The sequence below is a fragment of the Delphinapterus leucas genome, chromosome 10, assembly GCF_059928025.1.
Source record: "Delphinapterus leucas isolate spDelLeu-1000000601 "Yukka" chromosome 10, BTC_Dleu_Yukka2, whole genome shotgun sequence".
Lineage (NCBI taxonomy): Eukaryota > Metazoa > Chordata > Mammalia > Artiodactyla > Monodontidae > Delphinapterus > Delphinapterus leucas.
In genome coordinates this window covers 28,748,580-28,870,475 of record NC_143138.1, presented here as the reverse complement: position 1 = coordinate 28,870,475, position 121,896 = coordinate 28,748,580, and the positions used below count along the sequence as shown (strand labels likewise).

Sequence of the window (121,896 nt, the reverse complement as noted above, 5' to 3'; positions counted from 1 at the left end):
AAAATAAGTTCCATAATAACAAAAATTTAGAAGATGAGAAATTTCTACCAGAAAGAATGATACAGCAAATATCACAATTATACGGAAAAATGCTTCTTATATTCCTTCCTGAACTGATGAATTTAAACTACAAAATGTCTTCTTAATTCTCTCAGCCATTAGAGGACTAATGATCTTACGGAACCTGTGATTTAATTATGAGCATCTGTTTTGGAGACTAATAAATGAATCAATGTGAGTTTGGGAACAGCAGGTAAAATACCAATAAACTATTCATTTTGAGGGAAGAAGGAAATGTTCCTGGGCATCAGATGATATATTTAACTTATATTTATGTCAGGCTAGCTTTGGGTGTTTGTGGACATAATCCTAAAATTCCAGCTGAAAATGGCTTGGGGCAGAAGCTTTGAGTTACTTAGCCAAGAAGAAGTAGCATAGTGATTTCCCCCACTTAAATTTGTGGTTGCATGATAATCTTCCATGTTTTCAGCTGTAAGATAGGATACGAACACAGTCCCTGCTGTATCAAAGGAAACCAAGGCTTTTGTTAAAATTTAAGCTACTGATAAATATTTAAGGAAATGAAAGGCTGATGCAAATACTACCTGGCAAGGAATTCACAAGCAAGGAACTTTCTAGTTTATTAGTAAGTCTACCCTGAATTACTTACTAGACGATAAGATATATCCAATGGCTTCAACTTTATAATTGAAACACCTGAAGCTTTCAAGGGCCTCCTGAAATTGGTCCACACTTTGATCTGATTTCCTCCCTCCCTTCATGCCTCCCTTCTTCCCTTCCTTCCATGCTTCTTTGCCCAAATATTTACTGAATGCCTAATATGTGCCTGGCACTATTCTAGGGTACTGGGGTTATAGCAGTTTGTAGAACAGAAAAAAATCTCTGCCCTCGTAGAGCTTTTAACCTACTGGGGACAGATAAATAATAAACAAATGCTATGATAAGGAGGGAAGGAGGAGAGGAGGGTTACTGTATTTTTATAAGATGGTCATGGAAGGCCTTCCTAATGGCATGGTATTTACGTATAAATATCATGAAAAAAGGGAAGAAGACTTACAGCTAGAGAGCAGAAAAAGAGCATTCAGGGTGGTGAGAACTGCAAGCACAAGAGGACAAAGGGGAGAGTGGCAGGAGAGGAGGCCAGAGAGGAGGAGGATGGGGACAGATTCCCTCCATCGTGCATCTTCCATCAGAGGTAACGGCTGCGGAGGGTGGGATCCTTGGCTTAAGCAGGTCCACTGCATTCTTCAAGTGAAGTTGTATTTTCTTCACGCAGTGTTCCCCTTTAATGCCAACAGAACTTGATACCCACATTCTCTTAACCCTATAGAGTATGAACCATGCAAGTCATTGTCAACCATTTTCTGTGTTTTATCACTCAGGACTGCTTCCTCTGTTAGCCTCTTCAAATAGATCCCAAGCAGTTTAGGGTAGAAACCACATAATACATTTTCTCCTTTCCTTACAGTGTGTAACACTGAGCTCAAGGTAATTAAATGAAAGAAATACATAAAATTATCTGTTCATTAAGAGAAGACGAAGAAATCCACAAATCAAGAAAAAATTGTTTTCAAGAAATTTTAAGAATGTTGCCATGGAAACAAAAAAAATAGTAGGTTGGAACACAGTCTATCAATTTCTGATTTGTCTGATGAATTACATCATCGTCCATCCTAATCTAGGGATTATCTCTATGTGTTTGTAGACTCTTCCCTCCTGCCCTGCAGAAGGTGGGACCCCTATCTACGCAGGCTTCTTTCTCTCTTTCTAATAGTACTACTACCCATTCTCCTTAATGTCTGCCGGCACCTATGATTCTTTCCTCTGAATTTATATCTCCAATTTCCCAAGGTACTGTTACCAAGCAGGGTCAGGGCTGTCAGTGGAGCAGAGGATGACAAATATATCAAAGAGTTAAGCTACAGGGTAAAAATTCACTAGGCCACTAATTTATTTGAACCACTTGCTTGAGATGCACCTACTTTAAGCAGGGACACTAGGTTATGGATGAACAGTGGTGATAAAACACTTTCATAAAAATTAATTATTTCTCTTGTGGTAAGGTCTTTATGAGTTTTAGACTTAAAATAATTTCATGCATAGTTTTCATCAGTTCTCTATCGAAGATGGCAGAGTCCAACTAAGGAACAAACGCTGACGTATCCAGGCTCAGCTGAACGAAGAAGAAAAGCAGCTGCTGCCTAATGCCTCTCAAATCATCATTTTAGCGGAAAATACCAATCCCAGATCAGTCTCAGTCCAAAGCGCGAGATCTCACAATCCCCCCAGTGCTAAATTTCCAACTGGACAAGCATTTTGGAGCTTAACGTGAAGAAGGAGTAAGCCTGTTCCCTCCATCCACAGATGGACTCTTCTTTCCCAAATTAGTCACGATGTTTCCTTTCTGTGAGCCATCCTTCTGAATGTGTCTTAGTCATTTCCACACCGAACAAAGTGAGCAGAGGTGGCAACAGGGCAGGAATGATTCCTCATTAATATTCTTTGCTCATGCTCTTTCATAAAATGATTTTTCCTTTTTTCTGCTCTTGTCAGTCTCAATTCTGGCCCAACTGGTCTATTTATCAGTATTTTTTCCCTTGGATCAAATTATGAGTTTTGGAACTTGTTTATACTTGTACTCACTAACTTGTTTTAGTGTATTAACATCAAACAAAAGGATTTACGCCCTCAAAGTTTTTATCTCCTGCATTGTTAATAACATGAATCCATCGATTACCCATCCTGGCCTCCCTACCTTACCATTTTGTCTCAGACTCATCTAGCACTCAGTGATGCCCATTTCCAGAAAACAAACAAACAAAAAATTCATAGGGTAACTGCTATTTATTATGGCAAACAAATATTAACTAAAAATTTTGAACAATTTTTAGATTAGGATAATAGCAGGCAAATGATAACTCTGGTCTTGCCAATGTTTCATAACACAACCGTTAAAGCAAATAGTTACTCTCATCTTTTTATAAGACATTAAGATATTCCTGTGAATTATTCGAGCATTGTTTGTCCCTAGCATAGGACTTGGCCCATTACTTGGCACATTAAAAGTGCTTAATAAATGTTTGTTGGGTGGATTAGTGAAGGAATGATACGGCTGGTTCATTATGCCATTTTACTTTCCGAGTTCCTAGGTATGCTCATAGTTTTAGTTGTTGGAAAATTTCTTCTAATCAATAATTATTTTCTGTCCCTGTCAACCTTTAGCTGTGGCTTCCTATTACTGAAAAAAACTGAGTGCTCTAAGTATTTAGATATAATACATAAAGGAAAACTATTGGAGCATAAGAGATCTTTTAGAGAGATCTTGTACGTGACTCTAATAAAAGAATTTCAACAATTCTTTATTCTAGTTGTATGACCGAGGTGGCCCTTTGGGGGTCTGGTAGTGGTGGATTTTCCTAATGAATTACAGGTTTGTCAACCATTGCTTTTGCTAGGCTATGGCTTTAAAAAAAAAAAAAAAATCTCCAGTCTGGCATATATCACAGTTGAATAGCTACAATATTGACACCAAAGATCTGCTTGCAATCATTTTCAACATTTGTTATATTTATAAAATTTAGTTTAGCTGTTGCTTTCCCTCTTCAGAACTTTTGCATGTTTTGCAAAAGTTGCTTTTTTGCTTTCCTTACTGACTTTTTTTTTTTTTTTTACTATCCCTGTCCATGGGTATTTTTCTTCATGTCAAATCACATAACCTTTTACTTCACTATCAAGATGTGCAAAGCTCTAGGCTCTAGCATTTCAACTTACTGGAAAGGATAGTGAGTTTGACATGCCTGAAATTCTTCCCTTATATGGGGCCTTATTCCGGTGTAACTGGCTATAAAGGAGAAATACAGGAAATAAAACAAAATAACAACAAGAACATCCACGTGTCGGCTCTCACAGATTGAGGTTGTTAAATAACTCACTTTTCATTAGATCACAGGCAGACAAGTCAGAGGCAAGAAATTCTTTCATTTATGTTTTTCACTGAATAGATAATTGGCAAGTGTATACTAAGTGGAAGGACCTGTACGATCTACTGTTTGCCATGTCAGCTGCCATTATTAAAAGCAGTGGGAAAAAATAAGTGATCATAAACTATATCAGATAGGAACAAGTGCTATGATAAAAATTTAAATTGTGATATGAGAGAATATAATTAGAAAAGGGATCTTAAATATTTTTAGCACAAAAAACCAAATGGTAATTATGTGATGTTATGGGGGTGTTAGCTGATGCTAGGGTGGTAATCATTTTGCAACATGTAAGTGTGTCAAATCAACACATTGTACACCTTAAACTTACATAATGTTATATGTCAATTACATCTCAATAAAGCTGGAAAAAAGCAGTAGGCAATTTCAGCTTGATGCACATATAAATAACAATAATTAATACTTTTCCTAAACTTTAGTGCCTGCAAATATGTTCACCTGTCCAGCTTAATTTTGCTATGTTCTTATTTCACTCTTTTCTAGACATACTCATTCTTACCAAAGGAAAAACATGCTTTAATTATTCTAAGAAAAATTATTTTAGAAATAAAAAAAATTGAACAGGAAAAAAGCAAAATAAATTAATGATTAAAATATTAAATCTGGACAGGAGAATGGCTACTGAGCAAGTCAAATATTCCCATACAAAATTCTGGGCATCTTTGTTTAAAAAATGTGAAAAACTATATAAAGTGAATGTTATTAAATAGAGTTCTCTGGTTATTCATGCAAATGATGTCACTAATGAAATCTGCAATAACAAAAGCTTCTAAAGTGGATTACGGATTATTAATTCAGTATAATTTTGGCATCAGGTTAAACATGGTGAATGTTGGATATCAATGTATTATTCCCTGTAATGCCATGACATTAATCACCAGATACAGTGGACTCGGGTATTCAAAGATTTAAAGTTATTGGCTTAATGACTTGGAAATAGTGCTGACAGCTCATGAATAATTTTGTCCAGACTTGGAACTGTATCGCGTGCAGCCTGAGGGATGGGCTTTGTCAGTAAGCCTGGGTACTGCTCAGGAGCCACCAGCCTATTTATTATTGTCTCCATCTCTGTAGTTCTCACATGGTGAGAAAATTGTTAGTTCATGCGCGTTTGTAGTTAATGTTCATACAGTAATACAATGTAATGAAGTGAGGTGTTTTAGGCAGAATTTTTTTGAACTGATTATAAACTGCTTTAGATTTGAAGTTAATACAAGTGTTAGGGGTCTTAAAAGGCCATCTAACTATTTCAGTAACACTTCAGTGATTTACACGTTATAAAGATATTTGTAACTTAGGGATTTGTAAAAAATATGTTTCAGGAATACAAAGGTATTCTGTGTTTGCTTCAGAACCTTACCTTAAACAGTAGAAATAATTGATATACATAATCATGGTATTATTTTTAATGCATGTGTTCTTGTATTTTTAAAGGATAAATTTTATAATTTTTAGAAGAACCTGTAATTCAACAAAAGACTGAAGAAGTATAGATTATTATGTTTCATTGTGATGTCATGGGATGTTGTGCTTACGAAGTTTAATTCCTAGCCTAGAAGAATCTTTCCCTAAAGGATAGGGAGCCCAAAGATCCCACTGAAGTGAGATGAAGAGGTCATGTGTCATGATATTACATGGGGCATTTAATATTAGCAATAAGAAATGAAAGAGAGGACAGTGAATCAATGAACAGCCTAGTTTGCAGCATTTAGGATTGTGACCTGGTAAAGTTAACTGATACTAGTAACAAAAGAGTAAACACCTGTATCATCTATCAGTATTTTAACATGTTAACTGTTCCTTGTTATGACTAATGGAACTAGACTTTTGTGGTTTTTAAAATAAAAGGTCAACATACCCAGAAGTAATGTAAATAACTTTGCCTAGTGGCATTGTAGTAAATATAACTGAGATGACATTTTCGCAAGTAGCTAAGACTTTATGATTATTTTTCTTAAGAGTTTTACTTTTAGGCTTAAATCATAGATTTCCTAAACAGAGTAATACTGAGGAATTTAACTAAAATTATATCTCTGTGTGGGCAAAGTATGAAAATAATAAAATAAATAAGGAAATATTTGCAACATAATTTCCCTTGATTGAGTTAGGACATTAACTTAATTATTAGAGGTATGTATACATGTGCAAATCTATGGGGAATAATTTGTTACTTTATTTTAACTATAGTTAGAAAAAAATCTGGTTTATAAATTATTTTTTCACTTAGAAAGAATGGAGATAAATTTTGATAGTGGACCAAATTCAGGGAATTTTGGAGACTGTGAAGGACTCACGTGGAAATACTTGCTTCTTAAGCGAGATTAAAAAAATGTGCATTCGGGCAGTTTCCTATTTTGAAGATTCGTTGGGGTGAAAATATAACTTAGGAAATACATATATATATTTTTTTGATATTGAGATTTTTTGTTCAGAATTCTTTTTTAAGCTTTCCTCAATAAGTAGCTTTAGTTTCAGAGTCCAAGATACAGAATTACAGAGCAGAGAGCATTATATGGCTTTTTAGTTTACTTGCACTATTTTAGAAGTGATAAGTGAGACTGTTTTCATGAACAAGATGTGGTAAGAACCTATAGGGCACAGAATATTAAACAAAAGAATGTTCTTACAGGGAAAGACATCTGAAAATGGTGGTTTGCCATTAGGTTTGTATTGATAAGACACTAGCGTCTCAGAATTTTACACTTTTTATCATTCTCCTTTATTTTGCGATAGAAATTAACATTTGTTTAGCCAGGATTAAGAGCAAGTCGGTTTTGTTTTAGGAAAGAAAAGGAAATAAAATGCTCAACTGTTACTCTCATTCCTACAATTTGTCTATGCACGGGTGAAGAGTACCTCTTCCTAGTAGTTTTCTTTTCACTGATCCTAATGTTTCCAAAAGTGACCTGTGTTTCAGAACCCCAGTTTAACTAAAAATAATAGTAATGACATCTAGTGAAAAAGAAAACCTAAGTAAAATGCCAAATACTGGTAACTTAGTCTCCTTCTATTTGCTTAGGCTAAACAAGCAAACAAACAAACTGAGTTTTCCCTCCATTGATAAGAAGTGCACTTGGAATTTTTACTGAAGTTATTCACAGATTATTTGACTGTGCACTTCACTAGGTGGACCACTGCCTCATAGGCAATGTCAGGTTATTCTCTTTCTGAACCAAGTTTTGGGATGTCTGCAGAGAGACACCAAACAACTGTCCTGAGATATTTCAAGTATATGAATACTATTAATCAGAATGCACAAGTGGAACTGCACATAGGGGTATCCCTTTTACACTTAGCCTGGTCTAAAAAGAGCATCAAGGAGAGCTAGTAAATAATATTGCTTTGTGGCTACAACATATTGCCATTTAATCAAAGGTTGCCTGCCATTTTGTCTTTAAATACCCTTTTGAGGTAGCTTGGAGAGATCTCTGCCCTTTTCATGCTGTGACAGATTTCCTATTTAAGAGTAAGAAAATCTATTGTTGAAAAATATGCATAATTAACAGGAAAGTAGAATAAAATTGTTGCTTAAACGCTGCTAGAACTTTGGAATATTTGCATTGGTGAGTTTAAAGTCTAATTTATCAGTACCTAGCACTTTTATGTTTGAGAAGAAAAGATATCAGAATTTCCTGATTCTACCTCAAAAGAGGTGCTGCATACTACAGCAGGGCATGTAGGAATATGACAGTTTGGTTTTCTTCCAGGTCTCTTATTGTGTCTACCAATAACCAGTGAATTAACCAAATAGAATGATGGAAGGTATTTCAGTTTCCAGGGGGAAATTCTGTTGACCATCTTACATTAAATAACTTAAATGCTCCCCACAACATACTGCAGGTTGCCTCTACCAAAATCCAAGTTAATAAATTTATACAGGACTGGAAAATGACACATTTATAATAAACTCCCCTTGTCTCTTACCCATGGCAGCCTCTCTAGTTACTCCTAGGAAATTCTTCAATGAAATTGTCCAAAGCATTAAAGTTCTTATTTCTCCCCTGGTTTGACAGAGCCTTTTGTGTAATGCAGTTGCTCTAATAACTATGGATATAGAGGGTAGGGAAAACATGCTGTTCTTCTATCTAGCCATGCCATTAGCCATGTTGGAAACTGGAACACAGTTACTAAATGACTTCTAAAGACCCAAGTTCAGATAAGTACAAACACGTGACATGGAACAGGAATCACACAAAACCAGTAAATGTTCTTATTCCTCTGTTTCTAAAGTTTCCTCCTCATTTTTAAGACTTCATAAATAGCATGACCTGTGAGAATTTTCTTAGGGAAAACTTCAACTGGGAAAAATAGTAGGGACTGACTTTCTATGATTTATAAAAGTGCAAAATTAGCAATAATTTTTAATAAATACTTTGTTATATTAAAAAATATCTACCTTATAAAGCTTCTCATTTTAATGTATAAACCCATTTAATTTTGACAACACCTTTAGAGGTGCAGAAGAAATATGATGTTATTTGTAGACTAGTCATCTGTACTATTCTAGTGTATGATTTTTAACTCTATATACTTCGCTCTGTGAGTTGTTTTCCATATCATAAGAAAAGCAAGGAGCTTCTCTATCAGCAACAGAGAGGTCCTAATTAAGTACAGAGAAAACATCAACAAAATATTCATTATGTCTCAAAGATGCACGAAATCAGAGCAATGCCAACAGCCATCCAGGATAATGCTTATCTGGGTGCTTACTTGAAGCTTCTTTTCAAGGAGACTCCCTAGTATCCCATTTTAATCCACAAAATGATCTATGGTCCTGACTCATGCTTGGAAATTCAGGAGCACTTTGCCCACAAATGTCAGGTTATGAATCTGACAAATGAGAAGGCAATCAATCTTCAAATGGAGTGTATTGGCATGTGTTCGATTTGGCTAGCAGTTAAGAATCTATAGTTTTGAGGCACCGTGCAATTCTCTGCGCACGGTGTCTCAAACTATAAACTGTACATGGTGTGCTTGAAAGATTGGTGTAGATGCCTGCTCCACAGTGATGATGCTGAGTTTTATATTTAGATTGAAGATGGGGAAATTTCAAGGGCATACCAATTCCGCTATAGATCGATTTTGAGTCAGTGTCATAAAATTTGTCACAATTTCTTTTTTGTAATACAGAAAGAGTAAGAAGTGTTTTTGCTTTGTTTTGCTTTTTTGTTTTTAAAGAGAATAAAAGTGTTCCTAAATCTATTTTGGTATAAATGACAGTTTTTAGGTTCACATTTGAAAGGATTATCAATACCATTTGCAAACACCAACAAAATAGATTGAACAGAGATCCCTCTAGAAGAAAGAGATGGAGCAAATTACTGAGTTCTCCAATCCACGGGAGACAACATCTAAATTCTATTCTCAAGGCATTGTATTCTCTGTTTCAACTTGAGATTAGCAAACACGGGACACTAAAGTATGCTTAATTACTGACTAACATAGAATCTGCTACGTCCTTTACTTGGAATCCAGATTTACCCTCTAGGATTTTCCAGAGGACATTCTAGAAGAGGTTGCTGCCATCGACACCCAGGGAAGGCAACTTTTAAACTGTTCCCCTTGGTATGGAAATTTCTATGGACTCTAGGCCCTTGGAACTAAAACCTACAAGGCATTTATGAATAGGTGACGTGAGAATTTTAATAAAAGTTGCAATAACCATGAAAATAGTGTCTTTAAAAATCTATGTACTATTAGTAACAATTCATGCATAGTGCCAGGCATTCATAACTATTTGGCCAGAAAAATAGGTGACTGTAATTATAATATTTACAGTCAACTTATAAAAAATACATGTAATTCTGAATGGCAATAGTTAATCCCTAGCTCTAACCACAAGCCTAGGAGGATCAGCTTATTATGGGAAAATGCAGTGGGTAATTACAAAATGGAAAAAGCTCTCACCCTCTTGAACTCAACATTCAAGAATGGCTATTATGGCATCATAGGAGCTTCATTTGTCATAATTCTTCTTCTAATCTCACAAGGTAAAACCAACAGTTCTGTGGAAATAAATAGGAATAAAATGGGAAAGGAACACTCACATGATACAGCCACAGTGGAGAATAATTCTTTCATAGAGTATTCATGCACAACCTTCAAAGAGGTTCACTGGTCCCTGAAAGAATTCACGGGATGACATTTAAGTATACCTTTCATTTAAAACACTTGTGCATGGTCTAAGTCAGCATATGATCACCTTTAACTATAGGAGGGAAAGAACCTGTTAGCCAAATCTCCTTTCTATCATTTAGTGAGTACCTCTTTGAAGCTTTATTAACCGTCACGGAGAGTGGAGCTCTTATGGTACTAATTATGGTACTAATTCAAATTTAAATTCCAATGGGAGGAAACAAATCCACATCCCAGTTTAAATTCAGAAAGGGTGTGGTTTTCGCAAACTTTTAAACTCTCACTTGAAGGGAAAAACATGTTTCAGCCAAAGAAAATATTCTACATATCTGAGATAGTTCCCATAGGTTTCTTCTCTTCCTGGAGTTGACTGGTCATCTTCTAGCACTAGATAAGTTCCTAATTTGAGTGCCATCAATATTTCACAAAAGGAGTAAACAACAGGAGTAAACTTGAAAAACTAGAAGAGTTGCACATGAGCTACTGAAAGAAGCAGAGGTTTGGTGTCACATGCAAATCATGATCTTATACTTTAGGATGTATCTTGGCATTCGGCAAATGGGATTCTTGGAAATACCTGTTTCACAGTGAGTTTGGGAGGTCAGAGGATGCTCAGTTACATTCTTCCTAGGCTTAAATTACTTTCAAGGACTGAGTTAGGGCATTTTGTGTGGTATATTAACTCTTCCAGGACAAGAAATCCCATTTCAATAAATTATTGCTACAGTTCACTAAGGAGTACCATGGTGTCCTGGAAAAGAAAATATCCCTTCCAAAATTCCACCTCTCTAGTCTCTTGAACAATGAGAAATTCATATTTTTCTTAGTCACTTTGATCCTTGAAGATATAAGCTAAAAAAGAACTGTTTTCTCCATCCAAATAGAGACCACCTAGATGGAGACATGATATTAGAACTGCCTCAGGATTGGGGTAGTTATGCCACTATCCCCATATGCATTTGGCAACTGGAACACTTGAGTCTTTCTTTATAAACCAACCTGTCAATCTTCTTTGCAATCTTCTTTGGAATTGTCTAAGGTAATCAAGAAAAAAAAAATGACCCAAGTAGGCAAGCTTTTTAAAAGTTGGTAACTTAATGGAGTATGGCACATTTCGGAAAGAGATGGACTGATAGTTAACGGAATATCTCGGCAAACACATCTTCACAAATGATGAGTAAACTGTGAAAGAAGAGTCCCCCCGATGCCACCAAAAAACCCAATGCCTCAGAAATTTCCACTTCAGATATAAGGTCATGGTCTGCAGGTCTGCTGGTGCCAAATACCAGTTCATCCTAGCAGAGCAGTTCAGGAGGCAAAAGGCTAGGGTTATCTGTGACATGACTTTACAAATAACGTACAAACAATAATGCTATATTATGGCCATTATTTTCCATACTCGATCTATTGATATTTTGCCCATATGAACACAACTGAAAGGACATGGATCATTTCTAATAGAAACTCAATAACCTCAAGGTAGGACAAAACAAACTCCATTTAATAAAACAGAATTTGGTTAAAGGTTTTTCATTGTAGAGACAGTTCTCCTTTCCCTTAATATTCCAGTAAACTCTTTATTTGTAAAAGCATACCCGTTTTGTTGTTTCATTACTTCATTAATCTACCAACTTCATTTCCAAACACTGCAACGAGACTGGAATGGCTTGTATCTCTTTTCTGAACGTGAGTCCAAAAAGTCTTTTTTTTGTTTGTTTGTCTGAGATTTTAATATTTTAAATTCAATTAAACTATGCAACCAAAGTTGGTGGGAGACAGTTGCTCTCCTCCAGGTAAAAGAGCTGACTAGCAGATTTCATAATCATTGGACATTTGTTCAGTCCTACCTGAAAATTAAGTTATTTTACTGCCTGGCACGGGAAAAGGCATTTTCTAGTAATTTTCTGTGACAGGAAGCACACCATTGATCCAAGGACGCACCCAACAGACTGAGTCTATCTGCTGGGGAGCAGTTGTAAATTTTAACACAAGGAAAACATTTCCCTTAGTACTGTTTTTCAGAGAGAATTCAGCAGCAGTTACAGTTAATCCGTCACCTGTGGAGAGCGACGATCACCCTAGGAGGCCTGCCAACTGACAAGCACTTTTCAGGTAACAAGAACAATGATATTGCAAGAAGCTACAAAACAATATTGCAGGAGTTATAGCGACCACCACTATAGTGATTGTGGCCTGGGTTAATGTTCCAAATATTAATGCAAGGAACACACTAGACTTGATAGGTTTAGAGTATTTTCTTTACACTAAGAACCAGTTGATAACACATGACGAGTGGTGATGCCCCGTTTACTCTATTTCCTTCTATAACAAGTTTCCTAGTTATGCCCACTTTCTCCTATGTTAATTATCTATATTCCATGGCAGTATATTTTCAACATCTAAAATGAGAATACTGTAACTACGGAATACCTCAACTCTCTCTTTCTCTCTCACACACACACACACACACACACTCTTGTGCAACTTTACACACATTTGTATGAACAATGCATGTAAAGTGCTCATTTGCAGTGGGTGAGCTCCCTAAAAGCAGCTAAATCAGTCCTCCCAAATACAGAGAATCATTAAAAGCCAATGAAAAGCCACAGTAACTATTTAGCACTAACATGAGATTTTAAACCTTGCCCACGTGGTAATTAATTCAAATGCCTTTTGCGTTTTTTGCTAAGTCATCCAAAGCAAGAATCTCAAAGACTGACAACATGATATGTGAATCTAATGGGCTCACATCTCTGTTTATTTTGCTTATTGCACAGGTGAACAGTACTCTTGCTGCAACACTTGAATCGATTTTGAATGGTCATTAATGGGTCTATATTTGGCTAAGGCTGGTTTGACTTTCTAGAGAAAGGCCAGCCGGTCTGCAAATGGGCACCTCCCTCCACACAGATGTCAAGGTACACTAAAGACAAATCTAAGTATATGTATATATGGCACATACACATATATACGCACACTTAAAATGAATTGGGAAGTGCTTTGGCTTAGATGGGATTAAATATGTACTTCCCAAGTGCATAGGTTTCCTTTGACCAACCTGATCAAAAAACAAAGATGAAAACTGTCATAGCAATTTTGACATTTCCTATGTCTTTTCCACTATTTGGAGGCCCCCATCTTCTCCACTCCATCTCTCCTAAGCATTTTATTTTTAAAAGCAGTTGGCTCCTTTGGCCTTCTAACACTCCATTGATTCGTCCATTCCTTGGAAGAGCTCCAAGGTCACATCCAGAAACTTATCGTTAGTGGAGAACAAGGTTGCAAAGGACTTTTTCCCCTTCTTTGAGTCCTTCTTCCCCCCAAGAAGTGGACACCTTGATGTGTCATGAATAATTCACTCTTGATCTGACTTGCCTGGTTACCCCTGGCCAGCCCAAGCAGCTGAGGTCTGAGCTTTGCCTGCCCTGCATCGTTGTGCAATACTGGAAAAGAAAAATAATCCATTAGTCTACACCCTTCAGACTGTGGTGACGTGATCAGGGTTCTCTTGAATTTCTATGCATTCGATTTCCTCTCTCTCCTTCCGCTTGGCGCGTTTCTTTTTCTTGTGGTGCTTTTTGGAAGGGGGGAAAAAGGTTAGGAACACAGGTAAGATAACAAAACAGTGCAGAAGTGTGCAACCCCCCGTGAGCAGCAAGCATTTGAACAGTGTGAAGGTCAGGTTCGAAGGCACAAATAGGAGGGGGACCAACCCAATAAGAAAAGAAGTAACATTTTGCAAAATGGCTGTCCCATGCTCTTGCAGGGAGCTTTTTATACATTGTGTTCGGGTGTGCTCAGTTGCTAATACAAACGTGTAAAGCAGTGGTGCACAGTGGTCAATGGCGAAATTTAAAGTGTAGATAAGGCACAAGATAGAAATGCAATCCATGTCGATGTTCCATAATGTCATTAAGCCCAGAACGCCCAGCTCAATTGAGGTGACGCTAAGAATTAGCCAGAAGTTTCCCAGAGGGTGGATCACTAGGAAAAAAGTCAGGATTAACACCAGGAGAACACCAAAGCCTGCAATCAGAACAGGCACTGTGACAGATAAGCTGTAATGGTCCATGAACACAAAGGAGGGGTTGAACACGATAAAACGGATGCTCTTTGACAGGGACAGGGGCCTCAACTTTTCCAGCACTTCTACGACTTCCTTCTGCTTGTCTCTGCTAGTCCTGGCCACCAGATACAAGCGAGAAGCAATGATGTTGTTTTCATCTCCTGCCTTGGAGAAGATGATATCGTTTCGAAAATGCTGGAATTCTGGCTTTTTTAAAAATGAACTTTGTAGGACACTGATAAAGTCACTCTTGTTATTGGCACTGATGTTGCTCACTTTCAGGAACTGGTAATACTGCTCCACCCAGGACACTGCAGTGAATCCACTGCAGAGTCTCCGGAGGTCCTCCTGGACACTGCTGTTCCAGTACTCGAGGGGCTCGTAGACATAGAATCCTATCACGGGGCTGTAGTTGCTGAAATATTTCTGCTGAACCATGGCATAAGAGACGCTTGGGGAATCACTGGCTAGTAGATTGATGATGTTGGCTCCGTCACTGATCTGCAAGCACCCCATGAAGGAGAAGGAGGCATAGATGAGATAGAGGATGACAACAAATGGCTTCACGTAGATATTGGTAATCCATTCATTGTAATGTTCACGGAGGAAGTGCTGAATAAAGTGGTGCTGGTAGGGGTTCGTCTCATGATGGGATGTCTGTTGATGCCCATCACTCATCACTGTCTGGAACCACACAGGCTTGCGGTCCAGGTATTCTGCAGAAGGGATCTTACAGCAAAAGATGCTGTGGTAGCGGTTTTGCTCTAGTTGGCCAGCGAAGACCAGACAGGAGCCAAAGAAGGAGAAAATGTAGAAGTAGTTCAACAGGATGGAGACACACATGTTCTGACAGAAGACCTTCACAGCCTCTATGTTGGTGAACGGGCTGGCACCCATGCCAAAGGTAATAAAGTACAGGGAGCTAGTCATGGTATAGGTCACCATCACATCCGAATAGGCATCTGCTACCCTGTCTTTGAAGGGCAAATTCTCTTTGGTTCTCCGCCATCCAGACAGAAGCTCAAATACTCCTTTCGTTCCATGACCTAATTTAAAAAAAGAAGGAAGAGAAGAACTATTTTCATTTCCTCCTATAGTTCAAGTGAATTCCTTATAGGTTATCTATGCTCAACAGTACTGCATACTCTAATCTTCAAAGTACTATGATACTCCTATCAGGATCTCAAATTTCAGTTACATAGCAGGATATGTTTGGTTCATGTTTCTACTTCAGCAAAGTCCAAACTTATTGGTATTCTGGGCAAAATGAAGCATTTATTGTCTGTTCCATTAATTTGACAAATTGTAAATGTAATGTGACATTGTTTTGTGATTTTTTTTCCCCCTGCACACATATTCTCTCCCTAAATGGATACTAAGTTGTCAAGGGCAGGGGCTGTTAGTCACCCAACTTCAAATGCCCCTCAATACCAGTTCGGTGCTTTATCAACTGATGTATTGACTGATGGTCCCTAACCTTCATTTCAAACTGACTTACATGCTGATTTTGGAAATTATAAGATGATGATCTTAAACACTTAAAAATGGCGTTAAATTGATTTTACAATGTTAATAACCTGCTAGGTAGCCAAACAGCTTAGAAACCAATTCCTATAGATTTGATTAATTAACATTGGATATGAGTCAAAAAAATCTGCCAGGTCACATAAAACACAGGGCAAGACCTTCAGGGGGAAAGATTATAGCAGGCATTTCCTCACAGAGCTTTTATTCACACAGAGTGGGTGATGAGTAAATGTTTGACTGCTCCATTAAAGTGGATGGAGTGTGCTTTTTCTTTTTTTTTTTTTTTGCGGTACGCGGGCCTCTCACCGTTGTGGCCTCTCCCGTTGCGGAGCACAGGCTCCGGACCCGCAGGCTCAGCGGCCATGGCTCATGGGCCCAGCCGCTCCGCGGCATGTGGGATCTTCCCGGACCGGGGCACGAACCCGTGTCCCCTGCATCGGCAGGCGGACTCTCAACCACTGCGCCCCCAGGGAAGCCCTAAAATAATTCTTTAATGAGAGCACTTCTCTTCTGAAATGAAGACTCTTGGTATCTTTGTAGTCACAAGGGGGGAGAAAGGTTACCGGAGGCTATGGCTAAATTTGGCTTGTCTCTGCTTTTGGTCACTTTTTTGGAGCATTAGGTACATTATGTAGGCCAGGTTGTTACTTTATATAGTACAAAGGTCTTACGTGTGGGAAGATGAAGCTAAATCATATGAGGTCAAATACTCTAAGTATGGTAAAGACTGAAAACACAACTTTGGGGCTGGCATGTTTTATCCCATTCATAGGCTTAGATACTTTACAGGGTGTTCCTAATAATACTCATTCATTCGATTTTCACCATAATCTGGTCACCTCCCAGCAGTTCAAATCTATTACCTGCTCGAGAGTAGTCCTCTCACTCCCCATCAGCCTGCCTATGATCAGTCTTACTTTCCAAGTTTTGTTCATGCTATTTTCTCTGCCTTTCAATACCTTCCTCTTGTTGCTGCTTATATTGAAATTCGACCCATCAGTCTGTTAGCTCAGCTCTCTTCTTTGTCTTGAAGCCGTTTCTGACAATTCCAGACATATTGATTGTTTTCTGTTCCTTAAATTCCTATTGCACTAATTAGCTACTCATTTTGGCACACTAACATGTGCTGTTTTGCTCTGGAACAAAATGGTTTTCTCAGGACATGGTCTATCTCTTTGGTTAGACTGCAAATTCCTCAAGGTCAAGGAATGAATTTTATGTTACTTTTATACTCTGCAGAACATCTGACAAAGTGATAGATGCCCACTAACCTCTCAATGAATTAAATCAACTATAACTCTCAATTCCAGTTGGGTCTAGAAAATGTACCTTTTAATTACTAATTCAAAAGTTTATTATGCATCTTTATACCTATATTAATTGTGCCCAGAAGAGATATACACTTTTTTTTTTTTTTTTTTTGGTATGCGGTCCTCTCACTGTTGTGGTCTCTCCCGTTGTGGAGCACAGGCTCCAGACGCGCAGGCTCAGCGGCCATGGCTCACGGGCCCAGCCGCTCCGCGGCATGTGGGATCCTCCCGGACCGGGGCACGAACCCGCGTCCCCTGCATCGGCAGGCGGACTCTCAACCACTGCGCCACCAAGGAAGCCTGAGATATACACTTTTAATTCAACTCAACCCAATATATATTTATTAGAATTTGCTACCATGAGGATCTGTGCTAGTCAATATATAAAACATAAACAAGAAACACAATCTTTTCCAATATCTGTCAGTCCAGAGGTCATTTTTACTTGGGTAATTCTGAGCCTGAGATCATAGCTTCTAATACAAATGAATTTTAGGAACTGTTCTGTATGTTGTGAGATGTTTAGAAGCATTCCTGGCCTCTACCCACTATATGTCAGTAGCACATTCCTCAGTTGTGACAATCAAATATGTCTCCAAACACTGCCAAATGCTGTTTTGGGGACAAAACTGTCTCCAACTGAGAATTATTGGTTTAGTCAAAAGAAAAAGAGATATTATACACACACACACACACATTTTAATCGCCCTTTTCTGACTATAAAAATAGGACATATTTCCATCAAAAATTTTGGGAAAATGGAAAAAATAATGGTGAAAAAATTATTCCATAGTCCCATAACACAGATAACTGCTGTTAACAATTTGGTGCATTTATTCTAGCTATGTATGTATGTATGTATTAAGCTTTATCTATCTATCTAACCATCCATCCATCCACCCTTCCATCTTTCCAGACAAATAACTATGTAATTATTTCACAGAACTGGCCTCCTACAAAGAGAAATTAGGGTTTGGGGTTATCTTGTTGCTCTGTCCAGTTGGCCTGTCGACAACAGAGATCCCATTTTTTAACCTCTGCAGTGTTTTCCCTCTTGGTTTCTTACTATTCCCTTTAGTTTTCATTCTGATGCTAGAACCATTTTTTGAACATCTCTGCTCACTTGAAAGAATCCTTAAATCTCTACATAGCTTTTTAAAAGGATTGTATTCACTATTTTTCCACCCTTACTCCGAGAGTCCTATTTCAATTCAAACAATACACCTGAAAACAAGGCACTAGTATCTACTCAAAAGACAGGTGGTCCACCATCTCAGATGATGAAGCATGCAATATACACAAGTGTGACTTGCCCCACTGAACAAAGACCTGAACTGATTCCATTATATTACTCCCTGGTACCCTAGTCCTGGCAGTTCTTTGCTTCTGTCCGATTCCCACCAAAATCCTTAATCCTCACCGAAGGCCTCAGTTTGTCTTACGAACACCATTCATGCTCCTGAGTGGTGATAGACATATATGTAAGCAGCTAACAGACTTGAAAGGAAGGCTTGCATTCTTGTTAAATAGAGATGCATGCTGTGTACTGTGAAAATACAGTTGATTCTTTCTGAGGGGTCAGAAAATCTCCAAAAGGTGTTACTAGGTAGGGGATGATGCCAGTGGTGATCTAGACTGATGGAATAACATGAATAAGGGCACAAACCCTTATTAATTCAGGGAAAGTAGTTTTGCTTTTGATGTTTATAATTGAATTTTTTCTCTCTGCAGAGATAATCTATTGCCCAAATTATACACTTTATTTAATGTTTCAAAAGATGACTGCCAAACACTGATCATGATTTCCTCCCACTATATTAGTATATATTTGCAAATTATATTAGAATAATATGACAAGTATCTCACCTGGGACATTATGGGATAACTGACATTTGTCTTGATAAAGTTTCATGAAAGAAAAGAGAGAGAGAACTCTTAGGAATAAAAGTGATTTGGACAGAATTGGAACTGGGAGAAAAATTCAAGGAGGAAAATGAATAGAAATAAAAGATCTGCACGTATATGTGTGTGTATTGAATATTGCAAAAGTCTTCAGCGATGTCGCTGGGGGGACCTCTTTCTAAATGAAAGCAAATGGAAGAATTGTGCAATAACAAGGAAAACTTAGCTGTCAGCTTACTAACATACCCTATTTAACAATAATTTAATAAGTTCTGCTATTTGCAATTGAGAAATGAGAAAATGAAGAGTGTGTCGATTCTTTCCCTAGCCATGGCAGTGCAGGTCAGCCAGAGGAAGTATTTTAAATTAAAAAAAAAATTTGTTACCAAACAAAACTCATTTCAGTCCTAAGTGAGCTGAACAATATTCAGAATTAGTTATAATTTGATCTGAACCTCAAGCAGTCACTCTACAACAAGTAAAGATCACTTCTAAAGTGAGATGGATCTTCTTGAGAACTTATTCCAACCCACATTTTACAACATTTCTCTAAACTCCTGCACTTCCCATGTAAACTTCTACACTATGATTGACCTGACAGTGCTGTAGGAAATCTCTCTGGTTCACTGCTAGTCCAGACGTGACTTCTTTCAAAGCAATGATATTCTTCTGCAAATCTAATACAAATTTTACAGTTGCCACTTTAATACCAAACCTAACCTCTCCAAAATCAAGAATTCCAAAGAAAATAGTTTTAACAAGGATCAAATCCAATCAGAACTAATTGTAACTGACCCAGTTAGTTTCCTACTGGGTTTTCCTTTGATACAGTTATTGCTCTAATAAGCTCCTTCTGTGGGGCTTCTAATTCTTTCTAATCTGCTGAATTAGAATTCTCTTCTGAAGACGTACTGGTGGGTCTTCCTCTTCACTTGAACATGTTAAGCGCTCAGCAGGTCATGAGAGTTTGACATCTCCTGTTTCAGCGACATAAAAAATAGAGGTAAAAATAATACTCCACTCACATCTCACTCCAGAGAAAACTTTCTACTTTCCCTTAGCCGTTATTTCTGCTTTGGTTAATTAACTATGTGTTCAGCAGCTCTGTTTGTGGAAATCACCATTGAGCTCAACTAGAAAAGCATTTTGATTTTTTATTGGGCTCTTAGGCTATGTGATCCTGATGCCAACCTAATGGATGAAAAAACAAAATCCCAGTCAACTGAACCAGTAAAGCAGCTAACAAAAAAATCGGGATATTGAATCAGCATTCTGAGTTGTCAGTCACTGGTCTGGCATTATATGGGATCCTTATGCATAGTTCTTTCTCTTTAGTTGGCTGATTTCTATTTTAAAGATACCACTTAAACATGATCTCATCCCTAATGCTTTCCCCTTCCCCTCTTCACCTCTAACTCACCCACTTAGAAGCCTCCCCTCTGTGTGCCAACACATTTCTTAGTGCTTACTACTACACCCAACTGAAATTATCCATTCATGGGACTGTATTTCATGTAAGTCCTTACAGGTCCTTACCATCTAGGGCAGGTACTCATCTTTTCTATTTTTGTATTCCAATTATTTGGCACTTACTGGTGCTCAGTAAATGTTTGTGAAACTCAATTGGCCTTGATCTGCCAAAATCTGTCTAGTTTTCAAGATATTTTTAAAGTTCTTGTCATGATTGTTATTAACAGCCCTGTATTCAGTATAAGATTTAGTGAAATACAGTTTGCCCCTCAATTTACTGAGAAGGGAATTTGCCAAGTGCTTCTGTGGCAGAGGCGGTGGTAAATATCAATGATGTTCAGTTACAATATTAGCACATAATTCATTCGTTCAGCTGGTTCAGCATTGTAAATGTCTAGAGGGAATGGAATATGAAATTAAGAAACTTGCTCTAAGTTGCTAGTTGCAGGGTAGAAATGGGTCCATAAGGCACTCCTGTTACCTGACAGACGATGAACTTTTTAGACATTTTCTAATCCCCATGATGTCTAACTTAGCGGTGGTTATCAGTGTGTCTTTGTAGACTGACTACTTTTAATTAACTCTCATCTAGAATAAATAGGTGATTATCAAGCTCCATTCATAAAGGACGGCCAAGGCTGTTGCATCTTGGTACCTGTGTAGCCCACAAAGACATAGGTAGGAAGTTATTCAGCAGGAATGCTCCAAGTTGCTCTTTGATGGGGCATATTTGACGGTTTTACGTGTAAACCTGTGGTGTGCAGTGAGGGAGGGTCTAGCTTCATATTACCCTTAAGCATTTCTCCTGAAGTGCCCCCATCCCCGTACGGAATGAGGCAGGTAAAACATAGAGAAGAGAGGCAGCGAGGAAGGAAAATAAGGAATTCAGAACGAATCTGAACAGATACTCATCCCTTAGCTCTTAGCAGGAGGTTAGAGGATTTTATCATGTCTCTAATAAGAAAAAATGGAATCTAGTAACAGATTCTCATTGTATGATTTTCAGAGCTGTTATGTACTTGACACATATCTCAATGTATAGAAAAGGGCATGTAGTCTCATTCCAGAGTTTGCATTCCATCATTTTTGACAATTTATTTTGTAGTTCTATATAAAGTTAAAATTTTAAAAATCCAGTATGTGTGTTTATTCATATGCATATGTGTATATACATGCACATACATATATATACATATACACATGTATATATATTGAGAGAGATATGTGTGTGTGTATGTGTATATATATATATATATATATATATATGGAGAGAGAGAGAGAGAGAGAGGAGATGGGAGTGTTCTAAAGCTCACAGACTATTAGCCAAGATTTTAATACTCAAAGTGGGGAAAACTAGGTAAGTCCCACTATTTGATATTGTGATTAGCAGCACATTCCCCAGAGCCAGAGTTTAAATCCTGGGTTAAATCAGAGTTTAAACTGCTTGACTTTAAGTCCTGGGTCTCCTACTTCCAAGTTCTGTGACCTTGGGCAGGTTGTTTTTTAACCTCTCCATGTCTCAGTTTTCTCATCTGTAAGTGAGGTGACAAGAGAAGCCGCCTCATGGGATTGTTCTGAGTTTTAGATAAGTTAATACATGTGCTTGGCACACAGGAAGTACTCCACTGAGTGGAAAAGCTCAGTGCTGGCAACTCCAGGGTATTTACCATGGAGAACATTCCAAGTCATTTGACTTGGGATGCCAGCTTCTGAATGCAGCCTGGTTCCTGCTCTCTTCACCACCACAGCTGACTTGGCTTTTGGAGGGAACTCGGGGGCTCTCTTTTCAGATTTCCTTGCCGCAGGAGCTCAGTGTTGCCAAGAGCTGAAACTCCACTGCAGAGCCAGCGCACACACGGTGGCTTGCTTTCTTGTTCTCTCCCTCTTTGGTATTCCCATTCAGGGAGAGAAAAAGACTCCCAGGAAGCTTTTCATTTTCTTCTCAATGCTTTCCGTGTCTTCTAGTTTTATGAAAGGAATATACATTATGTTTGAGAAAGGAAAAAGCAGCCCTGATAGCTGGGTGCTGTCAAGTAGGTCTTGGTGTTGCCAGGAGCTGGTCTGGCCCTCACAGTTCGGCTTAGTATTGTTCCGTTGATGACACAGATGGTCTGGCAGAAAAGCATCAGACAAGATCACTTTGTGACCGGGATAGATTGAGACAAAATAATACCACTCCATAATCATGACTGAGCACAAACAAAATGCAAACATTGTCCAAAACATAAAATAGGCCAAACATCCTTTTATCAAGAATAGTAGGATTGGGCTTCCCTGGTGGCGCAGTGGTTAAGAATCCGCCTGCCAATGCAGGGAACACGGGTTCGAGCCCTGGTCCGGGAAGATCCCACATGCCGCGGGGCAACTAAGCCCGTGAGCCACAACTATTGAGCCTGTGCTCTAGAGCCCACGAGCCACAACTACTGAGACAGCGTGTCACAACCACTGAAGCCCGTGTGCCTAGAGCCTGTGCTCTGCAACAAGAGAAGCCACCGCAATGAGAAGCCCGTGCACCGCAACGAAGATCCATGACTAGGAAAAAGCCTGTGTGCAGCAACGAAGACCCAACGCAGCCAAAAATAAATAAAAAATTAAAAAAAAATAGTAGGATTGATTGCTGCTTCTTTACCAATCACAGTTTAATCTTGGTCTGGTTTCCTTACCTTCTAAGAATTGTTAAGGTAACTGATCATGGATTTACCCTCTCTTCCTGACAGGAACCAACCTTGCTGCCTTCAACCCTCTTCCAAATCACCTAATACTTGCAAAAATCATACACTAAGTCCATTCTAATATCTTCTTCCAAAAATGCTTCATAATCCTCAGAGGTGTGTGTTCTTCCTCATTGCAGTGAGTCAATAAACCCAGATTTGTTCAATTATTGTAGGAGTCCTGGTGGTCTTTGGAGGACATTGATATTTTATAATAAATATTTTTAGAAAATGAGAGAAATTAAACTTCCTTTATTGTTGACTTTATAAATTGACTTCTTTGAGTGTAGGAGTTAGAAGTGTGGGAGCTAGAACAGGAGCATTGGGTGAGAGTTAATTCCTGGAGGATTTGAATTTCCAAATCATGTCACTAGTGAAAGGGATGGCGTTCTGGTGGAAGTGATATTTTAGTTGTATTCTCACTAAAAAGAGAAAGCCAGATGGGCATATGGGAAGTGGCAAGCTGTTCTGAAAGGAGTATAACATGGCTGTTAAAATCGGAGAAGCGGGGAGGAGCCACGTGGATGAAAAAGTCATTGCTTCAAGCAGAGAAGAGCAATGAATGGGAGAACCGGGGCGGGGCTGAAAATCTTACAACTGTCAAGAGAAGTGGATTGGTAGCTCATAAACTAAACACAAGCATATGCTTAAAAGAAATCAAGACCTACAATAAGAGATCATATAAAAGAAGAAAATAATAAGTATAAGAACTTGGAGGGAGGAAAATTAAGATAATCTAAGTATTTATTGAGCTAAAGGCATTCAAAGATTGGTTAGAATAATCAGTTCATTCATTTGAAGGCCATTTCCTGAGCGCCTCCCATTAGGAAGATACGGTAAAATGTCATCGCTTTGAAGTTTAATAACTCCCATTTGTCCCATTTGAAAACCATATCATATCCATATGCCTGAATTTAATGGTTCATTAATTACAAGCTTTGGGGATCTCTTATCCTACAAAGAGTAGAAGTGATGATGACTTAGGATTTCTATAACACCAAGAGCTGGAGAATGCTTTTAAAATGCTTTTAAAATGTCTGAGCCAATCATTAAGAAACGCGTTTGAAATGGAAGGAATCTTGCGGAGCAAATTTAAATTATGCACAGTTTTGGTTTCTTATAAATATCATTCAAAAGAAAATCTTCAAAGTTGTAGCACAAATGCTTGATAAAAGCATAATGCTTTAAAGAGCAAGTTTTCCGGGAGCATCCTTGAATGTTTTGCTGCCTGTCTTAACCAGTGAAGATAAATTTAACAACCCATGAACGAGAATTCTCTCTGAGCAGAATGGCCTGAAATCAGTGGAAACTCAATTAACCAGGAAGCTCAAGAATTGGATCATCTGATTATTTGAAGTCGTTAAATTAATCAACCAGAACTTCCTTTCTGATTCCACTTTTATTGGTTGATTAGCTTTATTGGAGATCTTTCTAAAATGCATTAGACTTGTATTCCTCTTCTGCATCCAGTTCTTAAAAAAAGGGGAAAAAAGGACTTATTTGTAGCAATTAAAATGATGAACTCTGGAGTAACACATTTTGCTTCTAGTTCTGGCACATCATTTTGTGATGTGTGGTATGGGGAGAATTAGTTTAACTTTTTTTTGTGTGTGTGTATCTCACTTTCCTAGTCTGGAAAATAGGGATTAAAAAGGCACCCATTTTAATGGGCTATGTGAAGATTACATGATACAATAGTTGTAGTATGCTTAGAGCAGGCCTGGGACCCAGGAAGCACTCAATAAATGTTAGCTTTTATTATTTATTAAATAATATACTTCAGAGTCATCATTTTATCATACATCATTTTATCAATAATCAGGAGGCAATTTAGCATATTGGTTAAAGAGCTGAGTTCTGTGGGTTTAAGCTTCCATCTATTAGATGTGTGACCCTGGGCAAATGAAAGACTCCATGGCTAGGTTTGCCAATCTGTAAAATGGAGAAAACAGCAATTCCTGCTTCAAAGGATTGCTGTGTTAAAGGAGACACAGACACATGAATCCCTTTATATAAATACCTGGCACACAATCAGTGTTCCCACAAATGATAGCTAGTATTGAACAGTAGTATATAGTTGCAGAAATGTGGGAGTTTGGATTGAACGTATACCAGGCCTAGAGAAGAGTTTAAAAGTTTTCTTCTCTGATGATTATTTTGAAATTGCCTGTTCTGTCCTTAAGAAGTTCGTTGTGAAAAAATGTTGATTAATAAAAGACTTCGGTTAACTGGATCCAACTAATTGCAGCATTCCTTCCATGTGTGCTCTTATTCAGGCTAAGCTAATAGAATCGTTCTCATCTGGCAGGAAAGAAGCTTTTCAGCCACTGTTTTATTCCGCGGCTCACAGAGCAAACCAGACCCCCTTCTAGGGGCAGAGCACAGTAGGGCTTTGGCGCAGCCTGCTGAGTTCCAGCAGCCCCCGGCGGTGGGGGGGCGGGGGCTGGTGCAAGGACACCATTTCCTAGAGGGTCCTCTCTAAGTGAGAGAACTGCTGTCATTTGAATACATCCCTGATGACTACAGAGTCCCTTTTCAGATGAAAAGTGCCTCCTCTCACCATATTTCTCTGTCATCTGTCCCCTTCCAGCGGTCCACAGCTTAACAGCTTTAACACAGCATAAATTAATCAACGGGAGTTATCTCAGAAAAAGTTCGATGTTAATTCTCAAAGGCAGGGGATCAAGGACAGTGGCTGGGCAGATAGCAGGGTGGAAGAGGGGCCCTGAGTACTGGCTCTTGTGTTAATTCCCCGGGTTCAAACCCCAGCTACATCACTTCCTACCCCACACCTTCAGTAGCAACCTCTCCGTGTCAATTTCCTCATGCGCAGAGCAGGAAATGCAAGCCCCTACCTGATAGTGTGTCGCTGACGTTAATGAACGAGATAATCCACATAGAGTGTTTACCACAGTCCTTGGCACATATTAAAAACTCAATAAATAGCAGGCGACACTTTTTATTTACGGGTGAACATTCATTTGGAGTCTTAGCTACGTGCTCACAGTATAGTACGGCACACTGCTGTGTTTCATTCTTGAAGTCATCAATAGAAGTGACACTTAATCATGATAACACACCAGGCCACCAAACACAGCTTCAAGGGATGAAAGTTGTAGGAAACTCTTATTGCCCTCTTGGGATAAATCTTACTCCTTTCTGTCTTGAGAATTCTCATGGACTTTGTCCTGCCCATTTCCATTAGGCAAAGATTAATCAAGAAACAATCATAAGAAAGAGTCAAATGAAAACCCTCCCAGATAGCTACGACTCTGAAACAGCTAACTGGACCTTGGGAAGGATGATTTTTGGCCATGTGACCATCTGAAAGTTCTAACCCTTAGAGACATATGAAAACCTAGGGCTATTTCAGCAATTACAAAATAAAAAAACTAAAACAAACAAAAAACAAAACAGGTTCACATTATTCTTTCTTTTTTTTTTTTTGCGGTACGCGGGCCTCTCACTGTTGTGGCCTCTCCCGTTGCAGAGCACAGGCTCCGGACGCGCAGGCTCAGCGGCCATGGCTCACGGGTCCAGCCGCTCCGTGGCTCGTGGGATCTTCACGGACCGGGGCATGAACCCGCGTCCCCTGCATCGTCAGGCGGACTCTCAACCACTGCGCCACCAGGGAAGCCCTAGATGGAATCTTTTGAAGTGCAAAAGTTTTTAATTTTGAGTAAGTCCAATTTATCCATCTTTTGTTGCTTTTGCTTTTGGTGTCATATCTAAGAAGGCTTTGCTTAACCAAGGTCATGAAGAGTTACTCCTACATTTTCTTCTAAGAGATTTATAGTTTTAGGTCTTTCATTTAGGTCTATGATCCATTTTGAGTTGAATTTTACTTACAGTGTGAAGAAGTCCAACTTTATTCTTTTTCATGTGGATATATAATTGTCCCAGTATCATTGGTTGAAAATATTATTTTTTCCCCATTGGATTATCTAGGCATCTTTGTCAAAAAATCAATTGACCATAAATGCAAGAATGTATTTCTGGAGTCTCAATTCTATTCCAGGGACCTGTATGTCTATACTTGCGCCAGTTCCACTGTATCTTCATTGCTGTAGCTTTATGTTAAATCTTCTAATCTATGAACATGGAATGTCTTTCCATTTACTCAGGTCTTTTAAAGTTTTTTCAATAGTGTTGTGCAGTTTTCAGAGTACAATTTTGCATTGCTTTTGGTATATTTATTGCTCAGAATTTTATTCTTTATAATGCTATTATGAATGGAATTGTTTTCTTAAATTCATTTTTGGATTGTTTATTGTTAGTGTATAGAAGTACAATTGACTTTTGTATACCGATCCTGCAATATTGCTGGACTCCTTTATTAGTTCCAACCATTTTTTGGTAGATTCCTTAGGATTTTCTGTAATGAGATCATGTCGTCTCCAAATAGAGGTAATTCCTCCTTTCAATATGAATGCCTTTTATTTCATTTGCTTGCCTAATTGCCCTAGCTAGAACATCCAGTACAATGTTAAATAGAAGTGGTGAGGGCAGATATCCTTGTGATGTTCCTAATCTTAAAGGAAAAGTGTTCATCAAAAATATTATGTTAGGTTTGGGTTTTTCACAGATGCTTTCTATCAGGTTGACAAAGTTCCCATCTAGTACTAGTTGGTTGATTGTCTTTTATCATAAAAGGGTGCTGAGGTGTGTCAAATGCCTTTTCTATGTCTATGGAGATGATCATGTCTTTTCTGACCTTTATTCTATTGATACAGTGTTTTACAGTAACTGATTTTCAGATATTAAACTAACCTTGCATTTATGGGATAAATTCCACTGAGTCGTGGCGTATAATCCTCTTTATATGTTGCTGGATTTGATTTGCTCATGTTTTGTTAAGACTTTTTTGCATTTATACTCCTAGGAAATATTGGTCCATAGTTTTCTTTCCTTGTGACGTTTTTGGTTTTGGAATCAGGGTAATACTGGCCTCAGAGAATGATTTGGGAAGTGTTCTCTTCCCTTTATATTTCTTAAGTACAAAAATTGTTCCTACCACTCATATCTTGCCAGGTAACCTTCTTCATTTTGTTTATAAATTATAGCATATCGAAACTTCCTCATCCGTCAGCACTTAGGAAAGTACCTATGTGATTTGAACCAATTTAGCCTCATAATCAAACAGTATTTATAATGCTCCCACATGATGTAAACCAATTTAGTATTCCCGTGAGAGAAGTCAGGTGAGAGAGAGACAGAGAGAGGTGGTATGTGTGTTGCAGATATACAGCGGTTAAGTAGAGGGAGGGAAGGAATGTCTGGAGGATACTTACCCTCCAAGGAGCAGAGAGCTTGGTTCTTAGACCAGGATAAAATCTCAGTATTTCACAAATCACTCTGTTTATTATTATGGTTATTATCATTACCATTATTTGGTATCCTACCTTTAGACTCTAAGAAGCGAGCCTTCGTGTTGAATCTTCTAAATCTTGCTTCTTATTTTATCCTTCCTACCAGAGGTTTTTGTCCTCCCTCCTTCCTTTCTTTCTTTTAGAACAAAATCTGCTACCTGCCTGAGATAAACTCAGTGGAGGTAACCCATTGATGCCTTAAAAATAAAAATAAGCATGGGAATCCAATAAGAATCCAACGCAGGGGACACAGGTTCACACCCTGGTCTGGGAAGATGCCACATGCTGCGGAGCAACTAAGCCCGTGCGCCACAACTACTGAGCCTGCGCTCTAGAGCCTGCAAGCCACAACTACTGAGCCCGCGTGCCACAACTACTGAGCCTGTGCTCTGGAGCCTACGCACCACAACTACTGAAGCCTGGGAGCCTAGAGCCCGTGCTCCGGCCACAAGAGAAGCCACCATGATGAGAAGCCCTCTCACCGCAACGAAGAGTAGCCCCCTCTCGCCATAACTAGAGAAAACCCCCACACAGCAGCGAAGACCCAACACAGCCAAAAATACATAAATAGATAAATAAGTAAATAAAAAATAAAATAAGCAAGTCAATAACTAAGGTTAGAGTGTCATTTTCTTAACTGAACTCATATTTCCCACTCACTCCTGTGAAAACACTAGGGAATTAAAGATTTTACAAACAACAATAATAACAACAGCAACAACACAAACACCTTGTATGATTTTGGATAAATTAACATTGTCTGGCTCCTCTTACAACACTAGGCTTTACTGAAATGCTTCATTTTAAATGCTGTAAAATTATAACCCTTTAATCTAAATATCTGCTGTATATCAACGTTTCTATTTTTAAATAATCAAATTCAACAAGTATTTTTTCTTTTTTTTGCGGTACGCAGGCCTCTCGCTGTTGTGGCCTCTCCCGTTGCGGAGCACAGGCTCCGGACGCGCAGGCTCAGCGACCATGGCTCACGGGCCTAGCCGCTCCGCGGCATGTGGGATCTTCCCGGACCGGGGCACGAACCCGCGTCCCCTGCATCGGCAGGCGGACTCTCAACCGCTGCGCCACCAGGGAAGCCATCAACAGGTATTTTAGTAACTAGTTTGTTCTGGGTATTAGGGATTAGAGAAAGAAGGTTCGGATAACTTTTATTTTGAGAGGTTTACAGTCTTATTGAAAAAAGGCATATATTTAAGAAATAATTAAATAAGAATTCGAGATACTTTAATCCAGGGTAACAGGCACTTGTCTACCTACTACGTTCAAGGCACTGCATGTCACTCAGAGGTGAAACTACAAGAGCTCAGGAAAATGAACACATGGGAAAGCTGAAATGAAGAAGACGCTTCCAGGACACAGGAAGACGATGAGGGTATGCATTGGTAAGGAATGGAGGCATTAACAATGTTTTCAGCCTGAAGATTAATTAGCAATTGTTTTCCCTTCCATTTCAAACAAAGCAGCCAATTTAAAAACTGTCAGCTAGCTTTCTTTACTCTGATTTCCTTTTAATCACATATAAATAAATCCAAACTCTAATCTTTCTTTTTCTCTTTTGTTGGTGTAATTGTCAAATGTCTTATCTTGAGTCAATTTCATATGCTCATAAGTAACCCACTTACCTATCATGAAAAACTTGATGTTTTTCTTTGTTCTGAAGTACAAAGGAAACATAGGTTCACATAGTGCTTTCTGTTTAAAGCTAGGAAAACAACTTGTTCTCAGAGCTTTCTAAGAAGAGTTTTTCTGGCATTATTTTGACCCATGGGCTAAGGGTCTGGTCAGCAAGTTAACAAATACCCGGAGAATTTAAGTAAAACCTCTCAATAACCAATTTCTGCACATGCATTTAATTAAAAAACAAGGTATAACTTCTATTTGATTTTTGAAACTTTTTCCCCTCCCTCTAGTTTTAACCTGTCAGTGGAGAGAGTCAGTTCAGATGAAAAGAAGTTGCTAAGATGCAACTATTAAGCGTTCTTAAGTTGAGTACAAAGATGAGTCCAATGTGTACAAATTTTTTTCAACTGGAAACTTGACTTGTTTTCTTGAATATTAAAAGGAAAAGAAAAAATTACTTGTGGTGATGTCTTGGCTCAGGCACAGAAGTTCCTATAAGGAAAAGGACTTGCTTATTCACTTATTCTTTTATTCAGTATATATTTATTGAGTGTATACTATGTACTAAGCACTATTATAGGCATTAGGGATACAGCTGTGATGAAGACAGAGGTGGTCTCTGCTCTCGTGGGGCTTAATTCTAGTGAAGACAAACAATAAGTACTAAGACAAATAAGCACTAAATATAACGTGTTATATATGGTCAATCAGGAAAACAAGCAGAAAACGGGGAGTTATATGTGTCTGGGGTAGAGGTGGGAAATTCTAGAGAGAGTGAATAAGAAAGACCTTACCATAAAGATAACTTTTGGAAGGTGGCCTGAAAGAAGTGAAGAAACAGCTGTGATGTCTTCACGAGAAGAGTATTCTAGGCAGAGGAAACATTAAGTTCAAAGGCACTGAGTCAGGAATCTGCCCGATATGGGCAAGGAACAGCCCAAGGCCAGTGTGGGCTGGAGTGGACCGAGAGCAGGGAGGATGGATAGGAGGTGAGCTCAGAGAGGTCAAGACGAGGGACAGATGCAGCCGTGCAGATCACAGTGAAACTCTGGCTTTTATGTGGAGTAAGATGGGAGGCCACTGAACAAGATCACCTTGGTTGCTGGGATGAGAATAGAAGGCAAGGGTGCAGGTGAAAAAGGATCAGTACAGCTAGGATTTTGCACGAATCTAGGCAATACAGAAGTGTCATCTAAAGCTGTGACTCTGATTACCTAGGGCAGGGGTTGGCAAACTAGCCTGCTGCCCCAAAGCTGCTTCCTCCTGTTTTGGAAATAAATTGTATTGGAACACAGTTATGCTCATTCATTTACCTTTTGCCTACGGCTTCTCGCCCCCTACAACTGCAGAGCTGAGCCATTGTGACAGAGACTGCATGGCTAGCACAATTGAAAATATCTAGTATTTGGCCCTTTACAGAAAAAAATTTGCCCACCTCTGACTTAGAATCTACTGGGAGGAGGATTACAGCAGGGAAGATGCCTTCTGGATGTACAAAACAGCATGGGCACAAACCACCATTTTTCTTCATTACAATTCTGTATAGTGTATGCGCTTTGCAGAAGGTGGAGAGAATTATATCTGGGTGTTAGTAAATGGGACAAAATGAAAATAAGATTAGTCTTTCAATAATGGATAATGGGGAAATCATTCATTCACTCAAGAAATATTCTTTGCAAATGCCATTTATCATTTAATGAGCTACAAAGACATCAAATAAATAAACACGCGAGTAAGTATATAACTACAAAAGCACTAAGCGCCATGAAGAAAAGGACTGGGTTCAATGGAGAGAACAACAAGGGACACACTTTCTATCAGGGGAGGTCAAAAGAAATGCCATTTGAGGTGAGCCCTGAAGGATGAGTGGGAGGGAAAGAGAGTGGAAGCATTTCATGTGCAAGGAACAGGATGTACACAGGTGGTGAACTGGAGGGAGAATTAGAACTAAGAAGAAAAGACACACACATACACACCTTATGCACACACACATACGTGAATGGCTGAGTCATGAGGAAAGAGTCATGGAACGTGGTTGGAGATAACAGTGTGGCTTGGAAAATACTGGGCTTTTGTAGATCACGTGAAGGAGTTTTGATTTTATTGGAAGTCCAATGGGGAGCCACTGAAGGATGCAAGGCAAAAAAGGCATGATTAGGTTTGCTTTTTTTTTTGCGGTACGCGGGCCTCTCACTGTTGTGGTCTCTCCCGTGGCCATGGCTCACGGGCCCAGCCGCTCCGCGGCATGTGGGATCTTCCCGGACCGGGGCACGAACCCGCGTCCCCTGCATCGGCAGGTGGACTCTCAACCACTGCGCCACCAGGGAGGCCCTAGCTTTGCTTCTGATACAGAATTCTGGCTCCATGAGGATAATGGGGCGAAGGGGGTCAAGAATCAAAGTCCAGCAGCCAGTTAGGAGGTGGTGTGCGGTGACTGGCTCAGGAGACAGATGACAGAGGTTTATACTAAGTTGGTGTCTGTAGTTTAATTCACAATTTATTGTATTTTTACTATGAACAAAATGTTATTCTTGGTTCTGTGTTGGGGGGAGGTAACGATAAATGGAGGTAGTCTCTGCCTTGGACAAAACTATAGCTCTGAAGAGTGAGAAAAGTGCACAAATACTTGTTATATGTAGTCAACTCTGAAACGTTCTTAGGACAGCTTGAAAGAGTACTATTGGAGACCAAGGGAAGGAAAATTTCTACTGGTTCGTTGGTGAAAGAATCTTTCACCAAATACCACTGTATTTCCAATGCTGAGCACAGTCTCTCTATACCTCCCAAGTAAGACAGGCTTGGGAAATGTTGAGAGAATGGCCTGAATCACGTCTCCGGATTCTTGTCTTGTTCATTATTTCCAAACGCTAATTGCAGTAACTTGATGAGCCAACCTCAGCTCCTTTCTACGTTGCTCTGTTGCTACCAGTCAGCCTGTTTCTTGCCACCACACCTCCCTCACACCACGATCAGACAGTCTGCCAGGACAACTGTGCCCCTCCCTGTGCTAGCAGCTTGCCTGCCTTTATGCTGACATTGCCAGGTGTTTGTTGTGTCTGTCCTCACAGTGTGGAAGGGAGCCGAGAATGAGAAGCAAGTACGCCAAACAAAGTTGAAATAGTTTACAGAAGCCCAGGACCTGACGAGTGTATCCTGTCTTGTGGCCAAGAGTTACTCAATTCAGTTTGGATCTATATGAGGGTCCCGCCACTCCATGAGTGCTTTCACACACTAGGTGTTTAATAAACATTAATTAAATTTAAAAAAACACAAAGTAAAACGCAAGACATTTCAGTTAATCCACTTCAAAGCAGGCACTGCACGCAATAAAGAGTGTTCAGGGTGCTTTCCTGCTGCTAGTGAGAGAGGGTGCCCAGCCCCATTCTTTGTCTTGCCCTCCAAGCTGGAATCACTTCCACTTGTGGGATGAGTCTCACCCAGCACAAGCCGACTCAGCAAGAGAGTATAATACCAACCTTAATATAACCAAGAGCTGGAGCCTGAGTTAGCCTACGGGCATAGTCTATGGATCTTGGAGGGAAAAGATAGAGTACGGATTACAGCCAAGCATTTGGAGCCTGAATTCTCTCATTTTCCTTCTTTACACTGCCATATTCAGGCTGTGTGACACTGGGCAAATTTCTTAACTTCTCTGAATCCTAATTTCTTCATTTATAGAAGGAGAATAATGAAATCTTCCACACAGGATAAATCCTTTAAAATGTAAATCTTGACATGAGATCAGCATGAGATGATCAGCTCTGGTGAAATCCTGTGGTGATGTGGCTCATTTTGGAAATAAGGAGATTGGTAGTTTCCCCTAGCAGGCTCACCCTCAACATTTCACTAACTTTATAATAGTGTGTGACCTTGACATTTTTGGACCCCACTTACAGATTATGGTTAGTTTTACTATGTTATTATATTGAGTTATAATATTGCTCATGCAGAAACCTGATATTAACCATGTCAGTCTGAGAAAGAGACAGAAAATTTCAACTCTGATATGCTTCCCCCGTCTTTGTTTTCCAAAGGAGGACCGTCTTGAATAGCATACATCAATATAATGTTTGTATTTTGTTCTTTCCCCTTAAACACCCTTTGAAACAAACATGCCTTCAAGTCTTGGATGCAGTTACAGGTTTCTACTGGCCAAGTGGAATTGGTAGGAAGGGATTTTGGAAATGACTGCTTGGAACTGAGAAAACTTTTCTCAGTAGAAGACTGTTTACCTCCCCATGGAGCCAATAATAACATTTTTGTTATTATTCATTCAGGTTCATTCAGGTTCCCAGGAACACAGCCACAGGGAAGAATGTGTTTTGTTAATGATTATAACAATTAACGCTGTTACTGAAGTGAGACTTCTGGTTTTAGATAAGATGGAGAAGACTCATTTCTTGCTCCATCTCTTGCTAAGTCCAATTATAAAATCCCTGGACATAATACAACTAACAAACACAAGAAGACTTTGAAAGGTGGAATGAAGATGGTATACTGACCAGGGAGGGACCTGGGGCATTAACAACAGGGGTGATTTCCCTATGCTTTCTTTTTGCCTCCCATGCATCCTGGGCTTGGTGCTGGATTCTGGAGAAGCCCTTAATTTAGAAGTGCCAGAAGACACAGACAAAACCAAAATCCCCCATAATCAGCTCCCTCTAGACAAGACCAGAAATTGGGTGATCCAGCAGGATGGCAAAATTGTTGACAATATCCACCTAACTCCGGCCAAACATCATGAAGAAACCATGCCCTCTCCCCTCACTCCCCTGTGGTGCTGGCAGAGATGGAGTGGCAGCCTGGACTTCCCATTCTACCTAGAAGTAGCACATGCATGGCAAGGGAGCAGGCAGCTCTCCGATGCCCCTGCAGCCAGGGTGGTGTCAGCAAAGACTCTGGGGGAAACCTGGACTCCATGACTCCCACCCGCAGCTGTGCTCCTCTCTCTATCAGTTAGAGAGAGGGCAGGATTTTGGAGAAGAAGGAGCTGGAGAAAAGATTTCTTTAAACCCTTATGTGGGCAGATCCCTCATAACTCACACGTGAAACTGGTCAGAATTTAAGACAGAAATACATTGTAGGGACTTCCCTGGTGGTCCAGTGGTTAGGACTTCGCCTTCCAGTGCAGGGGGTGCAGCTTCGATCCCTGGTCGGGAAGCTAAGATCCCACATGCCTCTCGGCCAAAAAACCAAAACATAAAGCAATGTTGTAACAAATTCAATAAAGACTTTAAAAATGGTCCCCATAAAAAAAATCTTAAAAAACAAAAAAAGAAATACTGTAGAACACTGCCCGAGATTTCACGTTGGCCTTTAAGTAGTCCACACACAAAGCAGACTAGATTTTCACTACATAGGCTGTGAAAACTAAGTTCTTTGGAAACACATCCCACAAAAGTAGGACAAGACCTGCATGAGACCTAAAGAGAGACTCGGCTAAAAGAAGATTAGGGGGCTTCCCTGGTGGCGCAGTGGTTGAGAGTCCGCCTGCCGATGCAGGGGACGTGGGTTCGTGCCCCGGTCCGGGAAGATCCCACATGCCGCGGAGCGGCTGGGCCCGTGAACCATGGCCACTGAGCCTGTGCGTCAGGAGCCTGTGTTCCGCAACGGGAGAGGCCACAGCAGTGAGAGGCCCGCGTACCAAAAAAAAAAAAAAAAAAGATTAGGATCCGGAGTCATATACTGATACCCCAAATGTCCAGATACTGTATTGGTGTTACTGGACACTCTGATGGCCATCAACCAACTTTCAGCATCATCCCCACTCTTCAGCTCCTGCTCATTTGACATGACCTGTAAGTTGGGATTTTGTCTTCCTTTTCCTGCTTAGAGCTCGGAGCCCTGATTCTAACTGCCCCCCATCCCTCACCCTGGGACATTGCCTAACGTTTTCAGGAGAGATAACTGTTCTACGTGTTCCCAGCAATGGGTAGACTCTTGTGGACGGATCAACTGAATAGAATTATGATGCTGCCCCAGTTTTTTGGGGGTGCTCGTTGTACATACGACCCAAATTGTCCTAGGGCTGGGTCAGTTTCCCTGATGGCACTCTTTGTCAACCCAATCTGGGCTAGAATTACTCCTCCTCTCCAATAACCCAGGCTGTTGAAATCTAACCATGGTTTCTGCCAATATTGTCCTAACAAAATGTCCTGGTTTCTACCAGAAATGAAAATTTAGCCCACCAAATATTTTTTTTCATATCTAATTATGCCACAATTCTATAAATTCAGCCACTGAGGACCCATATATTTCCTACTAACTTCAATTCATGCAATATCCGTTTTAATAACTTTTTTCCTGACAGTGAACGTAAAACCGTGGGTGGCTAATGATCTTTTGAGGAGATTACAATATGTGAATAATGAAGTAATAGTAGTGATGTAAGCAGAAAAGACATAATGGTTCCCTTGTTCTAAAAACCTCTCTCGCTTAGGAATGCTACACGAAATGAATGTCAGACTACCTAGCAGGGAGCCTGGTATACAGTGGGTGCTAACATATATTTACTGAAATTAAAACCATAAATTATGTTAAATGGTTTGTTCACACTAATGGATATTTCAAATGCTACTTTAATCTTGATGGTCAAAAGAAATCTAGACGTGAACTCTTTTCTTGAGGTAGAAATTATCACTGTAGTTGAGGCTGTGACCTTGTGAGAAAGTAGATTAAATACCAGAGAGAATACATGTCTGACAACTGAGACCACAGATTTACAAAACGATCCCACTTTTGTAATCTCAGGGAAATACTTTACTGAAATATTTTGCTCACACCATCTGAAGCACATTAGTAATAAGCACTGAATGCCTACCTGCTGGGGAGATTTCATATACTCAAAATATTATTAATATTAAATAAAAACTTAAAGATTTAAAATTTTCTGGTGTTAAAATGAAGTATTTGGTTTGGAGGCCCAGATTTTAAAACTAAGGAAATAGTTACTGTAGACAAATATTTTGTTATCCTCAATTGTCCAATGATGATTTATTAGCTTATAGTTTAAACTCAATCATTATGCCATTTTCACTATGATTTCATCTCTAGGACTCTTTGAAGCAAGTCAGTAATATTATTCCCTCTGTTTACAGATGAACAAGCAAAAGCACTAACAATTAACTGACTGGGTCAAGAGGTTAACAGTGGAGATGCAGGTGAGGAACTGGACTCTAAATCTTACCCTGCTGGGATCTGGCGTCTGCTGCCTTGCAACACTGGGAGGCCTTACACACGTATCACATTAGAACGAAAAGTAGAAACTGTTTCTCAGAACATAAGGGGGGACTTATCTCTCCACATGGGAGACATGGCTGCTGCAGTGGGAGGGTCAGCATCCCCCGCAACTAGGGAAAGTCGCTCTACTTCTCTGTGGCTAAGTGGAACTGAAGTAGTCACTTAACTTTTTTGACTTCCCGTTTTCACATCTAGAATTCTGCACTAGATGTTTTGTAAGATCTCACCTGGTATTCAGTTCTCTGAAATAGCATCAGAAGACAACAGCTTCCTTCGTTTTGAGGGTCTCTTCCTTTGAATGGAGGGACCTGTTGAGACCTTGACTGTGCGGCTAGAAGAGGCATTGAAAGGTCAGGGTGACATCTGGTGCACTGCACAGGCAAGGAGGTACACATACACACTCATTCCGAATTTTGGCTAGGCACTTGGAATTTAGTTGGGAGGTAGAGGCATACGCTCTGTTTTGTTTAAAGGAGCTGTTTTGCCTTTTATGTTCATTAGGTTTTTATTTATTCAGCAACTACCTCTTTATCTTTCCATCAATGCATGCCCTTTGGTTTGAAACTAGGTCCTGGAAGCCAGAACAAAGAAAACTAAACAGCACCTGGTTTTCTGATCCCAAGTATTTGTGACATCTTTCTCTTTAAGATGGGCTGTTCCATGATTACCTCAGAAAACAGCAATAGCAAACACATAAAAACAGAGGCAGGGGGCTCATTCCTGGCATTGCTTGGATCAGAAACAACTGGAGTTGTCAGTGACAGGCTCATTCTGCCACACGTACAATGGCTGTGTTTAAAGACATCAGCATGAACGAGAACAATATATGTGTATGTGTAACTGATCACTTTGCTGTACACCTGAAACTAACACAACATTGTAAATCAACTATACTCCAATAGAAAATAAAAATTAAAAAAAAAAACTTTCAAAAAAAAAAAAAACCATCAGCAGAAGAGGAACAACCACAGCCACCATACCTCCCACACCATCAACCCACTGCTGGTGGGACTCAGGCATCACAATCCCATTTATCTTCATTCTCCATTGTTCTACTTTCCTTCTGCAATCCATTTCATGCTTCCATCTCTTCCCAGCTTTATTTTTTTCTAGTTTTTGACTTTTTTTTTTAGATTTCCTTGGCAAAGTTTGTCCTTCCTTTCTTTCTCCCTCATCTGTCCCTTTCTTCCTTGTCTTCTATTTCACGACCTTAGGACATTACATACTGTGGTTGTAATTCTGCATCAACTTGACTGGATTAAGGGATTCCCAGAGAGCTGGAAAAACATCATGTCTGCATGTGTCGGTGAGGTTGTCTCCAGAAGAGATAAGTATTTGAGGTGGTAGACTGAGTGAGGAAGATGCTCCTCATGAGGGCGGGCGGGCATCATCCAAGCCACTGAGGGCCAGGATAGAACAAAAAGGCAGAGGGAGGGCAAGTTCACTCTGTTGGTTTGCAATATGGCCCCTGTACATGGAAGGCAGGGAGAGACAGAAGAGCTAGAAGAGCTACTCCAGATTGAGAGGTGGCAGGTTTAATAAGAAAGGGAACTTCCATACGAGGCTTGTCCTGCGTGGCTGCAAGACAAGTAGATCTCCCCACCTACCCATCATAATCTTAAACATTTATAGAGAGGCCTTAACTGGGTTCAGTCACATACTCAGTCCAGATGGTCTCAATGACACCTTACCTTCTCGAGGCTGTGTCCTTAGAAAGGCTGCTAATATGGGGATGGTGGGCAGAACATACATTCTAAACACAGGGAGGGGCTCAGGAACCTCCAATTGCCCAGATTTAGCTCAAGGGTCAACCGGTGGTCACAGTCTCTTGATAACCATCTCCAAGAGCCTCTCTCTGTTTGAGCCAAGACATCTACCTTCTTCTGCCCCTGGACATGGGCATTCCTGGTTCTCAGGCCTTCAGACTCAGACTGGGATTTACACCATTGGCCCCTTAATTCTTGGGCCTTTGGACTTGGACTGAATTACACCAAGGGGGAAGAGGGTACAGAGAAGGGGGGCTTTCCTGGTTCTCCAGCTTGCAGAGAGTAGAACGTGGGACATAGCCTCCATAATCACATGAGCCAATTCCTATAGCAAATCTCATATATATACTTCTTATTGATTCTGTGTCTCTGGAGAATACTGACTACTGCACACGTCATAGCCCCTGGCTCTGATTTGACATGAGAAATGTCAAGTTCAGTATCTCAAGTTTATGTCTCCAATATTTTGGGAGGCACTCTGAAATAAGCTGCTATTGACATTTCAATAAATGCTTTTGTATTTAGCTGCTTTTAACTAATCAATATTCATGACATCTGACCAGAAGCGGTGAGCCCTGAATGGGGGATAATTAAGATCTCAGCACTCCTCCATTACTGTTTGTTTTTTTTTTTGGCATCTCACTCTCTTTATTTTATTTTATTTATATTTTTTAACATCTTTATTGGAGTATAATTGCTTTACAATGGTGTGTTAGTTTCTGCTTTATAACAAAGTGAATCAGCTATACATATACATATATTTACTGAATGTGTAAAGCACTTCGATTCTCTCTAGGACTTTCCTGGTTGCAGACATTGGCATATGTATATTGCTAATTAGCTAATATTTTGGTATTTTGCTTTTGCCATCTATTCACTTTACGATATCACAGGCCAGCAAATGAGATGCTATTTACCTCCTACCTCACCTGCCCAAGATGTTTGCTGCCATTGGAGTTACTCGAAGTACCCTCCCCAGGACAGTGAATTGATCAGTTCAAACCTGTGCCCTCTGTAGTGTGGACAACCATAGCACACAGGAAGGACATACTGCTTGAGAATATTTGTGTTCCTAAAAGCAGAGCTTTAGTTCTCATTTTTTGGAGTGTCTATTTTCTTTCCTAATTTTCCCTAAATAAGCAAAATCAGGTTTTTACTTGATAAAATCCTTCAGAAAAAGCTTTCCATTCTAAGTTAATTTTCTCTTCCTACGTGCTTCCATGTAAATAATAAAGAGAATGTGTTTGAAAAATATGTACTTTTAGCAGTGCTAGAAACTCTGGTTCTCTGAATCAAGATAGCCCTTGTGAGCTGCAAACTCATTGTGAGTCTAAACCTTTTCTACTTCCTGGTATGGCTTTATCCACAGCCCTCTCTCCCAACCCTTAGCATCCCTTCCCTAAATATCCCTTATTCTAAGAGATGTGTAGTCTTCTTTCCTGGTCAGAGATAATCATGTGCTTCAAGACGCTAAGAGGTTTTGAAGAAAAATAAGACCTTTATAGGTAGTTTGGATAGAAGGGCATGTTCTAACTATTTTGAGTTAAAAATAACCACCCCCTCATTATGCATGAGAATCTATTCACAGTGCAGTGTGCCAGGCACTGTTCTAGGTACCAGAGATAAAGGAGAGGACAAAGTTGACAAAATACACCTCCCTTATGAAGCTTACGTTCCCATGGGGAAGACAGACATTCGACAACAACAAGGACAAGAAGTTGAGTATATCGATCAAGTCAAGAAGTAATCAGAACTTGTGACTGTCACTTGCTCACTGCTCTTGGATCCATTCCCAATCTTTCCCCTGGAAATTACACTTCTGAGGGTCCCTTGCTCTCTGGCTTTCAGCTAGTTTTGGCCAAAGGGAGGCACTAATAGGAGACTGGAGGACAAGAGGGAGGGAGAACCCAGGGCATTTCTCCTCCTTTCTCTTGTTTCAGGCAGTGCACCGTACAAAATCTATGTTCCCTTTATATCGGCTGCCTCTCCTCTCTATATAAGCTACTTTGTGAATCCACCCCTCACCCTCCCTCCAAGGGCAGCCCTTGGGCTCTGGTGATACATGTACTCAAGTTCTAAGGGTCATGGGGCTTCCCTGGTGGTCCAGTGGTTAGGACGTGGCGCTTTCATTGCCGAGGGCCCAGGTTCAATCCCTGGTTGGGGAGCTAAGATCCCACAGGCCGTCCAGCGTGGCTAAAAAAACAAAAACAACAACAACAACAAAAAAAATTCTAAAGGTCAAAGCAGCTTCCTTTTCTTCCTAATCTTTGTGTTGCCTCGTCTGATAACTTTGTGCCTATTTGCTTACATTGCAGTCCTTCTTTTGGACCACTTAGTGTAGACTCTTTCCACGCCCCCCCCCCCAAATATTGGACCTTGCCTAACACAGTACTATAAAGTTTAACTGATAAGAGAACTGAGAGGGAAGGGGATGCTGATAAGATAGCCAGGAAAGGCCTCTCTGGGATGGTGGCTTTGGTTTAGGGACCTGGATGAGATGAGGATATGAGCCACGATAATGTCTTGGGGTAGAATATTCTGGGCTGAGGACACAGCAACTATACAGGACAGGGGTGGAAACATGCTTGGCATGTGGAATAACAGCAAAAAGCCCAGTGTTATTACAACATAATGTGTGGAAGAAAGAGATGTAGGAAAAGATGTCAGAGGTTAGCAGGGACCAGGTCATGTATGGCTGTGTAAGGCCTGATAGAGGTAATCAGAATAATTGGGGAGAGAAGAGTAACTTGAGCTGATGACGCTGGGAAGAGTGCAGGGGGAACAATTAGGAGGACCAATTAGGAGGCCATGGCAACAGCCTGTCCAGGTAGAATATAATACTTCAGAGGTAGAGATGGTGAGACATGGCAGATACAAGATATATCCTGAAGGTGGAGCCAAAAAAATCTGCTGCTGGATTGGATGTGGGTTGTGAAAGAAAGAAGTCAAGGATGACTCCAAGGTTTTGAGCCTCTCAACCACGTGCATAGTGATGATTCTGACTGAATTGGGAAAAACTTGATGAGGAATACTCTTGGAGGCAATCGCATGGATGGGCAGACAGTGAGAGTTTGATTTTGGACATGTTAAATTTGGGATGCTTAATAGACATCTAACAGTGCAGCCAGAATTCAGGGGAAAAGACTGGGCTAGAGAAGAATTCTAGGAATCATTAATATATAGATGGTCAGGGGACTAGATGAGATCTAGGGATTGAATATAATGTACAGCGTAGTGACTATAGTTAACAATACTGTGTTACATATTTGAAAGTTGCTAAGACAGTAGATCTTAAAAAGCTCTCACACAAGAAAAAAAATTAAACTATGTGAGTTGATGAATGTTAACCAAACTTAATGCTGTAATCATTTTTCAACATATATGTATATCAAATCATTATGTTGACACCTTAGACTAATACAATGTTGCATGTCAATTAAATCTCAATAAAGCTGGAAAAGAAAGTTGGGCAGTTAAGGAAGATCCAACAAAAGAGACTAAGAAGCCGCAGCCAGGAAGGCAGAAAAAAAATGGAAGGATGTGGCATCCCAAAAGCCAACTGAAACAAGCATTTCAAGTGGAGGCCGTGATCAGTGGTGTCCAATGCTGCTCTGAGGTTGATAAAGGAGAGGCTACAAAATTGACCATTAGATGAGAGTCAGCGCCTACTGCACTGTAGCTTGTGATGATGGGGCTGGGGTCTCACTCAAGGGAAATAAGGCAGCAGGTCTGGGGAGGCAAGGGAGAAAGCTAAGCTTCTGCTCTGGTGGAGAATAGACACTTCTCTTACCTACTGATACAAAAGAAAGCAAATCTGCCCCACCCTGAGTGGTGGGTAAGTTTCTGAAATTAGAAAGATACCATGCCTCATCCTAGAACGCTAGGCCAGCATCCTTCAGTTGGGCATGTTATGAGTTTGAGGAGGGACATTCTACACTGTGAAATCAGCCTGTGCATTGCAAGATATTTAGCATCCTTGACCCCCTCCTCCCTTCCCCCCCCCACTAAGCACAAAGCAGTTAAACTTACTCCCCTCTTTTCCTGCTTTTCATTGCCACCGACAATATTTCCATTTCCTTAGTATAACTGATCATATGAAGATTAAACCAGCGCGCACCAGGATGTAAATAACTGATCATCTTTTTTCAAGCCTTCCTTGAATGTTTTCTTTCTCAGACACTAAATCCAAATGAATAAAAAATTAGTGACATTGCTGTTGGTGTAAGTAAGTGAAGCAGTGCAACAATGGGAGGCAGGTAATTTGACGTAAAACAAACTGATCTTCATCTTGTCAAATAACAGAATCCAATTCAATTTTGCATTTACAAAAAATATCTATTATCCGCAGGGCTTTTTTCCAGGTACAGCATGAAGCACAAAGAGGAAGTTTTGATGACTTGACATTTCCTGGGTATCGTCAGTGGAGACACCCAGCAACTCCTGTTTCCCCCACCCCTTCCCCTGTGTGACCTTTACAAAGTTCTCCTTATTCTAGCTTTTCTATCTTTGGCCTTGCCTCCCTGTGCTATTGCTCCAGATGAGAAGAGAACCTCTCTTAAAAGCCAATCTTGGGACTTTCCTGGTGGCGCAGTGGTTAAGAATCCTCCTGCCAATGCAGGGGACACGGGTTTGAGCCCTGGTCCGGGAAGATCCCACATGCTGCGGAGCAACTAAGCCCGTGCGCCACAACTACTGAGCCTGCGCTCTAGAGCCTATGAGCCACAGCTACTGAGTCCACGTGCCACAACTACTGAGCCCACATGCCTAGAACCCTTGCTCCACAACAAGAGAAGCCACCGCAATGAAAAGCCTGTGCACTGCAAGGAAGAGTAGCCCCCGCTCGCCGCAACTAGAGAAAAGCCCATGTACAGCAACGAAGACCCAACACAGCCAAAAACAAATTAAAAAAAAAAAAAAGGCAATCTTAGATAAATCACCTCTAGCTCTGAATTACCAGCACTGCTAAAAACTAATTTGTCCTTAATTTTACAGTTTGGATGTGTTAAAAGCTCGGGTTTCTTGCATTCTCTCTGGGCCTGGGTCCAGTCCTAATTCTACCTCTTACCAGTTGGGTCATTTTGTGCTAAGTACTTAAGTTACAGTGCTTCATTTTTTTAAAAAAAATCTGTAAAATGGGAAGTCAACAGTAGTACCTACCTCATGGGATTTTTATGAGGATTAAATAAGATCTTACCTACAATGACTGTGAAAGAGTATACGGCACTTCATAAATGCTCCATAAATGTTAGCTATTTCTATTATTAAATGTGATTTTTCGTGTGTTCTGGTCTTTTAAAAATGTTAACAAATTAATCCTTTTAGAACAGTCCTTACAGAGAAAGGATTTGTTTAGATGCAGGCACTAGTTCACTAGACATCTGTAGATCTTTTGCCCAGGTTACACATTTCGTAAAAACCCTAAAGGCACATATAAGACTGTATCTTATACCCAGCACCTGAAAGCCACACTCCCTAAAGTTGTGAATGCTGCTAGCCTTGCCTGGCACGGTTCTGGAGCACAGTAAGTACTCAACTATGACTTATTAAATTAACAAACTGCAGGATATTTCTCAATAAATATCAAACTCCAAATTGACCAGTTATTCTAGAAGCAAAAGTTCTTGCATAAATCTCCCTCATTAATTTAATCTCTCTCATCACATTTAGGATGAATAAATAATTTCTTGTCTTAATTTTCACTGTCTACCACTTGTTCTTATAACCTCACGAGCTGTTTATACCCCATGTTGCATGGACAGAAGGCCTATATTTGCCTCCTTGCTCTCCGCCCCCATTCCTTTGTATTTTGCTGTGTGTTGTAGAGGGTTGGTTGCCTGCAAAATATTTCCCAGGCTCTCTTGCCAGTTGGATTCAGGTTATGTTCTACCATGAATAGGCACTGGTACAAGAGCAGATAGGAGGAAGGGGAGAAGTGGCTTTCTTCTTCCTTGTAGTTTCAGGTACACTTTTTGCCAGCAGTACAGGGGACAATATAACAGAGGCTACAGAAATGGCGGCTACAAGAGTGGTTCAGGCGTTTCTGCCCTAATCAAGGCGACAATTCTGGTAGATCCAGAACCAACCGTGACAGCACCTCCAATGCTTCAATAGCAATTGTAAGCTGTAGCTACAGCCCAGCCATAATAGCAGCTCTTACCTCTGGGTATCACGCCTTCCTACTTAACGCTCTTCCAGGCCCCTCCTTCTGCTTTTGATTGTCTGGTTCTTCCAGCATCTTTGTACCTAATCCCCTGCATTAAAATACCTGTTTAGGTATTTATATAGATTGTATTAGAGGTGATATGAATTGGAAATGTCTCAAGTGCAATTACGTGTTTCTATTTATTCAATAGAAATTGTTACACACATGTGATTTACAAAGAATTTCTGGTCATGGACTTTGGTTATATTTAAACCCTCACATTTTTTCAGTCAGTTGCTATAATTCGGGATACCTCTGTCCTGAAAATTTTCAAAGGAAAGGCAAATAGTTTTGCCCAGCAGTGAGCTAAACCTCAGACTCGGCAAGCTTTGCAAAACAATGGCTTCTGCAGTAAGCGATTATTAACTCAGCTCCTGTCTGTTTCAAGGAATTTCCTTTCTTCTACTTGGTGCTAGTCGACTTTATTAGCAGTGGATGATCCTGGTGGTATATGTTCCATGGACTTCATTTTATGGTGCTCCCCACTGGGACACTGTTTCTTACCACTTTCCCCACCAAGACAAATCTTACTCATTCCTCTAACGAGGACAAGTATTTCACACTGTTCAGCTCCTTTTCAATCTGGGTGACCTGTGATCCCAATTCTCATTTCCAAAAACGGAAGCAAGTGTTCTGCTCTTTTTTGTTACAACTTTGTTTTTGTTTTTTTTTCCAGTCTAGTGAAACATCAGAGAAAAAGAAGAGTTGAAATAAAGGGTTTTGGACTTTCATGGTGAACTGGTGCTTAATCAGATGAAATCATGACTCCTTGTGGGGAAAATGTAACTTCTGAAGGAGAAACCCCTTTAGAAAGCCCTTTTGCCATCAGTAGTGGGTCCAGAGCTCAAAAACAGAGTCCCGACTCTTTCTTTCCGCACCAGTTTCTGGTTTTAGGCTTCAGTTACTTCATATTATTGCAAAGAAAGAGTCTGTGAGCAGAGGTTCAAACTTCAGCATGCTTGAGGAGGCAGGGGTGTTAAAATGTAGATTCTGAAACCCCTTCCCCAGACACTTTTCTGTAGATTGAGATGGAGTTCAGAAACTTGCATCTTAAACAAATATTTGGCAATTCTGATGCTGGCCATGTCTGGATAAGATTTTAAACTACTCTGGATCTGGAGTGCTGGTCTCTGATTATGTTAGAATATCCCTTATTCACAAGTGTTAACATGATACTGATTTTTTTTTCTTTTATGTTTGCTTTTGTCCCGCGTTCTGGCTATGCAAACAGAAATATGGATAACAATGGAAAAATTTAATTTTAGTTAAATTTCATTTTCCAAACTCATTCAAATATCTGAATGTTTGGATTATGAACACAAAGTATCTGCATGGATGACAGATCTTTTTATTTTTCGTCACCTGTATGTTTCATGCTTGTTTCAGAGGCCATTTAAGTATTTTCTTAGTGTCATTGTGATGGTTAATTTTATGTGTGGGCCCTGGGGTGCCAAGATATTTGGTTAAACATTATTCTGAGTGTGTCTGTGTTTCTAGATGAGATTAACATTTGAGTCGGCTGAGTAAAGCAGATTGTCTTCCCCTATGTGGGTGGGCCTCATCCAATCCACTGGAAACCTGAATAGAACAAAAGGGAATATTCGCTCTCTCCGCCTGTTTTCAAACCGGAACATGGGTCTTCTGCATTCAGACAGGAACTTACACCACTGGCTTGCCTGATTTCCCGGCAATTGGACTTGAACTGGAACTGTTAGGGAATCACTGACCGAAACTGCCTGCTCTGGCCATACACCATAATGACCCACTTGCATGGGTTATCTCACAACAGGAGGTCCTGATAAGGAGCACAGAACAAACCACTGCCAGCCAGAAGAATTTGGGAGGGGCCGGAAACGAGGGAGGAGACGCCAGCCCACAAATATGGCCTGCCAACCTCCCAGAAACCTTCGCGCTGGAATCCATCTTGGCTGAGAGATTTATGTGCCGTCAGGAAGGACCCTGAATCAGACCAAATATGGGCACAGCAAGATGACTGGCCAGAGACAACCCAGAAACTAACCCCATTACCCTAAAACCTGAGACTTCGAGCCACCGGGCAGAGCAGTTCTCCTGGGTTCCCTGACCCCGCTGCTCTCTGCCTGCTGACCCCCTTCCAATAAAGTCTTTTGCTTTGTCAGCACGTGTGTCTCCTCTGACAATTCATTTCTGAGTGCTAGAAAGAGCCCACTCTCGGGCCCTGGAAGGGGTCTCCCTTCCTGCAACAGAACTATGCCACAAACTCTCCTGGGTTTCCAGCTTGCATACAGTGGGAATTTTCAGCCTCCATAATCACATGAAACAGTTCCTTATAGATATATTGGTTATGCTTTTCTGTGAACCCTGACTAATAAGAGTTATGCCAATCAACAAAGGAAAGAGAAAAAAGGAGTGAACACTGCACAAATCAGTCTAAAGACAGCATGAGAATGACACATTATCTATCATGAGGTTCTTTTTTTCTCTCCTCTTTCATCAGCTTTGTCAAAATTCCCCAAAGCTACTTCTTGAACCTTTATTAGAACTCATTTAAGGTTTGGGGCAATAAAATATGTCTGCCTACAGTAGTGATTAACCATCCATTTTGAAAGGTCTACAAGGTAATTTCATGGAAAAGAAACCTAATTAAATATCACAGACTTTTTACTACCTCTCCGCTTAAAAAAGTAAAGCCAGGAAGAGGGTTGCCTCAGGCTCCCCCAAATACTTGTCAATATGAATTGTAAAAGCTGAAGTTAAATATTTAAGTCCTTATTGATTCAGTAAAATGATATATTTAGTCTGCCAGTATTTCTTTACATTACTAGGTGTGTTGATATCTGTATTAGGTTCATATTGTAATATTTACCATTATTGAGACATAGTCGGAATTCAAGTACACGTCAAAATAGAAAAAAATTTCTTTATGGCGATCACCTCGAGGTGATGACAATGCCTGGCTATGGAGAAGAACCATCCATTGGCACTGAAAGTCCTAAGCAGCTTTCATAGGAACACAATAGTGACATCATTTTTGAACTGAAGTTGTGGAAAGTTTCCAGAAATTTCTGATTTGGTAGAATAGAGTCATGGAAGTTATAGGGGAGATTCTTTTTGCATAGAAGAAAATTGAAGTCAAAAGAAGAGTGAAAACTAAAAGGTACACGCTGAAAGTTGGGCTAGTGATAATGCCATTCTATTTGTGATGGATTTGACAATAAATTATAGTGCTTGGCATTTATATTTACTATGCTTATTAGAAACAAAGACTGGGATTTTTCCCGTTTCCTCAGAATTGCCCTGTACTGGGACAGAGGAGCACCAAGTATCCTGAGAACGTGCATAACTCACACAAAATCAGTAACAGTCTGAAAGAAACCATTGAGTGTCTAAGGATAAGAAAGAAAGTGAGGAATTTGGGGCAGGAGCTGGTGTGGCTGGCAGTGCTCTAAGAGAATCCTTTTCACAGACCAGCCGGAAGGCTTCCGAGCTGCAAACTCTGAAGTCCATTTTAGTGCTATCATCTAGTGCATGGCGAGAGGTTTCTTGGGAGAGTGTGATATGTGTGCATGCCTGGCAATTTTGAGTATGAACAGAGACTGTTGGTTGCTTCTTGTCTGCCAATTCCAGAAAGTGCTGGAAAGCTGCTGGAGTTGCCAACATCAGCAGAATGACAAGGGACTGAAGTGTAGTGTGGCTTGGGAGAAGAGGAGAGTGGCATCCTCCTCTGGGTCCTTGTGGCTCTCTGGATGGAGGAAGACCTTAGCAGTTCCTCCAGTTCCAGGAAGATTAATGGGGGAGGCTAGATATAGGCAACCAAAGCATAAACTGGCCAAGTGAGGTTATACCCCACCTAGGAACCTATATGCTGTAGGACTGAAGGGAGACCCTGTTGACCCTCCTTGAGGGCATCCCTAGCAAACCACCTCCATCATCCATGTGGAGACTACCACACCTGTGGATGCTGTCGCAGCACGTGGGGCCATTGTGAGCCAGAGCAAGAAGTCTTCCTCCCCACCGCCTACACGTAATCAGTTGTTCAAGATTTGCCCCTCCTAATTCCTCTTCTGTGTTCCCAATTATGGAAGAGCTAGACCTAGAAGAGGGGGAAGAATCAGGTATCTCTAAATCACAACTTCCCATCCACCCCCCATAACCACATACACACGTACCCTACAAGGGGTTAGATGGGGAGAAGTACACCACCCTCCCTCCCAGAACTAGTGGATGGTGGCTAATGGGACAGGAAGTTAAAGACTTACAGTGAAACAGGCTGAATTGGAACACCTAAAATTGACCTGAAATTATAGAGTCTGTCCAAAATGTGAAGGCTCATGTTGAAGGCAATAACTGGAGAAAAATAAAACCACTCTGTACTTTACATCCTTGTGGGTTGGCACTCCTCAACATATCATTTAAAGAAATCCTCTGATTATAAAAAAATCTGAATTTAGGGAATTCCCTGGTGGTCCAGTGGTTAGGACTCCATGCTTTCACAGCTGAGGGTCTGGGTTCAATCCCTGGTCGGGGGACTAAGATACGGCAAGCCCCACGCGGGGCCAAACCCCCTGCCCAAAAACAAAACAAAACAAAACAACAACACAAAACAAAAACAAAAAAATCTGAATTTAAATAAAATGCAGTTGCCTGTCTTATAAAGACTCGTTCTCTGAACTTAAACTACAATATAAAACAATGTACTGTGGGCAACTCTGCATGTAAAACATGATTATATCTTTCACAGTTCAATTTATACTAATATTTTCAATGCTACTACTTTTGGAAAAAACAAGTACTATGTTTTCAAAGAATCCGAAGAAAAGAATTAGTCATTCCTTCCAAAATTCCAATGCCACAAAGAAGTAAATTGTTCAAGGTCATGTTTTAAGCCTGGTCTAGGACTGAATGCATCACCAATCAGCCTACACAGTCCAACCAGCCTACACAGTCCAAATAACAAAAGCCAGACTGAGGGAAATGCATCAGTGAAACGGACAAATACTCTGACGTACACAGATGGTGCACATTATCATGTAGGGAGATGTGTAAGAACACAAACTCCATACACTGCGATGTGCTGTCCTTGAAAGGTTTTCTTCTTAGCCTTCCTTCTTTAAGGATGCCATAACCCTTTTAGATCATCAGCCAAAATTGAAGAAAACACTTGATTTTTCTACACATATTCTTTTATAAATTTTCTCAAACTTAAATAAATTGTGACGCTGGAGGAAAGAGTTTTAAAGGTTTGCAGGTGCCAAATGAATACACAGTATATATGTTTCGAATGTAGAGTTACTGGAAGTTTAAAAGATTTATCTTCAGGGATCTCACCTTGTTTTCTTGGAGATAGACATGCCTGAAAATTTATTTCTATCCTGATGGTGCCAAAGGCACTCACAGGAACAACAAAAAAAGTAAATCCAAGTAGCAAGATGGTAATACAGTTGCAACCATTAAACATGCACATGAAATAGAAAAATTAAAACCCGAGCAGAGCTTTTAACTTAAGTTGCTGAAGCAGTAAGGACTAGTGGGGATTGGGGATGGGTATGTGCGTGGAGCTATGGATATGAGCTATCAAGAGGAAACAGAAAAAACTCAGTGGAGAGAAGAGCTTCACAGTACATTTTTTTTCTAGCCTAGACTCAACCTAGAATTTACATTTTCCATGAAAAATCCAGGAAGTCCTCTTAAACCCCCTCCAAGAACAGCTGCAGAGGGTATTCACAGACTTTTGGAGCTGAGAAAGTTCATGTTTGTATCAGAAAGCCACTCTTTCAAATTTTCAACTTGTTTAGATTAGGGCATTTCTGAAAAGGAAAATAGCTAGCTAAAGGAATAGGAAGGTCATTGACTAAGTCAAAGTAAGTAAAGACGCAATGCCTTTGCATTCAACCTGAAATCAAGAGTCCTTTGCAATTAGTCCATTGGGCTTTGAAGCAGAAAGAATCCAGATCAGCCTGGGGAAATAACAATGTGTGGGATGTAGGAGTGAGTAAGAGACTAGAACCAGGGCAACCAAATGCCAGAGAAGTTGAATCAGAACTAGGACAGAGATTGTCCTATAGTAATTTTGCTAAGATATTACAGATACTTACATGAAAAGGGATGGGTAGTTAATGTTAAAATGTTTGTACAGTATTTCTACTTGACTAGCTATAAATATATTTAAGTTAACGGTCACAAATACTATAGAGGTAATTCCACACTGTAGGATCAGTTTTTTTTTTTTTTTTTTTTACACACCAGTTATTTACTTACATCTCTGAATCTTACATCTTCATCTACAAAACAAGGAAGAATAACATTTTTCCTAATAGATATTCTGAGGATAATTCAATTAGGGTTTAGTCATTTTTATTTATTTTTGTTTTCTTTGCGGTACGCGGGCCTCTCACTGTCGCGGCCTCTCCTGTTGCGGAGCACAGGCTCCGGACGCGCAGGCTCAGTGGCAATGGCTCACGGGCCCAGCCGCTCCGCGGCATGTGGGATCTTCCCGGACCGGGGCACGAACCCGTGTCCCCTGCAACGGCAGGCAGACTCTCAACCACTGCGCCACCAGGGAAGCCCGGTTTAGTTATTTTTAATGGTGTTTTCTCCCTTATAAAATTCTAAGTGGAAAAAAAATCATTTCAAGTATTATAGCAGAGACTTTTAGTTTTCTTCTAGTATATCTCCCCTCTATTATAACAGAACCTTATCTACCTGCAGTTTTTACCTTGGCACATGGCTATATATATTAAATCTGAATTTTTCATCCACTCTTACAACTAAGTATGACTACATGACTAAGTTCTGGGCAATGGAATATAAGAGGGGATGATGGTATGTTCAACTTCTGAGTCGGGATATGAAAGGTTAGCTCCACCTGCTGGCTGGGCTGTGGATGAGGTGTGAGACTTGATGGACCAGTCAGTCTAGGGCAAACCCCTAGTACTAGCAGGGAAACAAGGAAGAAGAGCTCTTGGACTTGACTCTGTGAAGCTGGTATATCAGGCTTAGTATGCTGAAATATGGCTCTTTATACTGGAATTATTTACTGCTGAGAGAAATAAGCTTTAATCGTGTTTAAGCTGAACCTCAACTTATAACCAACTGAAATAGTTATTTGTTCATTCATTCATTGATCAAATTGATATTTTATGCATATCCTCTATCAGTCACTGTTCTAATGATACCAGGTCCCTGCTCTTAGTAGAGTAAGGGGCTTCAGACAATAAAGAAATAAAATGATATATGAGGCGGTATCTCATACGTATAAATGCTGTAAACAAAATGGCACACAGTAATCTAATAGAGAGATATTAGATGCACAGGGGAGCTACTTTTAATGAGTTAATTATGGACAGCCTCTGTGAGGAGATGACAGTTAGGGTGAGATCAGAATGATAAGAAGGCATACATCAGAGATATTGTGGGTCCAGTTCAGGACCACCACAATAAAGTGAATATCACAATAAAGTGACACAAACTTTTTGCTTTCCCAGTGCAGTATAAAAGTTATGTTTATACTATACCGTAGTGTATTGTGTGCAATCGCATTATGTCTAAAGAAACAATTACATACCTTAATTAAAAAATACTCTATTCTTAAAAACTGCTAACCATCACCTGACAATGCAGGGTTGCCACAAACCTTCAATTTGGAAAAAAATACCCCGAAATATCTGCAAAGTGCAATAAAACAAGGTATGCCTGTAAACATCTAAATACATGGAAGAAGAGTGTTCCAGCAGAGGGGACCAGCATGTGCCATAGCCCCAAGTAAACAGTGAGCTTAGAATTGCTGAGGGATGCCAGAAAATAGCAAGCAAAAGGAAGTGTAGAAGCATCCAAGGTCAGAGAGACACACAGGTATCTGATCATATAGGATTTCGTAATAAGGGCGAGAAGTCTGCATTTTGATGGAATTGCAGCGGGCAGCTACTGCATGGCTTTAAGAAGGGCAGTGGTATACTCTGATTTTTAATCTATTTGAAAAAATGCTCTGTTGTAGAAACAGGAAATGGGTGTTACAAAACTAACGCCGTGTGTTCACCAAAACATGTTTTATTTTCCTCTTGGCCAGACAGGAAGACTACATTACCCAGTCTCCCTTGCAGGTGGGTGGGGCCACGTGACTGGCCTCTGTCCAATGGGATGTGGGTGGAATGGTGTAGGTCACTTTAAGGCCTCAACCTTGAAACTTCTCCTGTGAATCCCCATGAGCTCTTTCTTCCCCCATCTGCTCATTGGATGCTGCACTTTGAAGACTTAAGTGATGGCAGAGTCTACTTGAAGGAACCAGATCCCTGAATGACTGCATGGAGCAGAGTCTCCTTGCTAGAAATCATCCTTTATTATGCTAAGCCACTGAAGTTTGAGTATTGTTTGCTGAAGCAGTCAGTTGAACCTGATTGCACAGACAGCTAGTGTGATAGTCTAAACAAGAAATGATAGTGGCTTGGACCAAAGGTAGCACTGGAGGTAGTGTGCAGTGACTGGATTTGGGATAAAACTGCAAAGTGAAGCAAACAGGACTGACTGATGGATGAGATGGAGATAAGAAGGATATGAACAACATTTTAAAAAATGACTCTTGAGGAGTCTTACCTGAGCAGTTGTGTAGCTTGTGATTTCATTAACTGTGGGGGTTGGGTGGGGAGACTTGGGGAACGGCACGCGTATGTCGGGTGGGGCAGTCAAGCATTCTATTCTGCTTAGGATACATTCTTAGATACTTAGTTATACATCGAAATAGAAATGTTGGCTGCCTGAATCTGTATCCCAGAGAAGAGTGAAGGGCTAAAGATAAATTTTGGAATCATCATCCAGTGTGGACTAAATCAACATTTGTATTCACAATACTTGTCCACTGCATCGGTTGTTTCTCCTAAGCATGCCCACTCCTTACCAATGTCTTCTTATAAAGATACACACACCCCATCATATTAGAGAGGAACATTACAGAGATGTGAGCCTGGACAAGCAAGTAAACACAGTGTGAAGAATTTGACCATGGATAGACACATAGGCTTTTAGCTAAAATTCTCTTCCCAGGAAAATGATGGCAACCACCCAAGTGTCAAAGAAAAGAACAAGACAAGAGGACTGGGAATCTCTTAAGTACAGCTAAATAGATTCTGCTGATTGTTGTTGAAATTACAGGAAGCAGAAAGAAAAAAAGATGACCCCTGAAGTGTAATTCCATTTACCACACTGTCGGTTCAGGTCACTGAGACAAGATCTAAAATTGTCTGCTGCAAAAGTTAAACAAAGAGGCATAGTTTAAAAAAAACGGCTCGCATTTAAAGAAAAGATTATTACTGTCACCACTGTAAATTTGAGACAAGCTCTTTTGAAAAAAAATCATTTGTAGTCCCACTGCTCCAAGATAACTACTGTTAACTATTACACTTTTCCTTAACTATTCAGCAAATTTGTTTCTTTTTTGGGGGGTTAATTTGATAAGAGAAAGTGCCACGCCTCTGCTTTAATTTACATTCCTTTAAATATTAGCACATAGCACATTTACCCCCCTATTTGCTACCTGGTGATATTTATCCTTTGTCAATAAACTGGTGATATCCCCGGGCTTTGTTTTCAATATCAACTTTTGTCTCTGTGTTAGAGACTATTATTTTTCTACCCAAATATCGATTCCCCCCTGTTTTAGAAGCCCTAGCTTTTAGCTGTGCTCAAGGACACTTGAAATAAGACATTTCCCAGCCTCCATCGTAGGAAGGTGTGGCCATGTGACTAAATTCTAGCCTATGGAATATTAGTGAAAATATAGTATATCAGGTTCCAGGAACTTTCTTTAAGAGGCTGTGATATGGAACCCTTATGTACTTCTTACATCTTAATGCTTAAAATGTGGATATGATGGCTGAATCTCTATCATGGACCTTGAGAACAAGGGCAGCCTCTGTAGCTGGCTGCCTGGTGGCACATGGGTTCCAACTGACCAGACAGTCACTACACCAGCCTTGGATTGTCCACATCCAAACTTTTAAGTGAGAGAAGAACAGGTTTCTATTTTGTATAAGTTGCTATTTTACTGATTCCTGTTGCTCATAGCTAAGCCTAATCTTAACTAATATAGATATTGAATTCAACTTTGCATTTTCAAATGAATGTTAGTTTTGAGAGATTTCCTGAATGCCAGACAGTTGATGGAAGAAATTATGAAATACACTTTTTTTTGATTATTAAAGGTTTTTAATTTTTTTAATTTAAAATTTTTTTACATTGCAATACCAATTTTTAATTTTTCTCGTAGACAATGCCTCCCTAATGCAAAAAAAGGAATAAAAATTTGAAAAACACAAAACGTTACAATCATCCACAACCTCACCACCCAGAAATAACCCTCATTAACATCTTATTTTCTTCCTGTCTTTCTATGAAACATACATTGTTATCATTCAATACACACTCATTGCCTACTTTCTGCACTTGCTGATATATTGTGGACGTTTTTCCCTGCCATCCTTCTATACCATTATTTATAATGGCCGAATAGGAATCCAACAAATGGCTACGATATACACTTATTTTTAAAAATTTTCAGATTTTATCATCTTGATTTTATCCCTTGCCTCTGACTGTTCCTCTTTCATTTCTTTTCCTTTCTCCCCCTCCCCAGTCCTCTGTTTCTTCACCACCACTTTCCCACTCTGTATGTGTGTGTCCGTTTTCCTTCACCAGGGCCTCTGCTGGCTCAACTGGCCCCTTTGTAGGCGTTAGAGAGAGGCAGTCCTCAAGGTAGCTGCAATTCCATTGGTTCATGACTTGGCAAAAGGGCAGATTGTGAGAATCAGGAAAAGGTACCCCTTCCTCCAGGTGGATCCAACCCCACACAGAGCATGTGGTTTGGCAGGTAGAATCTGGGCTGGTTTTCAATCCCTGCTTACTCCCTTGGCTGAGTGCCCTTATGCAATAAACTATATGCCCACGTTTAGAGCCAGCCAGTCCTTCACCGCAGGCTCAGCTTGTCTGCAACAGGACTCTGATAAAAATAAGTACACATGGGTCTCCTAGTTCAGAAAACAGTCATTTGGACTAAGTAGCAAGTGTTACTCTTGTTATTGGTTTTCCAGCCTAATAGCTCTCTTTGCTTATCTTATTCCCGATGATAGTCAAGAGAACGGACTTGACGCCATGGGGAGGGGGAAGGGTAAGCTGGGACGACGTGAGAGAGTAGCATGGACATATATACACCATCAAATGTAAAATAGATAGCTAGTGGGAAGCAGCACATAGCACAGCGAGATCAGCTCGGTGCTTTGTGACCACCTAGAGGGGTGGGATAGGGAGGGTGGGACGGAGATGCAAGAGGGAGGGGATATGGGGATATATGTATACATATAGCTGATTCACTTTGTTATACAGCAGGAACTAACACAACATTGTAAAGCAATTATGCTCCAATAAAGATGCAAAAAAAAAAAAAAAAGAGTCCTACTGAGTTTCATTTATTGCCTTCATATATCTCCTTTGCTGATACTGTTTCTGGTAGCTTCTACCTGTGCTTGCCTATCTCGTTATTTATTTTGCTTTTCTTAGCTCTTAGTACATATTTGATTCTTTTAAAAATTTTTTTAAAATTATTTATTTATTTATTTCGGCTGTACTGCGTGGCCTGCGGGATCTTAGTTCCCTGAACAGGGATCAAACCCATGCCCCTTGCAGTGAAAGCGTGGAGTCTTAAACTCTGGACTGCCAGGAAAGTCCCCAATATTTGATTCTTATTGTCTCAATTTTCAGCTTCCTCTTGTGCTGATGTCTTAAGGACTGATGCTGGCCAAGGATGTAGAGGGGAACAGATGCAGAAATTAATTAACAGAAATTAATCAAATTTACTGAGTAGCCCATGAGCCATTAGTTAAATATTTTCAACACAGACATGATATTTTAAAATATTCTCCAAATTTAAAGTGTAAGGGGGAAAATCAAAATATTCCATAGAGAGATTCCTCTATGTGCTTTAGGAAATAGTCTTATTTTCTCTACAGGTTTTCTTCCTCCTAATTTCTGGGATTCAGTAATACATAATACACTGTATTTATTTATTTATTTTTAAAGAAATTCTAGTTGTCTTACTACCCTTCCCACCAATATAACCAAAGATCTCGTCCTTGCACAAGTTATAGCATTAAACACTTTTTATGTCTTGCTTTTCCAGAGTCCTCACATATAAATACAAACTTAACTTGCATGAAGCACAATGTAAACCAACCAAGACTGGCTCCATCTCTCTGTCATTTCCAACCAGATGCCCTTGGGGTTAAGAATGGAACTCCTGCTACTATTATTTTCCCCACTTGGTATAACCATACAGTGTTGTTCCTGTGCCCTTCATTTGATTCCTTTTCTAACCCCAATGCCAAGTGCACAGATGATGTCAAGTTTGAGATTTGTGTCATGTTAAACATGATGGTACCCATAAATCCATTGTAAATGGTATAGACTCGTTGTTAGGTTTTCCTTGTTTTAACTTTTATTTGTTGGATAGAAAAATGAGCTTGAACACCTAAGAAAGCTTGATTGCAAAGGTAAAGAGGTTCCTTGGAATCAGCTCAGGGGAACGATGGAACGATGTCACTTCAGTACTCTTGGCACGAGTTCCCTGTCCCAGCCAAGGGATCCTTTGAAATCCTCTGATTTCTGAATGACGCTTTGCAGTGCTGGGCTGAAGGTTATCACTAACAAAGAGTGAATGGAGAACAAAAAACTATGTCTAGATAGAGCTCCCCTTGGCATTTCCAGTTCTAACTGACACTGCCCTCAATATTCCTACCTGTGTAGGCTCTGTAGCTTCCCTGATGAATCCTTTATTCTCTGACTGATTTCTACATGAAGTACAATCTCGCCATCACTATCACTAGCCTGTTCTTCTGAGCCTTGTCCTCTCCTGAGCTGCTGCCTCATGTGCTCAGCCAGACGGTTGGTCTAGGCCACTCTTGGTCGGTACTGTCCTGGCCAGCTTGATGGGGTCCTGACTATGTGGAAAAGCCCAGAGAGAGGAAACCCACTTCAGAATGAGCATGAGAGGAAGTGAAGGAGAAAGAGGAGGATGCCTAATAGGCTGTTTCAGATTCTTACCAAAGTGAAGATTAAGATGGCTTTGAAACTCAGTGGTACAGAGGCACTCAAACTGAGGGAGGATGCTTGGAGGTGAAGCCAAGTGGATGGATCCAGGAGTGAATCTTAGCCTGCTACTTGCTTTTGAGTATGTTGGGCTGGTTTAACCCCACGAGTCTCAGTTACCCCATCTGTAAAGTGAAGGTCATGACATCTCCCTTATAGATTTGGGAGGATTATAGGAGATAAGGTATGTGACCCACTTAGCATAGTGCCTGGCCCATAACATGCATTCTGTAACTGGTATTTCGAAAGAACAGGTCAAAGAACCCTGTAAGGATTTTTTACTGAGGTTTGCTCAAAAACAGCTGAGAGCAGATTGTAATGTTCCTAAGTAAAGAACACAAATACAATCCTTTACCTCTAAGTTTTTCTTTCTTTCCTTTTACTTGCTTAATTCAAACCTCTGCTCAAATGTTGCCTCCTCAGAGAAAAGCCCTCTGACCACCCCATGGAAAATAGCACTTCCCTTCAGTTTCTTTTCCTTTATCTGGATTTTTCTGTACAGTATTTGTAACCAGACATCATATTATATATGTTTTTTATTACTGATGGTGATGGTTTCCTTCACCAGCGTCAAAGCTTCATGAGGAAAGAGACTTTGTTTGGTTTATTGCTGTAACCCTAGTACCCAGAAAAATATCTGGAACAAAAAAGGCATTAAATGAATATTTGTTGAGTTATGATGAATCACTTTTCCTACTTCCTGTTTATAAATATATTGTTTTTATGGTGAATATCTGCAGCTACATATAGACAGAAGTAGAGGTATGACTGGCAGGGTATTTTCCCAGTTTTCCTGCCCATGAAAATTATTCTCTAATATGTGGCACCAACTCGTGATCAAGTCAAACGGCCTGTTCCCCAAGGACCTGACAAGTCCCTTTTGGACTTTCTGTAACCCTAAAAGAAAGCCAGAAGCTTCACGACCCCTTCATATTTTGCCAGTCTCATCCCTCACAGCCCAGGACCTGTGTCAACCTCCACAGTGTGGGAAATTCACAAGAGTTTGTGACGTTCTCTGTTGGCTTGCTTTCAGTCACTCTTTCCTTCCCAAGAAATTTGCGCAGTTTTTTTCCTTCCTGTCAGATGCAGCACTGCTGTTTAGCCTGCTTTCAGTCTCAGGGATTACTCATCAGGGATTGTTCCCCAACTTGCTCCCAGTTGAACAGGCCTCTTTAATTTCATTGTTATTCATCTGAGCAAAGAACAGGTTCTGGGGATTGATTATTGGAGCTTCCCGCACTAATGAGCAATGTGCTGCTCAGAGGCTGCCTCTGCCTGGGGGCCGGCAGGAGGGTCTTCCGGGAGCGCTGCCTAGGACCCCTGCTCATCTTCCTCCTTCTGTCGAGGCCAGCGAACACCAAATACCATGCTGCTGCATTCAAGGGGTCTGGGGCTCAACTCACCCACGTTAGGAAAGGACATCTGAACGATGTCCTCATCTCAGTACTGCAACTATAATTGTGTAGAATCCTTGACAAGGTGTTGGCCAGAAAGTCACCTCCTGGAGGTGAGGATGAAAGGTGAGTGCTCTGGGTTGACAGTGGCCAATGGGCAGATGTCTCTCTTGATGCTGGGAAACTTCAATTTTTAAAATATAGTCTATCAGTTATATATGTTTATGTGTATATAATGTTTTCTTCAAAGAGCTTAATGGTGTACAATATATTACCCTAAAGGGATACAACTGGTTTTGAAAACAGCTACTTCTTTGATAAAAAAGTAAGATATAACTATTCTTTATTTCTTAAATAAAGATACTATCAGAGATACTATCAGAGATAGTGTCTCTGATTTTGTGTAACTTAAATCCCGTAGAAAGAGAGAGCTAGACTAGGTTATCTATAAGATACTGTATGCATCTCTGTTAAAGGTGTGTGAACCTTGGACAGACACTATCAGCTTGACCTGAGATCCTGTTAGAAATGCGGCGACTCAGGCCCCATCCAAGATCAATTGGGTCAGAATTTGAATTTTAACCTGCTCCCCGACAATTCACATGCACGTTACATGTTGTGAAGCACTGATCTTCAGCTCTAATATTTTGAGATTCTAAGATTATATTTCCTAGGTTAAATAATATAATTATCTAAACGCAAACAATAGCAGGCAGTGGAAAGGACATAGATCTGAATTTGGATGTCAGCTCCATCACTAATAATCTTCGGGAAAATAGTCTACCTTCAGTTTTCTAATTTGTAATGTGGAGAAAATAACACCTGCCTTCGGGTAGATGTGGGGATTAAAAGTGACACATGTAAAGCACGTGCAATGTCTGGCACCCAAGCCTGATAACAATTATTATTAATTAATTTAAATCTACATAGGGGATTCTTAAAACTTTTTTACTCATTTCTGTGGAAAGCCAATAGCATTGTCCATCCAATAAGTTTCCTCTAGATTGCCCATCAATGGGCCACCTGGGGTTGGAGGGCCCTTTACCGCCCAGAGGGGAGGCAACACCCAGTTTAACTTCTTATGGGGCCAGGGATCCCTAAGCTCTGCAGGGGTCGGAAGCCATCATTTCCCAGGACTATCCTAAAGAGCTGGCACCTAAGCTCAGCTACCTCGATCCTAAGCCCAACACGTTTAGGTACCCTCTATCCCCCACCTCACACTCCCCCCTATAAAAAAGGGAGAACTAAGGGGTTATTATCCAAAATATACAAACAACTCACACAGCTTAACATCAAAAAAAACCAAACAACCCAGTTAAAAAATGGGCAGAAGACCTGAATAGACATTTTTCCAAAGAAGACATACAGATGGCCAACAGGTACATGAAAAGATGCTCACATCATTAATCATCAGAGAAATGTAAATCAAAACCACAGTGAGGTATCGCCTCACACCTGTCAGAATGGCTGTCACTAAAAAGAACAGGGATAACAAATGTGGGTGAGGGCGTGGAGAAAAGGGAGCCCATATACATTGTTGGTGGAATGTAAATTGGTACAGCCCCTGTGGAAAACAGTATTGAGGTTCTTCAAAAAACTAAAAATAGAACTACCATATGATCCAGGAATTCCACTCCTGGATATATATCTGAAGAAAATGAAACACTAATTCGAAAAGATATATGCACCCCAATAGCAGCATTATTTACAGTAGCTAAGATATGGAAGCCATCTAAGTGTCCATCAGCAGATGAATGGATAAAGAAGAGAATACTAGAATATTACTCAGCCATAAAAAAAGAATGAAATCATGCCATTTGCAGCAACATGGATGGACTTGGAGGGTATTAAGCTTAGTGAAATAAGTCAGACAGAGAAAGACAAATACTGTATGATATCATGTTTATGTGGAATCTAAAAAATAAACTAGTAAATATAACAAAAAAGTAATATACTCACAGATATAGAGAACAAACTAGTGATTACCAGTTGGGAGAGGGACAGGGGGAGGGACAAGATAGAGTAGGTAAGAGGTACAAACTACTGTGTATGAAATAAATAAGCTACAAGGATATATTATACAGCACAGGGAATATAACCAATATTTTATAATAACTGTAAATGGAATATAACTTTTAAAAATTGTAAATCACTATGCCATATATCTGAAAATATTGCAAATCAACTATACCTCAATACAAAATAAAAAATAAAAAGGGAGAACTATGGGGGCAGGAGCAATTTGTGGGGATGAGTTATCTCCCTGTGGCCTTTCTGCAGGATACTGAGATAGCAGGGAACTCATTTACTGCTGGTCCTTTTGTCCATGAGTTCTGGCTTGCTCCAAGTAATGCTACTCACACTTACCTGAGCCCTTGGTTCAATACTATTTGGGTTAAGAATAAAGAGTGACAGATAAAACAGCCACCTTTGCAGGCTCAGCAGCCATGGCTCACAGGCCCAGCCACTCCGCAGCATGTGGGATCTTCCCGGACCGGGGCACGAACCCGTGTCCCTTGCATCGGCAGGCGGGCTCTCAACCACTGCGCCACCAGGGAAGCCCAAAACAGCCACCTTTTAATCTAAGTGGTATAAGATGTTATGATGTAGAAACCAGAACTGGACCACATATAAAAAAGTAGCAGGAGAAGAACAATCCACCAGGAGCTGAGGCTTGGGGTCTAACTCTGTGTATACAATTATTTGACTCATCTCTTCTAGTACATTTTATAAATCCAGGACTTGGATTTTGTATTTGTTAAAATGAGAATACTGGATCAAATTATTTTTCCACTTTAAAAGTCAATGATTTCTTTCTACCTTCCTCTTTTCTTTCTTTTCTTTCTTTCTTTCATTCTTTCTTTTTCCTTCTTTCTCTCTCTCTCTTTCTTTTTCTCTCTCTGTCTCTCTCTCTGTCTCTTTCTCTCTCTCCTTTCTTTCTTTCATCTCATATGAATTGAGATGAAAAATCCATGGATTTTTTTGAGAATTTATAGATTTCATCATCATCTTTTATATTATCACCATAAACGACTTAGATGAAGAGATTTTTATTTGTTATTATTATTTTTCCTCTCCTTCTCTGTGTCCTCAGAGGCCCTCCCCTCCTTACCAAGCACAAGGAGTTCAATCTTTCCCATAAGGTTAAGTTTTCAAAAAGCGTGTTAGAAACACTGGCTGCAGAGAGCTTCTGCTTCTGTCTCTGCCACATACCTCCCCTGCAGCAGGGGAAGGGCACCAAGCCTGGCTCGCACTACAGGGAGAGCAAAGATTAGCCACCTCAGCAGCATGTGTCCCGATACCTTTGCTGAAGCTCTCCCACCAGCAACTCAGGGTGCTCAGGCTGCCAGGTTGCAGACCTGAGCAGTGGGGAGCAACTTCTCTGACATCCTTCTCTGTGCTCGGGAGCACGTGCTTTGTACTGACGCACATCCATGCAGAGAGGATAGTGGTACCCCACCACCTGGGATGTCATGAGGACTAAATCCAGCCATTAAGTCAAGAACAAAGAGCTGGGCCCATAAGTAAGAGCTGTCTTTCCTCCCAGGGCAGGGAATTCACGCGGCTCCTTGAACTGCCCCCTCAGCCAGGGCCCCTTAACCTGAAGGCAGGTTGGAATCAAAATGAGGATCCTTTTCTAGACCCTCCCTGGAAACTCCCTTGTTGGTGGAAACAGGGTTTCTGTATCAAAGGCCATTCAAATTATTATACAAGTCTCAGAAAACTGATGTGCCCAGTTGGGACCAACAGTGTATGAGAACATTCACTGCCCCTTCATTCCACCAATGCCAGGTATTACCATCTTATGTTTTTGTTTTTTCCTAGTGGACACAGAAATTCAGAACCACAGAATGAGAGTAGAGGTGAGAGACCGGGGTCACCATGGACCCCAGCATAGCTGACCACCTCCCCTCAGGACCCTCCTTTTGCTGGGGGGAGGCACAGGTTGACTCAATGACTACAACCTGTCAATCTTGAGTTTCTAGACAGTTGCCAGAAAGGCTGCCCTGTCCCTCAGCCACGCCCCCCCCCATAATCCTGCCTTCCTCTGTACCCTCACTACAAACTCAAATCCCGAAGAGTTGGGGGGCCCCCTGGGTCTGGGATTTTATTGACATACATAAACAATCTACAAGTGTAAAAAAAAAAAACTAGTGGTCTGACCATAAGATTGCAAACTGTTTTATCACTTTTCCTAAGCATGGCTATTTTGAGGCCAGATTCCCTTTCAATCGGAAGTTTACTTTCCCGGGACCGCCTTCCTCAGCACCAGCTTGGGTCTAATCCGGGTCATTCTGGGGCCTTTCTGCACAGAGATGAGGTCTCACCAGGAACACAGTTTCAAGGGCTTAACTTGTCTCAGGCTTGGTTTGGGGGAGAAATATTTCAATCCCACGTGCAAATGCAAGTACGTAAACAATGCTGTTTGCTAAAGTGAAAAATGTGAGCATGGACATTCTTTAAAATATGGTTTCTATTTCAGTGTAAATTTTCTTGTAACAGTATGGTTAAAGAGGAAATAACTTGAACTGGAATTGATACTTTGGCAAATTCCATCTTGCTATCAGGTCTGTGCATCCAAAAAAAAAAAAAAAATCAATTGCCTCTTCTCTCTCTGCTTCTCCTCCTCCTCCTTATTTTTATTCTTAACTCTTATTCTTGCTTGGTAATACGCTGTATTATTTTTTTTTCAAAATAAGTGACAACGTAAAAGGTTTTTAATCTTTGTTTTGTTTTGTTGTTATTCTTCATATAAACAATTTGTGGGCCATGTGAGGTTACTGGGGATTTCCTCATTCAGTGGCTATTTTTCCAGGATATTGGTTTACCTAAGCACACACGCACTGGAAGAGTTCCAGGTGACTGAGTTTTAAAGAACTGCTCCTATGGCAGTAAAAAAAAAAAAAAAAAGCCAATCCAAATAATTTTGAAAAGAGCGTTACTTATCTAAGATGAAGGAAAGATTTTCTTTTTTTTAATAATTAATTAATTTTTGTCTGCGACGGGTCTTTGTTGCTGCTGCCTGCGGGCTTTCTCTAGTTGTAGAGAGCGGGGGTACTCTTCATCGCGGTGCACGGGCTTCTCATTGCAGTGGCTCCACTTTATTGTAGAGCACGGGCTCTAGGTGCACGGGCTTCAGTAGTTGTGGAACGCAGGCTCAGTAGTTGTGGCTCTCGGGCTCTAGAGCGCAGGCTCAGTAGTTGTGGCGCACAGGCTTAGTTGCTCCACTGCATGTGGGATCTTCCCGGACCAGGGATCAAACCCGGGTCCCCTGCATTGGCAGGTGGGTTCTTAACCACTGTGCCACCAGGGAAGCCCAAGATTTTCATTTCAAGGTTAGCAAGGAATAGTTTCTAAAACTGGCACTGACAATTATTTCCATAAATAGGAAAGTCAGTGAGAAAGAAAGAAATCTAAAGGAATTCTGAATTCAAGTGGCTCTTATTTAAGGCAGGGACCTATGACTGGGGATGAAATTCCAAAAAGGCATTTCTAAACTAATAGAGAAGAAAAGTCTAAAGTTACTTTTAGTATCTTCTTTAGTCTTCATTGATTTGGATTAAATCATAGCAGTGGATAACAGGTCTACCATTTAATCCATGTCTCTCCTTTTTGAATTCACCCCAAACAATGTTATCTCCCTGAGTATTCCCAATCCCAAAAAGCTGATCTCTTCTATCTCTGTTATAGCACTACGCTTTGTGTATAACTCTATACTATTGTATTACATAATGTTACACTATACCACATTATAGCATCTATATCCTAGTGCACAGAAATTCCTATTTACATTTCTGCCCACTCTACTTGATCCTGTTTTCCTTGAGGACAGGGACCAAATTTTAGTCATTTTCTTCCCCCAGGAGCTAAAACAGTTCTTGGTGCATTTGATACCCAATAAATGTGTTTTTAATGTTGAATGAGTGGATTAATGTACAATGTAGTAATATAAGGAACTTATCATAATGGTGCTTGAGAGGAAAAGTATTCTAAGTAATCATGGCCATTCCACTTTAGAATGGAAATTCCTAAAGGAAAACATGATTTGAGCTGAATCTAGCCATATCTGGGGTATAGAGAATGTTTTTGAATGGTAGCACTCTAAATGTACCTGCATTTAGCAAGATATTTTTTGACCCGCCTCCTAGAGTAATGAGAATAAAAACAAAAATAAACAAATGGGACCAAACTAAACTTAAAAGCTTTTGCACAGCAATGAAAACCATAAACAAGATGAGAAGAATCGGAGAAAATATTTGCAAACGAAGCTACCGACAAGGGATTAATCTCCAAAATATACAAACAGCTCATGCAGCTCAATATCAAAAAAACAAAAACTCAATCAAAAAATGGGTGGAAGACCTAAATAGACATTTCTCCAAAGAAGACATACAGATTGCCAACAAATACATGAAAAGATACTCAACATCACTAATTATTAGAGAAATGCAAATCAAAACTACAATGAGATATCACCTCACACCAGTCAGAATGGCCATTATCAAAAAATCCACAAACAACAAATCCTGGAGAGGGTGTAGAGAAAAGGGAACTCGCATGCATTGTTCGTGGGAATGCAAACTGATACAGCCACTATGGAGAGCAGTATTGAGGTTCCTTAAAAAACTAAAAATAGAGCTACCATATGACCCAGCAATCCCACTCCTGGGCATATACCCAGGGGAAACCATAATTCAAAAAATACATGCACCTCAATGTTCACTGCAGCACTATTTACAATAGCCAGGACATGGAAGCAACCTAAATGCCCACTGACAGAGGAATGGATAAAGAAGGTGTGGTACATAGATATAACGGAATATTACTCAGCCATAGAGAGGAACGAAATTGGGTCATTTGTAGAAACATGGATGGACCTAGAGGCTGTCATACAGAATGAAGTAAGTCAGAAAGAGGAAAACAAACATCGTATATTAACACATATATGTGGAATCTGAAAAAATTGGTATAGACCATCTTATTTACAAAGCAGAAATAGAGACACAGACGTAGAGAACAAAAGTATGGATACCAAGGGGGGTGGGGGGGGGTGGGATGAACTGGGAGACTGGGATTGACATGTATACACTATTGATACTATGTATAAAATATATAACTAATGAGAACCTACTGTGTAGCACAGGGAACTCTACTCAAAGCTCTGTGGTGACCTAAATGAGAAGGAAACCCAAAAAACGGGGGATACATGTATACGTACAGCTGATTCACTTTGCTGTAAAGTAGGAACTAACACAACATTGTAAAGCAACTATACTCCAATAAAAAATGTTTTAAAATGTAGCTGCATTTAGAATGAAGCTGTTAGTAAAATTATGAATTGGTATCTAACACTTAATTTTAATAACTGGACAATTTTTTTAATGTGAACTCCTATCAAATGCTATGTAAACAACTTGATATGCAACATCTTCTTTATAATCAGTACAAAATGAAAAAAAATGGCAAAGCAAGTAAAGTAATCCACGTAAAAAAGACAATTGACATATCAAAACTAAACACTTTCGAACTAAGAATTTTAACTCTGGAAGAAGACATAGAAGTAACAAAAAAATTCAAGTAGGTCACTGCATATCAAGAACTTACCTGCACCCAGGTGGCAAGTTATCATTTTTTAATCTTTACATTTATAATTAATAGACCCATAATAAGGAAGAGTATCTGATAAGCCCAAAGGGATACTTCTGTAGCAATTCATTGTAATCCTTGCTCCCTGAATCTTGCAAGCATTTTGAGTATCTGTCTATTTTGAAGAAAACATAAATAACTTTACCCCTTCCTTTCTTGCAGTAGGTAAAAAGGTTGTAAACTTGGACAAATCACTACTGCATTTTAGTTTACGACACTCCCGTGCCATATATGTCCACAGATGTGGAATTGTGAATTTCCAGAGAGGACTAAAAGGGGTATGAATCATTACCTGGGAAGTGGGGTCCTGAATCATTACCTGGGAAGTGGGGTCCTGCTCGCTCTGGTGCCATTTTGTAGATGATTTATGGACACAACTGGATGCCAGCGTAAGCCACGGTGACAGTCCAGTTCACTGCCTGGTATTTGCGGTCGAGTGTGGCCCCTTTCTGGTTCCTTTTGCTTTCTATTTCACACGAGTGGGAGCAGCCCACCCTCCTTACAGGTCAGTGAGTCAGAGGTCAGGCCAACCGGGCAATGCCTCCTGCTCTTTGTCCTATAGCTTTTCTACTGCCTCTTAGATTCACTTTTTCTAGGACAAAATGTAGTCTTAGGTAAGAAACTTGTTGTGACTAGTTCCATCAACTTCCATGCCCCGTGGCTGAAGCTGGGTCAGCGTCCTCATATCAGCTGTCAGAAAATAGCATGATTTTTCTAAAGTGCATGGAAAAGAAGGAAAAGGAAAAAGGAGTGAGTGGGAGGAGAAGCAGCACATTGGGGTCAGCACAGAGACACACTCTCTGAAAGGGCAACAAAGGCAGATGTTTTACAGACATGACAAGATTTTACACCTGAACATTCAACTACGATATTAAATAATCCCAAAGACACATTTCAAGAATATCCAAGTAATTTTGCTTTGCATAAAGATGTGTGGGATCTGATAGAAAGTCAGTAATAGGGACACTGATTTTTAAAGTAGAATTTCCCCAAATAGGGTTCTTTTTAGTCTCCACAACATCAAACCTTACAAAGTTTTAACTATCAGTGTCTACCAGATCATCATATTTCTATGTACTCCCAGGGGTCCATGGCACACATTAAAGAAAATATTTTTAGGAGATTTGCTTTGCAGAAAACCCAAAATGCAACATTCATAAGAGCTATGTATGTTCAGAAGGTATGCAGGGTGCTATCAAAATTTATATTTTAAGTGATAGTTCTGCACCAACTCAGAGTGAGCTAGCAACTTCACATTACATAGGCAAGATCTTGGAAATATTCCTGCTTTCATATTATAAATATCAGTATTATAAAGAAGTTAGTGTAGTCATGAAGAGTAATATTATACTCTGACTTTCCTTTTAGTTACATATGGGGGAATGTGGGGTATGGCTACTCTAATACCTTGTTTGCCATTAAAAACACCATATGGAATTTATATGAATATGAATTTCTATATTATTTTTTATCCCAGTGGTTTAAAAATGGTTAAACATTCAGAGACCTAGGGGAGCAATTACTTGGTTTACTCAGGTCATGCTCTGCTCTGGTTTGCATCTTTCAGAGAATTCAGGCAAAAGCGGTATAATTTGACCATTTTGTTTTTCCCTTTTAAGTGTAGTGACACCCGGCTTCCTCTTTCTCTTTAATGATGGGACATGTCACTGACAATAACTAACTAATACTTATTAACTCTGTGTCATTGATGGTGAGCTAAGCTCATAAAACTTCCTCAGGGAAAGGAACCTTGCCTTTTATTTACTTGGGGGCCCCCCAAAGTGCTAGACACAACTGCTTGATAAATATAAAAATAAGAGTATTCTTATAATACTCCTATTCAGCAAGAAAATACTCTTTTAGGAACACTCGTTCTTATCATAAACTTCCTTAAAATGGGTATGAAATATGGATATCAGTAGGGTGTATTTCTAATTATCGGAGAAGGGGAGTTCGGTTCCCAAAACACAAAAATCACTATGTCAGATACGCAAGATTAAAAGCATTCGTATCCACAGTGAGGAAAGCTGACAGAGGGCAACACAGATTAGGCTCAAAGGTGCAGTGGGGATTGGGGCTAAGCTCTTCTTTGGCCTAAAAGCAGGGCCCCTGGGTGGCGGTGTGCCCACAGGACTATGGATAAAGATGTGGTTCTGATAGAGGGGATGGCAAATGAACAGGACAGGATATTTTGTCCTTAGCAATTAATTATTGAAACAGAGTTATTCATCAGCTGGAGGAGGCTGGGCGGGATTCCTGGGAGAGCACCGTGTCCCTCTCTACGTGTGGGCAGATTCCAGACTGTGGCCTCGAAGCCACCTACCTCTGTTATCCACAAACTGTCAATCAGGTTTCCCTCGGTGGGAGGCCTCCAAGCGGGTCTCCTCTGATCTCAGAGACTTCTGAACTACAACTTCCCGAGACCTCTATTTCTTTGATGATACCTAGAAAAAATACCTTTAAGAAGGCGTATATGTGTTACAGAGGGAGAGTTCATAACGGAGTTTAACTTGAAGCTGAAATAACACTGTAGTGTGAACTGATCTTAGCCAAAATTTAATTGGGTCTGTCAATCTGTAAATGCCAGGTTACAGGTCCTTCTCAGTGTGGATTCCGGGAAGCCAGTTAGGCCTAGTAATGTCTGTCAAGGAGGAATGGTAAAGGGACCAGAAACAAGAGGCTGGGGAAAAAAAAAGAAAAAGAGAGAGAGAGCTTTGAATATCTGATGATTTTGCCCTACAGAGTCCTTGTTTTCCTTCTAGTGAGCAGGACAGACAGCTGATGTGCATTTAGGGGATTTTTGTCAGGCTACTGGAAATGGCAGCATCCTTATTTCACATGATTTGTGAAGAGTATTTCGCTTCATATTTGACCCTCATTTTCTAGAAGACAGCGTCTCCTCCAGAAGGTCCATGAATCAGCTCTTGAGGTCCTGAGTGTGAGGTCTGGCAGGGTCCTGCTCAGCAAGCCAACTCCCCACCAACGAAAGGCTGCACCCAGGTCTCCCTCGAGTCCGCATTCCTGTGCTCAGTCACTCAGCATCTTGTTGGTCTTACAACTACGCATGCAAATATCAGCTGGGTCCAAAGCAAGTTATAGATATGCACTCGGCACTTTTCTCTTTAATGAGCTTTTCCATATTTGGAAAAAGAAGTATTTCCAGATGGACAAACACGGGATTGAAGATGCACATAGAAAGCCAAGTGTTTCGAATAGCAGCTGAAAGGCTACAAATTAAATGCATGAATAAAGGAGCACACTCACAGTGGTAATTTCAGATGGAGGAAAACAGATAATTGTATAAGCATTACTGTTTGAAAAGCAATGAAATGCTTCTTTTACTTGCTATTAAAATGCTATTTGCTTTTTAAGCATATTCTCCAAGTAGGATGTGAAGAAACAGTAAGTTCTCATCTTCATTTAGGTTGTGTACTCTTTGAATTAAACATACAGATTCCCCTTTTGGACTGAAGCTGATAAAAGGCATCATTAGCATAATAATGACATAACAATGGCAGGGATCACGATAATGCTCATCTCAAGGGGCCAGGGAATTTTCCTAGGTAGTGGGTCATGAATCCTTCCAGTATCATGGTGATTTTACTGGTGGGGAAATTGAGGTTTGAAGGTAAAGTGATCCAGGGACTAAAGGGCTTCCCGGGGACACTGAAACACTGTAGAAGTCCACGCAGTGCCACAAAACCCGAGAGTGGCCTCAAGTTCCACGCAGCATGGGAACCGCTCCCATCCAACCCTCTGGATGGAAGCTCTACACAGAATCTCCCTCCTTCGAGAAACATTCTCTTGTTTGCCTACTCTTCCCCCCTTTCCTCCTGTCTTTCTATTGCAGAAGCTTCAGGGTATGGTGGTTAAGAACATCAACTCCAGAGCCAGGCTGACTGGGTAGGAAGGGCCATTTTGTCCCTTGCCAGCTGTGAGACTTCACACAACCCACTTAATCTCCATTTCCTCCTCTGTAAAGGGGAAACTCGCCGCAGCTCCTCCTGGGATTGCGTGGAGGACTCAGCGTTCAACTCTGCAAGGCTCTTAGGACACTGTGCAGCCCAGGCCGAGCCTTGTTTGCTAAGTGAATAAAATCTCTCCTCACTTTCTGCTTTCCCTTTACATTTTATTCTCTAACAAAGGCAAACGGTCTGTGCTTTTATAAACTTACCACACAGAGAATTTACTTGCGTGCCTTTGTTCCTGATGTTTTTCCTTTCTGGACGGCTTTTCCTTCTTGGACAAGACCTCTTCCTTCTGTGGCTCCCACAGCTGACTGACCCCACTGTGCCCTGCAGGTGTTCCTCTGAGAGCATTACATTCATTGCATGGCGATTCCCGAGAGGATGAAGCCAGGTCACAGCTGACACATGCTGGTTCCTGACTTCCATTATACCTCCGCCAGTTTCCTCCTCTCTTTCTGGCCAGTGCATCTAGGCTGTCTTTTGGGATGCCTCTTCTCCACCCGTACCCTCAGGGCTCTGTTCTGGATCCCTTTCTCTTCTCCCTAAATGTACATCCACCCCTAGATGCTATCTTTCTTTCCCTTGAGAGCAAATCCTTAAACTGACCATTTCCAAACTTATTTCCAGATCTTTGTTTGGAGTTTTTGACCCATATAATCAAATGGTTCCCAGTCTCTTTACTCACATGTTCCAAAGGCACCAAAAACTCAACGTGGCCACAACTGCATGCGGTACTTTCCCCTCATCAGCTCCCCCTAAAGATGCCACTTACCCTAGTATTTCTCTGAAGGGCCCCATGCTTAAAATTATTCCTCATTCCTCTTGTTTTCTCGTGTCCATCAATACTCTGATCACCTCAGCTAATCCCAGCAAGGTCTTAGGAAAGCCAGCTAATTATATTAGTCAACAGGATCACGTAATAGGGGCCCTTCTCACCCCTCCTAGGAGTGTTTTCATATTAGTCCAAGTGAATTCCCAATATTGGAATTCCAGGTGTTGGGAGAGGCATTTTGGAGACATTTCTCTTAAATTATATAATTCAGATGACTCCAGGAAGGCCCAGACTGGATGGCTTATTCCAGGAGTCCTTGGTTTATTATTATTCATAAGTTGGAGACCAGAATCTCATCCTTTTCTTTTGTCTCTCTGCTTCCAGAGCTCCTCCCTACCTCTATGGTCTTGGAAGGGACTCTGTTCTATTCCATTCCTTTCCAGACCAGATAGGGCTTGACTCTCAAATTTTCCCATCTCCCTTTAGCTTTTGCATGCAAGCCTGAAGTCTGAACACCTCTACTGAAGAAAGGCAGACCCAAGTGGCTGTGAACTCAGAGGTGAAAGTATAGTGAGCAGTTACCTACAGCTCGCTGACCCTAAAATGCTTGCTGCCCAAACACAAGTGTGGATAACATTTCACACTCACTGGACTAGTGCATCTCTCTGTCAAGAAGCACTATTCTGTCTTTACTGGATCTATTAGTAATAACAATACTTTGTTTTCGTGCTTGCTCTTAAAAATGCATTTGGAGTGATTTTAAGAGTCACAAATAATAAAACAAGGGAGATAAATGTAGGGAAATAGTGTTGAATAATAGGTAGGATCAGGGCACAAAATACTAAAAGGGCAAAGATGGGAGATAGAGCTGGAGTAAAAATTAGGTTTGGAGCTTTCCAGGGGCTGGAATAAAGGGACAAACACAGTAAGTTATGAGAATGGATTAATGTTGTTCACTTGATGAAAGCACACCTTTTCTGGTGTGTTTGTTTCTGACACCTGAGCGAGATTTATTTTCCTAAAGGGTACTTGGTATGAGGTAGTGAACTATATCCAGAGCAATATCTTTCAGTACGTCCAAAGATGAGTTTCATAAGGCTACTTCTTCAGACAGCCCTCAATACAATAGGTGGCTCAATGCCAAAGCAAAACTAGACAAAGACACAGTTCTGAGGGACCTGCATATTTTGGTACAACTACACAGCCAGCTGTGCATGGCACAGTGTAGAGGTTAAGAGCATGGGCTTTGGAGACAAACTGCCTGAGGTTGGACCCCAACCTTGCCACTTTCTGGCTGTGTAAATGAACAAATTACTTTATTCCTCTGGCTCAGTGTAGTCATCTATAAAGTAGGAGTAATAATATTATCCCCCCTAGGTTTATTCTTAGGATTAAATTAGTTTATATGTGTGAAGCGTTTAGCATCCTGGCACAAAGGTTAAGCTATTATTTATCAAAGGGAAAAAGTGCAGAACACCTGGAAGAAAGACTTCACACAATTTAAGCCACACACAATAAATACCATTTCTTGTTGCTCTTGATCACAGTTAGGAGGGGCGAGTTTGAAATTACACTTTTTGACAAGAACCTAGCCTGCAGAAATTCTGTATGGCTGATTAAAGGAGGAACCATATGCTCATAATCAACCAAGTGGAAGGCTGGGTTGACATCTGTAATGAAGATCAGGCGCCAGGTGAACACATGGTGAACGGAAGACCATACCTCTACTGCAGCGCTACCTGGGGCGGAATCAAATGTTTCTCAGGAAAGGGCTCTGGATCCACAGAGATACACACAAATCTTAAAGGGCCCTAATTCTGTGCAACAGAGAGAACTTGGCTGAAATAATTTAATTTTAGTTTGGAGAGTTTTCAAAAGAGTATGAATATTAGCCATCCTGACCATATATCCTATTAAGAAACTAGAAAACATTTTAAGTGCTTGCAAATTTTTAATGGATCCGCCAAGATGATACAGGCTCCAGACAACTGAGTTTTAGCTTTGCCCATAATACGTAAGTCAATGAAGTGTTGAAAATCATGGTTTTAGCATTCGAGTAGTTAACAAAAGTTCATTCTTTTAAAAACCCTCAGTATCAGTTATTTATTGAGGCCAATCCTCATTTAGGAGGGAAAAACACCTTCCTAAAAACACAATGATAATGGTAGCCCCTTTCTTCTCCATTTTAAACAACAGAAATTTATCTGATGCTTATATTACTTTCCTGAACAGTTAACCATCGATTACCATGCATTATAAAGAAAGGATCAAATACGGCAAATGATTAAGTTCTTATGTTTCATTTGATTATTATGCTAAACTAAGGACAACTTAAGGTCTTGTCCTTATAAATTCTTTGTAGAATAGCACGATCATCTGTTTACAACTTAAAAAGCTCCTGTATACTTAATGTATATGTACATCCGTGTCACCAAATTCCTCATAAAACTGTTACATTGAAAGCTACTACATATGAAAACTTTCTGGGTATTAAGCGAAGAAAAAGGAAAAATTAACATCCTTGGTTTCCAGCACATTTTACAGATCTAAATCTAGCAACTTAATCTAGTCACATAAAAATATGTGTGTATATACAATGGAATATTACTCAGCCATAAAAAGAAACAAATTGAGTTATTTGTAATGAGGTGGATGGACCTAGAGTCTGTCATACAGAGTGAAGTAAGTCAGAAAGAGAAAAACAAATACCATATGCCAACACATATATATGGAATCTAAAAAAAAAAAAAGGTTCTGAAGAACCCAGGGGCAGGACAGGAATAAAGACACAGACATAGAGAATGGACTTGAGGACACAGGGAGGGGGAAGGGTAAGCTGGGACAAAGTGAAAGAGTGGCATGGACATATATACACTACCAGATGTAAATAGATAGCTAGTGGGAAGCAGCCGCATAGCACAGGTCACAGGTGCTTTGTGACCACCTAGAGGGGTGGGATAGGGAGGGTGGGAGGGAGACGCAAGAGGGAGGGGATATGGGGATATATGTATATGTACAGCTGATTCACTTTGTTGTACAGCAGAAACTAACACAACATTGTAAAGCAATTATACTCCAACAAAGATGTTAAAATATATGTGTGTGTGTGTGTGTGTGTGTGACTTAGTTTGCTAAAGCACATATGAACAGTTAAACTTGACCAACAATTTTTAGTTCACTTTTCAACATTCTTTCTTCTTAAATATCTTCCTAAAACTTCTAAGGCCATGCTTTCTTGATAAAGAATTTGGGACTACATTAAAATGAAGTGACAACTTTTTACTCCATCACTACCCCCAAAACCCCAAATTTATATATTCACTCACTTTCTCCTTCACTCGCTTTGATTCTGTTATCTTCATCTTTTGGTGAGGGGTATTATTTGTATTTAACCATAAAATCTATGTCGGTTTTGAAAACAGAGATGTTAAATAAATTTTCATACTTCTAAATCTTATAAAACAATTGAAATGATTGGATATGCACAATATTATTTAACTAAGTCTTTAAATGTTTCATTCTTCTCAAATCTAAAATTAAATAAGGTTCACATAGCAAAGTAACCCTAGTTGAAAAAGATATCATCTAACTGCTTATTTGATATTATTTATAGTGACTAGTTCATTTCCAGTAAGTGTTTTTGAGTGATAGTGTCACAGATTTAGAAACCAGATCTTTTTAAGGAGCCTCTTGTCATAGAATTAAAGCCGTTGCTCTCATATACTGCACACAGTCTCACTGTGTAAGGCTGTTCTTAGGTCAAATACATAAACTAAACAGTGAAATCAACTGTGAAGTATATCATCCCTATGTTACCTCTTCATTTGTGGCTTTGCATTGTATTAAGAGGTTTGTTCTTATGGTAGTCCAAATTAGGGAAGAAATTCATATGTTTAATTCTTTTCAAAGGAGAATATGCTGTGGGGCACTTTGCATTGTTCAGATATCGGTATGAACTCAAGTGGAGTAATACAAGCCGGCACACCCTGTACTTTCTGCCACCTCTCATTTACATCACCACCAACACTGTCTTAATAGTCTCTTCTCCACATACCAAACCACATCAAGGGAGGCCTTAAACACTGTGAAAGCATTTATTTATTTATTCTTGTGTGTGAAAGCATTTAGAGATGAATTCACTGGGACCAATGCACTTGCATACCCTAGCCTGGCTATTATTTCTTTAAACAAGTTGACCCATATCTGACTTGTACTTAATCATGCCTTCAATTTCGTTCATCTATTTATTTATTCAACAGTTTTAGGTGCTGGGATATAGCCACAGAAAAAGAAAAGTTCTGACTCTTATCGATATTACATTCCAGTGGGGGAGACAGACAGTAAGTAAATACAAAGCATATATAATGTTAGGTAATGATAAATGCTATGGAGAAATATAAAGCTAATGAAGCAGATAAGGAGGGCAGAAAGTGCCAGTGGCAGTGTGGTTCAGAGGGAGAACTTGTCATTTTATTAAATGGGTGATAAAGTGACATTTAAGCAGAGAGGTGAGGGGACTGAGACATGTGAATATGCAGGGGAACGAAATTTCAGGGGGAGAAAATAGTAAGTGCAAAGGCCCTGAGGTAGGAGCATGCTTGTCATGTTGGAGAAACAACCAGGAGCTCTGGTGGGCAAGTATGGGGAGTAGTCATTGGAGAGAAGGTCAGTAATATAATGGATCATGCAGGTCATACTAAGTAGTTGAGGTCGTGAAGAACAGGCAAAGCCCCTGGACCATTTGAAGCAGAGCAGCAACTTGATCTGATTTACATTTAATAGCATCATTCAGGGTAAGCAGGGGAGGATACTTTATAGGGAACAAGAGAAGACAAGACAAGAGGCTATTGAAATGACCAGGTGAAAAAAAGATGATGGCTTGGACTAAGGTAGTAGTGGTAGTGGCGATGGAAATTATGAGATTCTAGGTATATATTTTGAAGGTGAATTCAAATGAGTTTGATACACATAAGATGACTATGTCCTGGTTTCCACTGGACACTGGTTATAATTATTAAGAGTGCCCTCTTTCACTCTCAAAAATATCCCAGTTTGGATTAAATTATATGGTCCCCTGTTTATAAAACACTTTATGTTTTCCAAGCATTTCCTCAAACATTATCTTAAAAACCCCTGATAAAAACGATACCACAATTCTCCCTTGATAGACATGGAATCTGAAGCTGAGGAAGTTTTAGTGACTTGTCCAAGGCCACAGATAGTAATGGCAAATCCAGAATTGGCCTGGCTAGCAGGCAATGCTCTTTCTCCTTTGGATTTTTTTTCAAGTTGCATCTACAAGGCACAAGCACAACATTCATCCTCCCAGTCAGTCACTCATTTATTCATCACACAACTATTGGTATGTACCAGACACTGTTCTAAGCAGTTAGGACACATCAATCAACCAAAGACCCTTCTACAGATTGTATTCTAGCCAGGGATACTAAACAACAAATACAAGAAATAAGTAAAGTGCTTAGTATGTTAGAATATGATGCGTGCAATGGAAAAACATAGTAGAGAATAGAGAGGATTTGTTCAAAGGGCCTCCAGTCTCAACCTGGAAGTGGTCACGGTAGGTCTAAGAAGGTGAGTGAATCAAGCGGAAAAGTGTTCCAGGCAGAGGGAACAGCTGGAGCTAGGGAAGGCTATAGACAAAGGCAAATCTAGTGTGATCGAAAAATAGCAAGAAAGCCCATATGACTGGGGCAGCGTGAGCTACAGGAGTTGTAGGAGGCCTCAGAGTAATAATGGGGCTGGGTCATGTAACACTTTGTAGCCACTGGGAGAATGTGGGATTCTTCTCTGAGTATAATCAGAACACACTACAGGGTATTGAGCCAAGGAAAAGCATGATATGACTGGTGTTTCAAAAGAATGACTCTGGCTGCTTTTTGAGAATGGACTGTAAGGGGGCAAGAGTAGAAGCAGGGATACCCATTAGGAATCTACTAAAGAAGCACAATGAAAAATGAAGATGGCCTGGACCAGCGTGGTAACAGTGGAGAGGGTGAGAGTCTGGACATATTTTGGAGATAGAAGAATTAACATTATTTCCTAATGGATTATGTGAGGGAAACAGAGTTGTCAAGGGACTTTCCACAGATGGAGAGTTTGTTTTTAGATAGGGAAGGCTATAGGTAGAGCAGGTCTGTGGGGGATGATCAGGAGTTTTGTTTTGTACATGCTGGGTTTGAGATGTCTGTTAGGCACCAAATGGCTATTGGGTACATGAGCATCAGGAAACACGCTTGGGTTCAGGATAGATGTCTGGGCTGGAGATATGCATATGGGAGCTGTCAGCACATGGTGTGTATTTAAATCGAGGACTGTATTAAATCACTGAAAAAAAAATGAAGTATATGGAAAAGATGACCAAGAACTGAGCCCAGGCACTCTGACTGTAAGAAGGTGGGAAGAAGAGAAGGAGCCTGTAAAGGAGATTGAAAAGGAGCCAGCAGCAGCACTGGAATAAAACCAAGAAAGAGAATCAATAAGCAAGTGAAGAAAACACTTCAGAAAGGAGCCACTGACCAATTGCAAAATACTGCTAATAGGTGGAGAAAGATGAGGACTGAGAATTAACCATTGGGTTTGGCAGCAAGGGGGTCATCGGAGACTGGATAAGGGTTGTTTGATGGAAAGATGGTGCTCGAGATTCTGTATGACTCAGAAGCTTTCAGGTAATCCATTGCTGCTGGCAGGGACCACACTATGAGTAGCAATAATCTAGTGAAGAAGCAGAGGGATTGGCTTTAGAACAAGTGGTGGGGAAGGGAGAGCATATGGTTGTAGATGCTATAAGGTAGATGATGAACCCAAGGAAGTTCCTTCTGAATGTTTCTATTTTCTCAATGAAACAAAATGAGGTCATGAGTTGAAAGTGAAGATGGGGTAAGGTACTGGGTCTTTGAGGAGAGAGGAGAAGGTATGACAGTCATCTAGGTGAGTGGGGGCAGTGTGGGCTGGGGATGATGGCCGGGCAGCATCAGGACCAACTTCAGGTGCGTGGACACGAATTTAAAGGGAGAATAGTCAGTGTGCTTGTGTGTTTTTCTTCAACCATGTTTTGCTACACAGGTACAGGTGCAGAGTAGGCAGAATTAGATTTAACCATGATTCTAGTTTTACTAGGTGAGGCCAGCCACATGAGAAAGGGCCAGGGAGCTGAGGATCTTCCTGAGAGAGTGATTATAATAATTAACCATGGAATTTAAGCTAGGTAAGGAAGGCAGGCCTCGGTGATGGTGTAGGATGGAGTGCCTGAGGCTGGATGGAGGAAACTCACTGGGGAAGAGGAATTCAGGGAACTCAGAGGCCATGGAGGTGGATCCCACCCAGCAGTGGCTGTAAAATTTCACCTGTATCAGGATACTGTGGAGGGGTTATTAGAACTCAAATGGATGGCTCCCACTCCCAGAAATTTTAATTAGTTTAGTCTGGGATGGGGCCTGAGAATTAGGTGGTGTTGATGTCACTGGTTGGAGAATTACATTTGGGAACCATGTCCTTCAGGTACCTCAAAATCAAGAGTTAAGAGAAGGATAACAAGGGAAAGAGTGACACTGAATCTGGAGCTAAAACAATTGCCAAAAGAAGAGGAGGGGGACTGACCCATTTGGGGTGAACAGTCTCAATGAGCTGTAGTGGAGAGCATAGTCTGATTCTACTGCAACGTGAACCTCTGTTTTATTCTTCTCATTCTGCTCTTTATCAGTGCCTCAAAGTGAGGCATCTGGAGTCAGCCTGGTCTTTCATCAGCTCTGTGACCTTGGACCAGTTGTTCACCTCTTTGTTTCTCTGTTTCCTCATCTGTAGCGTAAGGCTATAAATAAATGTACCTGCTGAGGATGTTGAGAAGATAAATGAGTTAATAAATGCTCAAGTACTCAGGCAGTATTGATACATGGTATTCAACAGACTCAACACAGTTCTACCTGTTATTTATTCATTTCCTCATGTTCTTTGTTTAAATGAGCTCTCCCGAAATCTTCTATCTTGCTCTGAAACTGATCTTTTGCCTATGATTCGATGTGGAATTCTATACTTTTAAAAATATCTGGAATTTTATAACAAATGGAACTTTAGGTGATTTAGACATTCATTCCTTAGAACTAGGAATGTTGTAAAGGACTCTGACATAACATGAAAGCCCTGTCATTACACAGACGTGAACCATAATTATAATCATAATTGTTTTATTTCTGCAAAGGTCTCTCATCCAGTGTAGAAATGGATTTGACCACAGCTCTTTCATGATCTTTTTGTCTTGGGTCTCATGAGTGACCACAAAGAAAATCATAAACGAAACTATAGAGAAATATATAGAAACATTTCAACTGCATCTTTAATGTCATTATATAATCTCACTGAACAATGTAACAAATTGTAACTAGTCTGTATATTGGGTTTAAATTATTAACATATCATGTTTCCTGCATTATGACTCATGCAATGTAATTAGAAGAAGTATTAGGTAGGTGCTTAGCAAAGAGATTGGGATCCATGTGGCCTGTATATTTTTCCCCTAGTGGATGACCTTCCAAACAAAATCAGAGAAAGAGAGAACAATTTAACAAATGATTTTTTTCCATCTGCAAAGGGAGTTCCCCAGAGTTATTCAGCTGAATATTTTTCAAACTTTATACCATATAAAGCATTAGCCTTTCTAGGTCACTGTATTGCATCTGAGCCTAAAATTAAAACCATAAATACTTAAAGCTTTAACTTCCACACTCCTTAAAAGCTGGTAAGAACAGGCATTTCCCTTTGCCACTTTGCTGTGCTTTATCGTCTGAGAAACAGCACTTTGAAAAATGTGGCTTAAAAGCAGCCACACAGAGAATAAGGGAAGAGAAAAACCAATTTACATGTTTCCATTTTTGTTTCCCTTCTATTTATTCACTCTTGCTTAGGATCAGGACTCACAGGATTCTCTACTGAATTTAAAGAGGGAGGAACAGGCCATCCCTGGCTCATAGTCAAATCAATATTAAAATATAGAAGGTGGTTGTAAGTCTAATATCCCCCATGGCACCTGTTCCATTACTGGTCCACAACAAATAACTAATAAATATTGATTCTCTGACTGCGAGGCTAACGTATAGACTTCATTATCTGGTCTGCTGAGTGAGCCATAATATCAATTGTTTTAGAACAAACTTTCCCTGACTTCCAGCTTGTCTGTCTATCGGCAACTAGCATCATTGTCTCCTTCTATGCTCTCCCTTGTAAGGCAGGAGCTATAGACACAGGAGCTACATTTTCCAGACTCTTTACTAGCAGGATTGCTGATTGAAAGTCCACAAATCAGACGCTTTCAAGATGTCTGGAAGGTAGAGGAAAAGCAGAAGATACACTTGTATTCTTCCAGTAGATGTAAAAGTCACGTGTGTGTTGGCAGAGGTGAGATTTGCAGTGTGGAGGCACCGCAGATGCTGCTGGTGTATCTGTGGGTTGGCTACTCGTGGCTTCCTGAAAGCTTGAAGAGCCCTTCCCTGTTCTTTGTCCTTTGGCCCTTTTGATGGTTTGGAAGCTCCTGAATCCCTTTCTATATTAAATCTCTTCTGGCTTGAAGTACCCATTTTCTTGACAGAACTCGTCTGGTATATCCATATGGGGGAAAAGGCATGAATCTGGAGACAGAGGTTCACCATAGGAATCCACGCTGCATAGTCTACTAGGGGGCATAGCCATAAAGCAGTAAAAGTGATACCACGTGGAAACATACTAAATGCTCTGGAGCTGAACTGAGTGGGAGATCATTAAAACACAACACGTTGTTTAACCTTGAGTAAGTTATTAGACCTCAGTTTTCTCATCTGTAATACGGAATTAATGACAGTAGAGACCTCCTAGGGTTATGTGGCTTAATGAATTAATATTTGTGAAATTCGTAGAATAAGGAATGGCACATGGTTAGTACTATATGATTTTTGCTTTAAAAAAGTTAATTAAAAAATACACACATGAATATTCCCTTAAAAGCATTCTGCTTGGTAAGTTAGCTAATTTCAAAGCTCAAAACATTCCTGAATGTGGACATTTTGGAAATTGTGTTGACATCTTGTCTAGCAGCCACACTAGAAAACTGCAGTTTCTGACCCGGTTCTATTCTGCTTCCCATTGTAGGAAGCTCCCAAGCCCCAGGATGTCTCTCTCCCTAACAGTCCAGCTCAGCTTTGGATGAAAAATTGTGTTATGCAACTTGGCCACTCACCTGGCTCATGTGTTTTAGTTCTGAATGATTTAGAACTGTTTATACAAAATGAAACACACTCTCAAAGGATAAAGCACTGCTACCCTCAAAAAGGTTCAAAACAGCATTGCAGAGAATTTGAAAAGATTCCAACTGGGCAGCTGCAAATGTACCCTGGACAATGACATAGCCACTGGCATAAGCTTACAGCCTCCCAGAATAACTTGAAAACGACAGAACTCTTTGGTTGATAAATTTCAAGGAAAATATGTTTCTGCCTTATAATAACCCGTGAGTAGGCAATGGTTGTCCTTCATAAATTTTCAGGGATTGCAGTGAGAGTAGAAAATAGCAAAACACAGCACAATTTACAAAACTCAAAACAATAACACAAAATGGATTCAAGGACAGAAAATGTAAGCTGCAGGGTCATGACGGTCTTTCTCTGTTGCTTCTGTCACAGTTGGTGAGGTTGCCAAGGTGGCCCTAACCGCTAAGCACAGACTTATACCTGCAAGTTCCAGTAGGGGAGAATGTGGTTTCAAAAAGCAGGCTTCCTTATTTCCTAGCAAACCACTGTTTACCCTTCTGTGCTTTTCCTTGCAAACACTGCTCAGTTTTGCAAAGTGAGACATGCGTTTTGCTACTTCACAGATGCCACCCAGGGTAGAAAGAGGAAAAAAATAATCTCTGTCTTGTTTTTTCTCTCAGGTGTAAAAAAATTACCTCTGGCTCCTTCCTGTCTCAGTAAATCAGTTGAGAAATTGAGCAAGAATATGTCAGATAACCTGAAAAATAGTTTTTCTGTTATTTATGTTAACATAAAATGAAAGCATTTTCTAGAAGTCCTCAAGTTTGTGACAGCAGTTTGCAACTTGGTTGTGGATTAACTTTTTTACGCAGAGTTTTACGACAGAAATGATTTGGTTAATTAGTCCTATTTTGATCTAGCTGAATGCAGATATCAGTAGTTTATTAAGATGAGTCTTTAGGGCATGCCTAATTTCCTAATACTATCCACTTGGGGCAAATCCTCAATTTCAGACTGAGGATTGCAAGGGTCTCATGTTTTTTGTAAATTTAAAATACTTAAATGCAAATCCAAGATTTACATATTTAAACATGTACAATGTTGTACGTGCTCAATGTAAAGTCTGTAAAGAAAGGAAAGGCCTGTAGGTATTTTTATTCTTTGATGATTGTGCACAAAATTTATTTTTGTGATTTTCTGGAGTTTTCCAAAGCATTCCCTCATTCATTCATTCATTCAACTAACATTTAATCAATGCCTACTATGGCTTGGCGCTGTGTGCTAGGCCCTGAGGATTTGCAGTTCTAATCTTGAGGAGCTCAAAATCTGGGGCAGTTAAATGTATTAATTATCCAGTAGTTATCAATTATAGTGCTTATATTTTAGTAAATTTCTCAAGCTTATATACCTGGAAAATGACACTTTATCAGGGGTAGGCTTATCAGTTTATCAGCCTTCAGGCTAAATCCAGGTTGCTGCTTGCTTTTGTAAATAAAATTTTATTGGAACACAGCCAAAGTCATTCATTTATGTATTGTCTGTGGTTACTTTCAGCTACAAAGACAGAGCTAAGTACAGTACTTGCTAAAGAGAGGAGTTGCAAGACCCAAAATATTTACAATCTGACCTTCAGAGAAGTTTGCCTCCCTCTGGTTTAGATTATTATAATTACAAATCGGGTATTGGAAAACAGTTCCATCTGGCTACAAAGCCCCTTCTATTTTATCTTGTCAAACTTTCAGAATCATAAAAATCATAAAGAGTTCTCTAGTAAGTTTTTTTTTCTTATTAGTAGTAAGTATTTTCTATACATTTCTTTTAAAAAAGTTTTTGATGTTGGACTAAAAATCTCCTCCCCCAGAAATGATCAATCTTCAGAAACAAATTCTACTTTTGCACGTAGTTTAGAAAGGGAATAGCAGAGCTGGGTAGCAACAAATAGAATGAGAGAGCAGGACTAGATTATCTCAAAAGAACCTTCCTATTCCAACATCCCATAGCTCTCTGTTTTTGTAACAATAACTGCAAGGGCTAAAATGAAAAGATAGGGCTGCAACTGGAGCAAACACACAGCACAGCGGTTTATGGAAATCAATTAAGGATGAGACCAACCTGACTATACCTGCACCATTAAAAATCCAAGTCTCCCAAATTTCATTTTGCAAAAATAAGGATGAATCCTAATCAATAACACATTATTCAAAGAACTTTCAAAAAGCAGCAATGAAAATAACATGACAGAATTCCCAATCCATCTCTGACATACATTAATTCTAGCAGGTGAATACAATGTGAAAAAAATGCCCTTGAAGAATAAAAGAATAAAAGACAAAAAAAATTAACAGCAGACTTGATGGCAATAATTATTTCTCCAAAATTACCTAGTCTTAATGACCCATTAAGACATATGGTAAAAGCTTTAATGTGGGCTTTTGACCTGAGAATGGGCTAGATACATCTGTATTATACTCTGAAGACTATAAAACATTGATGAAGGAAATAGAAGATGATACAAAGAAATGGAAATATACCCCATGTTCTTGGATTGGAAGCATTAATATTATTAAAATGGCTACACTACCCAAAGCAATCTACAGATTTAACTGCAATCCCTATCAGGACATTTTTCACAGAACTAGAACCAATAAACCTAAAATTTATATGGAGCTATAAAAGACCTGAATTGCCAAAGCAGTCCTGAGAAAAAAGAACAAAGCTGGAAGAATAATCTTCCCAGACTTCAAACCATACTACAAAGTTACAGTAATCAAAATAGGGTGGTACTGGCACGAAAACAGACAAGTAGATCAATGGAACAGAATAGCGAGCCTGGAAATAAACCCATGCACCTATGGTCAATTAATCTACAGCAAAGGAGGCAAAAATATAGAACGGAGAAAGGACAGTCTCTTCAACAAGTGGTGCTGGGAAAACTGGACAGCTACATGTAAAATAATGAGATTAGAAACTCCCTCACACCATATACAAAAATAAACTCAAAAAGGTTTAAAGGCCTAAATGTGAGATATGAGACCATAAAACTCCTTGAAGAGAACATAGGCGGAACACTTTTTGACATAAATTGTAGCAATAGTTTCTTAGATCAGTCTCCTAAGGCAAAAGAAGTAAAAGCAAAAATTAATAAATGGGACCTAATTAAATGTAAAAGCTTTTGCACAGCAGAGAAAACCATCAACAAAATGAAAAGACAACCTACAGAATGGGAGAAAATATTTGCAAATGATGAGACCAACAAGGGGTTAATATCCAAAATATACAAGCACTTCATATAATTCAATATCAAAAACAAAATACAGCAATTCAATGAAAAAAGGGCAGAAGACTTAACTAAACATTTTTCCAAAGAAGACATACAGATAGCTAACAGGCACATGTAAAGATGCTCAACATTGCTAATTATTAGAGAAATGCAAATCAAAACCACAACAAGGTATCACCTCACACCTGTCAGAATGACCATCATCAAAAAGTCTACAAATAACAAATGTTGGAGAGAACGTGGAGAAAAGGGAACCTGAGTACACTGTTGGGGGGAATGTAAACTGGTGTAGCCACTGGGAAACAGTATGGAGGTTCCTTAAGAAAACTAAAAATAGAACCACCATATGGCCTAGCAATCCCACTCCCAGGCATATATCTAGAAAAAATGAAAACACTAATTTGAAACAGACATGCACCCCAATGTTCACAGCATCACTATTTACAACATTCCAAGATATGGAAGCAACCTGAGTGCCATCAACAGATGACTGAATTAAGAAGATGTGATTTTATATATATATATAGATAGATAGATAGATAGATAGATATTCACATATATACGCAATGGAATTTTACTCAGCTATAAAGAAGAATGAAATACTGCCATCTGCAGTAATGTGGAAGAACCTAGAAAATATTATGCTCAGTGAAATGTCAGACAGAGAAAGATAATATGTGATATCACTTATATGTGGAATCTAAAAATATATATATAAAGGGACGTATATGCAAAACAGAAAGACTCACAGATATAGAAAACAAACTTATGGTGAGGAGAGGGAAGGGTGAAGGGACAAATTAGGGGTATGGGATTAACAGACACAAACTAATAGGCATAAAATAGATAAGCAACAAGGATAGACTGTATAGCATAGGGAATTATAGCCATTATCTTGTAATAACCTAGAATGGAATATAATCTGCAAAAATACTGAATCACAATGCTGTACACCTGAAACTAACACGATATTTTAAATCAACTATACTTCAATTAAAAAAGACCCTTCTGGAAGACTTTCATTTAATAACAAGTATAGTGCTAAGAGCAGAGAAGAGGAAGGAGGGGAAGCAAAGGATAGTAGCCCTCATGTTCTTCTCAGGCTGCTGTAAAGACCTGTATGCTTACTAATGAAACCTGGGAGCATGTCTCTTGTCCATTCATTCATTCAACAAACATGTATTGAAGACTTGCTCTTTGCCAAACGAGCTAGGTGCTGGAAATACAATGGAAAATAAGCCAAACTTGCTCCTCCCTTTGTGGTGCCTGTGCTTTAGTGGGTGAAGAGAGGCACTGAGCAATTATAACAAGATACAGTGTGCTGGGGGGGTAGGGAAATGTAGACTCCTACAAGGACGTGCCAGGAAAATCTGACTTGGTCTAAGTTATGGGGTCAGAGTCCTCCCTGATACGTCACCTCAGACATGAAGGAAGATAAGTGGGAATCCACAGCCTCGTTTTTGCTCCTTCTCTTCTCTTCCCTGTATAGTCCCTCTTTCCATCCTTTCTTGTTTCCATCTGCTCAAAGTCTGAAAAAGGAAACTGACCCAGGAGCCATTTGAAAATGTGGATGAGTGAGTCATGTATTCAGCAGAAATCATCAGGACAGGTAGATGCTAAGCGGGTGATAAAAACAAAATAACAAATATAAAGGTGACAGAATCTATACACTTCTGCGAGGCAACGATACAAAATGGCCAATAGAAAAGCAGACTGTCTTCCGTGGAAATGGAGCAACAATGTTTTATTATAACCATTAGGTACATGCCTTGCTGGATTATGGTAAACTGTTTTAAAATCTTTCAGTAAAATGAGTGTTCTAAGAATTCTCTTTTTAGGGTGAAGGTTTATACTTCCCAATTTGAGAAGTATAATTTTCTTTAAAAAGGTTTTTGGCATGAATACCATACTTGTCCATTTTGAAGAAAACAAAACAAAATCTAACACCTGTATACACCCCACCCAGCCTAAGAAATACAACATTACAAAGACCCTTCCCTAAAGTTTTCCCCTTCTCTCTCCTCTGTGAGGTAGGCTTTCTCTTAACTTTTATATTAAACATTTTGTACTTTAAAATGTAACCTTATATGGTAAGTATGCCTAAACAATATTTTGTTTAGTTTTGCCTATTTTTAAAATAAATGTAATCATTCTATACATATTTTTTCTAAGATTAGCTTTCCTTTCTTTCTTTGTCTTCTTTTTTTTTTGCATAACATACTTTTGAGATTAATCCAGGTTGAATCATGGAGCTGAAGTTCATTTACTTTCATTTATTTTACTGCCTGTATATGGATCAATTTGGAAAAACAGACATCTTCTATATGATATTGTGTTTTCCTACCCATGAAAATTACATGTTTCTTCAGTTAATTAGGTCCCCTTTACTATCTTTAAACATAAATCTTTATAGTTTTCTTCATAACAGTCTTAAACATCTTTTGTTAGGATATTCCTAACTTACATTTTAGTTGCTATTCTAAATATTACTACATTAGCTTCATTGTACACGTTTTCTTAAGTAGTATTCTGCTATTCAATTATTATATGCACTTTTAAATTTAGTTATGAATTTTCTTTGATACACAGTTTGAAGTATGCCTTTAATTTACAAACAGATCAGATTTTGGATATTTTTTCCTTATTGACTTCTAAATCAACAGCCTTGATGTCAGAGAATATAGTAAATATGATACTGATTCTTTGCAATTTGTTGAATCTTGCTAAACTGTCCAGATGATGGTCCATTAATTTCTATTAATGTTTCACTTGTACTTAAAAATATGTGCATCCTCCCATTCTTGGTGCATTATGGCTATTAGACTAAATTTGTTCTTTGTGTTGTTCAAATATTTTCTATTATTACCAATAATAGCTTTGGTAATAATTATTATTACCAATAATCTAGCTTTCTGCTAGATTTTTTAATAACTGAGAGAAGTATTTTCAAATCTTTCACTATAATAGTACATTTTTAATTTATTTCTACATTTCTGCTAAGTTTTGCTTTATATATTTTGAAGCTATGCTATTAGGAATATACAAAGTTAGAATTCTCATCCTCCTGACAGCTAGAGACTTTTTGTTAATGTATGGTGACCTCCATCTCTAGTAAAGAATTTTTTGCCTTTATGTCTTTTTCCCTTGATATTAATATAGTTTACCTGATTTTGTTTGGTTAACACTGGCCAAGGTGTACTTTCTGATTATTTCACATTCATCTTTTCTCTACATTAGGATGTATTTTTTAAAACAAGCAATCTGAAAAATTTAAACTGGACAGTTTAGTTAATTTGCCTTGATTATGATTCCTAATATATTTGGTTTATTTCTATCCTCTTATTCATATTAATTTTTATGTTTCCTTTTTATTCGTCTTTCTTGCCTTGCTTTGTATTGAGCTTTCCCTAAATAATTTACTTTTCCCTCTTAATTTTGAAATCGTGCACAATTTCTATTCTATTTCTTTATTTTTAATGAGTACTCTAGAGATGTTCAATTGTGTATTTAACTAAAAAAAAATCTGAGGTTTATTAATAACTTTACTTTTTCACCAAGCCATGCAAGAACATTTTATATCGATAACACTACTGCTCACATATATGGTAATTTTGCCCAGTCATTTAGTCATTTGATACCTTTACCCACCCTCCCTTTGTCCTCCCCCCAAAGAAAAAAAAGAACGATTTTCTTTAAAAGTGTTACTGCTATATAACATATTTGTTATTAGATATTGTTATTGGTATATATAATATTTACCAAAAAGTTTATATTTTCTTTTTTCACATTTCTCCTTGTAGCTCACACCTTCTGTTTGGGATCATTTTTTTTCTTCTTGAATTGCATTCATTAGCTGTTTGTTCCTTTAGTGTTAATTTTTAACTAAACTTAGTTTCTTTCTTGTCTGAAAATGTCATTATTTTACCCTTATTCGTAAGATATTCTTTGCTAGACACAGAATTCCATGTTGATAGTTATTTTTTCTCAGTGCATTAAAGATAATTATGTTCTACTTTTCATAGTTGTCAAAATGTCAGTTTAAATTTTGTTCCATTATGTCTTCCTTTTCTCTCCAGTTAACTTTTTTGCTTTTTAAAATCTTCTTCTTGTCCTTAGCATTTTGTAATTACAATATAATGTGGCTGGGTATGGATAGGTTTTTGTTTAGATTGCTTAAGTTCTTTTGGACTTTCTGACTCTGAGAAATAGAGTCTTTAATAAAATCTGGAATATTCTTACTCATTATTTCTTTGGATATGACTTTTCTGCTACTCTTTCTGTTCTTTCCTTCTGGAACTATGATCTAATGTTTGTTAAACCTTCTCATTCTATCCTTTATGTTCCTTAGCTTTCTTTCACAATTTTAACCTCTATGTCCAGTTTTCTATCATTTCTTCAGTTCTTATTTTCCATTTTACCTTCTCTTTAAGCCTCACCCACTGAGTTTTTAATTTAATTATTATATTTATTTTTTTAATTTCTAGAACTCTATTTGGTTCTCTTTGAAATCCGCTTCATCGATTTTGAAAATCTTGAAACCCCATTATCATTCTTCTGATTCCCTCTTTTATTTTTTTTTAAACGGATGTAACACTCCTAGTTTGTTTATTATGTTGTCAATTTTCAAAGAGGTGAAGTCTCTAAGCTCTGGTTCTGCAGTTTGTTTTTTCTGTGACTCTTGCTCATTGTTGTTTGTGAGCATGTGCCCTGTTTGAAACTTGATTTTCTGGAATTATTTGAAGATGGCACTTAAAGTATATTTTTCAAAAGAGCATCTATGTTTGCTTCTGAGTGTAGAATTATAGATGCGAATTCTCAATGTTTTTTTATTTTCATTTCACACAGCGCCAAGGAGACATTCATTGCCCACTGTTTCCCTCTGCAGAATCAATTTTCCCAAGTTCAACCAAAAAAGGCGCCACCCTCTAAGGGTTCTGCATCAGGTGTGAGATCCCAATCCTGCCCCTACTCTCCTCAGGGGACAGGCTTTTCCTCCTGTCTCACTCAGGCGTGACCCATGGAAACCCAAGCCTTAGGCTGTGGGGTCAGCAGTTCCCCTCAGGGCAAACGCTGACTTCAAGACACTCTGGATTTGTGCTTCCTTGTCATTTGTAACCTCTGATCTTTTCCTTCCTTCACTGCCAGATCAGCTTTGCTATAAAAAAAAGTATTTTCACAAAATGTTTTATCTAGCATTTTTAGGTGTTGGTGCTGGTTGAAGCTTTCCTGGACATCTATACTGCCATATTTCTGCAAATAAGAAATGGATTAGTACAATTTTCTTTCTTATTTACCACAGGGCAATATCGGAAAGAAATTACTATGATGTTACCAGTGGTTATTCCTCGATGGTTGGACTTTTTCTTTTTTCTTACCCATGTTACTTATCTACATGTCTTGACCATACATTACTTCGATAATATTAAAAAAAAAGGTTATTTTGAATGATAGCAGTGTATAAAATAAACTCCAATCTAACTACTATAGATGGCATCACTGGCAATTAAAGAGAGAAAAAGTAAATGTGCTTAGACTGGTATATAGATAAACTGGAGTAGAAGGGAAAAAAAATAAAGAGACAACAGATAATATAATACTGAAGAGGTAAAAATTAGAGGGTAGAACAGTGAGAATTCTTAGATTATGCTCTGGGAGAGAAAATGATGTAAAGAGTTGGCATTTGGGGATTTAGAAATGAGCAAAAGGCTGTTTCTGCAGATCTGATGCCTGTTTTCCTAAAGCCTTGATGGAGCAATCTGTTTGGGGGATCTAGAATGACTGGGAATACTCAGAAGGCAGATCACACATCTGCCACCAGAGCAAGGGGTGTGAGGAATGATTAATAAAGTAGTGTTGTATAGTTTCATTTTTTGCTTTTCAACATAGTGAGGACAGAAGACAATACTCATTGGAGAAAATGCATCTTGGGTTGAAAGTCAGGTATGGTGAACAAAGGGTCTCCAAATCAGTAAGAGGCTAAGCCTGAAAAAGGGTAAAGAAAAAGAGAAGAGAAAAATCACAGGGGTGTTGTATTCCATCTGCAATAGACTAGGATTCAGCAGTCTTCCTGGGCCTGATGAAAACAGCTCTGCTCTAGAAAATAATTGCTCATGTGTGTACTTAGAGCCAGATCCTCAGGGCTCTCTGCCAGGTGTCTCTAAGATACAGCTTTCGACTTGAGACATTAGGTCCCAGGAACTTGCTGCAGTTCATTCTTTTATTCAACCATCAAATATCTTAAATAGATGTATGCTTGAGTGACGACTCCCTGCCAGGCTGTGCTAAGCCTGGGGATACAGTGTAAAAGTGAAGACACGTCCCCACTATTCCTGGTATTAAAAAGTTTAAAGTCTATTTGGGAGAGATAGGTATCAAGCAAATACTTGAAAACTTATGTTATTATAATTACAATTACTTATATGTACTATAAAAGAAAGCAAACTCCAAACCCAAGGGTACACACACCAGACCCTTGCTAGCCATTTGCTGTTATCTTAATTTATTCACAGGGTAGTGCCCAGTTCTGAGGCAGTTTTCATGTTTAGTCTCTACAGTCTGTTTCTTCTTGTTTCTTTACTATGTTGTAATGGTGATCTATTGCTGCACAGATACATAGCAACAAATGTAGTGGCTTAAAACAACACACATTACTAGTTATATCACAGTTTCTGTGGGGCATGAGTCTGGGTATGGTATAACTGGGTCCTCTGCTTCAGAGTTCCCCAAGGCTACAATCAAGGTGTTGGCTGAGGCTGAGGGCTCGTCTCAAGGCTGAACCAGTGAAGGATCCACCTGTAAGCTCACATGGTTGTTGGCCAGATTTAGTCCCTTGTGGTTGTAGATTTGGGGCCTTGGCTGGCAAGGTAGAGAGTCTCTTTGCAAGGCAGAGGGCACGGTCCTATGTAACATAACCATGGATGCGACATCCATTACCCTTGCCGAATTCTATTGATTTAAAGGAAGCCACAGGTCCAGTACCCACCCCGAAGGAGAGGGAATCACACAAGAGCGTGAAAATCAAGAGCTGGGAGTCACAAGGCTTACTGTAGAGTTTTGCCATAACATACAGTCTTCTAGCTTATTTTTTAATGCTATATATATGATTTTGTAAATTTTAACTTTTCCAAAAAGTTTTATATTTTTTAATTGAAGTGTAGTTGATTTACAATTGTAAATTTGATCAATTTGATTAAAACAGGAAACAGGAAGGATCAACATAAGAGAAGGAGCTGGAACCTGTCCCATTTTCTCTATTCCTTTATCTTTTGGCTGGATTTCTACAATATTCTCCTAACTGGTGTCTTGTTTTCAGTCTGACTTCTACTGAATCCATTCTCTACCCTGCATCTTATATGATCTCTCAACATGGGAGAGATGTTCTAAATAGCACAGCTCTGTTTCTATCTCCTCAATGGCTCCACACAGCCCTTGGGGTCCAGTCTAAACCCCAGGTCTTGCCTTGCTTATTCCTAGAACTTTGTGTTGCTCCAGCTGCATCTCTCACCACTCTCTCTTCTTTACCCTTGCTCCACACTTCCTGAATTCTTTACAGTTCATGTATCCAACAGAAAATCATTGAGCCTACACTTCAAAGCTCTAGGAACCAAGTAACAGGCCAAGTGTCTTCATTCTTGGTAATTAAATTCTGGTTAGGAGACAGACAATAAACAAGTAAACTAGGAAAATAAATAAACAAAACAAATAACTGTGTTTCTTTGAAAAGTGTATGAAGACAATGCAAAGGCTGAGGGTATCAGAGGGACTGGGTGTGGTTTGGCCTGTGGCTGCTTTAGGTAAGCCAGTGAAAGCTAGATTGATTTTCACTACTAGGCCAAGAACTAGCCCCCTTTCAGGAAAAAAGACAAGGTCCAGAAAGATGTGATGAGAAGAGGGAAGAATACAGAGGAGAGAAAAAGTTCAGTGTGGAGGAGTTTTGAAATACTGTTTTGAAAGGTTCTGAGATGTGGAGGAACTAAAATGAAAGGTTTAAGGCAGTGTTTTAGGCTATTCAGGCTGCTATAACCAAATGCCGTAAATTGAGTGGCTTATAAACAATAGAAACTTATTTCTCACAGCTCTGGAGGCTGGAAGCCTGAGTTGAGGGTGCCAGCTTGGTCAAGTTCTAGTGAAACCCTCTTCTGGGTTACAGAAAGCTTCCTTCTCTTTGTATCCTCACATGGCAAAGAGCAGAGAACAACAAGCTCTCTGGTGACTCTTATAAGGACACAAATCCCATTAATGAGGGCCCTACCCTCATGACCTCCTCTAGAACTAATTACCTCCCAAAGGCCCCACCTCCTAACACCATCACATTGGATTGTAGGGTTCTGGCATATGAATTGTGGGGGGACAAAAGCATTCAGTTCATAACAGGTGGGGATCATCCAGTTTGGAACACAGAAAAGAAAATAAAAGAAATACATTTCTTAACTTTTTCTATGTAAGTTCCTTTTGGCTCTTTAGTGAAAATGTTCAGTAGATCTTTAAATTGTTTTTCAGTGCTTTTTAGGTGCCAAAATAGTGGTTCTATAGACTATGACGCTGTGCAGATATAGTTGTTCTAAATCAGTAAAGCAATTGTCTGTTTACTTGTCTCTTCCTAATTTTCTTGGTAGTCTGGACACTTACTGTGCCAGGCACATAGTATATGTTAAGATAGGGCTGTCTTCATGGGAGTGTGACCTGTACAATCACACCAGGCCCCATGCAGAGAAGAGCCCTACCCTTGGTTTAGTGTTCTGCTGTTGCTATTTTGAAACACTTAATTTTTGAATAAGAGGCCCCAGATCTTTATTTGACACTAAGTTCTGCAATGTATGTAGCCAATCCTGTACTCAGGAATTATTGGATGAATAACTGAGGATAGTCTGTACCCAAAACAAGGAAGCCTGGGTATCTTTTTCATTTATTTTGGTTCTAAAGTGACCTTTTCACCTCACTAAGAAGATCCCTCTTTACATCCTATAAAAATAGTTGATCAGGTATCAGTCTACCAGAAAACAGAAGAAGAGCATGAAGGAGATAAATGTCAACAGCTATCTGCGCAAAATAAAAACTGATTAGCTTGTGTACAGATATATTACTATGATCTTTAGAAAGTTGCCCAAGGTAGAAAAGAAAAAAAAAAAACCAACAAGATAGAGATGTTACATAACATACAAAAATAATACACCAATGATTCAGGGTACCAGAAAGTTCCAGAGGAAAAGATATACTGCATGTCCAAGAAAACTGTTTAGAATAGGGCAGAGCAACATTTAGTCCCTCATTATGCTTCTGCAAAAGAATTTTTAATTTTTTGACAATTATCAGAGTGGGTAGGTCAGGGAGGCTGGGCACATACATGTATTAGAAAAAAATTGGAAAAAAATGAACAGAAATACATCTTCTAGAGTAGGGGACAATGAAATGAATGGTGATGGTGGTGGAAGTAATTTGAGTGTATTTTATTGACAAAGGATTGATATTCCGTATCTGTTGGAATGTAAGCTTTGGCAATGGAGCTCCTCCAAGAAGGAATTTGTTGTCTCCTGCGCTGTGCTGCTGCAGCATTTACTTATGTATCTCTGCTACAGTTCTCTTGGCTTTGTACTCTGTAATTATTTGTTGTCAGTCTATCAACACTAAGAGATATGAACTCCTCCAGGACAGATTTTATTTTTATTCTTAGCTTCTAAAAGAGTGCCTGGCACAAAGAAGATACTCACTGAATGTTTACTAAATTAACTGTAGAATAAGTATGTATACACACATACACTCACACAAAATTTGTCTTGAAAGTTAAACAATATAGATTCACGTACATTGAAAATTCTAAACTACTATAGAAACAACATCTAATGATTGTGGTCATAATGGTAAGGATGATAATAATGGTGATGATGACAAAGTCAATGGTAAGATATACCCTCCAGAACAAAGGAGTCCACCCTTAACTTTTGGATAATGGAGGTTTTCCTGTGAGCTGTGATAGCTTTGGCAATTGTATGCAAAACAACAACAACAACAAAAATGTGTGACTATGTGTTTGTTTGTTTTTACTCTGAGGGTGAGGTTCTTATCTTTCATCAGCATTTCCAATGGTCTGGATTAAAAAACAAAAAGTTAAGGATCCTGCTTTCTGGGGAAAACCATTTTGAGAAAATGTACTACCTGCATGCTAGTGGGAGATTTATCTCTGAGTTTGGATGAGATTTTTAATCAAGAAATAATCTTTGTACCTTTCGGTATCTTATTTAGAATATAAGTAAAATCACTCCTGCACTATACATCTTAAAAAGAATCCCATTAGGTTAAATGATCTGAGATATCCCTACAGAAAAGATTCTGGTGTGAACACAAAATATTACATTGGCTTAGATTAAAATCAAGGGAGTATTTGAAAAATTCGAATCAGACTGTAAAGCATAAAGCATATAAAATGCATTAATGGAGAAGCAGAATGAGGCCCAGTATATCTTGTCCAAAGCACCTTGCACATAAAAAAATATTCCATTAAGAAAAAGAGTATTTGGGTGATGTATTGATATAACTAAGGACTATGAAGTAATCTCTCAGGAAAACACTGACTGCTTAAATGATAACATCACATAAAACACTGGGGACTTCCCTGGTGGTGCAGTGGTTAAGAATCTGCCTGCCAATGCAGGGGACAAGGGTTCAAGCCCTGGTCCGGGAAGATCCCGGATGCAGCAGAGCAGCTAAGCCCATGCGCCACAACTACTGAGCCTGTGCTCTAGAGCCCGCGAGCCACAACTACTGAGCCCACATGCCGCAACTACTGAAGCCTGTGCGCCTAGAGCCCGTGCTCTGCAACAAGTCACCACAATGAGCAGCCCACACACCACAACAAAGAATAGCTCCCGCTTGCCGCAGCTAGAGAAAGCCCGAGCACAGCAACAAAGACCCAACGCAGACAAAAATAAAAAAAATTAAAAAAAATTTATTTAAAAAAACATTATCCTTAATGAAACAAGGGTATATCGACAACTCAAATAATAAACTTTGATTCCAATACTGTCAAGTATAGACCAAAATAAGTGAAGGAGCTGAGACTCCTTCTAAAACCTTGGGTAGTTCACATTGGTCCCTAAAAGTAGGAACACAATCTGAGCTCATGGGTATAACATAGGATAAGACAGAACTGTTTTTATAAAAGAGAAACTATATGCCTTTAACCATGTTCATTGTCTATGACTATTATTCTAGAATAAAGAAACTACCAGGTGAAGGTGGAGGGGAAAGGCAAAGAAGGAAAAGGAGATTTTTAATAAAACAGTAGATTGAACACATGCATTTATATTTGCTCCCTCCTAGAGCCCTATTAAATGAAATAATTTTTTTTCACATTCTTTTTTTTATCGTAGTAGTTTCAGGTGCACAGCATCGAATTTCAGTATTTTTACAGATTTTACTCCATTAACAGTTACTACAAGATAATGGCTATAATTCCCGTGAAATAGTTTTTTAAAGAAGGTATATACTTTATTAAAAAAAAGAAAGAAATTGGGAATAGAGACGACAATGGGTGAAATGTTAACAAGTGGGAGAAAATGGGAAGCAGGTGGAAGAAGAGTAATTAACTAAGCGTAGGGGAAATGAAAGGTGTGTGCCTGAACGGAAGGGTGCCAGGCAGACTTAAGCTGCAGAGACCTTAGAAGGATTCAGGAATTGGAGGCAAGTAGCACTTCAGGAGGAAGGAAATGGGAAGTTGGACTGAAAAGAGGAGATCTGGTTGAACTCTTTATAAGGAACAGCTAGACCCCCAGGTAGGGTGAGGTTTATTCTCTGATGAAATTTATCAGAGGGACTATAATTTGCAAGACACAAGGTACAATGAAGCTCTGGAATGAGAACTTTCCTAAAACTGAAGGTTTTAGAGAAAGCTCAGTACTGAAGAGTGACAATCCCAGTCTGATTCCTTTGCTCTGCTTCTGGTAGCAGATGTATCTCCACCAGGCAGGGAGCTGAACTGAGTTTCCTCTAGACCAATGCTTCTTACATCGTGGCTCTAGGATCAGCAACACCACCATCACCTGCAAACTTTTCACAAATGCAAATTCTCAGGTTCCACCTGCCCACTAAAAATTGGCACTTGCCATCTGCCTCTACCAGGATTAAGTGACTAGCCATTGCAGCTGCTGAACTTCAGCACACCCCGGCAGGGGTTCAGGCTGACATCAGGAATGAGGCACTCAAAGGAAAAACTGGCAGAACAGGCCTTCAGAGAGTTAGATATTTTCAGGCGGTTTTACGAGCCCCAATTCTTGCATCTTCTCATATCTAAAAAAGCAGTAAATTCATTACCGGCGACGTCTGCTTCTCATGACTAGCAGCAAGCCTCTGGCAAAACATGTGCTCGACTGCACATACCCCTTTCTACTAAAATCATATAGAATGCTGACCTTTCTCCCTACCTCTCTGGAGCAGTCAGAGCTGTCTGAAATGCTGTCTCCCGGGCTATAGTCCTCATTTTGCCCCCAGTAAAACTTAACTCACATCACGTTGTGCATGTTTTTTCAGTCGACATACCTACTGAATAAAAATTCTGAGGGTGGTGCCTAGCACTCTGTGTCCTAGCAAGGCTTCCAGGGGATTCTGAGACGCTGAAGTTTGACTCTCAAGCCCAGATTTGAGTACCACTGCTCAGGAGTGCTCTGATGCCAGCCAGAGCACTCAGCCATGAAGCGCGCCAAGCATGCACACAGAGCTCCCGGCATGCTTTTAAAAAAGCCTGACGTGGAAGAGATCACAAGATATTTGAGGACAGCCTTGCAGAGGGAATACAGAAACTCAAACAGGAAAAAGAACACAGGGAGAAGTGTTATTTTGAAGAGAGCAGAAGAAACTTCGAAAATTATAAATGATATCTTCAGAAAGTTAAGAAAAGAGACTGAACTCACAACACCTGACAGGATGTTTAAAAAAAAAAGGAACAACAGGAAAACAAGAAAGAGCTCTTTGGAAACTGAAAGCATGATTGCTGAAATTAAAAAGGAAAAAACCCTCCAGGAGAGTTATAAGTGAAGGTCATTCAAACTGAAATTACCCGCTGTGCACCCAGCGAAAGAATGAAAAAATAGCTGCACCAATTCAGAACCCCACATTTCAGAACAAAAGGGCTTAAGAGAGGTGAAAACAAGTTACCTATAAAGCCTGGGGAATCAAACTGGCATCTGGTAACTGCAGCAACCACATTATGGACCCTAGGAGATAATGGGAAAATGCCTCCAAATTTCAGAAAGATGTTTCTAACGAATGCCCAGCCAAACTATTTTTAAGATATAAGGATACAAAAGGTTCTCAAAAATTTGCCTCCCGAACTCCCTTTCTCAGAATGTACTCCATGTTGACGACAGATTGAAATCATAATAATCACAGTCAAAGTCATACAAAATGGAGCTGGTGGCTACTGAGGATCTGGCCTCAGACACATCCCTACATCACTGAGACTCGAACTTTCTGTGAAATATACCAAACCCAAGCACACCAACTGTTTTTAAAACATCAGCCAGCTGCAATCTTGTGTCTCAAGGTTGTTCCCTCTTGTAACTATCAACCATTCCTGACCCCAACCAATCCTTGCTTAACAAGCACCCTTACTGCTTGCCAGCTCCAATTATAATTCTTGATAAACAACTCATGTAACTAACTGTAGCCTTGCAGTTTTTGCCTTTATAAGCTTCCTCCATTTTGAAGTCTGGTGGAACATATTCAAGTCCTTTTTTGAGTCCGTCTCCGGGTTGCAGTCCTAACATACCCCAAATAAACACCTGTGTCAATCAGGCCTCCATTTCTGAAATTTGGGTTAACAATGTAAACAAGAAGACACAAGATTTGGGAAATAGGGCTACCATCACAGGACACAGAAAAAGAGGATCGTCAAGATCAACTCCAGCCAAAGGTGACAACAGTGCAGCAGACTTAGAGAGTAATCAGTTGACTGGCTCAGGAGATACTGTCCAGAAACAACATCTCTAAGACGGAAAAATGAACCTAACCAATTACTTAAAGCATTTTGACATGTGGGAAATAATACTGAATCTGGGAAGAATTAGCAACATTAACCTAGAAAAGCAAGGCAATGACTAATTTGAGGAAAAACCTGAACAGGGGAGAAATGTAATCACTTCTCAGTTCTGAAAATAATTTAGTCATATTAGTGTAAGGACTAACCATTGATTTAATAAAAAATGATGATATAACCATAAGGAGAAGATGTCAGGAGTGAAGTACGTGTGGCTGAGGTGGTGTAAGTGGGCTAAATGCTTACATTCCATGCTAGGAAGTCAACAGATAATGGACAATTATTAAATCGATCACGAAACAGCAGAATAACTGTGTATGGATTCAGTGAAAAGGCTGGTGATGAGCCTGGACTCTATTTAAACATAGAACTCAGACTAAACAATTGGGAGGATAAGGGCTATGTTAGAAAAAAAACTATATAGTAACTAATGAAGGTCAGGAGCTGGCAAAAAGGGAGCTATAAGGAAATAAAGTGTGCTGAATTAAAAATGTTTCACAATAGGGAAGAGAAAAGGGGAGCCCTTAAAAAGGGAAACAAATATTTTTTAAAATTCATCTCCTAATGTCTTTTTTTTTTTTTTTTTTTTTTCGGTACGCGGGCCTCTCACTCTTGTAGCCTCTCCCATTGCAGAGCACAGGCTCTGGATGCGTAGGCTCAGCGGCCATGGCTCACGGGCCCAGCCGCTCTGCAGCATGTGGGACCTTCCCGGACCGGGGCGCGAACCCGTGTCCCCTGCATCGGCAGGCGGACTCTCAACCACTGCGCCACCAGGGAAGCCCACCTCCTAATGTCTTGCATAGTCTTTTTCTTTCGCTCATAGAAATTCTAGAAATGAATCTCTCTTGTGTTTTATGAATACTATGTAAAGTTTAGCAAAATTTTAGCTCCCAAAATTCTTTTGCTTCTTAAAAATTTAAAGTAAATAAAACTAAATCTTTTAGGATAAAATATAGCATGCTATCATTTTATTTTCCAGTCTATCCATCTGTCATCAATCTAAATTTTCATCCATTTCATACATCCTTATCTCTGCATGAGTACACTGGGTGACATCCAGACCGAGGCTCACCAATTGTTAATGATAATTGTTCTGAGTGGTGAGACTAGAATTATTTTTTACTCTTGTCTTTGTACTTTTTGTATTGATTGGACTTCTAAAAAATGATGATATCACTATTAAAATATCTTTAACTTTGAAATTGAAGGGATCTTCTTTTAACAAATTTTAGTGCTTGAAAGATGAATGATGCCATTCCCTTTTTATCATGCTTCTATATTATAATCTTTCATAATATGCTTTTAGCACTCTGATAATTAGACCACTTGTTTCATGCTACTTGTTTCATTCCTCATCTATTTTTTCTCCATGTAAATATCATTACATTGCACTTTTTATCCCTATGAGTCAGAAACTTATGCTTAACGTATACCATTGTTTGTAATTCTCTGTGTGTTTCACATTTGAAATGGATACAAACAGAATGGTCATATTTTTGCCATGGATATTTTTACCATAATTAATTTTCTTGCACAAAGATATAGATATATTTTTTGGAACGTTAAGAAAGATATTGTGGAAGATCAAATTTCGGTTTATATCTGAGGTCTTCTGTTTTCCTTGAAAACATTCAAACAAGTACCCAAATATTAAGGAAGCTTTTCATCCACTTTTACTTATTGGGATCCAAGAAGATAAGAACCACCCCCACCAACAAAGACAGAATAACTTGACAACAGTTGTAGCTGGGGATGTTATCAAAACACTATTCCAACTATTTAATAACATGTTGTGTGTGTGTGTGTGTGTGTGGCAGTGGGAAAGAGCCAATCAGAACAGAAGCTGTTGGAGTTAGAAGGCACCTACTGGGGCAGGTATTAACCCTGTAGTTGCTGAACTGTGGGGAGATGGAGAAGGTTCTCAGTGGGGCTGGGTCACTGGGGATGATGATGGGAATTCATGAGGCTTAGAGAAGCAGCTACATATCTATCAGTGTGGAAATAGTGGGTAGGCCAAAAAGTTCATATGGAAAAACCGGAACGAACTTTTTGGCTAACCCAATATTTTAGTAGTTTAATCACAGCTAGTACTGTCTGTTGCCAAGGATGAAGACCAACCTTGGTTATAGATTCTTATGTTTGCAGAATTAAGAGTTTACATACAAATTCAATCCCAAAGAACATAGGCAAATTTAAAGCGTTGCTTTAAAGAGCTCTAATAAGTCACTGCTTGAAATCTCATCATTATTGTTCAATAACTTTGGGTTAACCATTACTGTCTTTCTTTAAAAAATGAAAATACAGTTATCAAGTATGTACATCAAAGCCTCTGTAAGCTATTAAAACTGACTCAGGGTCCTCTCAAGTGGTTAAGAATAGGACACCAAGAGAAGGGCTATTTTGGGAGAATGAGGGGTATGTATATTTATATATGGGGGACTCCATATATAAATAATGGGATCCTTTATGGGTGAGGTGACAACACACAAAGAGAAGACATAAAGAAGCAGAGGGGGGTGAGTACCAATAATGATAAGAGATAAGTTAGGAGAAATGCCAGAGACATTCCCTACTTGTTAAGTTTTCCCAGGCTCCATTCTGGAAAGAAAACAAGAAAAAAGTTGGCTCCAATATTTCATCTCATTTTAGCACCAGGCAAATGGCTAACTCTTCAAAGCATACTTCACTCAAGAGCCAAAATCCATTTTCTCCTCCCTGCTTCCTACTGTATTTTGTTCTATTAAGGAGACAAATACAGTCATTATAATAAAAACATAGACTTCGAGAGCTAGAAGAATTCTAAGAGTTCAAAGATAAAACCATCTTTTGACGACCCGTGTCAAATAAGCAGAGACCCTGAGTCTAAAAACTCCAGGATTTCTCAACCTTAACACTGTTGACATTTTTAGGCTGGAAATATTTCTTTGTCGTGGGGGCCATCCCATTCTGTGCATGAAGTTTATCCGCATCCTGTCTTTACCCACCAGATACCAGTAGAATTCCTCCCGTCCTGACAATGAAAAATGTCTCCAGACATTGCAGAATATCCCCTGGGGGCTGAGGGGCAAAACTGTCCCTGGTTGAGAAAACTACAATAATCTAAGAAAAATACTTGATTTTGGAAAGCACAGTGTTTTTATTTCTTGCAGATTTTCCTTTCTCATTGTGTCAATTGTAGGCTAATATTAACATTGATCTTTATTTGCTGACCACAAATTACTGGCGAACAGGGAAGTTGGCCAGTAAATGTAAAAATATCAGCCAGAAACAATCTGGAATTTAAAACATTTCATACCAAGCTACATTTTTATAATCAAGCTGTGGCAGTGTCACTCATTTTCACTTTCCTTTAACAAATATTTATATACTAGGCACCATTCCAGATACTGGGGATTCAATGGTGAAAAAGATAGTTGAGTCTGGTCCCTCATGCAACTTACAAGTCTCTGTCTGCACACACATATTCTGGTAAAGTGCACATTCTCAGTATTTTCTAACTGATCTTTGACTCTCATGTATCCTTGCACCCATAACAATTCTAAAAGTAACATTCAGGAAATCTGGTTGTTTTAGGTCATGCCACTAAGAATACAATTGGTAATTAAAATTTTTTTAAAGCCAAGCAATTATATGCCTGCTTCCGTTACAGGCTCCAGGTTGTATTCACACCAAAATACAAGAGGTTCCCTGAGTGCTCCAAGCTCCTTCTGGACTCCGTATTTTGCTGCATCCTGCTGCCCCTTTCAGGAATTTACAGTCATCCCTTAGTATACATGAGGGATTGGTTCCAGGACCCTCACAGACACCAAAATCAGTGGATGCTGAAGTCCCTTATAGAAAATGGCATAATATTTGCATATAATGTATGCTCAGCCTCCATCTACTTTCAATCATCTCTAGATTACTTATAATGCCTAATATCGACACAATGTGCAAAGTTAAGTAGTTGTAAATACAATACAAATGCTATATAAATAGTTGTAAGCACTCCACAAATTCAACTTTTATTTTTTGGAAATTTCTGGATTTTTTTTTTTTCAAATATTTTTGGTCTGCATTTGTTTGAATCCTCGAATAAGGAATCTGCAGATTCTGAGGGCCAACTGTACTCTCCAACTGTCCTCCTTCAACTCAACTAACGAATCCTGAATTGTCAGTCATTACAGTCATCCGTATTTGTCTCATCTCCTTTGGGAAGGCTTCATCACCCCCAAGGATGAATTAGGCTTCCCCACTGAGACTCCTTTAAAACTCTTTCCTTATTCCATCACGGCCTTTATGCTCTGCTGTCATTGTTTGTTTCTTGAAGTTACAGGATGTATCTTGTTCACCATCATATACCCAGTAAGTAGCATATTCAGTCACATACTGCGTGTTCAATGCATAATTACTAAGTAAATAAATTACTAATTCACTTGGGGAATGCTTCATGTTATAGATTCTAACATACATAACCATCCTGGCTGAGGCCGGTGCTTATCCCAATATCAAGATATCCCTCTGTTGTTTCCTAATATCTGTATTCCCAACCAATTCTTGGTTTCATCGATTTCTCACTTCCTGACAGTTTGCCTAGCTACTAATCTTGCCTTGTCTTGGGTGTATCCTTTTCGCTTCATGAGGTTGACATTGATAACCACACTCCACCTCCAATCACTGCTCTCTGTATCTCTCTTCCTCCAAGGATCCATGTATCACTGTTACACTCACCTAGGCTAGCTGTGCTACTACTCTCATTCTTTAAAGTAGTAATATTTCTTAAGTACCTATTATGAATTTGGCATTGTGCTTAGCATTCTGCATACAAAGATAAATATGGAAACTCTTGCTTTTGGAAAGTATATAGTGTGCCATATGTTTCTTCAACTTTACGCACACATCCCTGGCCATCTGTATATAAGACGGGGGCTAAATGGGTCATATTTTTGAGATTTTTGAGACTAGCCCCCAAGCAAGCCTTCAGCTCTTCTGTTCTTCCCTCTCTCTCATGTCTTCCCCCTTTTAGCTCTCAGATGCCTTGTTCTTCCAGGTTGGTCATACCATTTGGGGACTTTCACAGACCACATCACTCTCCAATTTCTTATGCTTTTTACTTTGATAAAGCACTTCCTGAAACTGCTATTCCATTTGATGTACCTCACTCAGCTTATTGCTGGAGTCCTCAAAACCTTAAAAAGCCCTTATTAGGTATAATTCAGCACACAGAAAGTGAACACTCTCCTGGCTATCTTTCAAGTTGGCTCAAACACACAATTCTACCTTCCCAGGGACAAAGGGTGAGTTCCTCAGAGCCTTCTCAGCGGCCTGCTCCAGATGGGAAATGAATTCTATCTGGCTGAAAGTCTGCTAAAATCTCAATTCATCAATATTCCAGAGGTGCTTATGTTCTAAAATTAGAAACTATAAGTTATTAATTCAAATAATACATCCCAAAGAATATGAATTGTAATTCACAAAAGAAGAAATTTCTCCTGCCAATAAGGAGATTAAAAAAATTCAGCCTCTGATCCAGAAATTCCACTTCTGGGTATTCATCAAAAGAAAAGGCCATTTGGGACAACGTGGGTGGAACTTGAGGGCATTATGCTAAGTGAAATAAGTCACAAAGAGAAAGACAAATATCTCATGATCTCATTTATGTGTGGAATAAAAAAAAGCCAAGCTCATAGATGCAGATGACAGACTGGTGGTTGCCAGAGGTGGGGGGGTGGAATGGCAGGCAAATGGATGAAGGAAATAAAAATGTACAAATTTCCAGTTATACCATAAGTAAATCATGGAGATGTATTGTACAGCATGGTGACTATAGTTAAGTATTGCATATTTGAAAGTCGCTAAGAGAGTAAACTTTTTTTTTTTAATAAATTTATTTATTTATTTTTGGCTGCATTGGGTATTCGTTCCTGTGCGTAGGCTTTCTTTGGTTGCGGTGCGCAGCGGCTACTCTTCTTGTGGCACACGGGCTTCTCATTGCGGTGGCATCTCTTACTGTGGAGCACGGGCTTTAGGCGCTCAGGCCTCAGTAGTTGTGGTCTATGGGCTTAGCTGCTCCGCGGCATGTGGGATCTTCCCAGACCAGGGTTCGAACCATGTCCCCTGCACTGGCAGGCAGATTCTTAACCACTGCCCCACCAGGGAGGTCCAAGAGAGTAAATCTTAAAAGTTCTCATCTCAAAAAAAACTCTGTAACTACGTGTGGTGATGGATGTTAACTAGACTTATTGTGGTGAACATTTTGCAATGTATACAAATATCAAATCATTATGCTGTACATCTGAAGCTAATATAATGCTGTATGTCAATTATACCTTCATAAAAAGAGGGAAAAAAATTTAGCCTCAATAATGATACACAAACTAAAATGAAAATGTAATAGCATCTCTTGCTTTTCAAGTTATCATCAGTTATTAAGAGGACTTGACAACTGGTGAGAGTTTGAGGAAACAGACATTGTCATGTTCTGCTGAGAAGATAAATTAACATAAACTGGTTGAAAAGTTTGACAATGACAAATTTGACAATGATATATATGCTTTTGCCTGCAATTTCATTTTTAGGAATTTATCATAAGAAAATAATTAGAGAAGTGAATAAAACTACGTGTCCAGTGATACTCACAGCAGCATTTTAATAACTGGAATAATAGTAATGATGATACTGATAACATTCATTGAGTGCCTAGTATGTGTCAGGCACTGTTCTTTTTTTTTTTTGCATTTTTAAATTTAATTTATTTTTTATACAGCAGGTTCTTATTTGTTATCTATTTTATACATATTAGTGTATAGATATCAATCCCAATCTCCCAATTCATCCCACCACTACCACCGCCCCCCCAGCCACTTTTCCCTCTTGGTGTCCATACATTTGTTCTCTACATCTGTGTCTCTATTTCCACCTTGCAAACCGGTTCATCTGTACCATTTTTCGAGATTCCACATATGTGTGTTAATATACGATATTTGTTTTTTCTTTCTGGCTTACTTCATTCTGTATGACAGTCTCTAGGTCCATCCATGTCTCTACAAATGACCCAATTTCATTCCTTTTTATGGCTGAGTAATATTCCATCATATATACGTACCACATCTTCTTTATCCATTTGTCTGTCGATGGGCATTTAGGTTGCTTCCATGACTTGGCTATTGTAAAGGTGCTGCAATGAACATTGGGGTGCATGTGCTTTTTGAATTATGGTTTTCTCTGGGTATATGCCCAGTAGTGGGATATCTCAGTCATATGGTAATTCTATTTTTAGTTTTTTAAGGAAACTCCATACTGTTCTCCATAGTAACTACATCAGTTTACATTCCCACCAACAGTTCAAGAGGATTCCCTTTTCTCCACACCCTCTCCAGCATTTGTTGTTTGTAGATTTTCTGATGATGCCCATTCTAACCGGTGTGAGGTGATACCTCATTGTAGTTTTCATTTGCATTTTTCTAATAATAAGTGATGTTGAGCAGCTTTTCATGTGCCTCTTGGCCATCTGTATGTCTTCTTTGGAGAAATGTCTATTTAGGTCTTCTGCCCATTTTTGGATTGGTTTGTTTATTTTTTTGGTATTGAGCTGCATGAGCTACTTGTAAATTTTGGAGATTAATCCTTTGTCAGTTGCTTTGTTTGCAAATATTTTCTCCCATTCTAAGGGTTGTCTTTTCATCTTGTTTATGGTTTCCTCTGCTGTGCAAAAGCTTTTAAATTTCATTAGGTCCCATTTGTTTATTTTTGGTTTTATTTCCATTTCTCTAGGAGGTGGGTCAAAAAGGATCTTGCTGTGATTTATGTCACAGAGTGTTCTGCCTATGTTTTCCTCTAAGACTTTTATAGTGTCTGGCCTTATATTTAGGTCTTTAATCCATTTTGAGTTCATTTTTGTGTATGGTGTTAGGGAGTGTTCTCATTTCATTCTTTTACATGTAACTGTCCAGTTTTCCCAGCACCACTTACTGAAGAGGCTGTCTTTTCTCCATTGTGTATTCTTGCCTCCTTTATCAAAAATAAGGTGACCATATGTGCATGGGTTTATCTCTGGGCTTTCTATCCTGTTCCATTGACCTATATTTCTGTTTTTGTGCCAGTACTATACTGTCTTGATTACTGTAGCTTTGTAGTATAGTCTGAAGTCAGGGAGCCTGATTCCTCCAGCTCTGTTTTTCTTTCTCAAGGTTGTTTTGGCTATTCGGGGTCTTTTGTGTTTCCATACAAAATATGAAATTTTTGTTTTAGTTCTGTAAAAAATGCCATTCGTAGTTTGATAGGGATTGCATTGAATTTGTAGATTGCTTTGGGTAGTATAGTCATTTTCACAATATTGATTCTTCCAATCCATGAACATGGTATATATCTCCATCTGTTTGTATCATCTTTAATTTCTTTCATCAGCGTCTTATAGTTTTCTGCGTACAGGTCTTTTGTCTCCTTAGGTAAGTTTATTCCTAGGTATTTTATTCTTTTTGTTGCAATGGTAAATGGAAGTGTTTCCTTAATTTCTCTTTCTGATCTTTCATTGTTCATGTCTAGGAATGCAAGATATTTCTGTGCATTAGTTTTGTATACTGCTACTTTACCAAATTATTAGCTCTAGTAATTTTCTGGTAGCATCTTTAGGATTCTCTATATATAGTATCATGTCATCTGCAAACTGTGACAGTTTTACTTCTTCTTTTCCAATTTGGATTCCTTTTATTTCTTTTTCTTCTCTGATTGCCATGGCTAGGACTTCCAAAACTATGTTGAATAATAGTGGTGAGAGTGGACAACCTTGTCTTGTTCCTAATCTTAGAGGAAATGTTTTCAGGTTTTCACCATTGAGAATGATGTTTGCTGTGGGTTTGTCGTATATGGCCTTTATTATGTTGAGGTAGGTTCCCTCTATGCCCACTTTTTGGAGAGTTTTTTTTATCATAAATGGGTATTGAATTTTGTCAAAAGCTTTTTCTTCACCTATTGAGATGATCATATGGTTTTAATTCTTCAATTTGGTAATACGGTGTATCACATTGATTGATTTGTGTATATTGAAGAATCCTCACATCCCTGGGATAAATCCCACTTGATCATGGTGTATGCTCTTTTTAATGTGCTGTTGGATTCTGTTTGCTAGTATTTTGTTGAGGATTTTTGCATCTATATTCATCAGTGATATTGGTCTGTAATTTTCTTTCTTTGTGGTATCTTTGTCTGGTTTTGGTGTCAGGGTGATGGTGGCCTTGTAGAATGAGTTTGAGAGTGTTCCTTACTCTGCAATTTTTTGGAAGGGTTTGAGTAGGATGGGTGTGAGCTCTTCTCTTAATGTTTGATAGAATTCAGCTGTGAAGCCATCTGGTCCTGGACTTTTGTTTGTTGGAAGATTTTTAATCACAGTTTCAATTTCAATACTTGTGATTGGTCTGTTCACAGTTTCTATTGCTTCCTGGTTCAGTCTTGGAAGGTTATACCTTTCTTAGAATTTATCCATTTCTTCCGGGTTGTCCATTTTATTGGCATAGAGTTTCTTGTCATAGTCTCTTATGATGCTTTGTATTTCTGCGGTGTCCATTGTAACTTCTCCTTTTCAGTTCTAATTTTATTGATTTGAGTCTGGTGACTTGCTTTTAATAAATAAAATAGAGCAAAAGTGATGGAATGTCCCTTCTGTGATTAGATTGTAAAAGGCTTTGACTGCCGTCTTGCTCACAGACTCTCTTGTGCTTCCATGAAGCATGTTCTTATTTATTCCGTGTGACAAGGAACTGAGAATAGTCTTTGGCCTACAACAGCTACTGAGGAACTGAGACTCTCCATCCAACAGTCTGTGGGGAATTGAACCCAGTCAACAGCCACTGAGTGAGCTTGGAAGGGATCCTGCCCTAGTTGAAAATTAATCACAACCTTACAGAAGATCCTGAAACAGAGGATCCAGCTAAGCCATATCCAGGTTCCTGACTCCTAGAAATGGTAGATAGTAATTTTGGTTGTTTTAAGCTAGTATGTTTTGGGGTAATTTGTTATGCAGCAATGGATAACTAAAAATATATATATTTACAGAATTTTACAGCATTATCTTTGGACACTATGATTATAATAACAAGAATTGATAACTTTGGTTCTATATTCAATAGCTTTATCATGGCTTCTCCTTTTTGATTCTGATTCCCTTTTTAATGACATTTTATAAACATAATTCATTTTTAAAAAGGGGTCTTGTGTGCTATATTTCCTGAGCTATTACACCCAGGAGATTATCTATCTTTAATCTTAATACTTGAAGGATGGTTGGGGTAATTATGAATATTTCATTTCTGTTCCATTTTTCTATATTTTCCCTCAGAATAATTGCTTATCATTATATTGATGCCTTGGTCGCCCTCTCAATCATCTTCTAATTGCTTTCCTATTTTTGTTCTTTTTTATTTCACTTTATGCAATTTCCTCATGTCTGTGTTCTATGTTTCTAAATGTGCTTTCACTTGTTTTGTTGCTTTCAAGGTAGCTTATCTCTCTAATAATTTTATTTTTTCCTTCCCTTTTGCCCTGAGTTCTGCCTACTTAATATTCCTTTTTTTTTTTAACTGTCTCTTCAGTTTTTCTGTTTTCTTTTGTGTTTATTTTTTACATGTTTGTAATACCTAGTGAGGTTGTGGTGTTTGTATCTTCTATGTGGCATGCTTTGAGGTTTTTCTGGGGTAAACTGCTCTTCTGGTAGAACTTCATTATCTGCATTTTGCTTACATTTTTTCCCTTCATTTTGTATGCTGGAACCTCCCTGGTTATGAAATGGAGGCAATTCTGTCTGGACCAGCTATTGCTGAACCCTGAGGGGTTGGCAGCAGAAGTCAGGTGGGCTCGCCCTTCACGTTTCAGTTTGGACTGGCCATCTTAGGCTCTCCCTCACTAAATCCTCTGTGTCTTCCATCCTGCTTGCCCATTTCCTTTTAGCTTTTGGTACTCAGGAAGTCTGTATGGCTCACAGAGACCCTCCTGAAATGCAGGTTCCCTGAGATTAAGAGGTAGTCCACACTGCTCCCACTCCGGCCCTCACCCAGGCTTAGCTACATCAAAGAAGACTACTCTTTCCTTTGCTCCATTTTTCCTAACATTTTACAGTATTAGACTGGGTTCTCATGGGACATTTCTCTGACCCTCCCAAGGCTTGCCTTGGCTTCTACATCTCATTCTGCTATTAGAACAGTGGTCTGAGCTCTTTCCAGAGTTCTGACATTTAACTGTCAGGAAATCTGCAGCCTGCCATAAGATCAAGGAGATGGATACATGTTGACTCTTCATCTTCTCTCATCTTGGTCCAACAGAGCAGATATTCTTCACAATTTATAGTTGTGACTCTTTGTTTGCTTTTAGTGGTTTGTAAGGAAGGTATGCGATTAAAAATGTCTGTAGCAGCATCTCTAATTAGAAGAACTGTCTACCTATGAAGCTGACATCGAGTTTCATCTTCCCTTGAATTTTCTTCAAGAAGTCAACCACAACCTCATCTCTCTTTTTTTATGGCCCTTTCATGGTGCTTACTATTTATCTTTGCAAAATATCTCAGATTATATCCTAAACCAGTCCTTAATTTTCCATATGTATAAAAATTAGAACTTAATCTCCATGAATGAAGGGACCACATCAGTCTGACTTACCTATTTTTCCCCCACTACCTAGCATAATGTCTAAAAGATAATAGGTGTTCAAGAAGAATTTTGAATGAAATCACGAATTAACTCATAAATGTAGTGTAACTGACTTCCAAACAAGACTATATTTTTTTGAGGGCAACTAATGCATATCAAGATAAATAACTTTGAAAAATGTTTAAAAGGACTACAAAATAATATATATAATGTATATGGCAAAGCACAGAGTAAACATGCCCTTAATGCCTTCAGAATGGAATTGAACTAAAGAATTAATTATGATTTAATTTAATTAATAAATATAAGAAAATAAATCAAATTAAATATAGACATACATTTGGATGATTACTTATATAGATTACACATTTCTAAACGTTAGGGTAAAATTTAAAAGTAGACATCAAAAAGTCAAATAAATGACGACAAAGGCAAGAAAACTGTGTTAGAGGTAAAATGGAGGAAGAAAGACAATTGGGTGGCTAATAACGTTTGCAAAGTAGTTTTTGTTTGCTTTTTTAGTTTGTTTCTGCAAAAGAAAAATGAGTTTTAGCGTGTTTAAAGAATATTACTAAAGGAAGTTTTAATGATGCCTTATAATGCCAATGTTGCATTTATGCATGATTCAAAATATGATTTTGAGCTTCAGAACGGAAAGGTTTAGTTTTCAGTGGTTTAAATATTTAGTTTTCTTACAGTTCAGGCAGACATTCTGAGAGTAATTTAAAAGCATGACATTAAAACAGTTTTGAAAAAAAATTTTTTTTTCTATTTAGGAAGGCACATTTGGTATTTCAAGATTTGAAGGGCAAATAACTTGAGATTTCCAATTTTAGTTTTTTATAGTGCAACCATATGCAAAACTCAGTCTTTGTGTGTAATAGGATAAAATTTTGGCAAATGCCTAAAGTTATTTTAACATATTAAGGAAAAATAAAGACAATAGTAAATCACCAGTAAACTCAACAAACTATGCTAATGGCTTAAAGGCCTATGAAGTTCAAATTTTAAAACTCTAAATATTATGGTAATCTATGCTAACCGGTCATTATAATCTTAGAACCTAGAAAACAGGGTAATTCTAGTTTTACATTTACAAAAATACTATAAATCATAAATATCAAACATTTCAGTAAATGGAATGGAATTTTAACCCAGTTCCTATGTAAATTCATGGCAGTACAACATATGCAATATTTAAGCAAAAAGAATGACATATTTCCTTCACCTTGTAATATGGTATATTTAAATAGAAATGAGAGGCTCTGATTGAAGAGTGACACAAATGGTCAATAAGTGTTTTATCATAAATATTTTTCATTAGTAATGTTTCTACATAAATATATAACTTGATAATCATCATTGACCTCCTAATTACTAAAATCTGCAAAAAATTCAAGGATTCCCTTCTTTGTTATATATTAAATTAAATCTTAAAAACAATGATTTAGTGCTTCCCTGGTGGCACAGTGGTTAAGAATCTGCCTGCCAATGCAGGGGACACGGGTTCGAGCCCTGGTCCGGGAAGATTCCCACATGCCGCAGAGCAGCTAAGCCTGTGCGCCACAACTACTGAGCCCGTGTGCCACAACTACTGAAGCCTGTGCACCTAGAGCCCGTGCTCCGCAACAAGAGAAACCACTGTAATGAGAAGCCTGCGTACTGCAATGAAGAGTAGCCTCCACCTGCCACAACTAGAGAAAGACCGCACGCAGCAACGAAGACCCAATGCAGCCAAAAATAAATAAAATAAAAGAAAGAAAGAAAAGAAGGAAGACAGAAAATGCATGGTATTAAAAAAACAAAACAAAAAACAATGATTTAAGGGTAATTGCCCTAAAAATGATTCTTTTAAATCTTTTAAAAATGATTCATTTAATGATTCTTTTAATGAAAGCTGCTATTTCATATAAAGCTTTAGTTCGGATCAACAGATGCTTAAAGAATATCTAAGGTACATATATGGGTACAGTTTCAGAAGATATTTACCAGTGATTATGCATCAGAAAGGAAGATAAATGTTAATACATTACAAGTATGGCTTAATTAACAATTTAATGCACACATAGTTTGTCATAACTGGACCTGTCAGGGAGGGCAAATTTCCCCCTCTACCCCAGTCTTGTGGCTGGACTAATAATAAAACTGACACAAGACTGATTAACAGGAGAAAAAAACCCAAATTTTAATTTGTGCTCATGGAGCACTCATAGAAATAGGACCTAAGAAGTGGCCAAAGCAGGCATCCACTGTACTTTTTGGACAAAGAAACGATAAATTTGTAAGAAATTGACAAGACAAAGAAACTTAGGTTTTGGCTGTTTAACTGGTGAAAAATCTAAACAGAGTTTGGGCTTGGGGTAATGAATTAAAGAAGTAACAAGGTTTGTTTTCACAGGCTTTTCAGCCTCAAATTCCCTGTCTCTGGCAACAGGGTATCCCTTCTATCTCCAGATGCAGGGAGGGCACCTTTCACATGAGAGATTTATTTCATGCTTTCAGGAGGACAGAGGAGGGTCAGAGTTTCCTTCATCAGCTGCTTCTCAAGCAGCTTCAGTTCAAAATAATCAAGATGCCACTGTGGCATAGTTTGGGGAAGCCACCCTAAACCCCAGCACACCTATGATGGAAATTAAAGTTGATGTGAGATACAACTTGTATTGGAGGAATTTCAAAGGTAGGGAGAACAATTACATAATTTATAATTTAAGATTTTCTTTAAGCTTGTGGTTAAAGACAAATTTTCATGTTTTCAATTGTGTTAAGATTTTCTCTATGAGTTTAACATGAGCATCGGGTTCTCTGCAGTGAAATGAATAATATGGGAATTTCTAATTTAATTGTGACCATTCCAACACATTTCCATTTACTTTTGAAAACTGATTTGTATTCATAAAACATCATATATCTCTTCATGTGATTCCTGGAATTATTCTCAGACCCTAACTTCTTTTTTTTTTTTTTTTAACATCTTTATTGGAGTATAATTGCTTTACAGTTGTGTGTTAGTTGCTACTGTATAAAAAAGTGAATCAGCTATATGTATACATATATCCCCATATCCCCTCCCTCTTGCCTTTCCCTCCCACCCTCCCTATCCCACCCCTCTAGGTGGTCACAAAGCACCGAGCTGATCTCCCTGTGCTATGTGGCTGCTTCCCACTAGCTATCTAGTTTACATTTGGTAGTGTATATATGTCCATGCCATTCTCTCATTTTGTCCCAGCTTACCCTTCCCCCTCCCTGTGTCCTCAAGTCCATTACTACGTCTTCGTCAGACCCTAACTTCTTAATGACTCCTGCCTTTCTTGTGCATAGCTGCTATTCTTATTGCTCCTTTATGCTGACATAGTTGAATAAAAATTATCATGGTGATAGGACCGGTTCTCTGTGCCTTAAGTAAATATTGAAAAAGGCCACACAGTACAAAAGGAAGGACATGCTAAAAACTTACAAGTGGTACAAAGACAGATATGAGGACACATGGAATTCTATGAAGTAACTAGCTAGAATGGTCTAATATTTTTGAACAGTAATAAAATTATTTGTGGTAACAAAGGATTTGCCAAGATAGCAAAATGTTGTATGAAAGCCATATATTTAGTCAAAATATTTTTTAGCATTATAAAGTTAGAAATATGTAAAAAATGGAGAAAGAAAAGTTTATGATATAACTATTCCCATTCAATATTCTTGTCTTAGAAGAAATTCTTCATTTAATGGAAGGTGAAAAAAACTACTGATCGTTTTAATTAAATAAAATTAATGCTGAGTCAACTGCTATTTATGTTGCATATGCATATTCAAATAACTTTTTATTACTCTGCCCTATTTTTACCATTCATTTCAGGTATAGAAAGCCTAACATTTCAACATACGAATTTTCATTCAAACACACTGATATTTTTAGCAATATCCATGGAGTCTACATGATGAGAAAAACTTGTGGTGATATTATATTGAGGTGAGTTTTTCCTTTTAAAACTTTGTTTTCTTTTTTTGGCTCTTTTGTTTTTTCAGTATCTAAATTATTTTTGAATAGAGACCAAAGCAGACCTGCTTCATGCTAAATTTCAAACTATACTGAACTGAGTAATTGTGTGTATGTGTATATAATTAATATATTAATATGATATAATATATTAATACTATGTATACTTTTTTCTTTTTATCAGATAGAAAATATGTCTGAGTTTTGAGAGAATCTGGTAGACAGTATTAATTTTGTTTCTAGAACTTTAACTTGTCTAATAATTAGCTACTTATGAAGACTTGGAAAGACAATACACTTAGCGGCAGAGAGCATAGATGGAGACAGAGCTGCTGTGTTTGTACCCTGGCTCTACCACATACTATCTGATATGACCTTCAGCCAATTAGTAAAATTCTGTCTCATTGTTCTGACCTATAATAGAAGTTCATATACAATGGATTATTATAAGGATTAGGTAAATTAATACCTGTAAGGTGTTATTACTGGAACATTCTAAGTGCTGAATACTTATGCGTTGTTATTAAATCTCCATTGTCAGTTTTCCTGGCTCCCTGACCATACAACCTGGCTTGCAGAAGTATCTCATATAGGTGGTGGATTTTTAAAAAATTAAATTTCAGTGCCTTTTGGCTGTCTATATATTTTCTCTTGCACCAATCCCCATCATTCCCTATTGTCTTATAAGTCTATTGCACATACCAGTGTAAACGTATCGGTATTCGCAACCTGTCCCCCAAGGCATTTAAGTTCAGAACCTTTTGATAAAGAGGTATATGTATCTGTTCTTGGGGACTTCCCTGGAAGTCCAGCGGTTAAGACTCTGCACTTCCAATGCAGGGGGCGCGGGTTCGATCCCTGGTCAGGGAACTAAGATCCCACATGCCGTGTGGCCAAAAAAAAAAAAAAGGTATACGTATCTGTTCTTAACTGTCTTCACTGGTTTATAAGAGATTCTTTATACCTTACTGTCATCAAATCCCTGGATCTGTTCTGCCTAGTGGAGCTGAATTATGTTTTCTATCAATCTGGTCTAATGAAACTTGAACCCAGAATACTCCAAAGACCGATATTTTTGAATTGTGAACTCAAGAATCTCCATGAATATTATTTCTGTTTTCTCTCAAAATGTACATCAAATTGTAGGATAGGAGTATCAACAGTATGGTCTAGTAATATAGTGACTGGCATCCTCTCAACTTCCTGAACATGGATATGAAAAGCAAGTCACTGCAGCGGGGAAGGCACTTCTTGACCATTGCACTCTACACTGGTGATGTAGTAGTGTCTTACTCTAGATAGTGTCATTCTAGTGCACCTTGTGTATGGAAACGTCTTGCTTCTAAATTCAGATTAAAGTTCTCATAGTGGCAAACCCTTTCCTTTGAGAAGGAGATGCCTGTTTTTCAAAGGAAAAGTATTAATTGGTCTACAGTAAAAGTAAGCTTTAAAAAGTTTGTATTTGAATATTATCTACTGAATCAGAAAATGAAGATAATGAACAAATTGTAACCTACGAAATTATGTGAAAAACAAACTTGGGTTAGAAAGCAGCTAATATTAACATTAAGCACACAATACATGTATATCATGTAAATACTAAAATAATAATGGTTTAAAAACAGAGTCCAGAATAATATCCAGCCATTAAAAGTGACACTGCAGCTGTTTCTGCTTCCTGATATTACAGGATCGTGCTATTTGGACCAACCTTTTAGCCAAAAACAAGAAAACTGCTAGATAAAAAATAAACACAAAATATACTAACAAACCTTGTCCTAAAAATCACTAAAGTGCTGCAAATATAGTGGGGAACTTTAAGAATAAATTCTTGGGCTAAGACTGAATGTAGAGTGCTAAGCAGAATTTCGCAGCAACTCTATTTCCATTGAGAGGTTTTTTTTTTTTTTTAAATAATACTACTGCACACTTGGGCTTCAGATTAATAGCCTTCATTTATGAGGGAGGGCAGAAATTTAGTTTTATGGTCTGTGCGAGGTGAGAAGTCTTATTGAGACACCTTCCCCACCTCAAGCTGGGATCTCAAAGGCCACATATTCAGAGCAATGACACACTTTAGAGATGGTATCTGTGCTGAGTAGAATAGAGAAGAAAAATGAAAAGGAAAAAAATCATAAAAGTTGTTTTTATAGATGGGTCTTTGTGTACATTTACACCCTGGATACCATAGTCTGGATGGAGCAAGGAATCTCAAGTTGGGAACTACATTTGAGATGTTTCCACTCATAAGTGCCCACAGGTACCAGACAGATGCAAACACAAGCCTCTTTGGAAGAGGGTACAGCATCATAGGAATCTGAAAACACACAATTTTTTTTCAAGGATAATGACTACCACACACTCACAGATAACTAGGCACACAAGGAAATAAGGTGATTGATTTAAGACCTGTACAAACAACAGACAGCAGCAGAGCCACAGAGACCCCAGATAATATAATGAATATAAAAATCTTAGAAGACTACATTTACTGTTTTTAAAAATACATAACTTTGAAAGTATCTTCAAATAACACAAAATAGATATGGACATAGGCTCAAAAACAAACTCAGTCAAACTTTCAGACATAAAAATATTCAATAATAAAAATTAAAAATTTGATAGGTATTTTAGTAATAGCCTAGGTGCAGTGTCTTAGTTCCTTCAGGCTGCTATAACAAAAATACCATAAACCAGGTGACTTAAAAGCAACAAACATTCATTTCTCACAGTTCTAGAGGCTAGGAAGTCTAAGACCAAGGTATTGGCAGATTCAGTTTCTGGTGAAGGGTCACTTATTGGTTCGTAGATGGCCCCTTTTCACTGTGTACGTCACATGGTAGAGGGGACAAGCTAGCTCTCTGGGGTCTCTTTTATAAAGGCACTGATCCCAATCATGAGGGTGTCACCCTCAAGCATACAGCAAAAGAGAAAATTAGTAAACTATTCTATCAAACAGAAGAGATTATTCAGAATTCAGCACAGAGAGACAAAGGGAAAATGCCAAAGGGAGGATAAGAGACATGCGAAGTTGTAACATGTTTCATTGGAGTTCAACAGGGAGGGAAAAAAATAAGATAGAAATAACATTTGAATAGATAAAAGTGATAATATTTTAGAATTTATGAAAGACAATACTTCATGAAACCAAGGGACTTAATGAATTTTCAGTGAGATAAATACAAAGAAAGCCACATCTAGATATATCATAGTGAAAGTGCAGGAAACCAAAGACAAAGAAAAATCTTAAAAATAGTCAGAGGAAAAAGACAGTGGAATAATATGATAGAGAATCATTATTTTCAATGTAATTAAAGAATTACATACCCAGCAAAAATAACTTTCAAGTATGAGAGGAAAAAAGACATGTTCAGATAAAGAAACAAAAAATTGAGTTTTTCACCTGTAGAACATCTCTAAAGGTACTAAGTAATTTCCTTTAGACAGAAAAAAGTAACTCCAGATGAAAGGTGTGAGATGTAAGAGGAAATGATAATCAAAAAAGTAGCAAGAATGTGGGTAAATGTAAAAGACCATGTACTATATAAAAAAGAAATAATAATGTCTACTGAGGTTAAATAATAACATTAGAATTAAAGTGGTAGACAGGATTAACAGGTAAGTCAGGAGGGGGTCTAAATGGAGTTCAAATGATCTAACTACTTTATTACATAAGGAAGAAAAATGAAGGTTTTGATGCATTTTAGATTTCGATAAGTTAAGTATCAATATTATAATTTCTAAAGCAATCACAAAATTAGAAGCCAACATTTAACTTTCAAATTTGCAAAGGGAAAAAATTGGGATAATAAAAGGTATTAATTCAATCCAAAAGATGGCCAAAAAGGAATATATATATATATATATATATATAGGCAGATAGATTGGAATATATATGGGAAGTGTGAGACAAATAGGAAGCACAAAATAGAATGGTAAATTTAAACTCTCGAATATATGAAATTATATTAAAGGAACTAAAGGGATTAAGTTCTTCAGCTAAAAGACAAAAATCATTAAGACAGGAAAAATCTCCACATCCAACTATATGCAACTTACAAGACACATATAGAAAATCTAAGAAAACAGAAAGGTTGATACTTAAAGAATGGAAAAAAAAATTTTAAAAATATAAACAAAAGATTCTGATGAAGCTAAACAGACTTTACAGCAAAGATTGTTTCTAGAGATAGAAAATCAGTTTACATTGATAAAATATTTAGTTCACCTAGAAGAGATAATAATATATATTTTTATGTACATTATAACATAGGTTGTGAAACTGCAGAACAGCTAAGAGCTGATAACCTTAAAAGTCAGGATAGGGCTTCCCTGGTGGCGCAGGGGTTGAGAGTCCGCCTGCCGATGCGGGGGACACGGGTTCGTGCCCCGGTCTGGGAAGATTCCATGTGCCGCGGAGCGGCTGGGCCTGTGAGCCATGGACGCTGAGCCTGCGTGTCCGGAGCCTGTGCTCTGCAACGGGGGAGGCCACAATGGTGAGAGGCCCGCGTACCGCAAAAAAAAAAAAAAAAAAGTCAGGATAATGATTATTGCGAGGGAGAGGGTATGATGAGAAAGAGGCTATAGGAATGCTGGTGATGTTCTATGTTTTAATCTGAGCAGTATTCACACATGTTAACATATAACTATTAGTGAAAATAGTATATATTCAGGTTTTACACTTTTTTTGCACATATGGAAATTGTTGAGTTATTGAATTAAGCAGGCTGCATAATAGTATATATATACAGTCATCTCATTTTGTTTCATATATTGACATATTTATCTCTCTATAGATATAGTCAAAGAATAAACATGAAATTTTTATCAAAAATTATCTCTGGATGACGGTTTTAGATTTTGTTTATCTTTCAATGTTTTCCTAAAAATGCATTGTTTTTGTAATAATGGAAACAAATGAGTTAGACAAAAACAAAAACCTACTACCTAGGAATAGAAAACAGGGATTCTAGCAAGAAGAGAGTTAGTAGAAGGATGTGTGTCAACCTCAAAACTGGAAAATGAATAGCTTTGTGGAAAGTGAGACATAGATAGTCAATGAGAAGGAAATACTTGGAAAGCAGCAATGCTGAAAAGGACTTCGGGGGGAGTGTGGACAGCAAATTAGGTAGAAGCTTGCAGTAAAATGTGCCAAGAACAAGCACCAATGCTATTTTCAGCTGCAAAAGCACAGGCACCATGGCACAAAACAAGGACAGGCAGCCTCTTTTTATATATATTTGGAAAATCTGACTGTAAGGCAACAATTTTATATCAAACTACTTTTAGCTTAAACTAGGTACAAGGAATAAAATAGCCACCATGACCTAAAAATGATTATGGTGATATGGAATTCTCCAATGAGATAACTTCTCATTCTTGCTTTGCAGAAGGCATAGCCTCTATTAATGCCAGCCCTAAGTTTTACCAAGGGTGATGGTAAAAACATTTCTGTTTAAAGCTTTTTCTGTAGGATCTTTCTCAAAAATGGCCTATCGTAATAGCCATGAAAAGTACAAAAACAAGTCTGCATAGGAAGCTTGCATGCCCTCAAGACTTCAGCTTACTGGAGAAAGCAAAGTCCTGACACAAGAATGGCTTCTAAAAAGAGATACACTGCCCACTGTCCAAGGGACATTGTGAACTTAAGATGTCCAAAATGGCAGGCAGAACATGACTGCAGATGTCCAGATGTCAACTGGTAATCAAATTCAGGTAGGCAAGGCAGACTGCTCCTTAGGTCCATGGGTGACCAGGAGTTGGGCTGGTAGAGAGTAGGATTCAGTGCCCTTAGAGAAGGTTGGTTGGCTAGTGTTAAGCAGAGAATTAAGGTAGGCGGATGGACTTGAGGGCAGAATGTCAGATCCAACAAGATACTGGGATGCTGTATATCTTGCAAGAGATTGAAAGGCTTGGTAGGACATATAGAAATCCTTCAAATGGTATAAATAAAAAACCTTAATTGAAAGACTACTTACAGAGATATGAGCAGAGCCAATGGGAAAAGAAACAACAACAAGGGATGTTGAGGTACCCAGAGACTATCAAGAGCAGGAAGCTGTTACCACTTTTAAGTCTAACAGAATAAAGGGAGGAAATAGTATGATCAGGGTCCAGTAAGAGCTATAGATACAGAGGAGTGGCTGCTTGTCAGAGACTGGAGTTATTGCCAGAGAAATAATGCCAATGCAGGGAGGGAGGCAGCAGGGAAGAAAGACCTTGACCTCTTTCTCCTTCTGTCCTACTATCTCCTGGTGATGCCTCTTGGTGGCCAAATCCAACCCAAAGCCCGAGGAAAAGGGAGTCTGGGTGATGCGTCCATAGGAATCAGCCTTCCAGAGCAAAGATCAGGGAAGAGAAAGGTAGAGAAGAAAATCTGTTGGTGATGATGGAGAGTGCAAACAGAGTTACAGGCACAAGTGCTTTTCAAAGAACCCAAGGTGAAGGCCAGTTATGCATAGTGGGCTAATATGGCAGAATGGTCAGTCCAAAAATAATTTTAAAATA

At 39.1% G+C, this 121,896-nt stretch overlaps 1 protein-coding gene across 1 annotated transcript; it reads right to left on the bottom strand.

Moving 5' to 3' along the window:
* Nucleotides 1-13,635: 13,635 nt before the first annotated feature.
* Nucleotides 13,636-58,245, bottom strand: LOC149748188 (patched domain-containing protein 4-like). The gene is made up of 3 exons (XM_089919862.1): nt 58,115-58,245; nt 49,284-49,429; nt 13,636-15,269 (listed from the first exon to the last, which is right to left on the bottom strand). The coding sequence occupies exons 1-3, from the start codon at nt 58,243-58,245 to the stop codon at nt 13,636-13,638; spliced, it is 1,911 nt and encodes a 636-aa protein (XP_089775988.1).
* Between the last annotated feature and the right edge of the window lie 63,651 nt (nt 58,246-121,896).

Coding starts and splice junctions, on each gene's coding strand:
- LOC149748188 (XM_089919862.1), bottom strand. CDS start 58,245: ATGAGGCAGCAGCTCAGGAGAGGACAAGGCTCAGAAGAACAGGCTAGT. Junction 49,430..58,114: donor AAGCTACAGAGCCTACACAG/GTAGGAATATTG, acceptor CCCCTCTTCTAG/GTCTAGCTCTTCCATAATTG. Junction 15,270..49,283: donor CGACAGCATCCACAGGTGTG/GTAGTCTCCACA, acceptor TTTTTAAATTAG/GTCATGGAACGAAAGGAGTA.